The 141,466-nt window shown below is 46.9% G+C and overlaps 4 protein-coding genes and 1 long non-coding RNA gene across 11 annotated transcripts; 4 read left to right on the forward strand and 1 right to left on the reverse strand.

The window, feature by feature from the left end:
* Nucleotides 1-5,804: 5,804 nt before the first annotated feature.
* On the forward strand, nucleotides 5,805-29,714 carry ACVR1C (activin A receptor type 1C). Of its 4 annotated transcripts, XM_062578142.1 has the most exons (9): nucleotides 5,805-5,973; nucleotides 9,504-9,506; nucleotides 20,320-20,565; nucleotides 23,645-23,875; nucleotides 25,482-25,649; nucleotides 26,424-26,580; nucleotides 28,584-28,708; nucleotides 29,140-29,270; nucleotides 29,589-29,714. In XM_062578142.1, exons 1-9 carry the CDS (start codon nucleotides 5,820-5,822, stop codon nucleotides 29,712-29,714), a joined length of 1,341 nt encoding a protein of 446 aa, XP_062434126.1. In that variant the 5' UTR covers nucleotides 5,805-5,819. The 4 variants fall into 4 exon arrangements, with proteins under 4 accessions (XP_062434126.1, XP_062434125.1, XP_062434127.1 ...); XM_062578141.1 differs by lacking the exon at nucleotides 9,504-9,506 and having other exon boundaries at nucleotides 20,326-20,565; XM_062578143.1 differs by lacking the exons at nucleotides 9,504-9,506; nucleotides 20,320-20,565.
* Nucleotides 29,715-46,780: 17,066 nt separating this feature from the next.
* On the forward strand, nucleotides 46,781-63,874 carry CYTIP (cytohesin 1 interacting protein). Its single transcript, XM_062578921.1, has 8 exons — nucleotides 46,781-47,006; nucleotides 51,182-51,231; nucleotides 51,629-51,683; nucleotides 55,178-55,280; nucleotides 55,408-55,501; nucleotides 56,270-56,339; nucleotides 62,332-62,398; nucleotides 63,151-63,874. The coding sequence occupies exons 1-8, from the start codon at nucleotides 46,836-46,838 to the stop codon at nucleotides 63,621-63,623; spliced, it is 1,083 nt and encodes a 360-aa protein (XP_062434905.1). The 5' UTR covers nucleotides 46,781-46,835; the 3' UTR covers nucleotides 63,624-63,874.
* Nucleotides 63,875-73,949: 10,075 nt separating this feature from the next.
* Nucleotides 73,950-77,536, forward strand: ERMN (ermin). Its single transcript, XM_062578842.1, has 3 exons — nucleotides 73,950-74,196; nucleotides 74,517-74,609; nucleotides 77,005-77,536. The coding sequence occupies exons 1-3, from the start codon at nucleotides 73,950-73,952 to the stop codon at nucleotides 77,418-77,420; spliced, it is 756 nt and encodes a 251-aa protein (XP_062434826.1). The 3' UTR covers nucleotides 77,421-77,536.
* Nucleotides 77,537-79,818: 2,282 nt separating this feature from the next.
* Nucleotides 79,819-96,008, reverse strand: GALNT5 (polypeptide N-acetylgalactosaminyltransferase 5). Of its 4 annotated transcripts, XM_062578705.1 has the most exons (10): nucleotides 95,238-96,008; nucleotides 90,324-90,490; nucleotides 88,883-89,002; nucleotides 87,859-87,994; nucleotides 87,356-87,475; nucleotides 87,057-87,174; nucleotides 86,012-86,335; nucleotides 82,505-82,585; nucleotides 82,086-82,241; nucleotides 79,819-81,114 (listed from the first exon to the last, which is right to left on the reverse strand). In XM_062578705.1, the coding sequence occupies exons 1-10, from the start codon at nucleotides 95,858-95,860 to the stop codon at nucleotides 80,974-80,976; spliced, it is 1,986 nt and encodes a 661-aa protein (XP_062434689.1). In that variant the 5' UTR covers nucleotides 95,861-96,008; the 3' UTR covers nucleotides 79,819-80,973. The 4 variants fall into 4 exon arrangements, with proteins under 4 accessions (XP_062434689.1, XP_062434690.1, XP_062434691.1 ...); XM_062578706.1 differs by lacking the exon at nucleotides 87,356-87,475; XM_062578707.1 differs by lacking the exon at nucleotides 82,086-82,241.
* LOC134142014 (uncharacterized) lies at nucleotides 91,510-94,100 on the forward strand. Its single transcript, XR_009958773.1, has 3 exons — nucleotides 91,510-92,125; nucleotides 92,764-93,357; nucleotides 93,443-94,100. It is a non-coding gene; the product is annotated as an uncharacterized LOC134142014 (long non-coding RNA).
* Nucleotides 96,009-141,466: the final 45,458 nt, after the last annotated feature.

Raw genomic sequence — 141,466 nt, forward strand, 5'->3', positions numbered from 1 at the left:
TCTGATTCTTTCCATTTTACTTGTGAAGATGCATTATATATAGATGCTGTGTTTTAACTGTTAGCTGCTTTCATTAAATTGATGTCTAAACTCAATTCTTCTATCTGTTGTTCACTTGTATTATTATTCCTCTCTTGTTCCTTAGATATTTAGTTACTCATGTATTTAAAACTGACACTTAAAAAAAAAAAGCTAATGAAAATGTTTTTAAAAATATCATCTGCTGTTCAGTTGTTTGTTGGTTTGTTCTGAATCCACTAGTGGTTCAGTCCTTCCTGCTGCATAAGCTAATTTTATGGGGTAGTTGCCTGTACTGTGGGTTTTATAATAGCTGCACTGCAAATGAAGAAGAAAAAAAGTTGCTTTTTATGTATGATACATAGGTATTTTCTGCTCCGAAGAGCAAGTTATTATGTCCTTAATTCATAGTGGGTTTCATCCAAGAAATTGCTCTAGTCTCAACTTCTATTACAGTAACAGCAAAAAGCAAGGAAGCAAACAAAAACCTAAAATACATTTCCTTAAACTACTCCTGTCTTTTTTTTTTCTTTTTTCTTTTTTTTTTTTTTTTTTAAGCTACAACAGGGAACATCTGTTTTCTTACAGTTTTTATATCTAAAAGTTGGGTTTTTTTTGTGCATTTGACAGCAAATTCTGAATCAACTTCACTGTTGCATCTGTTGGTTGGTTGTTTTTCCTGTTGTTCATTTGGGTCTTATACAGACCGTAGTTCTCCTTAGAAAACAAAATAAAATATATACCTCTTTACTGTCATGAAATATTTCTTAATAATTACTGTCTCTGCTGAAGTGAACTCAAAGTGTATCACTTCCTACTCTGTCATGTCTGACCTTGTCTTCTGCTGTGCAGGTGGTCACTATCAGTGCAACAGGCTCAAGAACATTATGAGGTTAGTCGGTCTCTTTTCAGGAGGACACATTTTTTTTTTTAGAGAGGTACAGATAGAAATGCAAATTTTGTTAATGACTGCTGGAGAGTTGGTAACCACTGGTAACCAAGTTTGGATGCCTAACATAGCTTTTTGAGGCCATGAAATACTTCAGTTGTTCACTTTCTCCTACTTTCTCAAGAACAAGATCATGCAACATTTTAAGGGAATTGTTGTTATGCTTGAGCAAATAAAGACGTCATGTTTGTTACTGGATTAAGAGTACCTTATTTTGAAACTTCAGGAACATACTTTGCTTCTGCCTCTTTGATCCTTTTTCTTCTAACTACTGCACAATCGCTGTATTTTACTTCTCTAGTTTTTACTGCTGTGAAAGTTCTGACTTTCCTCCACACAGCAATGCCCTGCTAATAACATCATCAGGACTGTCTAGGAATAGAGCTGGGTATTTCTGTACATTTCTAATGGGTTTGTTAGCAACCTTGCATGTTCATGCTGTAAAATGTCTACTTGGAAGAGGAAACATGGTTGAAAGGTTTTGTTGGCTTGAGCATTGTGAAATTCAGAGGAAGATCTTCCGTCATCATGCTATTATCCATGTGCTCTGTAAATTGGGGGTGAATGTCTTGCTAGCTTCTCTGGGACAGCGAAAGAGTCAAATTATAGTAGAAACTATACAAATGTGTAATGTGAGATCTTGAAGTGGACTTTGCCTTGCCAGTGGATTGTAGAACGGAAAATGGAGACTTTTTTCCTTAAAAAGGAAAGTTAAGAGAGAAAGCTGTAAGTAAACTGGAATAGGAATGAGACATGCCAAGTACATCAGCATGGTAAACCACAAGATCTAATCAGGTCTGAGGATGCCAGCGCGGTAGTGGGAAAGGGCATTCAAGTTTAGAAGAGCACAGGTTGTTTTACAGAGATGCAACCCAGGATGTGAACGGATTGCTGATGCAATTTGTAACACACCATTGCTTAGCTGCGGGCAGGAAGAGCATGGATCTTCTCAAAGATGTCTTCAGAAAAGGTCTAGGCTTTTCTTTCCATAATTTAACTGAGGAGGAGGAGCTGAAATGGAATGGATGCAAGAAAACTGTGCTTTTGTGGCTATATTTTAAGGCCATCTTTCTGCCCTATTAATAAAGGGCATGTACATATGCTCTCGGAAGCAAGGTCAGATATTTGCATCTGATTTGAATTTTTTATCCTTGTAAGGATAAAAAATTGCTTCAGAAGAAGCAATGTACTGACAGCAGAGCACTGATAGTTGTCTCTGAGTAGAGGAAGGACAAAGCATTGACTGAATGATGGTAAAAAGGTCTGATGAAACTGGGATTGAAAGGCTGTGGTGCCAGTATTGCAAGTGGCAGTCTGATAGCAAAGGAAGTGCGACTGAGAGCAGAAGAAAGAAACAGGAACTGGGAGATGGTGGAAGAGGACTTGGGGAGTGGGAGGATGCTATGAGGCTTTGAGAATAAGTGATGGGTGAATCATGAGTGTGAGCCGTCTTGAGAGGAACAGAGGTGACCACAGGATGCGGAGGAGAAGAGATTTAGATGTTACTGGAGAAAGATACTGCAGCTGGATGACAGTAGGAGTCTAGCCTGAGGCATGTGAGATTAGAACTGCGTAAAGATAGGGAAACTGGACAAAAGGACTAAAACTGGGACAAGCTCAAAGTCAGGACTAGAATGGGACAGCTGGAAGGACTGGGTTGAGAAGTACAGGCTGAAGACTTTGTACCTGCTAGGGTAGTGGTTCTCAACTTTTTTGAATGAATGATGAAAAAGGCAGCAGTTCAGGTGTGGCAGAAGAAGCATAAATTAAAAAGTTTTTTTTAGGATATAGTATTTTGGGTATGGACAGCTTGCTTTGTAAGAGCTTTGGCTCTTCACCATCTACTGTAAATGATGTAATTTCTTAGTCCAAACTGAATTTAATTTTCCTATCAAAAGTTTGTGCACCTATCTCCCATGATTTCCGTGAGCTCAGTATTTCTGTTGTAGTAGAAAGCAAGCTTATAGAGCTGTTTGGCTCTCCAGGAGGACCTAGTCTCCAGCGGGTGTGAAAATTTTCTGGAAGTATTGAATTTAACATGAATTTAACCTTTCCGTGCTGCTCCCAGTTTGTCATCTGGTAAACTGAATGCTTTCACTTTCAGAAGCAGTAATAATCTGGTTGAGTTGTACTGCAAATTTTGACCAAAAAACCTTTTCTTTCTGTTCTGTTTTGTGTAATGTCTTCTTCCAGGTTATGGAACCTCTTAAATGATCCTTTTACAATCTTGTGTGTGTTATATTTGGAAGGATACACCTGAAGTTGTTCAGGAATTGCAGTGACGGTTTTTTGACTAGCTCCCCCTCTCAATTAATCCACAAAATACCGGGATGGGGATAAGACAACAGTTATCTACTTTGGGTGGCATTATAAAGACTGTTTCCCATTTTATTTTTGTACTGCGAGAAGGGGGCAAAACAGTATAATGGCCTGTCTGAAACTCTGAAGACACTTACAATGATTTTTATTTTAATTTGTTAAGTAACTCTTAATTTGCAGTGTTGTTGAGGATGTTTTTCTATTTCTTCTGCTAGATACTTTTTTTTTCTTTTTCTTTTTTTTGATTTGATGACTCTTGCTCTTGGCATCTCTTCTAGAACTGTGACAATAATATCTTAAAGGAAAAAAGGATCACTTGCTCCTTTTATTGGATGATTATTTGTGCTCACTCCTCTGTACAGAGAGAAAGCTGAAACAAATACGTAATGATAGAGTTCCTAGCATATGCTGAATTCAGGATAAACATGAACATACGGTGTCTAGAAAGCTTGTTGTGGGTCTGAGCAGAAGATAAATACTACAAGCTGCTATTTCAGAAGGGTAGTGTAGAATGGAGATTATTTTAAAGAAAACAAATGGTGTCACAGAAACAAAAAATCAGATTCTTACTGACGTCTGTAAGGAGTTCTTAAGTCATTCAAAGCATCTGTGTAAGACTAGACTTCCTGCTATTCTTGCCACAGGCAAAATAACAGCCACAGTTGTGCATTTCGTTTTTTTCCTCAGTCTGAATGTGAGACATGATAAAATTACATTAAGGGCTACGAAACTCTCACGTAAACAAATCTTATGTGGGTTGCCAGCTTTGGATAATGGCAGAGTCTGACGGAAGTCCCAGTTTGATCAGGGAAACGTATCAGAAAGAACGCAGCATCTGTGAGACTGTGCTGGCTGCTGGAGCTCTAGTTAACAACCAGAAGCAAGCTGTGCTCTTCCTGGTGAATATTCTAGTCGTCTTATGATTATGTTATATTTAATGAAAAAAAAAAAAAAAAAAAAAAAAAAAAAAAAAAAACAGATACTGCCCCACCCTCACATCCTTCATCAATAGTAGATTGGTTTAAATGCCTGCATTGACAAAATTACTCACTTTTTTCCCCCCTAAGCCTTAGCTCCACCAAGTGGAGCATGGTTTCATTTTGCAAAGGGGAAGTATACTGAGTGTGTTTTGAGGACCTGTGGTGGGAAAGAATGCTGAAGTCAAAAGATGAAGAGATCAGGTGTCTGTACGCTAAAAAATAAGGAGGTTTTCCTGCAAAAACAAAGGAATCATACTAAATGCACTTAAGGAAGTGCTTTTAAAAAAGTTACTTTCAATCTAAGATTAAGATGTCTTGTTTTTTGTATATAATCATTAATATGGGCTCCTAAACTTGGCATAAAGCAAGCAAAAATTGTTTGGTATGAAGTAGGTGGAGAAAACAAGGAAGGCAAAAATGTATTGTCAGCATTTGGTGTTTAACCGAGGTGATGAGGATTTGATTTCCTTCTTCCCAAGAAACAGCTAATGAAGTCTGAATAATATAGTTGTTACTGATTAAATGTTTCGTTTTGATTTTGTAAAACATGAAAATAGTTAAAAACATGCAAAACTTAGTCACATAATTCTTGTACCAGAAGAAATTGAGCAACTACTACTTTTAGTAAAAAAAAATGCATCATCTCAAAATACCCAGGGGAAGAAAAATCTGCCATTACTTTCTATACCTGTTTATAAGGTGGTGCATGTTAGAATTTTTCTTTGCATCTTAGAGTAGTAAGTTTGAGGAATCTCTAAAACAGTCAATTCTCTAGCAAGGTATGCATGTTTATAACTTGCAGGTGAGTGACTGGTGCAAATGTGGAATAGCCATGGTTTGAGAAGCCCAAACTGTTGATATTATTTAAAGTCAATAGATATTTAATATAGCTGTGTCTAAGTGTTCATGTTGAAGTTAGATATTGCACTGACTATGTGAGAGCTGAGAATATAAAACAGAAGATTTAAATCTCTGTCTACTTGTCTAAGCAAAAGACAGCTTTAACAAGATTTTTTTTTTGTTGTGACCAATCTTCTAGACCATGTGTGACAAGAAACCATAAACTTTCCTGTTCTTGAGGACCTTATGGTATATTTGACAAATCTTTAAGAGCTAGGGAAACTGGAATTTCGGAGGAATGTTACAGGCAAGAAAAAGGAGCCATTCTGGTGGTGTTGCCCTGCAGCACTGCAGAATGTGTCAGGTTGGATGTGGAGAGGACAGCTGTGGGTGAGAGACATACGCTGTCTGGCTGCCTCTACTGACTTGCTTCCTCCTGAGGCCTGGGATACAAATTTACCGGTGCGGTCGTCTTGTTGGTTACGCAATAGCCCCAACTCCAGAGCCCCACTGGAACTGCCTGTGAGGCTTTCATGACTAAATGGCTGTCCTTAACTGACTCAAAAGGTTAACTAGCATGGTGGTCGTGGAATTCTGTATTCTGCTTCTCATGAAAAATGAAAAAATATTTTTCAGGTCTAAAGTGTGTGTGCCAGCTGTGTGAGCATACAAACTTCACCTGTCAAACTGAGGGAGCATGCTGGGCTTCAGTCATGCTAACTAATGGAAAAGAAGAAGTGATAAAGTCATGTGTCTCCCTTCCAGAACTGAATGCTCAAGTCTTCTGCCACAGTTCTAAAAACATAACAAGAACAGAGTGCTGCTATACTGACTTCTGCAACAACATAACTCTCCGCCTGCCCATAGGTGAGTGGCACATGAATAGAAAATAGTATTCAAGTACTTGCAAAAGAATGAAAGTTACAGAAATACTGAACAGAGAAATGACTGTGAGAGTTAGCTAATGAGCATTTTAAAGGCTGATTGTAAAACAATATTTTTTTTTCAACTTATTTCAAATAAACTGTAACTGTTTTGAGGGAACAGTGAACTACTTACATCTCCTAAAAATATTCCAGGCAATATACCAATTGCCTTTGGTATTCCATAAGGCACTGACCGTGAAGATAATGAGAAGTGTCTGAAGGAAATAGATTTATAATCTTACAGTTTTTGTAGGCATATCTTAAGTGAGTTTGTGTTTTGGACTAGCATTATGTCTAGCTCTTAGCAAGTTTGTGTATAGTATGGGAGATCATAGGATGGTAAGGTTGGAAGGGACCTCCGGAGATCATCTAGTCCAACCCTCAGCATAGCCCATGCAGGGATTGAACCCACGACCTTGGCGTTAGCAGCAGCACTTGCTAACCAACTGAGCTAAATTACTGTGGACTTTCCATGAGGCATAGGTCAGCAATGTACAGCAGCTGTGAATTAGCGATTTTGGGAAGCTGAGAGTTGTGTGTTGCTAAGTGAATAGATCATTTCACTTTCTGGTGCTTTACAAGCAAATAATGAAGACCTTACACTGACCTAAGAGATGTACATTTTACGGTGTCTCCATAACCAACCTAAAAGACCTCTGCTATTACTGGTCTACATTTGAAGCCAGATTAGAAAGGTTTGAAAAGCAGCTAGTTAACTGGAGATGCTCATAGTTAATTTTACTTCTGAAATCTATTTGCAGGTTTTAGAACACACAAATATTTGGAGTGAACTCTGACCACTGAGAGGGCTTTTGACTTGTCTCAAACCTCTCTCCTCATTTGCTTCTAGCATTCTGTAAGGCTGATGAATACCAGATGTTTGTGGTTGCTCTCAGGTTGCTGAGAAATCATTGTAGATAATGTTGGAATGTCTGCAGAGTAGAAGCAATGTGTTTTTAATTGTTTTGTTGTAATCAGAAAGGCAGGTGTGGCATATCTGTTTCATATGGGCTCATAGGATATATGTGGTTTTTTGATGGTGGAAAAGAAACAAAGATAAGTTGTTGCTAGGAGAAATCTTTATCTGCTGTAGTTTCAGCAATCTTGTTGAACTTTCAGGTTTTGTGATTCGTTTTAGCACCTTATATGGCAGCATGTGTTCAGTATTAAATTGATATCATTGATTCTCACCCAGTAGTTTTAAGAAGGCATAAAATTCCTGTGAGAGGAAAAAGATTTCTACTTCTAGAAACTCTGTACTTTATACAGTTGAAGCAATACTTGAGTCTGCCAGACTCAAAATTGTGTAATGAACTTGATTCAGAGCTTTTTAAAAATATATTTATACTATTTTTAGATTTAATAGATAAGTATTTGACTCTTCTCTCTAAGATGTTTAATCCAAGCTTTTTCAAATAAGTTGTCAAATGATATCTTTATCTACATACTTACATTAGTAAGAGATGTTACAGATTAATAAAAATGTAATTGTAAATTATGCATTGATTTACAACTTGCACTTTAATCTACTATTATGTAACACGTAACAAAATTAAAGCAGTATGTTGCTGGGAACATTTTATGTTTCATATAAGATTTAGGAGGGCAGACTATGGAGGCATCCTTAGTGAGGTTAAGGGATTCTGGAAGAAGCGATTTTAAAAGAGGGAGCTGAAGGAAATTGTATCTAACTGTCGGGGTTAGGAGGAGGGATCCTTGGGAAAGGAGAATTAGAAGATTTTAACTGGGGAATGCAGCCTAAGAGGAGGACAGAGCTGGAAGAGTAAGAGAGAATATGATGAGTATGAGAGCAAGGGGGAGGATTTTGAAGGATGGGAGCTTGGGCAGGATTTCTAAGGTGAGGAGACTGCATAAAATGCAGTAAGAAGTAGTTAATGCAATATTGGCAGAGATACCTGTGATTATTTTAGTAGTCATGTTACAGAGCGACTTGGTGGTGGTGGATGGATGCATGAGTATTCTTAATCTCATGTGTAAGGACATAATCTACCATATGCATTTTCAAATCCATTCATGTGCTTTGTTCCTTCCTAGTTTCTTCTTTTCTTCAGTCTGTTGCCTTATTGCCATCTGCATGCTGAAGACATTTTCATGAAGTTTTTTATTCTCTTAAGGCCCACAGGTCCTACAGGATGGTCTGTAAGCACACTACAGATAATGAGCATGCGATGTAGGTGTCTGCACTGGAAGGAAAAGATGATCAGAAAGACTACAGAAAACTCAGGAGGGAAATATTGAAAAGGAAGGTACCCCAAAACCTCTTCTGAGGACAGATGCTAGGTAGAAGCATGACAGCTGCCGTTTATCTAATCTCACCTGTTGTATGTAGCAGGAATAAAGATCACTTAAGTATTTTTCTTTCAGTTAGCTGAAGAGATACACTTCTAGAACTGTAGAAACAAAATACTACTATTTTTTAAGCTGGGTTGCTGGAGTCTTGGGAGAATACTGCTATTTACAGATAAGCAGTGGAGGCATGTCTGTCTTGTTAACACTTGAACTGGTAATTGCAAAACCTCTGGTTTCATATTACAGTATCAGAGAGGATGACTGATTTAATTTTTAGCCTGAGCCCTTTGCTCTAAACATTTGGGAGAATTCATGTTAGATGAAAATATGACAGTGCCAATGTTATTTGTTTGCTGGTCTTTTCTGACAGCTCTTTTCCACATAATTTGTATTCACTTAGGCCCAAGTAAAAATAAACTTCTTAGGGATATTATTGAGTATGTAGGCTAAATAGGCCTGCCCTGAGTTACCTCTAGTACTTGGTGACTTTCTTGCAGGAGGTTTTCAGAGCTGGAGGGCACACCTGCAATGTGAGTGGGCAGACCCCGGACAGTGGCATCTTTGCCAGCTATCTTTATTGACTGGTGTAAGGAGTGCTTCTCTCCAGGCAGCACTCAGCTGCCATAAAGGCACATGTTGCTGTTGGCCTGCAGCATATGAAAGCACCATCTTCACAAGCAGCCAGTTTGCAGAGCTCCAGAATCTGGTGTTCTTGCTTCTTTGGCTGAATATCTAGTTCCCGTGCTTTACAATTAGTCCAACAGAGCGTACACAGATGAGTGGACTGGATTCTCTTTTATTTATTTTTTTTCCCTTCTCCTGTTTCTGCAAATATTTCTTAATCTTGGAGACACACATTGTATTAGTATTATCAGCTACCACAGGGGGTTAGCACAGACTTTTTAGACCAGACCTTGTTCAGCTCATGTTTTTCCTTGTTTCACTTCTCATCTCATATGACACTCAGAAATCTAAACCCGGATTTCGGGCTCATCTGTGAGGGCAAGAAATTTAAAATAGAGGCACCATAGCAAGTAGGCACTTGTACTGTTAACTTATCTGATTAAAAATGGAGGCAGTTCTAATTTTAGTCCAATATCTCATTGAAGTCGTAAAAGCTTTTGTCTTCACCACTGAGTAAGGGTTTTGCCAGGATCAAAGCAGGTAGGACTTGTGAAAGGGCTGTACTTGGTCTGTGTTGATTTAAAGGCCCAAAATAAATTGTTAAGCCCAATGAACAAAGTTTCGTGTATAGTGTCACATCTTCGTCTGGGGTGTCACTGTGCTCAAGTCGTACAGTTTTTCTTGGGTTGGTTGGTTCTGGTTTTCTTGTGAGCATGTCATTTGCTCAGTAACTAAGCCACTGGATCTGTGTCTTAGTGCTTAACTTAGCCACAGTGGATCTCCAGCCTTTAAAATATATTTACTTTGTCAAGATATTCATTTAGTTAAACTAATTTCTCGCCTTTTCATGTAATTATTTATTTAAGAGTAATAATATCTGCAGTTTGACCCACAGACAACATCCTGATGCAGAAAATATATGTTCCCATTATGCATATTCTAGTATAAAAGGGAAATGTGGATATGAAGTCTCCACCTTTGGGCGAGAGTGGATTTTACTAGGGAGGAAAAGTCTTGAAAGGGTTCATGTGTTCAGGTGTACATCCCTGTTAGATGAGACAGGAACTTTTGCTAGCTTTTTCCTTCCCCTTCCATCCCCATTACTGCTGCTGCATACAAACCTGGAATGCAAACCTGCCTGTCAGCACTCTTCATGCTGACCAGCTTTGGCTAGGTTGTATGTTAATTGCCGAAGGCTTATATTTTGCATACGTCAAGAGTGATTGGAAAACAATAAAATGCCTTGTATCGCGAGGATCTTTTAGGACAGAAAACTGTTCGTTTACTTGATTGCCTATGCATGAACTTCTGTAGTAAAACTGTAGATGGCGTTGCATGCCTTGTTCAGCGATAGAGCTGACTGTTACCATGTCTTGCATGAGAAAAAATAATTTTTTCTTTGAGTTGAGGGTTTGGGTTTTTTAAGTCTGAAAATAAACGTTTGTAAGTACTACCTGGATATCTACTTTTAATATACTTACTATTATTAGCCTGGATTTCATTACACTATTTTGCATTAACAGGAGATAAGTTTCAAAGTGCTGGATTAACTTGCGGTAGTTAATGTTAAGAGGTTTTTGTGTTCCCTGAATTTATTTATTTAACTGTAGTGTTTTCTGGACCAGCCTGTACTTGAGATGAGATTTCTCTGTCAGTGGGCATTGTCATAACAGATTTATTGAAAATGATCTGCATGCCACTTCCTCAATGGATCTTTCCATGAGTGTGTCTCTGGGGAATTTTCTCTGCACACTTCAGCATGTTACAGACTATTTTAAGGAGTTGCTAATAAGATCTAGAAGACTTCTTCCAGCTGTGGGCTTTTGTCACGTAAAGTATTTCAGGCAATATTTCAGATCTGCAGTAGCTGATACACTGCTTTACTATCCTTCCAAATGTTTTGAGAGGACAGTGTTTGTGATCTCTGCCCTTCCCCCCCCTCCCCCCCCCCCCCCCCCGAAAGGGGTTTCCTCTTTCCTATAAATGATAGATACTTATCTACAGTCCTTCTGGAGCAGACTGCCAGGCATTCTTAGAGTCTAATGCTTTCATTTGGTTACGACAGGGAGAGGTGTTTGAGGCGGGAGAGGTGTTTGAGGCGAGATAAGTACAGGCTGGGGGAAATTGTTTCCCAGCTTTTCTCCAAAGCAGCAAAGCATTGGCTTCAGTTGCTTCCTTAGCCTAAGGCAGTGACTTAGCATCTGTTTAACTTCAGCCTGAAAGCTCGAACTTTTTGTTACCAGATCTAGTAAGCAAGACTTTCTCAACATCCGGTATCCTTGCTGGGGTTCTGGGAGCAATTTCTGAATCCTTTTCCTAGCACTGTGTTGTTATTCTGTGGTGTTAAAGATTTAGTTGAACTTCAGAAAGAACTGATGCCCTTTTTTGGAAGGGAGGGGATGAAAATTTATCACAGAACCCTACTGGTGACTTCAAATTCTGCATCACTCCTCCTCTTGCTTTGCCTTTGTGGTTGTCTCATCAGTTGCCATAGTCTAGATAAGCAGCTCACCACTATCACTACCTGTGGGAGGTAATGGTGGGCTACATTGATATCTTCTTCCCAAGTGCAAGATTCTTGCGTCTGTTCTTAAGAGTGGTGCTCTGCATTAGTTTCCTATTTAGATTGCATCACATGCCTTTTCTCCAGTGTCCAGCTTCTGAGGAGGCAGTGCCTTTCACCCTTTTGAGGGGAGCTTGCATGGGATGGATTGTATGACTCTCCTCTCTATGCAAGTAGAACTCTGTGTTTCTGACACTTCAGACTAATCCAATATTTGAAAGGCTCTTATTCACGCCTGTGTTTAGCTCAAAAAAGCCCATTATATTCTGCAGTTTGTAATTTACCTTATAATATACAGTAGTCATTATACAGTTAAGGTCTTTGATAAAACGAAGAAGAAGCTATTCCAGGGCAACTAATATGATAGTAGACATCCATGTTTAAAACTGATTTTGTCAATTTTCTAACTAGGGGCAAAAGGAGTCTTAAGGGGACAATGATGAAGCTTAGGCTTCATGTAGAGAGAATAATAGCGCAGAAAGAAAAACAAGGTTCTTGTAACATTCAAAGGAGACAAGACAGGTGTCTATCTCATTATCTGTGTCAACTGTTACCAGAATAGCAGAAGCAAGAGAGAAATACTGAAGCTTTGAAAGACCATGGAATAAAACAGAAACTGCCAGTTAGGAAGGAGCTGGTTGCCACAATAAAGATAGACTGCTAGGGCACTATGTTTATAGATGTATGGAGAAAATTTATACTGTCATTTTAGCCACTTGATCTCAGAAGATTTAATTAAGCTGAACTTTACATTTCAATTTTTACACATACTAAATATACTGGATGGCTGCAGATAAGTTTGCAAATTTGTCATAGGATTCTGGACTGTTTTTTTTCAATTGATTGGCCAAAGAAAATCTCAGTCTCTGGGGGGGAAAAAAACATGGGATGTAGTCAGTGTGGACACTTACATATCTGAGTTGGTGGGAAATGAAGAACTTCAGCAAAGCAAAAAGTTCTTTCTAAAAGTTTTCCTTCTAAAAGCTGCTTTTTTTTCCTTTTTTTTTTCCTTCCACAAATGTACCTCTGTGATTCCACCAAAGGAAGCCTATAGAAAAATGATCTCTATTGTATTCTGTTGTGACCAGAAGGGGTAACATCTCTAGAAACTGAGATAAAAAACTGTGCAATTTCTGTTCAGTATTTGTATAATGAAAAATGAATTAGAGGAATAAGGAAGCTTTATGGAACAAGATAAGGTAACAATGAATTAAAAGACTTTATAAAAAGTAGTTTGCCAGCTCTCCTCTTTAGTCCTATTGCCGAAATTCTGCAAAGGCTCAAATGGTACTCATACCCCCTGTAGTGGCACCCAGAAGGATGAAAGAAAATGGAATATAATAGAATTCCCAAAGGAAAAATCCCATGAGTATATTCATATAGCCAAGAGAGATACACTTACTCTAGTTAGTATAGAGCAAGGCAAGATTCTCATGTTCTGTTGTTTTTTAATATAAGCTGTATGTTTTGCATGAACAAATAATTGTTCTTCACTCCATTTACCTGCTTGAAAAATGCTTGAAGATATTAAAGCCTTTTAAGGCAAATGGGATGCATAGATATATTAGTATTAAAGAAATCAGATACTTCTGTAATAGAAGTTATATAAGGCACACAGTAATCCATAAAATGAGAAAAATTGACCTAATGTTTTAATACAGACTGTAAGGGAAATCTCTTCAATTGTTTGAATGTTGTAAGAAAATGTAACAACAAATATTTTTCCAATTCAAATATAAAAATAAATCCCCCAATCATAGTGAAAAATTTCACCTTAATATGGATCTTGAAAACTTAGCCCAAGTCTTGAAGGACGGATAAGATGAGCAGGCTCTGCTGGAAGACAAGCTTCTGACTTTCCTTTTCCTTTATTTTTGGTGTTCATCTGTTACTGAACAGGATGAAAAGATTTCATTTTGTTTTTCTTGCACTAACTTGGACAAGAATAGCATAGGAAGAAGGTGCAGTTAATAAGGAAACAAAATTGAGTTCTCTCCTATAACTTTCCTAAAAAGCTGGTGATGGATAAAAGTAGGGAGGATGGGGAATGGACCAAAAAAAGAAGAGGAAAGGAAATAGATCCATGTATTTCTCTCCGTGTGGCCACTTTGCTTTCTCTTTAGTGATGATTTTTGAAAACCTCTGCTAGAGTTTGACTGCCAGTGTTAGCAGCTTATATTACTGCTGTGCTGAAAGCAGTAGCAGAAATTTCATGTAGTTGATTGTTTTCAGTTTTCTTTTTTAATGAAAAAGATCAGTTTATCTGCTGTGGCATGAACAGCCTTGACTGGAAGTCGGGATTGAAAAAAGCATAGGGAGTAAAAACTTCCAGTGACTAACTTTGTCTTATCTAGTGAGTTTCTAGCCTTTTAGTGATCAAGAAGCCTGGTAAGGAGGTTCTGTAGAATGTGATCCTTGGAACCAGTTTAGACCAGTGTGGGAAAAATGCTTGATTCCAATAATAGCTGTCCAAAAGACATCAGCCTGTAAATTGTAAACATTCTTTATCTGGCAGTTAAAATGTTAGCTGTTCTTGATCCAAAATATGGATTGTTTACATGGATTGTAGTGGTGTAGAACTGCTCAGAAATTAGAATACCTCTGCTGGATACAGTAAATCGTATTCATGCTGGTGCTGCTAAGTCCTGTACTGTTGATGCTGTTCTTATGATAATACAAAAATTGGACTGATGTCCTAAACTACTTTGAAAAAATCCTGTAGGCAGTGCTCCAGCTCATTGTAGCAGGATCCTGTAGCTATGGATATCTTGTTCTATAAATATTTCACATATTTATCATATGTCTTGGCTGTCTTTTAGATTCATGTTCTCTGGAGGGATTTGTAAGAGTAAAGCCATTTAAAGAGGAGGTAGAGATTAGAAGACAGAGGGAAGGGGAAATAGCTAATCAAACAATTAGGTTAAGGCATCTGTTTAACTTGTAGTTGCATCTCTTACTGATTTACTTAAACTTCTTGATTCTAAAGCATACCTTTCCTAATTTATTTCTGAACATCCAAGAGGGATGATGGGGTCTATAGTCACGGTGGACACTGGAGAAAGATAATTCTAGTTTCTAGTCCAAATAGCCTATTTTTTTAAATTGTTTAAAATTATTTTGTACCTTTGACTAGAGCCTTACATTAGATACAACATATTTTTTTAATACATTGGAAAGAATACGTATTTTTTTCCCTCTGAGTAGCCTAGGAACTTAAACATGCATACCTCAGAGTTTTAAAAGTCTTAAGGTAGCCATTAAATATAAAAAGTAAGGCAAACAATGTCTTTTCTATTGGAGGGGGAAAAAGTCTCTCTCTTTTTTTTTTTCTATCTAAAAGTACTCTTGTTTACAGAACTTGGAATATGACTATAATATGTTGTGAAATTGCTAAATATTGCTAGAAGTGCAATTTTTGTTCCATACATGGCAACATATCTTCAGCTTCTATTTTTGATCAGCAAGGCATAGAAGAGTGCACTTTAAGATTGCAAAATGTTATGATTAATGTTGTTGATTTAATAGTTTTAGGTAGTCAAGAGAGAGTTTCTTATTTCCCAAAGTGTTTAAAATTGCACAATTGCTTTAAACATTACCACACTTGGTGATTCTGTCTTTAACTGCTGTTTGTGCTTTTTGTCTCATTTATTTTGCACTTGTGCTATTTGTTATTTCCTGTGTGTGTGGTTGTTACTGTGGGAAGTCCAAGGAATCGTGGTGTGCAAGCACAGGAACGACAGGATGTTGAAGGGCATGGCTGTGGTGCTTTCTGCAGGACACCATGCTATGCTATAAAGGGTCAGGATTTGAAGATGACGTATAACCAGCTGTAAAGCAGAAATCCCAATGCTGGTCGTTCTCAAATCTTCTATATATGTTCTATGAAGAACTGGAGAGGATTTGAGTAGTTGGCATCAGCCTTGATCTACACTTCAATACAGCTGATAGACTGAAGGATGCCAAATCAGTCTCGAGTTGACTTCTTCCCTGAAACTTCACTGGACAGTCAGGATCTCTTCATTTCCCAAGCATTTCATGGAGGCTCCATGCAAAGTGGCCTGAATTTCTCAGCTTCCAATCCCACTACTAACTTGCCTTTTACCCTCAAACTCTTTCAACTTATGACAGCATCTGAAAGGATATCTGTAAGCATCACTAAACTTGATTTTATTCTAAACAACTATAACTACATAAATTATAAAGTTGGCATCTGTTTGTGTTCCTGATGATAAGTGTCATACTCTTGAGTGGATATGAGAGCGTGTTCTTTGAATTTTGCTCTTTCTTCACTCTAAAGTCTTGCCCTGAAAGCTCAGAATGGCCCGTGAGTTTCTTTGTGTCCCCTCATCCATCGTCCTGACTGAGCCACTTTGTCTTCCATTTCATGTACAAGAATGTCAAAATAGGCTTGTTGGCCAGCTGCACTCACGATATTCCTCCTGGACATATTGGTTTCTCCTCCCTGCCCCACTGCTTTCTTGGCTCCAAAAATGCCATACTTGGAGGAAGACATTTCTACAATATAAGTTCTGTTACAGATCCATTGCAAAGCCTCTGCTGCAGTTCTTTAACAGTACAAATTGTGTCAGCGTAAATTTTCAGTAAAAATACATCAGATCATTTTTCTGTTAGAATTTGAGGCTTGTTTTTTTTTTCCTGGCAACAATAGTTCTGTTGCCTTTTTTTCCTTTTTCTTTCTTTTTTTTTTTTAAGGCACTCAAAAAAAAAAAAAAAAAAAAAAAAAAGAAAAGAAAAGAAAAAACCAACTCAGTCTTAAAATTCTGCTGTGAAACCTGTTTCAACAGGTTGTGCAAACAGTGCATTGCAGACTCATAAATATTGTCACCCTCCTTCTCCTGACTCCGAAATCTCCTTGCTGTCTTGTTTATTTCTGTTTGCATATCTATGAACCAAATTTTGACTGACAGAATATGTGACATGGAATTGTAAACATAAGATGGTGTAGTAGTATGACTTCAATATTAAAAAACCTTCCAAAATGATTCTTTTTTAGGTTCATCCTGTGAGCCCAGCAATAAGAAAAGCATGTTCCACTCATCTTGCTCCATGCCTCAGTACTTTGCACTTTTGTCATGACCCAGTTATTCTGTTAGCTGTTTATCTGAAATCGTGGCCTATACGGTCTCTGTAAAAGCAGAGTGAAATGTCATAGCAGCAGTGCAACGTGCAACTGTTTTAAGAACAGCTAAGGAATGCTAAATGAATTGGTATGTTGTGCCTTAGCAAACTTAGTTTTATATAGCTACATATAAAAAGCTAATATATTTAACTTCAAGGTAGAAAGAAAGCCGAGTTTGTGACCACCGAATCTGAACAAGTAACAACAATTATTACTTTTTTTTTCTTGCCTGTACAGGTTTGCCACCTGTAACATCCCCACTCTCAAGGAAGCAGGCTTGAAAGTAAAGAAAGAATAAAAACAAATTTTGGGGAAATTTACTGAAAAGAATGGTGCCCTAGAATGAAGGGTACTGTGGAAAGAAGAAGAAAGAGAAGGAAAGAGTTGAAAGAAGGAGGAGGGGGATGCATTGCAGTAACGAAGTTACAGTAGGAGAAGGGATTGATGTGAATTTGCAGAGGATCATGTGATGATAAAATAAAATGACTGACCAGCAGAAATAGATTTGGACATACAATGGAAGCTCACAGACACAAGCAGGAGACACAATTGAACAGTATGTCCCATCAAAAGTATTACTTGCTCTCCAACTACTTATTGACACAAGTTCAGCATCCACAAAAATCTATAGATGCTTAAGAACACTCACTCCCAAGAGCAAGAGTTTTTTAGTCAGACTACTTGTCACTGCTTCTTGCAGGCAGGGGAAATTGATCCATCTGGGGACCAAGCTGCCTCAGTTTGCAGGCACTGAGTGGGATTTTTGTATGACAGTCTTCAAGGATCCCAAATTGGAAAAGCCACGCCACCCTTCTGAATCTCTTTTCCCCTAGCATGGTTGTTGCTGCTCAAAACTTCCATAATATAGTCCCTTTGATACTGTTTGCACTAAAACCATGTTTTATATTTTCCTCATTTTATGTTGCATTGTTTTCCAGCATTTGATGTAAAGAGTTGATGATTATGAAGTAAGGATCTTGTACGTGTTTGTTTTTCAGAACCCTTGCATACAGACAATGAATCTGCTTAGATCTGCAGGCCTGGACGTTAATTTGGGCAATGCACTGAAAATCTTGCATTTAAAATGAATAGATGCATGCAAAACACCCAAGTGATGCATACAGCTCCCCCTTTCCCAGGCCAACTTATCGTACTTAGTATGTACCCTTCTATACGTGGATATCCTTTATAGAATTCAGCATATGCAAAGCTAACCCTTAAGAGCTATAAGTACCTTCTCTTAGCCATCTGGTTCTGTGCAGCAGGATCAGTTCTACAATTTGTAGAGCCCAGCAGCAGCACCAAAATTCATGGGATGCAGAATATTTGCTTATTACACTTGTAAGTACTTCGGAGGAAATCTCTGCCATATGGAAACACTGACTAATAATTAAAAACAGCTTTGGAAATTACAGTTTACTGATTGGCAAGAAGCAGTTACAAAGAAGAATCTTGCTTGGAAATCCTCTTACAAATCTACTAGATAACCTGTTGAGTGTCCTAATTAAGACTGCTGAAGGAAAACCCCCCATGGGGAAGATGTAATAACTTTGTTTCCAGAATGGTTCCAATTTTATACTGTGAATAGACATAGGACCATCAGTTGTTAAACACTTTATTTTCTCAAAGTGCTTTTTTTTTCTTTTTAGTTAACTTTGCTTAGCTGAATTCTGCTGTTGGCGTATCTAAATTGTAGAGAACATGATTTGAAAATGCTCAAAAAACCCACAAACTTCTACTGTAATATTAACTAGAGAAAAGCAAGTCAATGTTGAGAACTAATGAACTAATCAAGTTTACTCTTCTAAGATTCCAGAGACTTAGAGACTGAGTTAGCCCCCCGCCATCCCCATTGCAACATACATATTGCGTAGCCTTTTCTTAAAGGGAGAGAAGGGTTCTTTTGTTTTCTAAAACTACTACAGGGTTAACTTTATATGGTATGTAGTTCATGTCACTATCAAGTTGTTAAGATTCTTAAATATTTCCTAGTCTTTAGATCCACAATTTAGAACTTGTTATTCAGTGTGCTCTGAGACAGCTGGCAAATTTTTTTGGTCCTTGTGCACTTGTATGTGTGCACATACACATGTGCAAGTGAATACCTTAATAATATGTTACTATAAACTCTTCGTATGTTTTTTCATCCATAGCTTTAAAATGGAAAATGATCTACGGCAGTTTCCTTTCTTGTTACTTGTAAAATAACCTAATGAACTTGAGTTTTGATTGTGTTCTAAGTCTTAAATCCTTCTAATGTCTCATTTACTAGAACTTTGTATTTCTTTATGCATGAAGTGTTAGGGAATGAGGTTTTTTTCAAGGATTTGTTTTCAGCTGGAATAGTAAGAGTATGCTGAAAAATTTATATGCAGACTAAGTGTGGAAAGGGCGTTGTACCCACCGTTCTAAAGAATGCAAGGTATGTATCACTGAATTCAGTTTGCTTGTGTATGCAGTTGCCATACGCACTACTGTTTGTGAAGTGCATGTTGTTGACTCTCATGATGCTTAATGTATCGGTGTAGCCTTGTGCAGCAGTCTACACTTCAGTTTCACTCTAGCAATGATCTTGCTGCTGATATTGTGTAATCTTCTGGAATGAGGAGGTGAGGTATCAGGGAACTACAGAGAAATAGTATTTTGCCAATATGAATAGATTTAAAATACACTCTCATAAGCATTCTTCTGCATTTTTGGAACTACAGTTGAAAGAAAATGTTCTTTAGCTATGTTTGCTGTCTTTAATGTTACTGTGAGAAGAATGGAGAGATTAGCTTGAGAGATTAATAGTTATGGTATGTTGTGCTGTGAGATGTGATGGATAGGTGAAATGGATAATAATTAATAACAGATAAAAAAATTAATAATGGATAAGTGATAATACAACTGGACAGTATCCTGTGGGGGACAGGTGAAAATACTATACAGTTTAATGTGTCTAAGCGTACTATCCTCACGGTTGTTTCTTGATGCTAGCTCAGGGATAATTTATAGGGCTTCTTACATTTAACTATATTTCCAGCAAGCCACACTTTCTTGAATGTCTTCAATATTGTTTCCCTAAGGAATTATTTGTTACCCTCATCTCTCATATAGTGTGGTTAAGTGGTGATTACAGTCTTAATTTTCTTAATTTTGAGCCCAAAGTACATAAAAAAAAAAAAAAAAAAAAAAAAAAAAAAAAAAAAAAACCCTCTCTACTGTTGCCAGTCCTAGGTCAGGAAGAAACTGGGAATCTGGTGCATCTCATTGAGCTCTCTGTGTTGTACAGGGCATTGCTTTTCTCCTTCCTTGGCTTGTACAGGCTGGTAAAGTTACCTGTACCCACTTCTTTAACCCTTACCGTCAAGATCAGGATATCCCTTAAATTACAGCCGATTTTGAATGTATTGGTTTGGAATACTGAAGTAATCTTTTAAAAACATAGTGATTGAATTTTAGCTATAGCAAGACTTCTGCTCCACTGTCTTTCAGTTAAATAAATTACATTAGATTTAGAGGCCTCCCCTGTAGCCCATTGTCAACATTTGTGTCTGAAAAGTGACTCTGTAAATAATTAGATCTTAATATGTTATCTGCTGAATAGTTTTTAACTTGAAATCCTTTTTTTTCCCCCTCCATTTCACTCACCCCCCATCTTTCTAAAGCTTCAGAATCTCCAAACAGACCAAGTGTAGGACCTGTGGTATTGGCAGTGATGGTTACTGTACCAATCTGCATCTTGTCTCTCGTCGTAATGCTGACTCTGTGTACCTGTCAAAGCCGTCACTGCGCATTCAGAAAGAAGAAGCAGCCAAACATTGAAGAGCCTCTATCTGAGTGCAATCTAGTGAACTCTGGAAAAACTCTTAAAGATCTTATCTATGATATGACGACATCTGGGTCTGGGTCTGGTATGTATGTATTGCTCAGCACACTAAATCTGACTGCCATATATAAATAGATGGAGAGTAGTATTGCACTGCTCTGTGTTCTTACCTAAGTGTAATAGCATTTGGTACAGTTTCAGTTGTTTGTACAAATTTTCTTGACACTTAAGCCAAATGAAAATACATTGTATGACTCACTGAGAGATGAAAAATACATTTCAAGCACAGCTGCTGCAGCTACCTGAAATTTGTTGCCTAAAGGCTGTTTTTGGGGGGTTTATCTTAACAGACTCTTAAATCTGTGACAAGTTTTATGTTAAAGAAGGTTTTATACCAACACAGGAACTGGAAGTCTTGGCCACACACTTCAGAGGCAAAAGGATTTTATTTCTTTCTTTCTATCAAATAGTAATAGTTTAATGTCAGTTTTGATACTTTGTTCAAATGGAAAAGTTAAAAATGTTGCTTCAAGAGTTTAAGTATAAAATGAAATATTATTCTCTAATAAGTCATAATTGATAATAAAACGTACTAAATTTACTTAATTTTGAGCCCAAAGTACATGCAAAAAAAACCAAACAAAAAAAACAAATCAAAACAAAAAAAACCCTCTCTACTGTTGCCAGTCCTAGGTCAGGAAGAAATTGGGAATCTGGTGCATCTCATTGAGCTCTCTGTGTTGTACAGGGCATATGAGTATTGCTTTTCTCCTAAAGTGGTGATTACAGTCTTAATTTTCTTAATTCTGAGCCGAAAGTACATGCAAAAAAAAAAAAAAAAAAAAAAAAAAAAAAAGACTAAATTTAACTGAATGAGTCAGAATGCTGCTCCTGAAAATTTCTTTGGTGGTGCCAAAACATTACTCCCAATTCTTGTTTTGAGTAGAATGTCAAGATTTTTCTTTTTAATATTTTTTCCTATTTCTAATATCCTATCTGCTATGATGCCTGTGTTGCTATTGAGAACTTGTTAAATCAAAGAAATGCAAAAATGAAATAGGAATTCCAAAATCTCAATTCATCCAATTAGAGGCACATCAGCTGTGTATGGTCAATTTTTTTTTTGTAGCTAGAATTTTTATCCATCTGAAAAATACGTAAACCAAGCTTAATTTTATTTATAGATTAAAAAATTTATAAAGGATGCTTAATTTACTGTATTTTTGTGAATTGCATATTAATTTACTGTACTTCCCTGTTTCTTCATGGATATAATGACTAAACTTTACTCTGGAGGTTTAACTGTTTTATCTCTGAGATAATAATAGGGCTATATTTGTGCTAATGCCTAATGGAGGCAAACAAAATCTCAACATGCTTTGGTGTGTTTTATTCCGATTTCCATCAGATAGTAGGTTTGTTTTTCACTCTAGAGGCTACTGTCAAAAGTTGGCAATAGGTATCTAGGATAAGTCTTTTTAAAGACAGATGCAGGCTCTGAGGGCTTTGTCAAGGAAGACAGAGAGAAAATTTAAATACAATAATATATTTGAAGCTGGCCTTCGAACTAAATTTTGTTGCTGATTATTTTGCTCTGTCGGAAGCAAAATTGTATTCATTTCAACCCTCTCCCCTAACCCTTCTCCCTCAAACCCCAAACACTCAAACCCCAAAACATTGTTTCATTTCCCTGTTTTAAGATCTCAGCAGTAGGCTGTGAAAGTGAATTAATTTTTGCAAATGCTTAGGATTGAATTGGTAAATCTATAGAAAAGCCACGACGTGAGATGTTTCAGATATGGTAGAACAAGATTTTGAAAACTGGGCATATGTCATTGTATTAAACAATTAGGAAAAAGTCAGATATGTTCAGTAAATGAAAATTATTCATGATATGTACTGATTGAAACATGATCCAGTAGAAAAATGTGATTACATCTACAGTTTGTGCAAAAATTAAAGACTACTCTGTTAAGACACCAAGTTAAGTTTAGATAGATTATTTGCTTTTGGTACCTTTAGTTTTTGCTGGATAACTTGGACTTTGCTAAGGCTGCTATCACAGGGATAGAGCATGAGTATGTGCCTTTAAAGTAAAGGAGATGTTAATTATTGTTCTCAATATTTCTTAGCACCTGAGTATGCAATCTTCTTTTTTTGAGAAAAAGAAAATATTTTAAACTTTATAGCTGAAAATTCAGTTCACCTGTACGTTTGATATCTTTGAGAACTTTTGCAGTATATAATATATTAGACTTAGCAATAGTGATTTGACTAAATTATAATAAAAGCAAGCAGCAATATACATACAATTCAGGACGAGGTTATTTTTATGGCAGAATGGCCTGGAATTGTAGACCAGAGCCTATTGCCCTGCCAATTGATCTTCTTTGTAACTTTGGAGTATATGTTTCTAGCTATGTTTCTAGTTATGTACTATGTTTCTAGCACCTGCACATTCACATTCAGGGAGAGTATAGAATATAGGCCTATGTTTCTGTATCTGGGAGAATCTGTTTCATGTTTTGTATTTGAACTGTTTTTGTTCTGTGCACAATTACTGCAGTCTATCATAGTTTTTTCACATGATTCACAGCTAATTTTCTTCTTCTGTGAAACATAATAGCAAAGCTGAACTTATTTTTCAGGCAGAAGGTGGTTTACATTTCAGTTTTTCTGGCCTTTTTTATTTTTGTCTCCTCCATCTGAAAGGGTACTTAATTTGCTGTTGTGAACCAGACTAATTTATATCTCTTGAACTACTAATCTACTGAATTCTTTCCTAAGCATAATAAGAGTTTTCTGTATCTTTTTGCTGAATAATAGAAGACAGGCTATTACTGGTATGCACCAGAAGTTAACTAAAACATGTAAACTGTGGTCTTTCAGTGTGTTTTGTGTTGGTGAAATGGAAGACCTGTACACAACTTCCCTAAGGACAAGATAGTCTTTTCTATCAAGTGATACACCTGAGGTGCATTCACCTGGCAAATATAATTGAAAAATATGATTTATGGGAAATTTTAGTTGAGATAGGCTTTTTCTTAGGTACTCTTTGAAAGCAAAATCATGAGTTACAGCTCACTAGAAAAATCTCTAACTTTGGAATTTAAAAATTGTTTATGAATTATTTCACAAATATCCATCTTCTCTTTTTATGCTAGGTTTGCCTCTGCTTGTACAAAGAACAATTGCAAGAACTATTGTTCTTCAGGAAATAGTAGGAAAAGGCCGATTTGGTGAAGTTTGGCGTGGAAAATGGTGTGGAGAAGATGTAGCTGTGAAAATCTTCTCCTCGAGAGATGAAAGGTCTTGGTTTCGGGAGGCAGAAATTTATCAGACAGTTATGCTGAGACATGAAAACATCCTGGGTTTTATTGCTGCAGATAACAAGGGTATATTGTATTTTCTAACTTAATTTCATAATATAAGGCTGTCTGTGAAGCAGAATATCCATCATGCTGGAAATGTTGACCATCTGTCTGAGGCTTGGTTTTGCTTCCCTCCTTCCCTTCTCCCCAAACTGGAATAAAACTTTGAACCAAAGACTTTTCTCGCAGATGAGAATAAACTCTTTGGAATACTAATAAGTCTGTCCAAGCTATTAATTCTACAGTACTTCAGCAGAAGAGGGATTTTGGGGCCAGAAGAGCACCCTGGAGAAATGGTAAATTCAGGCCAAATGGGGGAGGACAGCCCAGAAGTCCAAGGGTTGTACATGGCAAGTGGAAGCCAAGATCTCCACTAGATGAGTTGCTTACAGCTGAGGGAATCTGAAAGGCCTGGAGGACCATCATATGAACTGGCTCACTTGTTGATTTTCCAAAGAGGTCAGTTGGCACAGAATAATTGGGCAGACTTGCCAATCTTTTTTTTCTTACCTCCCAGCATTTTTTAGCACTTTTTCTCAGCATTACTAATATTTATATATAGTCTTTTTGTTCCCTCCCCAGAATAACAGGGTAATCCATCTGGTGTGTGTTAGTATGACAGCTTAGTGAAGTTGTTGCCCTCAATCAGAATCTGGCCCTGTTTTGCAAACTCCTTTGTTTGTATGATTCAGTTTCTCAGGTTAATAAATCAGTTAACTGTGAGCAGAAGCTGGGAAGGAGAAGGCAGCTGACAAGCATCAAGTGATAATCCTGCAGTAAATTTCATGTGGATGCGTGTTCAAAGATTTCATAGGCATAGGAGTCTGTTATCTTGGACTCTGCAGCGGCATTCTGGTCTTGTTGCATCGTGAAGATCTTAATGTGATAGTCCATTGTTCTATATTTACATGTTTTTGAATGAAACTACTGTTAAAATATGACTGAAAGCATTACTTTTCTATTGTTAGTGTGATGAAGCTGCACAATTCTTCATATTTCAATCTATAGGTACAAAGAGCTAATACTATTGAAATAAATCAATTTGTATAAATATAATGCCTTTTTCTTGATAAGAAGTAGAAAATATTAATACTTTAAAAAATATGGCATGTAAAGAGCAAATCAACTCAAAATATCTTATTTGAAGACCTGTAAGTTCAGTGAAGCTAATTCTGCAGGATTAACAGGCTGTGAATTTTCTTCATTGTTAGTTGTTGCTGCTGTTACTCACTGAAACACTGTAGTGTGACATTCACTTCTCATGGGCAGACTTTTGGAAGTATGCACTAAAGGGTTTTTCCTCACTGCATTTTCTGAGTTCTGAGAAAACGCCCCTTCAGGTATAGCGATCCTGATCTTTTCTGTGCTTTGTAATGTTCTGAATACCTTCTCTAGCTTGTATACATGTCTTTTTTTTCAGAATTTTGGTATTCAAAACATTCCTGTGGCAGGCAAGAATTAAATATACTTAAAAAAAAAAAAAGAAAAAAAAAAAAGAAAAAAAAAAGTCACCTGAAAGTACCAAGTTTATATATATATATATATGTATGTATATATATATATATATATATATATATATATATATATGTATGTATGTATAAAGCTATCTAACCCTATTTTTGCTTGGTAGATAATGGAACTTGGACTCAGCTCTGGCTTGTCTCTGAATACCATGAGCAAGGATCTTTGTTTGATTATTTGAACAGAAACACTGTGACAGCTGATGGTATGATTAAACTGACACTTTCAATAGCCAGTGGCTTATCACACCTTCATATGGAGATAGTGGGCACACAAGGTAACTGTTTTTTCCTGTCACATGTTCTCGAAATGTTTTAAGGAATGTCGGGGTATTACGAAAATGTTTGATTTTTGCACTGTAGTTTTAGAAACAGTGTTATACTGCAAGAAACAGTATTAACATAAATGTATGTGATACAGAATGAGTAGAGAATAGGAGTATAATGTTTCCAGCAGAGTTTACAGTCCCCTGAATTTGGAAAATCCAGATTTTATGAGTTTCAGGAGTATTTCTGCTGCACCATGAATGAAATAATTTGAGGTAGCCTAACAACCCCCCCCCTTTGGTATCTGATGATACAAGGGCTGATCTGTGTCCACTAAACTCTGTTGGTACTGAAGTGATAATGAAATGGCCGCTTTATATAGCTGAGTGCTGAATTTGTGGAGTAGGGTGCTACAGCTAATTTTACCAAGTATTTCAAAAAATATTCATTGTCTGTCTCCTCTTTGACCTGTTTGAGTGAATGTCTGTTGGAGCAGCTTTGTTAAAGGGGTCTTCTGATGAATGATTTTTTTAAATGAATTTGGAGTATGAATTTAGAGTTTTCTTTTTTGTGTTTTATTCCTGAAATACAGGTATTTGAACAAAAATGTCTTCTAGTCTTTTTAATTTGATGATATTTATCATAGCTTTACTTGGTACAAAGCAGACTAATGTTTATACAGATTTGGAAACAAAGTTGGATATAATTGTTTATTTACTTGCCCATTATATTATAATTCTTATGCTTATCATCAAAATTCATGCCATTTTGTTTTTTATTGACAGGCAAACCAGCTATTGCACACAGAGATCTCAAATCTAAAAACATCTTAGTGAAGAAAAATGAAACGTGTGCTATTGCAGATTTGGGACTGGCTGTGAAACATGATTCTATATTGAATACAATTGACATACCTCAGAATCCTAGAGTGGGAACAAAGAGGTAAAAGCACTTGAGTGTATTATTCTTTACTAATCTTTTGTGGAAATACTTTTCTGCAAAGGTCTCTGCTTGTTTCTTGCTTCTGTAACTTCCCTCTCTGCTTTTGACATCTGCCTAGAATATTGGCAACAGATCCAAATCTTCAATCTAGGAAATCTGTACTGGCTGTAGATAGTACAAGACCCCACACTGGGAGATCATACATATTCCTTCCTGAATTTAAAGTTTATATAACCAAATTATGACCAACAATCCTGCTTCTAAACTCTGGTATTAGATAGCAGGTAATCAGATGCTTATGACTTACTGCTGTGCCCACAGCTTTAAGTATCTAGCTGTGACAGTAAATATCAATGGTAATCAGTTCAGGCTCCTTATCCAGCAACTTGATGGGTGTCTATATGCTAGTTCTGACCATTAAGGTTACTTTCTTGCTTTCTCTCAGGGTTATTTTAGAGAAGTTGCAACTTCTTTCTCTGTTCTTCTGCAGGATTGACATCTTGTTTCAGCAGCATAGCTTTATCTCTATCTCAAGTTCATGATGGCTTTACCCAATACTCTCATTTTGCTTACCATCAAACTTATAGTGAAAACAAATTCTGTACTGAGATGAAGAGGAAACACATTGTCTGGCCAGAATATCTGTGTCGTGTATTTATATGACTTTTGGATATTAAGCACATGTAAAAGTCTTTAATCTGCAAAGTTTTCTGATTTTCAAATCAATAGCTATCCTTATTCAACTGCCATTTATTTTCTTGCCATTCGGTACTTGGCCATTATAAGAGCATTACATTAATACCTGTGAACCTGTTCCAAGTGTTTGTCATACAGTTGACTTTTCCAGTCCTCTTTTGAGGAAAAACTAGAATTGAAACAAAAAGAGAGAAACTCCCTATTCCTTTCCTGGATTTGAACATGAACCAGGAGATGTGCCCTTTTGACAAAGAAGGCCAATGGCATTCTGGACTGCATTAGGAAAAGCATTGCCAACATGTCAAGGAAGGTGATCATTCCGCTCTCCTCAGCACTTGTTAGACCACACCTGGAACTCTGTGTCCAGTTCTGGTCTCCCCAGTACAAGAAAGATATGGACATACTAGAGGAAGTCCAGCAAAGGGCCATGAAGACGATTAAGAGACCAGAGCATCTGTCATAGGAGGAGAGGCTGAGGCAGCTGTGACTGAGCTGGATAGCAGGGTGCTCTGAGCAGGGGTGCTGGTCTAGATAATCTCCAGAGGTCTCTTCCATTCTCAACTATTCTATAATTTCCTAAAGGAATTTGACCTGTTAATCCTGTATGTCTTTGCTAAACCATGTTGGGAGAGGCTGATTCTGGCCTTAACCCTAATACAAATTGATTATCCCTCTTTTAATCAACAGTGGCAGTACCATACAGAAGTATGAATCTGCTTGTACTAATCAGGACAACTATTTTGCTCGTTAAGTATACAAGGTGATTCTTACCTCTGCAATTAGGTTTGGAGTATGTCATCCAAACTGAAACATAATTCTGCTCCTTAGATATTGTGTACTTTTGGATGTAGTTAGAGTTTTGATGAATTAAGATGATGTATAGGAATGTGGAAGCTATGGTATTGCACTTCCAATCTGCTTGCTTACATCAGCATAGATGTTAGTAGTTGAAGCTGAAAAATCAGCAACAGAATAAAATTGAAGATTAGTGTCTTTAATAGAGGACATTTTTTGAAGTAGCCCATCTCTGACTGTAAATGGAGTTTAAGGTGGCTGAATTTGTAACAAGTACTTACACTGCATGGTGTGGAATGTTTTCCCAAAATTTCACGTTCTTAAATTTATCACTGAGGCCAACTTTCTTGCTTTCGCTCAGAAACATTGTAAAAGGGAGTGGATGTTGTTTTGTTTTGTTTTTAATGTAGGGCTTTCTGCTATCTGGCCTATCTGGCCCCCTTGCACAGCAGCACAGTTGTAATCTTTTGTAGGAACATCCTCTAGGAAATTGATCTTTATATATTTTAAAGGTATATGGCTCCTGAGATACTTGATGATGTGATGAACGTGAACATCTTCGAGTCATTCAAACGTGCAGACATATACTCTCTTGGCCTAGTGTACTGGGAGATAGCAAGAAGATGTTCAATTGGAGGTAAGATTTCTGGCTTTTTTTATTTTGCTATTCAGGCTACTTTTATGTTAAATGAAGGAAAAACAATTACAGAAACTGTGTTCCTCCCTTCACCTTCTCAATTATCTTGACTGTATGTGGAAGTAGAAACCTATTGCTGAATATTGTTGTCTATTGAGTAGCTGTTGGTACCAAACTGTCCATAGAGGTGTGTGCATACAGGAACTGGAATAACCATGTGCAGCAGAATGAGGTCTGCAATCTGTGCTTGCTTATACTTCTATTCCAGGTCACAGAAACCAGGGAAGCCCCAAATGTTCCTCTTTTTTATTTTTTTCTTTTTTTTTTTCTTTTTTTTTTTTTTTTTTTTTTGCATGTACAAATGATTAGAGTTTATTTTGGAGCAGCTAATTTGCGTTTTGTCTGTTACCTATACAACATATCTCTCATAGGAATCACTGAGGAATACCAGTTGCCTTATCATGATGTTGTGCCTTCTGATCCTTCTATAGAAGACATGAGAAGAGTAGTTTGTGAGCAGAAACTGAGACCGATTATTCCAAACCAGTGGCAGAGCTGTGAGGTAAAAGCAGTTTTCCAGTTTATAATAAAACATATTTAAATTAAGACAGGATTTTTCCAATGAGACGAGGAACGTGATGTCCAGTCTTCAGTGAAGTTAAATGTTTCAGATAACTAGCTTTTTTCAACTCTAAGATTAATACTATAAAGCTGTCTTTGCACCAAATGCAAAAGTTCTTTATCTGTAATAGAAATCTTCGAAGTCCTAATGTCAGTATTACTGTTAAATTGTTGTTTCAGAGAGCTTTTTTTTTTTTTTTTTTTTTTATCTTCCAGTGTTGTACTTTTAACTACTCTTTTTTTTTCCTTTAATCTGAAGGCACTTCGAGTAATGGGCAGGATAATGCGTGAATGCTGGTATGCTAATGGCGCAGCTCGGTTGACTGCACTTCGCATTAAGAAGACAATTTCACAGCTCTATGTGCAGGAAGATTCCAAAGCCTAACAAATCTCTTCGGAAGAAGAGGAAGGAATGAATTCTTCTGTTCATCTTTTAACATGTGATATTATTTTTATTTTTGGTCTACCTCACATAATGTGATTCAGTATTTGTGCGCTCAAACCAGAGCGCTGACATCAAGCTTTGTAGTTGGCCACTGAAAAGGGCAGCTTTTGACTTGTAGTTTATTTCATACAGCAAGTCAGACTCACCTTGGTTTTCGAAAGAAGAATAGATACTAGGCCAATAACAGAAAGGCGCTTAAAACACCACTACAGTCTAAAAATAACTTCTGCTATTCTTATGCTTTTTATCCTAGTCAAACCTAAAATATATTGCAAATAGCCTGAACTGTTTCAAGTTTGTTTGTAAAAGAAACCACACATTTTATTTTCAAGGCAGGCAAAAGACGAAATTTGATCAAACTTTTTACATATTTTTACACAGAAATCTGAAAGGTGGTTGTCAGTAAAATGCATTTTTTAAAATACTATATTTATCATTACCTAAGCAAATAAATAAGATGAAAATTCCATTAAAGAGAGATTCTGTGAACAAAAACATCTAATTTGTTTATTAGCTTTTATTTTTATTGTCCTGATTTTTATATAAAATATTATAGTTAGGATTTGCAGTTACTTTGTTTTGTTCATCTGAGCTGAACGTATCAATTTAGGACTTTTTGTTAATCAGTTACTAGGAAAAATAACATAGGTGATACTTTTCTGATATGTACATAGGGATGGAATAGGAGAAATTCTACATAAACTAAGAAAGTATATATTTTTAAATAACATTTTGCCAATCTGTCACTGGTAACAGTTCTAGTGCCTTTTGATGTTTTAGTACAAAGCTTTAATAAAATTAATTCGTAGAAAACAGTTTTAGAAAAAACAAGCCAAAACCAAATTTCTCATCCCTTTTCATCTCCTTTCCCCAGCACACAGTCTTGGTAAAATGAACTAGGGAGAAAAATTCATTTCTTGTCACAGCTATGTTACAGTTCAGCCTATCTGTTTGTTACAGAGTGCTTGCGGAAAGCCCACAAGATCTAGAGCTATGCAGGAACTGTGGCTGTAGCACTCATGACTAGCAGAGCTGGTGTTCAGGGCCTTACGCTAGAGCAACGCCCATGACTTCAGAAGATTAATTTGGTTTCTACCATCCTAGTTCTTGACACTGAAGATGAATATTTTAAGTATACTTGCATGGTGGATTGGATCAGCATTTGTCTGTCACGGATTATAGACCTTTGAGAAAAGCTCTAAAGTACTGGCACAAAGCCAGTACAGCCTATTCAGAAGTTTCATATAGATTTCTGTAATAGCACCAGCTTGATGAAAAGCATTAACATCCCTGATCTTATTTCCATAATACTGCAAAGTATAAAAAGTGGCATGTTTTTTCAAAATTCCTTAATGTTCTGTCATGTGATTAATAACCAAACTGATACATTTCATAATAATCATTGTTCTTTAAATATCTCTAAATCTAGGCAGTCCATGGAAATTAAACCCAGAGGCATCTTCAGGGTAGTGAATTTTGGAGGAAGGAAGCTTTGCAAAAATATAATCTAGCGCACACAGCTCTGTGGAAGTAAGCTTATTAGCTGATTATGGTATTTAAGATCAACCTGTGATGTGAAACCTCTTGAATTTTACATGGAATAATGAGGTAAACTTTTAATGAGTGGGGCAGTCAGTAGTATCTGTATTTCATATTTTATTCTGATACAAAAACTCTAGGACATTATTATTACATTACAAATGTTTGCTGCATGAACAGGCTCTATTGAAACTTGCGTGTTTGCATAACTTTTAGTCTTTTTTTGTGTTAAATAATGCAAGTCTCACTTTGTGGTCTGTTAACCAAATGATGGAGAATATTTCTTCTGGATTGCTGGTATATTGTTTTCTGTATGCTTTTCAAGATGTAATCAAAATCATTGTATAGATTTAATTCTTATATGCTTCAAATGCATAAACTATACCAGACAGTTCAACAGATGCATACTTTCTAAGCTTTTTGAGGGGTAATCATTATAACTGTGTCATATTGCTCACACTTTTGTATGAATCCAAAGTGTGATTTTGATTATTTCCGTGTCAAAATTTGCAAACATAAGATCCAGCATTTGTTCTTATAGAACATAATTTTTAAAAGCCCTTATGTTAAAAAGGAAGCAATCAAGGTTTTGTTTGTTTTTTGTAAGGGTGAAGGGGGAAGAGAAAACGTATAATCCATTGAAATCAACTCTTACTGGCTTTGCTGAATAAGGTATCTAAAATCAGTTACAGAAAAATGAGAGTAATTTTAAATTATGTGCTGATTTTAGGGCTGTTTCTTCAAAAGAATTTAAATTGTGCAGATGGGATTAGCTTTTCAGAACATTAGGGCTCAGGAAGGTACTTAAACGAAGTGGTCAGTCTTTCCAGAATGCTCAGCACTTATCAAATCCTGTTAGTTTCTATTCTGAGAAAAGAAAATCAAATATTTTTGAATAACCTGAATAGTATATTAAAATACACTAAATATGCTATAAAATATATATATATATATTTAAATTAAAATTAGAAACAGTGCTTTAGAACAGTTAACAGGAAGGAAAACATGTAAAAGAGCAAGTCTACTGATGTTTTACTGGAGTGCACGATCTTCTGAAGTAGATGTGAACAATTCGCCTGTTGAACTTAAAAATTGCTCCAACATTTTGAAAGTTTACTACTTACAGCACAGTTATCTTTGCTTACCTGTGCTGATGTGATAAATCAGAAAACACAGTTGTTTAAAACAACAGTGAAATAACTAAGGGAATTGTTTTGAAACAAAAAAATTATAGTTTTGACAGAAGAATTCAACAAAATCAATTTAATTGAAAGTAGAGCTAGACTGAATGCAGATATGGTCTCTTTTGTCATTAACATTTTCATAACATACAAATGAACAGATACCTCTGAATAGCTGGCTGATCTCTGACTGGTTAGATCTGATGCAGTGTCTGACAGTCAGGAGACAGTATAGTCACAATTCTGCTGGCTCCGAAGGACTCCTGAAACAGGTTCTTAATTGTTTAGAGAGGTGGGAGAGAGCAGAGAGGAAGAAAGGTGTTTGCTGAGTGGTGTAAAGAAACCTTCTCACTAGTAGAGCATGTGATGTTTGCAGTAGTCTTCATACACTAAGAATTATTAGTGGAAACTTGGTCAGTTACCACATGAAATGTGGAGTGACCAAGAGGGGACCATTAGGTTATCTTATATGTCTTAAATATATTAATTTATTGTCTAAAATGGAGGCATTCTTTGAACTTCACAGCTATCAGAGTGCTCCCTAGGAAACTTTAACTTCTTTCCTTCCATTCTAAATTCAGTTCTTTGCACTTTTTAGCTCTCTCATTCTTTGAAAGTGTCTGTACCCTTGAGATGTATCTGATAACTGTTTTTAGAGTTTTTTATTTGTTTTTTTTTTCCTCCAAACTAGATTATACATTGGTGATATCAATATAGAGTCTCCTGAGTCAGAAACTAAGCTAGACTAAAATATTGCTGTGAAATTAAAAAAATGTGCTTTTTGGCATAAAGCCACTGAGCAGCCTTTTTGGTGACATGCTCTTGGATTGCAGCTAGGGGACATTCACAAACAGGTTTAGTGGTTAACATGAGAATAAATCAAAGATGAGGAAACTGCACTTAAATACTTGACACACAGATCTGGTTGTACAACATTGAAAAGGAAATACAATTTATTTCCTTAAGACCCTGACCTGTTCTGGGAAGATTCTTCTGAACTGATATATGGTTTTTGTGCATTAGTATATTGAAATAAATATAATCTCGTTTTTGTTAGGCTCAACTTCTATGAATATTATACCAGCTTCTCTCTCTTATCTGCACAAGTCGAAGAATCTCTGCTAAAGTCAGTATCATATTAGTGCGAAGCCGGTGCAAGAAGAGAATCTAGTTTTAACTTAGTCTAATAAAAATTAATCCAATCTTTGGTCTTTAATGATTGTGTGGCATATTCTGCATTGCAGTTTTTCTAGGAAAGTTAGGAGAATGGGTTTTTCTCCTAACTCCCTTCTTCATTTACTTTAAAAATTAGGAAAGAACTTACGCTTTGTTGTTTATCTTCTTTACAGAGTATCTGACACTGAAACAGAAAAGGAATCTTCAGCTAGCTTCTATAAATCCTTATCTTGTGGCTTGCTTTTGCTGTGGGATGAAGGCTTGTGTGGCTGCCACTGTTACATGGAAGCTGCATGTTCTCATTTAAACCATAGAGTAATTAAATCAGGATGTGTGCAGGGAATCTTTTTTTTTTTTTTTTTTTTTTTTAAAAAAAAAAAAACCCTCACTGTATTTTTCTGCTTCTTGCCTGTGGTATGCCATAGGTTAGCATATGTTTCTCTCTCCCTCTCTCTCTCTCCCTCACTCTCTTTGTTTCTTTTCTTTTTTTCTCTCTCTTTTTTTTTTTTCCCCTCCCCAACTCTGACTTGGCTTTGTATATGAGAATAACTACCATAACAAATTTTCTTTTAAATTGCAAATTCTATTTTCTTATTCCTGTCAGCTTGGTCAGTCTTGTGTGGTGGTGGATTTTTAAGGTTTGATTACTTAGTTTCTCTTATAATGTCTCTGAAGTTATTGAACAGTCTTGGAGTTTGAAAGAGATCCATTTGGAACTAACTTAAAGAGCTCTGTAAGAAAGAGATTCTTTTCAACTAAATTGTATTCAACAGTACCTCTTTATAGGTCACAGCTCCATTTCTAATTAATAGTTTAGATTTGTTCTTATATGTCTAATAGCATGAAAAGTTCTGGTCTATTTTCCCTAGCTTTTCATTTAGCTCAATATTTTTGCATTTTTTTGTTTGTTCTTTGCTGGGGGGTTAAATGCACATTCAGTTGAATATAACTGATCCAAGTGGCTGATACTGTTGTATTAGACCTCAAAAATGCTTATAAATCATATGCGACTTCAAAAAATAATATAAAAAAATCTTGTCTTAGTCACCTTTTCCCTCAATGTGGAATCACCCTGCTCAAATTTAAAAATAGATATTATACTTGACTCTTCTCTGTTTTTTAAGGGAGGCTTAAGTTTCTTGAGAGAGATTGCAAACTGTCCTGCTAATCTTCATTTAAAGCACAAGTTCTTAAGCTTGCAGAATTTTTCAAACTTGAGCATGCTTAAGTGTAGTGACCACGTCTAGCCTTTCCTAAATTATATTTCTAGTTCGGAGAAGTTACTTTTTAATTTGCTTTTAATAAAAATCTGAAACTTAATGCATAGAATATGAACTGAAAGGGAAAATTAGTTTATTCACTTTTTCCTCTAGCACCTAATTCTTTTTTGTTTCCTTATCTATCTTTTCCAAAATGCACCATGAGCAATTCACTGTTTAATGTAATACCTTTTGCACTTTGCTATTTTTATAGTCATTTGCACCTAACCAAAATCATTCCCTTATGTAATCCTGAAATGAATTCTATAATATTTTAGCCATTGTTGCTTCACTAGGCTTTTTTAATACACTAGTTCTTTTTGTAATACATTCCTAAACTACAAACTTGTTTAGAAACATGTCTAGTCCCTACAACAAGTCTTAAAATTGAATAGGGTGAAATCTTCTCACCATCTGCATGAATCTCATCTCGCTCTTTATGAGATCAGTGAAGAGACAGACTCTTCAGCACGTCTTTGCTAATGGGAAGGAAGTTTTTCTATTTCACTCCCTGTTGCTGAAAACAAGAGCTTGTGAACTGCCTTGCCACTACGTGGAAATGTTTAGCAGCATTGCATCTTAGTGTAGCACGTATTACTTCCATGGAGCACCCCGTGAGCCATGGTTACAAAGGAAGGAGGTGCTGGTCCCTGCCCGAGCAGGGTCGGTTAGGCTGCCCAGCCTGACTCGCAGGAAGGAGCACGACAGGGCTTGCCCTGACCAGCAGCCTGACTTTCTCCCGGCAGCTTTCCCTTGGGGATTACAAGACTGGCAGTGGTAGTATCAGTGCATCAGCAGCAATTTCTTAGAGTTTATAAATGTGATATCAAAATTGGGCTCAGTAAGGTGTTTCCAAAATACAGTTTTGGGACTGCAGTTTTTATATAATAAATTTCACTGTGAAAACTGGTCAGAGAATACTCTATTGCATTGTCCTCAGTCTACAGATTAAAATGCATGAACACATTTTTGTAATTTATGTGGTGGTGCATGATTATAAAGACTATGGCTCAAAAATTCCTATTCTGGTTTAGCACAAATTTCGTAAAGTTGTCTTTGGCCTGCTTCTAGAGCGCCATGCGACCTATTGTGGGTGCTGTACAACAATAGCACTAGGAAATAGTTGCCTTGTGTAAAATGGAACAATATTAACTTGTTATTGCAAGATACATGTTTATGATTTGAAATGACATGGTAAGGGTCATCATCATGTGTTGTGATGCTCTTTACAAAGCTTTTAGGGAAGGACATCCATGTTCTCTTTTATCAGGCTATGAATGTATGAGGGGAAGTATTAAAAGGTACAATATATTTCTACAGAATATAAGAAATGTGCAATAAATTGTAACCAAAGGCTCTGAATGTATTTTCTGCGTAAATAGACTGAATGTATTTTGAATGTAGCTATTACATTTGTGTCTAAATCTGCTGTGGTTTTGAGTTCCCAAAGAGAAATATGTCATATTTTGTCAATTTACAAGCTGGTTTCTGAATTTTCTGATTTTTATAGAAGCATTAATATTTTACCTGGAAGTACTGTAATATTTTAGAACATAGTGTAGTAGTAAAGTGATAAAAATCCAACTTTCTTATTGTGAAATACGTAGTCTGATGTACACTGAAGTAAGTTTATTTTTAAAACTGTTGCTAAAGTTATCACTTGATATTTCAGCTGCCTCTGGATGTAAATAATTTGTTTAGATGTTGTGTTTTGTATGCATATGTTAAATACCAATATACTTTCAGAAAAAAGTGGCAATTTTAATAAATTAAGCACTCTCTGCCATTGTGTTCCTGTGAAGTTAAAGCTGTTCATTTTGTGAGGGAGAAAAAATATATGAGACAAAAGGCTATTTCAGATACCCTTTAAATAGTGGAGGTTTCAAACACATTTTAAAAATATGGACTTTTGCACAAAACTGGCAGCTGGGTAAAGGGGAACAACCTTGGCTCCCTGCTGAGAGTCACTGAGCAGACTGGTGCTGAGCCACCGCAAGGAGTTTGCTGAGTAGCTGGTGCTCTGCTCTTCAGGAGATGTCTTTGCGATGTCAAGGACCCAGGATGAGAAGAGGCTCATAGCTGGGCAGCTCGTGTCAGACTGGACCGTGGCATGCTCTGCCTGATAAACCTCTTCAGCAGCCAGTGCATGGCATGTCTCAGGTGGTGGCTCTTGTTGCTGCCTGCTTCCCAGGCACTCACCCCAGCTGCTCTTTAGTCCACGTGTCAGGCACATGTCAGAGGAGGCAGAGAGAGACCTGCAGGGAGTTTGCTGGGCTCTGCACCTCCAGCAGTTCACTTTGTTGCATCCTGCAGGTTTGCTAGGGGAGGGGGAGAATCCCACTAAGCACTGGGATCTCAAGAACTGTATTTGTTCCTAAAGCAGAGCTCTGAAGTCTGCAGAGGATGGAAAAGCACAAATTCCTGATGGCCGCCATTTCCTCAGCTTCTTGAAAATAGGGAATAAGCCGTGTCCTGAAGGGCTCCTGATCCGCAGCTGGTGTCACGTGCTTTTTGGATTCCAGCACTTGTAGGGCAGAGTGCAGTGGAGGATGAGTAAGTTCTGCTTTGCCATTCTTCCTCTTGTCCACGTTTACTAGGATGCTGGTATGCAGTGAATATGCATCTAGTGCAGGTCTTCAGCAAAACAAACGCGATCTGTGGCCTGTTTGTGAGTGTAGGCTGCCATGCACTGGCCAGTGCTGTACCTAGTGGGTTTTGATTGCTTTGGGGTTAGAGCTAGATAGAAAGTTTTCTAAGGAAAGAAAACAAAATGCTGCCCTTCAAGTAGAGTGTAAAACTCTTACTTCCTTGGATATCCCTTTTGTCAACACATGCGACAGATGAAAGGAGCAGCTTAGCTCCTGTTGTGATGCATGCTTTGGTATGTGAGGTGCTGCATGTGCTCTGATGAACCTAAGTTTCAGTACTGGGCTCAGTGGTTGGCACATTAGCAAAGTACCAAATACTTTAATGTGGGGAGAGGTGTTCAAGAGAAACTACTGAGTGGGAAGATTTAAATCATGTGGCTAAATTTTGGGTAGAAAAGAGAAAGGGCTAATTCTTCATTTTTTTATGTTAAGGTAAATCAACTCCATGGAAATCCCCAGAGCATCATCAGTGTAAAGCTGGTATCGAAGAGAAAAGAAGCTGGCTCCAGAAGTGCCTGAAGCTACAGGCTCATGTCCTGCCAAAAATGACTCATTTCTCGCTCCTTCTGCCTGGATAATGTGGTTGTTAGGCAGCAACTCTGTAGGTATCTTGGTTTTAAAAAGATGGAAGCTTCAGAAGTGGGTACTTTTGCATGAACACTACTCCCAAGGAAGTTTTTCATTATTTTCTGTATATTTGGGAGTTGGGTTAAAAGTGAACTTAAAGCCTTGTTGAGATAGGAATGACTGCATTTTTTGTAAGGATGTGACTCCTCTCAGGTCCGTGACTGGTGTTTCCTGTCCCTGTTTGTCATGTAGTGACCTGAATTCATAGTAGTTACAGACTAGAAATTGCTGTAACTTCGCATGCAATGCACAAAGGCTCTATAGTGGAAGATGTTTATAAGGTTAAAAGATTTTGGTGATTTTTTTAAGAGGCTGAAAAGCAGTGTATAAACTTGCTAAGTAGTATAGACAGCTTGTATGTGCAAAAGGGAAGTGCATATGTGTAAGTGATCTACCAAACATCCAACCACTCATTGCACACACAGTTAATTTATGCAGCTATGGGAATGGCACAATCCCTTTGGCAAATAACTATGGTTTTCAGAAACTTGGCACATATTATTTTCACTTCTTTTAAATGTTCTATTAATTCTCTTCTGGGCCTAATGGACTGTGGGATTTCAGGGAGTATGTGAGCTCAGGGGAGCTTAGGAAATGTGTGGATAGTCCATAAAGAAAATAAAAAGGAGGAAAAAAATAGCAAAAAAGGAAAAGCCATCCCCAGTCAACTGGATGTAGTTTTATTATACTGGAGAAGCAGGATCCCTTCCTCTTATTATGTGTTTGATTACCTTTTCATTGACTTATAGCAGTTTCATTGGACTTGTCGTCTTCATCTGTGCATTCTCTGTCTGCAGCAATATAGATCATAGATCACTAGTTTATGAATCTGCTTCACAGCTTGAGGCCTGATCTTCCTCTGGAGAGTGGAAGCAAGGAACTATATTTTGAGGGTCTGTCACTTTAATATTAACGAGTAGATTTAGATCCTGCTGTCATTAATACCAGTTATGAATATAGAATCTGGCATATGAGTAGAACCAGGCTCAAAGTAAAAGAAACTGAAAGAAGCTCAGATTTTTGCTTGAAATGTCTTTGTGAAGTTTTTCATTTCAAACGACTGTCCAAAGCATTGCAGTGGACTTTTGTGTATGTTTATAATACACATGTAGGTTTATAGTAATTTAATAGCCCGTATTCCAGATCTGGTATGTCATGTCCATCAAATGCATTCTTATCCCTTATTGAAGTATCTAAGGGAAAGGATAGAATGTGTTCTGCACTCTGAAAGCAGTGGCAATCAAATCATTGAAAAATTTACTTCAAACTGCTCCATGCTGGGAGTGTTTGATATAACTCCAGATGCCTCCAGAAGTAGAGGAATATTCTACTAAGACACATCCTTGTTTTATAGGACTGCCATAATAGCCATAGCTCATTCTTCTGTTTTTAGAAATTTATTTCTAGTGAAATAAGAAACAAATCATATTGAGGCTGGAAATTGTATTGATATTTCAGGCCCTCTTGTGGATGAATGAGCCCCTGCAACAAGATGTATAACACACAGAAAAAGGCCAGTAAAACAGCTCTGTACAGATTTTGTGATAGTGATGACATCTAGAACAGCAGCGGATTTTATATTTAGCATGATTTAAACAATTTGCTTATTTGTTCTCATCCAGGATGAAATATAATAGCTAGCAAACTGCATTTACAAAACTGTGCTCTAAGAGGTTTTCGGTCAAATTGATGACTACCTGCTAGCAAGTGCAATAGACCCATTACAGCAGGCCTGGTAGTCCCTTGTACTATGTGAGAATTATCTCCTGACATCCAGTCATGGGTAACAATTCTGTGTCAAGGTAATGTGGTCAAATTTTCCATTTCCAGATTTCTTTGTAGACAAGAGCCCTTTTTAAGCACCTGGTAACTATTTGAGATTACCAAATATAAACTTTACTTGTAAAGCAAAGCTTTCCTTTTGTCTAGGAGGCAAAATACAGGAAAATAAAAGAAAATCAATGCCCATAAACAAAGAAATATTTAAAGTTTTAAAATTATATTGAAGAGTAAATAAGACAGATCAAAATTATCTTTTATTGAAACGAATACAAATGGAATGCTTACAACACAGCAACACTGAAGCTATGAGGATCTTTTGTTATGCACAGGTAATTATTTGCTTGTGTTTACCTATATCTGAATGCCCTTTACCTGCTCATGAGAGATGTAAGAGCTACAAGCTATGTGCTACAAATCTATGCTAATAATAGGTAGCAGAAATCTCCATTAACGTGATAGTTCTGCTGTGAACCAAATAGACCTACATTTTACCACTGATACCACAAATCTCTCTCAAACACTTGCACTAATGGCGTGTAGTATAGCCACTATCATGCTATGATGTGTCCAGAGATTTTTCACAATGTTGAGATAGAATCAGATGACTGCAAGCAATCAAATCAGGGTCTGTCAGGAAGCTGCTACAAGTTACTCTTCCGTGGTTGGAACTAATGGCAAAAGCTAACTGTTTTACTCTACAATTTATCATGAACATACACAGAAGTTACTGCAGCCCAGCAAGGTCAATAGACATTGCAAGGTCAGTCTCTTGGATCTACACAATCACATACTCAATTTATGGTTTATTTTGCTGTCCTTAGCTGTATGTGTTTTACTTCATAATTCCAGTGAAGAGAACTGATGAATTATGATGTAGACTACTGAGATTTTGTTCTTTCCAGATATAACACAGATCCAGATTTTTCTCTAGTATGGCTTGACATAGCTCCTGCAGCCCTCACTGGAAGGACACCAACTCGTGTATGAGGCTGTACACAGAAGGTTTATCTTTGATATATGTGTGTGTGCATATATATATATATGTATATATACACATAAAATCTCTATGCATGCATTCGTACATGCACACACGTGCATATATATGTGTATATACACACACATTTAAACATACTATATGGAACCATACAAATCTTTATACTATATTTATAAATTGAGGATTTTTTATATTCTGCTTTCCTCTAGCTAGTTTATATCCTAAAGTCTAGTTATTTTCCTTATACTAAATACATAACAGTATATTTATGTTTGGTTAAAAATGAATTGTACAGATATTTCACGTATTTCTGGATTTCTGCTCATGCATTTGAAGCTGCATTCATTTGGATTTGTTTTGAAGTACATTTCTGGTTTCATTGCTGAGTTAAATGAGAGGTACGGGAAATTTACTGACTTTATGAAAGAGGCACCAAGATTATTGTTCAGGATTGTTAGCTTATACTTTTGCAGGTATTTGAAACCCTAATAGGAAATTATGTAAACTAAGGTTATATAGAGGTTAGCATCTAACATTTTCAGTATACTTTCAGCTCTCAGCAATAGTATTGTTATTCAAGAGTTGAGAGCATTCCGCCTTACATCTCATCTTCAGCATACTGAAAAAAATCACGTTTTGATTTGGAAAGCAGAGAAAAGCACATGACATAAATTAGCAGCTATGCTGTGAGGAATACTGTGTGATACTCATTTAGGTACTCAAACCATTACTGTGATTCGTTACATGGTTTATCAGCTATGTGTCAAGTGGAAAAATTGGTGGTACAGAAGACTAGCTAGTGAGACAGAATAGCTTTTTGTGGTATTTCTGTATTTTGAAGTGTGCCAAAAAAAAAGTCTTTTTCTCAAAATTGCAGAGAGAGTACTTGCTTGGTATTACGCAGTAGGTTTCATCACTTAGTTGAGGAGGGTTTATGTCCTCCCATAAAACTAGTCCGTCTCACAGTATATGAAGTTACTCAGATTAGACCAACTCAGTTGGAACATTGTTATGTTGCCTTTTCAGCAAGATCACTTAAGTGAACTGAAATTTGGTTTCATTATACGCATACAAATCCTTCCTAAGACTCTAACGGTTCATCTAATTATTTTAGTGTAACGTCAGTCCCTTAATGTCATAGTAGTTCTTAGCCTCCTTTCCAAACAGCTAGAAATTTGTCTCAGTAAATTAGGCTAAAGATGATGTATAGGAGAATGGATGGCGCAGAGCCTGAATGTGTGCAAGGTAACACAGGAACTGAATGTGAATGAGGAAGCCAGCCCAGACCTATGGAGATATTGACACGGAGAATGTAAGAAGTTTAATTTGTCAGATAATGTTGCAATAGAGCAGTAGCTACTCATCATGAATGAATTATCCCAAAAGTTTCTCAGATCTCAGGGTTGTAGTTTGCTCGGATTATATTATGCTCTGAATCCAAGGTTGACTATAAAAATCATAGCTGTTCCTACAGCTGTCTGGATGAGAAGAACCAGCAGCACAAGTAGTGCCCCTAGTGTTTAGTTATAGTTTATCTGTAGTTCCTGGAAAGTACTTTGATGTACAGTAGAGAGTCCCTCAGCAGACACCAGTGCTAGCAATAATTTTAGGAATTGGGTTATCTGTGAAGAGAGCTGGATGGGAGAGACAAAAACTCTTGGCACAGGAGAGCTCTGGGGCTGGAGCGGACAGGGGAGAAATTTCAAAGGTTGCAGGGTGATTTGAAGAGGCAGGTACCTCAGCAGAAGGCTACAGGGCCAAGCCTGAAAAACATAGGGAAGTGGAGTGAGTGAGTAGAAGGAGATTAGAGAGTTGGATGAAGTGGAAGAGAAGTATTCCCCCAAAACCCAGAGCTCCTAGACAAAGATCTATAAAGGGTTAGATCTATATGAAAGAGAGAAGTAGCTGCCCTCTGGGGTATGAGGTAACTGCAGAAAAGAAGGATTTTCTAGTTTCCCTCCACAGAAACTGCTATGAAAAAGGAAGACTCTGCCAATATATTTTCTTTGCTATTCCTCCTTCCATCAGGACTTTCCAGGCAGATGTTTGTCAGCAAGGAAGAACCAGTGTGGTATGTGACGTTCCAGGATGCATGGTTATTTTGGGCACATTGAAAGGAATCGGAGGGATGAAAGGACAGCACTTTTTTTAGTTGCTTGTGTCGAATCACTAGTCTGCCAACAGTAACAGCATGGAAGAGAACTTTAAAATACGAGATAAACATTAACTAGTAACGATGGTTGGCCTGTATATGTAGCTTCATATACTTTACTTAGGAATTTAGCACTGTGATAGACTTATTCAAAGAGCTACTGAGGAACCTCTGCAGGTGTGGTGTGGCCTGTCCAAAAGGGTATGCTAAATCATGCTCTAGCTTTGTCTCTGCAGCAGTGGATTAGGGGAGCTGCAAATAATTTTGTTACAGCGCTTCCCCAAGGACTCTCATCTGCTGTCTGAGAGGAAGAGAGGCTGCTCATAGCTCCAATTCTGGCAGCAGAAACCAGTGTCTTCACTACAGGTGAGAAAGCTTAAGCAGAACATCTTTTGTGATTTTCCCTGAGGTCAGAGAGTAAATGGATGATGTAGGAAGCAGGCAGCAAGTTCTGACTCATGCTCTCCTTGTTCCTTTGGCTTCATGTAATGTAATCTGGAGTTAGGGCATCAGGCTGGCAATCAGTCTATGAGAGAGAAGCTCGTATGTTGGAAAGAGCTGACACCTGGAGTGGCAATACGCTGCTTATGCTTGTTAGAGAAGTCATGGCTTGGGCACAGGACCGCTCTGCAAAGCCTGTGCACGGTGGGTCAGCAGAGAGGTTCTGGTCACCCGCGTCAGCATTTGCATTGTCCTGCTCTTATTCTGGTGACACTGAGTGGCACAGGAAGGACTCACAGCACTGAAACAGCACTAATGATCTTCAGGCCTGCATGGTACCCCTGTTAGAAAGTATTAGAACTCGGTTGCTAGAACAACTTGGCCTAATTTATGCCTATTTGTTCTGATGGAAGATTTTGTTTGTTTCTTTTCTCAGCTTGTTTGGAGATGAGTCACTTGGTTTCAAAAACGTAAAAGAAGATTACTTGAGGAACTGAAATACACTTTGTTTATTTTCAAAGGCACTTAGCAAAATGATGGTGAGCAGGAAAGGAGAAAGAGGCTTTGAGTCACAGTGGTCTCTACATTACTCACTTGCTTTAACAAGTAAGCGGGTGCCATCCCTGAGATGCAGCTTATTTTTCTCAGGAAAAATTAGATAGCTTTCCTCCCTGCCATATTTTATTTTCCTCTCGGAACAAGCAGCACCAAGAAGGTGAAAGATGCATGAAATGAACAGGGTCAGTTCCTAGTTCCCTCTGAATCTGCTTGAACTCTTTTCCGTGCACAGAAGTAAACGACATATTTCTACGAATGTCCATGTTGTGTTAGTATGGTATGCAAATCTGTCTACAAGGAAAGACCCAACGACCACAGTGACTTGTTATTAGTCAGCTTCGAATTAATTTATTAGCTATTTTCTGACAGAATATTTCTCTGTTGCAAGACACTGGTTTCTGGAGGGGTGAACATTTTCCATGGAAATGCGCCATTTTTTTCAAAGTTCCAGGGGAGAGTGGAGAGGCCTGCGCCCTCTTTTGCTGACTCTGAGGTCTTCTGCTCTTGGAACTGTCTTCTGAAGTTGATGGGGAGGGGAGAGAGCAGGGAAACTCGCAAGAAATACCATGTGGTGGGCAGTCTAGCATAAAGAGGAGACATTAAGTGGAAATGTGAACTTCTGTGGGGCACGCACTTACAAATTGAAATAGTTTGAGCTTGGACCAGAATATTTTATTTTTTGTATCGCAACTGATCAATTTATAAATATCTGCCAAATAAAAGGATGTTTCGTCAGCCATATCTTTAACTGGCTCTACTAAATCATATATACTGATGCTAACTCAACCTTTGGCTGAAGAAAAAAGTTATATTCCTCAAGGCACCCAAGAAGATACTTCCCTATGAGAGTTACAGGATAATTCATGACAAGAAATCAAGACTTACTTGGCGAAAAAAAAATCCCTGCCTTAATGTTAATTAATGTTAATTGACAAAATATTATCAGTGCCTCTTTAAAGGGGGAAAATACTACTTTCCTGCCTGTTGTATCACCTTTTTCTCTCGCAGATTCTGGATTTTACCTAACTTTTGTTTAGATTTTTGGTAATTAGGGAGGGGAGGGAATGTACTGCTGTGTCAACAGTCCTATCTTTCTGAGTTGATAGAAAAACCCACTTACAGAGCCAGGAAATCTAAACCCATTTTACTGAAGAAGCCTGTGTTGACCATACAGGAAGTCAGTCACAGAGCTGGGAAGTAGAGTAACAACTTTAAGTTCAGAAAATGCCTTTATCAGAGATGCATCCTTTTTTTTTTTTTTTTTTTTTTTTTTTCCCTGATCATTGCCCTTGGAATACAGACAGGAGAATGTTAGATTCTGCAGCTTTGCTTGGAGTTTAATCATGTTGATTATTCAATGATATTTACTTTTGAATTTTATAAATCTTCACCTAAGATTTAATCTAGGTAATCTATCTAAAGGTTATTAAAATCTAAAGGGTATTAAAAAACAAACTAAAATGAACAGCAGGTAGGAGGATAACTGGAGGGAGAAAGCAAAATAACTAGAAATTTAAAAAACAGAAGTGAGTGAATCCTCTCAAATTTGTTGGCTGCTGGCACAAAAACCTTTCCAAGAGGGGAACCCACTGTAAAACTGAATTTAAAGCTACAGATACCCACAGAAGTGAATCTATGCCTATGGATGAGATCCCAAGTTCGCTTTGGTATGACTAAATGTTGACAGTATTGCTCCTCTGTAGGAATTTTTGGCTGACTGGACATTGTCTCAGTTTTGTGCTGTGTGAGATGCACAAAACAAACACCTTGGGAGGGGGGATGCAGAGTTAATACCTTTGTGTGTTTCCACAGTGTGGTTGACAGATAACAGGGCAGGAAATAAGGGCCTCTGTGGTGTTTCTGGAAATCATTATCAGCCACCTCTGTCTGCCTGGTGATTTGCACACAGGTGCCTGGAGCCCACATTGGCGCAGCATTTTACCTTTCTGTTTGTCTGCGTGCCACCCCTGCGGTAATTCTTTGGCTGTGGCTGCCAACCAGCAAGGAACACCCAGCCAGAAGGACCTCAGGTAACTCAGCTTAGGCTCTCCCTGGCACTGTACTAGTCCCTTGGCTCTGTTGAGGCCTTCAATCCCTGTATTTACATTTCTGTTTGCTCTGAAACCTAATTTACTGGTTAAGTCATTGCTTAGCACCAAAATACCAATGTCCTTCTAGCAGCGCTGCACAGCAAGGGCAGAGCAGTGTTTCTAGCTTGTGCTTTCAGACTGGCCTTTAATTCTTGCTTCCCCCTGACTGGAAGATCATGAATTGAAACAAATATCCAATGAAAGCATTATTATTCTCACCTTTGCCAAAAGGAAATTTGAGCAATGCAAGGAGTGTTGAGCAAGTAAAAGAATGATCAACTTGAATTCAGGCAAGTTTCTAGGGCAAATAGTGCTTTAAACACAAATTATTAAAGAAAGCAGAAGCTCTTTAATAAGAACTGTGTATAGGAATGGAAAAATAAGCAGATTTCTTTAATTGCCAAACCTAAATCTTAACTCTATGATCATAAACCATACTGAGTAGCACTGGTGATCTCAAGAAGAGATTTGTGTAATATGCACCTAAACCACAAGTCACATGGTTTTCTTTCCGTCTTCATACTTTTTGATTGCTCGGAGGGGAGAGTATGTTTTAGTTTCCTCAGTCATGCCGCAGTATTTAGCAAGGCCTTTTTAAATGACCTTCCACCAACATGTCTTTAAGAAGGCTCATTCAGCAAAATCACAATGCCAATTTTGTAGAATTCAGTGTCAGCTCAGCTTACGCGCCGTGCGGGGAACCAGCGTGCGGTTCACAGATGGATAATAAAAGAATTCAGACCCTGGCAAATACAGTGGGGACCTTACCTCGGGGACGCAAGCAGGTATGTGTTTGTTTTTAATCTTCTGTAAGGCTCATTTCTGACAGGAGACCTAATTGTTTTTCTTCATTTGCAGGTATAGGCAGAAACTGTAGAGTTTTCAAAGTGATTTTAAAGATTTACTGTGGAATCTAACAGGACAGAGTCAACTCTTGCTTGATTTCAGTATGTAAGAGGGATTTCTGTAGCGTGCGTTTAGCCTAGCATGTTTTTTTGGATTATAATGAAATCTTTAAAGCAACCATAGTGTGGCAAGTTTCCTGAAATGAGTATGCGTAAGAGAAGTTCTACCTTTAGGGGACTTCTGAACATGAAGTGCTTTTGCAGCTGAGATCCTGTCCAGGCTGTATTTCTTCTCAATTTACAGCTGTGCTGTGAGTCAGAAGAGGCTCTTGTTATCTGGGTGTTTCTTTAAACTTGAATTTACTTCAGTATAGTGGCCTCTTTGGACTTTTATGTGCTCTGCCACTCTCATAGAAAGCACCTACCATGAGTTATTTCCACCTATATTTTGAATTATTTTGCTACAAGTAATGCTGCTGGTTTGGTTACCCATTTTGTCTTTACTTTTCATTTAGAAAGCAGTAAGCTTCTGTTGTTTGGATTCCAACAAAATTCTCATTTGCTGTTGCTACAAATTGTCGGCTAAGCCATTCTGATTTCTGCCTATTTGTGTAGCAGGAAGCAGCCTGAATAGAAAATGTTTGCAACACTTTATAAACAAATTATTATCAAAAAACTTGTACACAGTATTTGTGCGCTTAAGGCTTTGCTTTATGCAGTAACAGAAGTGCACTTAGTCCTCTTTTTTGTACAAATTTAAGAAGGTAATGCAAAGCCAGAACCAGACAAAACTTGGGAATGCTGTTGTTGAATTTCATTTAGTAACAAGTAGTTGTGATAGAGAAAAAAATTGTGTGGCAATCATTCCTGGTTCAGAGAAGCTTACGATAATGGTTGTGATGTGACCATGTTTGTTAAAAATAAATTGCAACATATGTACATCAGGCATGAGAACCACTGCACAGAGGGCTTACCTAATCCATGAGTTCTGCAGCAGCTGACCAGCTTAGATTTGTATGTATCATTAACTCTTTCACCTTATATACAGTTTATTATTATATATGTCAGCTCTCTCTCCTTTTCTCTTCCCATGTAAATGCACATTTAAAAATGTTTATATAGGTGGTCACACTGTGGTATGATTTTATACTGCTGCAGCTTGAGATATGCTTTATTATATTGACTAACTCTACAAACATATTTGTGACAATATAATTCCTCATTTGTAGTTCAGTGGGAAGAATCAATGTTTAGTACTGATCCTGGCTTTTTGCAGTCCTCTTTGGGCACAGTTCTACCTTGCACTGAGTAGTATCCTCAGATACTGTCATGACTGTGCATGTATGCTCTTGGAAATACTCTGCAGCAGCCACAAGTGACTGCAGAAACAACTGTCTCTGGTTATCTTAGTTTCTGTGTGTGCTTCCTGACTTTTCTGATAGCAACGAAAGGCATTAAGTTTATAAATGCCCACAGATTTTTAGGGGAAAATTATCAAAGAAATAAAAGTCTTAGCATAACAGAAACATGATTTTGGCACTGCATAAATAATAGTTACAATATTAACTGAAATGATGGCAATCCCTGGCCTTCAAAATCTTGGATGCTAGCTTACCTTAGGATTTTGAAGGGTACCCACATGTTTGAAAGATGCCTCAGGTGATTTGTGCCTGAATCATGCCTCTCTCCCTTTTAGAAGAATATAACTGCCTGCACATCCCTCAGGATAAAGTAGCACATCTGCAGTCCACGACGTAGGATCTGCTGAGCACAGAGCAGATGGTCTAGTCTGTGTGGCTCAGGTCCCTTATTTTCCATAGTGCATTGCAATAAAGCAAGGTTGTTAGTAAAGAGTGAATATACTTTCTCTTACTTCAAAGCAGAGGACTGCCGTATTTTTAATTACGCAAAATAAGATAACAGGATTATGGACATTGCAAGGACCAAATGGGTTGTCTACCTCAGATGCCCTACAGAATGCAGGGATTTTCTTAAAGGCCATGACTCTTATCTTTCCATTTTCTAATGTCCTAAGAAATTAAATCTCCAGTGGTTCTTTGGGCAATCTGGAGCAGTTCCATGATCCAAGCAGTTTTGCTGTCAGAAAGATTTTATGGGGATTCAGCCTCAAATTTTCCACTTGTACTCAGGCTTTTTTCACAGTAGCCTCTTTCATCACCCTAGATAGCAGCTTCCTGCCTCAAGATCCTTCAACCGATATTGCTACAAGAATCTCTCAGCCAAGTTGCTTATGCTTACAGATTTTTCTCCTCTATTGAAGTAGGTGTTCTTGAGTTTCTGGAAGCTAATTGTGAAGATGTCAAATTATCACCCACTGCACAAAAAACATTGCACTGCTTCATTTTATATTGGCTAGTGGTAGCACAGCTCCCAGTTTTTACCTTATTACAGAAAAAAATGGATAGCCAGCAGGTGGCCAGTTTTTTCAAATTAAGTTTGAATCAGTATTGCATTACTGTTTTCCAGTGACGATGCCTAAATTTTTGTGCAGGTGTACAACTGAAGCAATATTACAATGTGCTTAGAGTACTCACTTATTTTTTCTTTTTTTGCTCTGAAGTGTTAGAACCTTTGAAGTGCTTCAATTTTATATTTAAAGAGTTTAGAAAAATGAGATTATGTATTGCATTTTTCAGTGTTTAATTTCCCACATAATAAACACCAATTCCCTCAACAATTACCTCTTACAGGTTAATGTCATGCTTCACACAATTTCTCCTAGTTGATACTTTGACTTGCACCATTTCCAACAAAATGGCCTGCATGGGAGTTGATAGCAAATCCGTTACTATATAAAATTACTCTTTAGTTCATTTGGAAAGGAACAGCATAACTGAGGGACTGCACTGGGAAAATGTTTTTGTGGGTAGAAAAGGGTATACATTTTCCATGTCTTGCATGAAATGGTAGGAATACACAAAGATTATTAGTCTGTTTGTTACTGACTGCCTACCTTTGCTTAATTGAGCTTACTGTAAGCATTTAAAAGGTGGCTTTCAAAATGATTTTTAATTTTCCTGCAGTCGTTTTTTTAAGATTAATTTTTCAATGGACTGATCCCTATCTGTGGATTTAAAAAAAGTGAAGTTCTTTATTTCAGGTTATGTCCCATTTATTTATAGTTTCTTTGTACCAAAACTACATCCATTTTAATAAACCTGCAGGTGGCTCAGCAAAAGGGGAAAAGCTTTCTTTTAATTCACTCCTATTTGTTTGCTCTTTGGGTGGAAAGTTTCACAGGTGCTTTTGTACTATAGTCCCGTGTAATCCATCGGGTTTCTGAAAAACAGTTCTGAACTGAGCTGGTAGATGGTGCTGGGAGGAAAGACAGGCTCCTAGTCCTTGAAGGGAGTCTCTTTTTCAGGTCTTCTTTTCTCCAACGAAGTGTCGAACTTGTGCCTTCCAGGGTTTCTAGAGGTGTAAATGAACTAAGGGAGAGATTGTTTTTAGTGCTGCCTAGGCCCAAACCTTCTGTTGCTAAAGGACAGAAACCACTATTGATCCAACAGCAGGCAGTGATAGCACAACGCTGAGATGATGGGATACACTGACTCATCATGTCCCCCTCAGATACCCTCTTCCTTCTCACACCACTGTTTCAGTACTGTGCGAAATGGGGCCGCAATAACAGCATGGCTCACATTTATGAAAGTGTTATTGTCCATCGATTGCAGTGAGAAGTTAGGAGGCGAAATACAAGTTTTACTGACCTGGGATGACCTTATCCCTCTGTCCACGCTAGGTGCAGAGTGTCAGGGTGACAGGGCGATCCAACTGATGTCTTAGTGAGCCCATTAGGAGAGTTCAGCAGGTACATAAGCATTAGCCAAAGGGGGAAAAAGTGCCAAGTGTTGTTCATCTCATTCTCTTTGCATCTCAAGTCTTCACATAGCCCTCAGATGCCCCAGCAGGATAGCCAGCCTGTTCTCCTGAAGATGGAAGGTCTTGGCAAACAAAGGTGTGATCTGTTAAATGTGAGCTCAGCTGTCAGATCTCCAGGCCCTGCGGATTTCCTCTAACTTATTGATTTTAGTTGTATACCTCTAAGAAACGTGAACCAACTGACCTTTTTGCACTCTGATTTCTGATTCTAGCTTGCTTTAGCCAGATCCAGTTCCTTGGGGGACTCCTCTGGGCCGGAAAGGTATGAAGATCTTTTAGAATAATCGGTTATGTTTTCCTGCAGAAGTTAAAGGGTAAATATTTAGAACAGATTTTCCTATGAAATATGTGTCTTGAAAATCTTAGAGTTTAGCAGCCCTAGTGGGATAATGACGCAAGGCTGAGTGGAAGATGGCTGGTACCCTGTACCTTGGAAATACAGGTGATATTTTAAAATTTAGCTTGAGTAAGTCGAGGGAAATGGACTGTAGGGTTTGAGTGAATATACTGATAAATCAGGTAGCACAGGCAGTGGCAACAAAGGGGACAGGATCATTTTTGTTAAAAAAATTAAACAGAGTACAAGAAATGTGATACCCTGATGTTTATATGTAATTCCGTTTTTTTTTGTTTGTTTGTTTTGTTTTGTTTTTTTACAGACATGTAGTCGCTATCTTCAAAGAAGATAAAGAGACATTTGGGTTTGAAATTCAGGTAAGACTTAAATGATGAGTGGAGACATCTGAATACAAAATACGGTACAAACTCTTAAGTGTCACATCCTCAAAATTATCCTTGGTCAAAATTAGGTTAAAACTGCATTGGGCAGAGAAAGACATCTATCGTTCATCATGAAGTTTGAATTGCTTACAGAAATAATACAGAAATATGATGAGTTTCAAAGAATTTTTCCATAGGGAAGATCACAAACCAGAATTTTGGATCTTGTCAGAAGCCAGAGCACTGAACTTAGGAGAAATCTTGTCTAAATCCCAATATGAAGCTTGTAATGGCAACACCTTCTCACCACCTTAAGTGCAGCCTTACAGTTGTAAGACTGCTTTTAAATCATTACTGTTATCACCCTTTCCACCCAAAACAAACAAAAATCTCAAAACCCCAAATGAAGATGGTGGTTGGATGTGAATATTAAGCAGCATGATGTATTCCTGTTAAATTCCATTTATTTATGGAATGTATGTAATGTAAAATACTTTTCACAGTGCTTTTTTGCTGAATAGAGTTGTTAGAGTTGTTTACAACTCCTGCAGTAAGAGGTGCTATACAAACATATCCTATATTCCAAACAGACCTGACTTGAGGGTCAGTGTTCTACAGCCTTAACGTCTCCGTCTAACTCTTACAGGCAGTCTTCCCAAGCATCAAAAGGCAACTTAGAATCCGGTGCCATAATTATGAATGTTTGAATATTTTGTGAAAGAATAACATACAAAAATAGTTTCATGTACATATAAGTTAAAAACCTGCCTTCAAAAAATACCTTATAGTAGTGTTTTACTATTGCCTTTAAAACAAACACAGATATGTATTTTAGAAGTAGATATATGGTACTTGTATTTTTTAATAAATAACTGCTAAGCTTGTCTTTTTTGGAGTAAATCATAAATTCTTAGTTGCATATGGAAGTTAGTAAATCATTAAATAGGAAAAAATAAATCTGATTAGGAGAACTAATAATTATAGATATTAGTCCTATAGGTTTTTCTCACAGGTAAATTCTAGATCTGTAGGCCTGCTAAAATCTCTGTTTATAGCATTTATAGATAATATATTTGGATGCTATGAGACTTTTTTCTTTTCAGCAACACAGATACTATAAAATATGCTTGTGTCAATGTCCATGCTTTTATTGGATCAATTTAAGAATAAAATGGTGTCATTTTCATGACTAGCTAGTTATTAAAAAAAAAAAAAGACTCTTCTTAAATGACAGCTGGATTCATCTGGAATCGGTACATAATGCAGCTCTACTGTTCGTTTGTGCATATATATTCTTTAAATGTTATCTATTTACACTATTTACAAAGGCAACATGATTACAGCTTTACAAAATAGCTAATAGTGTGATACAAACAACATGGGTAACAGTAGCAGAATGTGTGAATAGCACATTTTGAAATATTCTTGAGGAAGTATTAGACATTTTAGCCAAGATACTAACAAATTTTATGAAGGAAGGAGGTGTTTCTGTCCTACTAGTGTGTGAAACAATCTTCTCACTGCCCCTTCTATTTACTTACTGTTTCTGCAGTGCATCTTTAAAGCATTTACCTATATCTGTGCACAAAGGGAAAATGCTATTTTCAGTGAAATTAGCATATTAGGAAAAGCTTAACTTTTTCAAATTCAATTCTGTGACTAATGAGTGTGTAAGTGTTCTGCTCATGAGTAATATAGAGATCTCAGAAGTGAAGATAATTGCATCAATTGTTCACCTTTTGTGTAAATTGATGGGACAGATTTTCATTATATGTGACATTCTCTGATTAAAAATGATTGTTCTTGGTGTATTTTCTTCCTGAATGTACATTCATTGTGAATATTTCTGTGAATATTTTGCTAGAAAGTCTAGGCCATGAAAAGGCAGTATTTTTCTGCTATTAAGGATTAACCATTATTTAGAAGTTATAATTTCATTACTATAATTTACACTTAGGCAAAAGAGAACAAGATGATGTGATACTCTTGGTCTACCACCTGCAGGGAGCTTATAAGTATTATAGTGAGGACTGAATGCCAGAGTTTCTCTCATTTTACTGATTCTTCTAGCACTTCCTCTTTATGAAGTGGAGTTTGAAAGTAAGACTGATGTAATGCAGCTCCATATCTGCCTAGATGTTTGCAGACCAGGGACTCAGAGTAGTATGTCTCTCCCTCACTTTAGCCACCTATAAGTTAGGTATCCTCTCTTTAATAATTACCTAATCTTCCACAGTCCATGAAGAGAAGAAGGTGAACAGACAAGGAAGTATATCCTACTTGTCTTAGGTAGATATTAATCATAATTTGGAGATGTCTGCCTCTCTGGTGACTATGGTGGGGACTTTAAGCTAGATGACTAGATACCTCCTTTCAGGTGGCTTAAGGTAGATGTGATGGATCCCATCTTGCTTGTCCAGTTAATGTCACTCAAGCTGATCTGAGACCTACTAGTTTGAAATAGGATAGAAAAAAAGCAAGTGTGACATGCTGTTTTGAATGTACAATGCTATGTCCTTCAAAATTCTCATACTTCACTTGACATTCTTAGTTCAGTGAAAGTTTTATTCCTGGTTTAAGTCTGAAATCACTTTGACTGGATAAACTCTGAAGTCATCCGGTCTTCATCCCTGTTTGTTCCATGTTGACTCAGAAAATATGGGAATCTAACATAACTTCTTATATCTGAGGTAGATTTGGCTATCTTAGGTTTTCAGGAACTTCAGCTTCAGTCATGAATTTTGATAGGAGAATGTAGTTAAATATTGATATTTTCATGTAAACAAATAGCCATTTCCTGTCTTTGCAAGGATTACAGATCTGGTCAGTTTGCATTTCCTACTTTTTTTTAAATACATGTCAGAGTTGATAATCAGATGAAGGATTTTACATAGAATTATTTAATGTATATTTAAATTCTTAAGTGAAGAATAAAAAGAGGGATGAGAGAGGGATGAGAGAGAGCTGTGTAGATAATGAGTTCAAGAGACCAGAAGAGCAAAAGTAGGTTCAGCTCTTCTTGCTCTTCTGTCATCCTGGTTAACTGATATATCTTGCAATATCTGATAATTTGCACACCATTAACAATGAGAAGCAGTCAATCTTTTGAAAAGTCTGACCTGTACTCAACTATGTTGTGACTAGGGACCTGAAGTGTTGTTTCAATTGTAGTGTAAGCCAAAAAGTAATCCATGCTAATAGATGATATTTCTTGACTGTAATTACTGAGTTTTGGATAATGAATAACTGGTTTGCTTTAAAACTACATTTTGTAAAAACAATGTAAAAGAATCTATCAGGTAGTCAATTTTAGTATCTGGTGTTTAGTGTCTCGTTTTTTATGGCAATATACCCTGCACATCACAGGCTTATCATTTAAAGATGTGTAGAAGAACCATGAAATCAAATTAGGATGTATGACAATGTTTTAACTTTTAAACATTTTCATGGCTTTTTTATTGGTGACATTGTTACTTTGATATTTACAGACTCTTAGAGTTCCACAACAAAATGATTACTCACTGGAGGTGCGCACTTATGTCTACAAAATTCAAGAAGAAAGTCCTGCCCATCTTTCTGGCCTTCAGACTGGTAACTATTCATGTTTTCCTTCTGTAGGTAGCTTTATTTTACTTTTCTTCCAGCTAGTTTTATAGAGAATGCGGAAAGAATCCATATGTTGAATATACTCATTTTAGCCCATGTTTAACTTTAACAGGTGATATCCTTGCCGCTATCAATGGAGTGAACACTGATGGTTTTAGTCACAAGCAAATAGTTGACCTGATAAAATCTTCAGGGAATTATTTAAGGTAGGCATCTGTCCTTCCAACTGTTTTTAGTTTGCTAATCTCTTCCACTGGAAGCCAAGAAATCTTCTCTTGCTAGCCAGTAGTCCTTATACTATCTCAAATATAAAAGGTCAGATGTATTTTGGTTGTGCAGTAACGTGTTCTTTTTCTTGAACTTTCACTTTAAAATGAGGGAGGAAATCCTAGAGACACTGCAGAAATAGGTAGCCAGAGTAGAGTTGCTTTGGATCTACAGTAGGGATGAAGCTGTAGGTTCTTTGAGGGCACTTTGCATATATAACCCGCACTTCTTCCTGTCCCAGGGCCATGGGCTGGGGTTGAGTCCTTGGCTGTGTCTCTTGTAGAACATGTATAAGAACATCAACTGGCCAAGAATGTTGCACTGCCCCTCCCTTTCTGCTAGGCTCTTGGATTCCCCTTCATCTGTTTACTCATTTTTGGAAATTAGCCCAGTATTTTCACTCCTTTATTGCCCACACCATCATGTCTGGAAATTTCCAAAGCACTTACACAAATAATGCTGTTACTGAAGACAACCAATTGAAGAGAGTTAATAAATATATTGAGGTGTATTCCAACCTTCCATAGGTCACAGAGCAATGCGGAAAGTACACTCTTCCGGAGAGCAACTGTGCTGATGAGGCTATCTGTGCATCACCTAGGTGCTGGCCATTTCTGCAAGGGAAATGTTAGCTCTAATAGCAGAACTGAAAACATTTAAATAGCTTCTCTGTGCTTCTGTACTGAAAATGTTTGCTCTTTACACAGATTAGAGACCATCAATGAGGCCATGTTTTTGAGGAAAATGGAACTTGAAACTAAGCTGCAGTTATTGAAGGTAATATAATTAATCTTTTTTCAAATGGTCTGTTCTAAAACAGTTGTTAAAAGCCTTAGACTGGTGTTCCTGAAGCTAAATTTACCTGCAGAGATGTGGGAATAGGAGACGCACATGCTTAGTGCATTACCAATCCTCCCTATTGCTAGTACGAACCCCTTAGGTTGTGGCACTCCTTCTGAGAGTGATTCTGGTATCTGTTTCAAAAATTGTTGTATGCTAATGTGAGTGGGGACAACTCAGACCCACTGTGCGAGCAGACAGGCAGAGCCTGTTTCCTGAAAGGAAAGTGCCACCCTGTGTCGCTGAGTGCCTGCAATGCACGGCTGCCGTGGTGCCGGCCTCCAGCCTGAGGCTCGCAGGGGTCATCCTGGACACACCCCGGAGAGGTGCAAGACAAAAACGTAGGGATTTCCTCCCCACAGGAATACCGTGATGCTACAGCAGCGGTTTCACAGAGTTTCAGCCTAGATGAGGTTCTCTAGGCCGACTCCAGTCTGCTGCAGACTGAAGTCTTGTTCCATGTTAAGACAAGAAACCAGTTAGGCTAACACTGAGGAGCGGAGTGCTGCAGAGAGCAAGGGCTGTCCCTGTGCGGTGGCAGAGATAGCAGGGCTCGAACCACACCGTGCGCTGCACAGCAAGGCTGGCCCGGGCCTCCCGCTTTGTCTCCAGGCTCGCACTGGGAGAGGAGCTTTCGGAGTAAGAGACTTTTCCATCCCATGTTTGGTGTTTTGCTTGAGACTGTGAGCAAGAAAAATAAAGACTAGGTATTTAAGCAGGGTGCAGTGCTTCAGAACTCCCGTTGCCTCATTTGGAGCCCTGTCTCCTCACGTAACTGCTGTTATGTGGTTTTAAGCCCTGAAAAATGAACCTGAGTTAGACCCACTGGCTTCCTCCAGAGCTGCAGATGTCACGAGCACACAGAAAGCAATGTGGAAAGTCCAGTGCTCCCTGAAACCCAGGAACAATCACACACAGGCAACTCACAGATTTTAAATTTTAGGGCTGGAAGAGGTCTGCCCACAGAAACTTTGGCATTTTCTGTAGAAGTCAGAGGATTTTTTTTATGTCCTGCCAGAGGTTCTGAGCTGTCAGAGATTTTTTTTTTCTGTCTGAATTTAGGGGAAAAAAATAAAGCTCAAACTTGAGAAAATTTCATATGTTTCTTTATAATTAGGTTAATAAAAAATCATTTTGATAACTTTGACCTCTTTAACTTTTGTCAGATTTAAAATTTGCTAACATTTCAATTAATAAGTTTAAATATCGTTTTGAAAATGCCAAAACATGGTGTTTGGGCAATTTTGAATATTTTTTCCCCAAAATATAAAATATAAAAGATTAATGAGAACAGCCCTTTCCTGCAGACAGCTTCATTTTGGCAACTTGTGTTTTTCCAGGAAAAAGTACTTTGTTTAAAAATGTTAAACTAACCTGACTTTAAAGTACCTGCCAGATACTCTAACATATATCTTTGATACTCTAACAATATCTGTAAATACTTCTCTTTTAGCTGTGCCCAGTTGGTAGCCCATTCTCTTTCTGTAAAAACAGAACAATGTATTTTAATATATTCTGCATTCAGAAAAACCAAAGACTATCTTTCATAAGCAGAATTCAGAATCATTAAAGAAGCCATGCTCACAACAGCTCTGACTTGTGAAATTTCTGTTCTCCCTGATGAAGTCTGAGACGATTGAGTTTTGGAACAAGACTTTTCAGTGCTGATCCTCTGGAGCTGCTCTCAGTATTGCTGCAGACAACCATCTGGTTACACTGCTGTGTATAAAGGCCAGGGCTTTGCAAAGCTGTGGCTCTGTTGAGCTGAGCGATTTTTTTTTTCTTTTTTTTTCTTTTTTTTTTCCCCTTATGGCAATTCTATGCCAAAACTCTCCTCACAAGAGTGCAATACTTTTAAAAGTGCCTTTAATTAATCCAGCTAGATTAAGCCTCATGTCAAATGAATTAGGCTTGTCAGAGCTGAGCAGCGGGAACAGGGTTGGCCATATGTGCCGTTACTCATAAAATATAAGTTCTACCATGGGGGGGATTTTATTTTGTAGTACTTAATATGTTTAAATCAATGTTTATTTAATGTAGTTTGCTGTATGAGAATACGGCACAGGAAGTTGTAACTTGCTGTATGACACTGGTAACTTAGAAAACATGAATGTTAAATGTGAGAGCTGGATAGTGAGGAAAGAGTACTTAGGACAATGATTACAAAAGCTCAATGGCATTTTGAGCTTATGCTCAATGGCATTTCAGTATAAAAGATGGGCAAGGATAATCTAAAGAAGTACTGGGAGACCATGGTGAGACTTGCAGGGACTCAATTTGTCCTCCAAAACTTACTAAAATTACCTGGGTTGTGGAGGATCCCTTTGGAAACTGATTTTAGATGTTACTGCTCCACAGCTAACTGTTACTTTCTCTGCTGGAGATAAAATTAGCCAATAGGATGTGGGATGCTCTCAGCTTTCCACAGCTGGAAATACTAAAATTTTCTTCTCCCACAGCTAAATCATCTGCCTATTTCTTAGTCTCTCAGATGCTACAAAATTGTAGGAACGAAGAATAAGTGAGCACGCTGTAGATATAGGCTTTTGTAAGTGATACAGAACTGTGCCTCTCTGCTCTCTCACTGTGAAGGGGCTATGACTTTTATATAACTTCATATTTAGGCAAATCTTCTTTAATTAGGGATTTAAGCTACAAAACACACAAATGAGGTAGTAACTAGGAAGCTTGGACATGTTTTAAAAATGCTGAAGAGCCTTCGTTGCAATACAAGTGGGTGCCTGTTCCTTCGGTGAGGAGAAGCAAAAGGAAGCGCGGGCTCTTGGAGGCAGCTGGTTACACGAGAAGCTACTGAATTAACCAGTCTGCGTTCTGTTCCCAAGGCTTTTTTTTTTTTTTTTTTCCCTTTATCCCTAGAGAAGGGACCTTTCACTGTTAGGTGTAGCACTGCGGTACTGGGGTGCCACTGGCACTGGGTTTTTTGCTGTTGGGATGTGGGAAAGTGCTTTTGTGCACAGTGCAGATGGCATGGTCCTGCTCTGTTCCTTCGCGCAAGGGGACTTAGCGAGGTAGGACGTGGTGGGAGCGCTGCAGTGTCCAAGTGCGCTGCTCATATCATGTGGAGCTGCCACATGACCGTGACCGCGGGGTGCCCTGGATGCTGGAGCGTAACGAGAGTGGCGATTAGGGCAGCTAAGCACGCGGGCTGGCTGGACGTCTAGTTCAGCAGCAGCTAGAAACAAATCAAACGTCAGAGCCAGATATTTCATCGCTGTGATTAATGAGAATGCAGCAGCGGATTTTTATGTTGGCAGTTGGGAGAGTCGCTGCAGATGGTTAGCTGTGCAGACCTGGATCAGCTGCCTGATAGATCTGTCGCAAATAAAAGTTGCGGGAAATAGTCATGTAAAGGAAACACTGTCAAGCTGCTGCGCGTTGTGGTAGCCGTACGCATTCTGCCAGCACAAAACGCAGGTTGGAACAGACCGACTTTTCTGGTGCATGAAGCTGCTAACTTTTCTTTTTGCTCTAATGCTTCTGGTCTTGTTCAGAATTTAGTGGGAATAGCCAGCTTTTCCCCAGTGCTGCCTTCTCACTTGCTTCATTGGTTACTTCCATCCAGGCCACGGTCAGTGCTCCATGACAAGCCTCGGTCATGGAGCCGCTCCACGACGGTGCGGTGCCTTAGAAACCTTGTCAAAAGAACTGGTAAAGCCAACAGAAGCAAGCCAATCTCCACCTCTTCCAGAGAATTTATAAACCCCAGATCTGTTGTGCTGTATGCTCTGATTTCAAGAGGGGAGCTATTTAAATAACAGCAGCTTCGTGGAAGTGCCAAACCTCTGCAACAAGAGTTGTTACAGAATAAAATGTGGGTGACGAACTGGCCCAGTACTGTCATATGAATGTGGCTACAGTGGAAAGAACCTAATTTTGCTTATAAATGTGAAAACACTACGTACCTGATATTTTACTAAAGAGTGTGTTCAGTAGCTGCAAACTCGTGTAACCGCAACTAGACAGTAACATGCTCCTAAGTGCTAAGAATCGCTATATTTTTGATGTATCATTTCATAAATGTGGCCTGTTCTCAGGCACAATATGAACCAGAACATCACATAAAAGTACACTGTAACTGTGAAGCACACTTCTTGTGCCCTCATGATAGTCGTTGCAGTTGAATGGGCACCTTGGCAGCAGCAAGTGAATATGCATGCATCAGTTATTTTGAAAGTCCAGCTGCTATTAAAGTTTAATTAGGTGGGAGAAGCCATAACTAGCTGATTGCTCTTTTGGTTGGGACTGGTTGGGAATAAAGAAAATTTTTGGACAACTCCATAAAGATAACATTTATTGTCTACAATTTCCTAGATTTAGTCAAATTATAAATTTCTAAAAAATCAGTTTATTCAATATTTTATGTAGAGATCATAAGAACTAGCTTCTCTATACTACCTTCTCCCTTCATCTGCTCTGAGTGTAATGTAGCATCTGTACATGACAAATGCAATTCTGACTTTGTAAAGCAGCAGCCATGCTACCAAACGGATGTAATTCTGTATACGGATTCAGAGAGCAGATCAGCATAGCAGTAGCTAAAAAGTAAGCTTTTTCTATGACTAAGTATGCTGCACTGGAGGGGGTGGAAGCAACCGTCAGTTGTTGTCTCTCTGGCAGTAGTTACCCGAGAATGAGGGCTATGAAGTAGAATGAAGTCTCAGACCCTTCTTAAAAGCTGCCATTGCCCCCTTTTACAGGTGAGATTGTTTCAGTGTTGTGTGAATGACTCTTGTGGGGAAGCTGGAAATAGAGCCGTATCTCTGAGGTGGGGAATGCTACCCAGCTGACCTCCATGCCTTTCAGAATCAATGCCCCAGACATCTGTGTTTGGTTATAATGTCTACAATTCACTAGAAAGTGATTCCCTGAGAAAGAATAGATATGAAAAGGCTTATTTTCTAGTGCTCTTGTGCTGTTCAGTAAATAGTGAGTGACAGGACAAAGCTCTGTTCACCCCCTCTTTCTGCTGTGTGCATTGCTGCTTAGTCTGTGCCTTGGTGCCAAGGACTTCTGCTTCAGATTCTGCTCGCAGGATGTCCTTGTGCTTTACCATCCTGGAATTGGTGTGTGGTTTTCATTTTTTTTGTTTGATTTTTCTGCAGAATGGAAAAAAAGAAAGATGTGAAACTGTCCATATTAGCTTAGTCCTGTCAGTTTGAATGTAAGAGTAAATGATTTGCCAGTCTGTCTGTCTACGTGTGAGGTACACTGAGTTCATTTCATGCACATTATTGAGGAAGTACGTACTGCAACTATCTCCAGGCAAACTTTTAACTTTTTTTTGAATCAGATGTACAACTTGGTATTTGTTATATCAAAAGTTGACCTGCAACAGACAAAAAGAAATTTATGTTCCTGAACGTTAGAATGGTATGTCAGTACCTATAGCTATAGGGAAAAATAGCGCTACATGTTCTTAACTATGATGCCAGGGCATTGATAACTGACATCCCTGCATTGCTCCTGCCAGAACCAGAAAAAAAGGCCAGCATGGACCTGCTTGCGGCTGCTCAGCTGCACAATTGCGGGCAGGTTTCAGAAAGAGATCAGCTGTGTTGACCGCTTGAATAAAACATGTTTTCTCAGTTTGGTCACTCGGTGCAAGCTGCACACTTTACAGAATTCAGGCTTTTTCCTTTTTCAGATTACATGTTTGAAGTACCTTAGCCAAAGCACCCGTGAAAGTAATAGAATTATGTTCTCTGGAAGAAGATTCCTGAACTCCAGGAAAATTCTTGTAGTTCTGCTGGTAAAAACAGAGGCATACAACTGTTTCTTGTACTATATTTTTGTATATATATTCCTGTACTATATTTTCTGTTTCCTGAGCTATAGTCTTGAGTATGCCATTTTTTTATGCTTCTGTGAAAGTGTTCGAATGACAAATAGCCTTCTTTATCCTTCACAGCAAACTTTGCAGCAAAAATGGGTGGAGCTCCGATCTTTGCACTTACAGGAACAGCGTTTGCTGCATGGTAAGTCTTCATTTCCGGTTAGGAAACCACAGGACTGCTACGAGTCCTTCTGTGGAAAATCTATCTGCTCAGTAAAAAGCCATTTTTTAATCTGATTTTCATTTGCTTTCTCTTTCCTCTGTTAAGGAGAGCACTGGACTGGCGACAGGGAAAGTTTGCTTTCAGGGACAAATGAATTTGTATGCTACTTGACTAACGCAGACAGAAGGGTCTTTTGCATCAGTTCTAGGAAAAGAGTTTATGTGACTTGCAATATTTTTTCCCCCAATTCTTTTTTCAGACTTAAAAACAAAACTAAACAAAACACCTCTTACTTGTAGAATGCCAGGGAACAACTTTGATTCTACATACAAGGGGAAGTTAGAGGTAGGGAGCACTGCACAGTCGGGAAACACTAGTTCCCAGACAGGAGGAAAAGAGGCTGCTCCCTGAGACGAGGTGCTAGGAGCGATATTCTCCTATTCCACGTTGGTGTTACAAATGCTACAGAACTCTTCCTCATACCCCCAGCTGGAAGAGATGTCAGCAAACATCTAGTGGGAAGGACTGGGGGAAGGAAGAAATCTATATGAAGTAAAACTGATGAAATCAGCTAAGAAGACAGGGAAAAAATATCAGTCTCATCTCTCTTCAATGTCATTTCAAAAAGGCTAGTGCTGAGCTGTAGATTGACTTTGCTTAGATAGACTTCCTGCCTTCTAACTTTGAACAAACTCCATCATGTAATGCTGCTCTTTGACATCTGTTTTTAGGAGAAGTGAATGACAACATTCTCCTGAATGCTCTGGAGTTGGAAGAATCTAATTTATTTGGTAGCTGTAACATGCCAGGGCCAGTCTTTCCAATTAAGCCTCGCTTCTCTAGTGAAAGCAGCTCTAAAAGCCGTCTGAGTTTGATGACTGTGGACAGTGAGGATAGCTTCTACCAGACCAGTGCATTTGATGATTCTGCTGTGGAGAGCCTGAGCCGTCAGTCGAGCATGGATGACGACTGCTTCTTCCCCAGGGACAGTGACAGCGCTGTGGGGAAGTCTTCCCTGAGGAGGAACAGAAGCATCAGCCTGGCCAGCAGTGGGTCCATGTCCCCTCTGTGGGAGGGAAGCAGCTGCCCTAATAATTTTGGCACACTCCCACGGAAAAGTAGGAGATCAAGTGTACGAAAGCATCTTCTGAAATTCATTCCAGGCCTTCATCGAGCAGTGGAAGAGGAAGAAAGTCGAGTCTGACATCATACATGTTATCTTTCATGTCTGAGACTCTGCAAGTTGGCCTGCAGTGTGGCCTGGGACTGAGTACAGCACCTCTACCAGAAACACGTAGCAGATATGTATTTTCCTCTCCTCACATAACCTTTCAACAGGATTTGATGATATTTAAAATGCTCTGTTTTTTTTCTTAATAATTATTAATCACAATGCACTGTGGACCTCTTAACATGAAAAATGGCTAACAGTGAAATGTGAAGAATGCTTGCAAAATTTTCTCAGCATATTTAGTATTAATAATAGTTTTTAACTGTATGCAAAAATTGTATCTATTTATTTCCTGTTTCTGAAGGCATAGCCTTCAAAGGTCTTTAATAAAGCAAGTTCTTCTACTAAAACCGATGACAAAGTCCCATTAGAAACAGAATGTCATACACACAGAGTGTATGACAGAGAGAAACCCTAGAGAGCAATATTTTGAAAAAAAGGGCAGTAGTGATTTGTGATTTGCAGAGGTGTGTTACAGTGGCTCAGGTGCACACTTCTGAAGGGAGTCTCCCAGTTGTCCCCTCCTTCCTGTGCTTCTGGTCATGGAGTGCATGAAGCGGATTCCTGTCAGATAAAACCCAACTGGAAGACGTGCTCCAGCCACGCGGGCATTCGGCACGTGGGATCAGACTAGAGCTAGTCTGAAGGGACCCTTTGCCCTCAGGTACATGTACAGCGTTGCTGTCAGGCTCAGGACCAGGTGTTTCCCTACAGAGCTACTCATAGTGGAAGTTCATTACTCTTAGACACTGCTGTGGCTCAAAGACACGCTCATTGCTTGTTTCAGAGAAAACTCTGAAGTCTACAGTTGGCTTTCTGGTCATTAAAGTGGAGATCAGTTTCCACCATGGTCAACCATAGTTAAAGATTTGAAAGACATTGACAAAGTAAACTGGATTGTCATCAATTTATTATTCCAGGGAATTTGGAATAGAAAGATTGCTCTTGAACACGTAGAAGAGTCCCAGAGCTCTTCCGCTATGTTTGCTCATTCAAACCCACTGTCTGTGTTCAGTTGCCCTAACCTGGTTCCAAAAGCAGGTTTGTTTGACTAGATGGAAGGAACACTGGCGACCATGACCTATGTAGGCTTTTGTTAAAAAAAAAATGCATATTAGTGAAGAAGAAACTTAAAGTGCTCTTCTTTTGGGGTGAGGGGAGAGAAGAAAGTGGTAATCTTAAAATACAAGAGAAGTGTTGATCTGTGGTTCTCAGAAAGTTGAATATGTTTTGAGTTTTGGATGAAAAGGGGTATTTAGATGAGATGTGTTGTTCCGCAGCTGTGCAGGTTTAGCATGCAGAAGGGGGGAAGTGGTTTTCTTATGCAGCAAGCATCAGGCAGGCGTTAGCCCTGTTAGCATTAGTGCTGCCCTTGTACTTAACAGCAATGACAAATGAAGACAATTGAAAGAGAGAACCCCCCAAATGTTGGGCAAATGTGTAAAACGATTTGTAATCTCCAACAAAAGTGTGATCTAGGGGAGAAAGGGGGAGCAGTGCTAGAGTACATTTGATTAGTTTGGAATGGAAGGAAAAAGAATAGTCTAGGGGCAATGACTGACTGAAATAAAAAACAGAATATAGTCAGAGAGCAGAAGAGAGACCATGAAATAGTGGTGTGGTCTTTTGTATATTTCCTGCTTCATAATTCTGTTTTGCCAGCTCACGTTCTGCAGTGCCCTAACCAAGTCACATAATTTTTTTCTGCAGTTCTTACCAGGCTTATTAGAAGCAGTTTTTTTGGTACTGTGTGTATGGTCAGCTCAGTAATATGTCATTTAAATGCTCGGTATCTTCACCATTGCTCCTTGAGATTTTTACACTCAAATAAGCTTACCAGAATTTTGGCAGATCTGAGAAGATACCCATGAGCAAACATTGATCTAAATATATAGATCAGATTGATTTCATCTCTATAAGGTTAAAGAAGCAATCTCAAATGATTGTTCTGCAGGAATTAGCAGGATTTGTTTTGCCTTTGGATGTAATGAAAAGTTCAAATAATACTCTGGGAAACTCCTTGCAGAACTGTTCCTTCTACAATTTGAAAGACTGCAGGAAGCATCAGTACCGGTATTTGGATTTTTCTGAAAAAAAAGAATTAACATTTCTTCAAGAATAGAGATTTCAGGCAGTGAAGATTGAATTGATGATTTATATGAAATGATTTAATAAGTATGGGTATAAACTTAAAAAATGGAGAAATTTTATTTCTCCATCATGCAACACAGAAATACGTTGTTAGTTCAGATCAAGTAAGGAAATTGTGTTTTCCAAATGCAATTGAAAAAAATTTTAAATGTAATTTTAAATTTATTTAGCTGCTTGTCTTGTGTGACTCATCTGCCTTTTGACTGAAAAGAATATGCAGTTATTTACAAATCAAATATTACTGTGGCAGGATTTCCTAGTCTCTTCAGAAACCTCAAAATAAAACCAATAGCTTTCCTCAGAGATGAACCCAAAATAAAACCAACTTGTTCCCAATATTTTTCTAGCTAATAAATGCTGCCAAGCCAGCAGAATCTGTATTGGCTTTCATAATTTTTCTTAAAAGGATTAGATAGGTTGTAACACTGCAGTTCTCCAAAAGAGCTTGTGGGAAACCTTGAGATTCTTGCTCCATTTTTATATATAGGAACCATGTTATTTTCACTTTGCTGAAAATAAACACCTGAAGCTCAGAGACTTGAGCCCCTCTCTCTTCCTGTAGGTTCAAGCAAACTGCAGCACTTGGGCCTGGATGTGGCCTTTTGGTCTGACACTTGATTGGAGCTAAACCACTCTCAGCTTATATTAGAGGGTATTTGAGTTCTGGTTTGGACTCTTCTTGGTTTTCCTCATTGGACCTCATTTCTAGACATCAGTTCTTTCGCCTGTGATTTGCTGTCTCAAGATAGAGTTTTACTTTTTTTTTGCCGATAAAAGCAGCTGAAAGAAGAAAGAAAAATAGAGATTATTTTTACTGGGATAAGTTGGAGGCAAAGGTAGATGTGTGGGCGTCCAAGTGAAAGCGACTGTAGGCACAGTAACCAGGAAATCTGGTGAAGGTTATCTGAATACCACAAAGAGAGCAGATTTGATACTTTAAAAGGAGCTTCAAACTCCTTCAAACATTTTTGCAATTTGATAAGGCAAATACAATCATCTTGCAACTCCTGCCAAGTGGCTAACCTAATTTATTAGTAAGAATATAACTAACCCAGCTAATTAGCTTATATATTCTTACTAAGTTATTCTTGGGAAAAATGCACTTGCAAAGTTTTGAGCCCATCTCAGTGCTCCTAGGCCTCTTGAAATGCCTAGATTTCAGCACGGTTAAAGGTCATACTTGGTTTACAGAGTTGCAAAGAAATGGACTAGGAATTCCTCAAATGTGTTAATTTTCGCTTGCAAGTGAATGTATCTTCAAATTTTCTGGACTTACTGGAAAACATATAGGCATCAGAGAAGGACCCTTGTTTGGTGGTACAAATTAGTAACTAGCCCAACTGACACATGCCTGTTAGTTTCAAATATCCATGTATCTAAATCAGAGACTTGTACAGCATATGATCTCATAAGGCTATATTTCTTCCCCCCCCCAAGTTGTAAGCATAATGTTTTAGGGCATTACCAACATCCAGGTTTCAGACTAGTGTCCAAATGAAAAATATAACTGGACGAAAAATTCTTAAATTTGGCTTTGTTCAGGTTACCGCGGTGTAAGAATCCTGAACTTTGCTGTGCCAGGCTTAAGCAACTGAGGGAAAAGCAATGTTCAGAATCCTCTCAACACATAGACATTTTCAGTCATTCTAAGTCCGAAGGGTTATTGCACATTACTACAAGTGACCATTGGTCTTGTGCTCCTTAGGAGCAATAACACTCCTTTTTCTTTCTGGTCAAGAAGCACTTGGACTCATAACTGTTGTATGCTTTTATTTCAGGAGAAACGAATATTCCTAGATCTGCTTGTTTGACTGGAGGTCAAAGTTTTGCCCACATGTGTTGCAGACTCTTTTTCACTCGCATGAAGACCAGTGCAAAGTCAGAGCTCTTTGCCTTGAAGAAGCATAGGCTGGCTGACCTACACAGATGGATAAAAGCTTATTAGTCTAACCAGGTTCTGTTTCATTTTTTCTCTCCAACAATTCCTTAGAAACAAGCTTTGAATTACAATCTCCTTTTGCCTTTGTTGTAGCTGAGACCACAAAGGCAGAGACAGGGGCTGGCCATGGTGTTTTGGTCACATTCTAAACCCTTCTCCTTGTTTTATAGAAATGTTATTTAAAATACTCTATGAACTCCACTCCCTAAGGCAGCATCTCTGGTGGAAATCAGTTCAGCTCTATGGTCTGAAGCTGTGCTTCCGTTTGACATGGGAAGGTAATTGTAGGTATCTTGGAAGATGCATGCCTGTCTTCAGTGTGAACATGCTGCTTGAGACTGGGGTCCCAACAAAGTTAAGAAAGATCATTAAATAAATGATACCGGTCCGGTGATGTTGAGAGACTGCTTTGGTTGCCACAACATGACACATGACCACATGACATAATATGACATTTTCATGGCCATGAGCTGTGCAACGGATCAAAAACAGGATGTGGGCGACAGGCAGGCTCTATGGGGCTGCTGAAATGCAGGCGTTGAAGATCAAAAGTGTCTAAGGCTGGTGAGGGGAGAAAAGAATATCTGTACAACCTAGATAGCTTGGAGATCAAGAAGAGTGAAAAAGATGTTTTAAAATTTTATGTCCTCTTGTAGAGAGCAATTTGGAACACTCCTTGTGCTTTTTCCTAGCTACCGTAGAACCAGCAGAGAAGAAACTATGCAAGGAGAGCACCTGTAAGGGAAATGCCGTAGTGATGTTGCCCCTACATCCACAGAGTGGCTGGAAGGCTGCTGAGCAGGGAAAGCAATGGTCTGCGAAAGCAGGGCTGCTCAACAGTGTGGCATTAACTGCACGAGAGATGCTTGCTGCCTGAGGAGGCTGGAGCCCTGCATTTATAACGAGCCTTTTGTGTCCGGCCAAGAGCTCTTCTGCCTGTGAACGCTATTCATTGTGAATGCTCTTGCTCCTGTTTGTGCCGAGAGGGCTCTACGGAGCAACAGGAAAGGTGCTTGCCTAGGGGCCAGGAAAAGAGCAGCAGCATTGTCTAAGTCAGTGGTGAGGTATAATTTAGAATAAAGTGTACATTCTAAATATTTGCCTATTAAAAATAGTTATGGGTACAAGTGTAGATCATTCAGAAGTAATCAGGGAAAGAAAAGCTCTATTTTAAGAAAAGAGAATGGTTTGTTGAGCATAACTTGTTAAAAGTTGAGAAGAGTTATGACGTGATTTCAGAAATGTTTGGAAGATGACATAAGAACCATATAATAGACCAGTACTCACAAGATCAATGCCTGATGGTCCTGCAAGGGAGATCTGAAAACCTTTTGATACTGGTGCTTGGGTTATTGATACGTTTCTTGACCTAGCATGAGAGTAGGGGTGTGGAAGGAGACTGGACTGCTCTTTGCCGATGAAGTTCGTGTGCTGCAGCTGTACGATCTGAGCCTAAGGCTTCAGAGCAACCACTGTTCGGCTGCATGGGTCAAAAGAACTTCTGCTGTCTCCTGATCCGTAGGTTTTCCCCAGGGATCCGGGAGTCAGCGGCCCTGTGGGGACTGTGTGAGAGCTCATCTCCCAAACTGAACAGCAGTGCTGCCATGAGTGGTGGAGGCCAGGCCAAGGGGTCCAGCTCCTTGCTGCTTGGATCACATGGGGAAACTGTCAAGTATACCAGAGGAAAAGCTCATCTGAACCGCATGCATAATTCACCAGCAGAGGTGAGAGTTGGTTCGTTGGTATTTTACGTGGTGAGGGGCGGACGCAGGCCTGCAGCGTGCACAGCGCTTAGCGGTTCCTCCCCTGGCATTTGCCGCGAGCGTGATAATGATACGGCTCACAGGGTCAGGGCTAGGCAGTGATTTGTATGAAAGGCACTCTGTATCTTCAGGAAAGGAGGTGCTTTCACTGATTATAGAGTTTAATGGTTTGCTTGATTTCCTAAGAGCTAGGGGATTACCTTTTCTTTTCTTATCCCCCGTGGATAAAAAGGGCAACTCAAGTTTATTACAGAAAGTGCTGCTGCTCTGAAGAATGCAATTCTGTGTTAACTTAAAACTTTAATTAATTTGCTGATTGCTGTTATGCCTGAGCTCGTAAGGGTTCTTAACTGCATAAGCTGTTCTAGGCCAGTGCCCAAATGTAGGCAATCCCTCCCCGAATCTGAGACCCCGCATAACTGCAGCAAAGACACCGCCATGGTACCCAGCCCCCAGTTTAGCAGTAAACAGGCAGAAAACTCACCTAAGCTGACAGAAATGTTTGGTTCCTAAATTTTTGGGCTTGACTTACAGCAGAGAGTGAGTTGAGGCAACCACAAGACATTAGCAAAATGCATTTGCTTTAGCAGCACGACCTTGTGCTGTTCAGTGCGTAACAGTCAGCGGACGCCGTTGGGGTGGCCGCGACAGGCACACGTTGCTGCTCGAGCCGTGGTAGAGCAGCAGCTTTGCCTCTCTAAGAGTCTTGGTTCCTGCGGCTCAAGCAGCAATTACGTCACCTCAGCCTTGTTGTTCGAAATGCCTCTTCTGCTGTTTCTCAGACCTTTCATCTTTCTCAGTCTGGTTTGTAGTTCTCCAGCCAACGTCGCCTTTCTTTCATGACCTTTTCAATATCAATATAAGCGCTCTCTTGGCTTATGATCCCTATTGCTGAACCTTTTCCCTGAAACCATGAGGCACATTGTGGCTTCTGCTGGGAGTGTTCTGGGATAGTGTGGAAAATCATTCTGGCTTCAAAGTCGTGTTATCCCACAGAAACCGTTTTCCCTCGCGAATTAAAGGTCCAGTCCTGCAAGATACTGAATTACTTGAGTATCTGCATTTCACTGTCGCAGACTCATGTTTCTGTGTGTTCTTGGTTTTGTTCCATTTTAGTTTGGCTCAGAGTAGTTGGCTGTCATTTCAGTGACCGTTTCCATGCCTGTTTTTCAGGGATTGCTGCATTCTTTCTGCCTTCATGCTTGCAGTTGTGTTCTGGTAATTTCTGCTTTTATACCAGACATTGTGTTTCTCATGCAACTGTTTTTGACGTGTGTCACGGTTGGTTGTATCCAGCTTTGCTAACGTTAAAGATAAGTTCACAAGAGGTAGATGTCTGGGCTTGCTGAGTTTGTCCGAGCTGCCGCTGCAGAGTGGTGGGTTGCTGCTCGCGCCTGCCTGCAGCGCTCGCGCTCTTTGTTCTGAGGTTTTAGGAATAAAGCTGCCCATGTCGCTGCTACAGCAAGTTGTGGCAGCCGTGCTTGCCTCCGTCCTTGGGGAATTACGTCTTAGGGTGACCGCGCTGGTGCGGCCGGCAGCAGTCCCCTCCGGGGCCTTGGGTCGGGGCTGGGCACCAGGGCTGCTGATGCGCTCAGAGCCTTGCTTACGGGCAAAGGGGAAGCACATCGGAAATATCTATAAATAAAGCCAAGAATTTGTTCTTGGTATAACTGAAATCTCAATAGTCTAATTTAAGAATCATTATCAATCAAGCTCTAATTGTTACAGAAAAAGAAAAGAGTAACAATGCAGTTAAAATTGATATAAGCGGACTGTTTAGTTTCTGCCTTTTGCCCGTGCCCTGCCTCTCTGGGCCCCTGGTCGGTGGTTTGGGGGACGCTGCAGTGAACGGCTGCTTTGGGTGTCCAGAAGGACCGTGATGTTGGTGCTGACAGTTTCTCCTTCCTCACTGCAGGAGCTGCCGGGGGTTGTGCGTGTTTGCTAGCGCACTGTGACCCCTTCGCTCGCCCTGCACTCTGCCCCGCGCCGTGGTCCAGGCAGCTCTGGCAGCGGCTTTGCGGTGTGCAACAGGGCTGGCACCGTCTGGCCGGAAAATGATCTATAAAAGATGCATGCAAAAAGCTCCTTGACCACGAAGGAGTAACTGGGGAAGAAGTGAGTTGATCGTGCCACCAACAGATGGCACCAGGCAATGCTTCAGCTTCCTTCCGTATCTTTCTGGGTTGGATATGGGAGGAAAACAACTCGCTTGGAAAATACAAAAAGGAGGACAGCCCCGGGCTCGTGCCGCTTGCGCCCGGGCTTTGCGGCAGCCGGGCTCCGCGTGGCGCCTGAGTTTCAGCGCTTCGAGACTCCTGATTCTGAGCTCTGAAGCCCCGGGGGGGCCGGAGCAGCTCTACAGGGAGCCCCTGAGCCGCGGTGCAGCCGAGGCCGCGGTGCAGCCGGCGGTGGCCCCGGGCAGCTGCCTGCCGGGACGGCCCCGCCGGGCTCGGCCGGACGCGGAGCCCCCAGCCCCGCCGCAGCAGAGTGGGTCTCGCGTGGGCGGTGGGTGGGAGCGCCGGGGCCGCGGCACCGCAGCCCTGGGAAGGGCATTAATTAGCTGGACGGGTCTCGCCAGGGACGGGCCAGCGAATTCCCCTCTGCTGGCTGTGCAGGGGTTATGGACGTGCAGACTGTGGCGTAAGAGCAGACCGCAGGGGGCTGCTCCTGGCCAGGTGCGCTTAATATCAATATTTTGACTGCCTTGTGCAATCTGCTAATTGGTCTCGCAGGTATCCTTAATAGCACAGTCTTGAGATAAACGTGGTGGGGATGCCCAGTTGTGAAATCTCTTTCAGTAGCATTTCCACACCGAGAGAAACACTGGGAACAGGACCTGTCAAATGAGAAAATCCCAGCGGGGCCCTTGGATTGTTTCAGGATTGTGGAAATAGCTTGATAGGAATAGAAAATAATCATTTCCACTCTGCAGCCATCAGCTCGTGCCAGACATCCAGCCTCTCTTCTTGAGCGTACCTAGAGCCTGCTTTCCAAACGTTATCATTCATTTTTCTTGGATGAATTTTTCCAACCATTACAAATCAGTTACTCCAAACTCATTTTCATAATGATGTGAGGTTACCAATTTTAAGGTGAAGCTGATCAAAAATGGTCAGAAAGTTTCAGGTCCATGCACAGTCAAGGTTGGAGCCCAAGGGAAGGATTCCAAATCCTAAAGCCCAAAGATGTTAAAAATTGTGTGTTGTGTGAAAACAAAAAGTCATTTAAAGCAGGAGATTATATTCTTATGTAAACTTAGCTTTGGATGCTAGGGTTGAAACAAGTTCATCTGTGGTCAGAAAGTGCCACTGATGCTGTTTGTGCGATTTTTGTGAGGGCCTTTATAAAAAAAAACCCCTCTCGCCCTCTGCGAGCTCGCAGGCCAGATGGATCATTAGCGATGTGTTAGCCTCGTGCCACTGCCCCCTTTGTACTCCTTTAATGTAAAGAGCATTTCTTCTGCGGTGGTGAAAACCAGCTTCTGCGAAACGAGGTTACGCCGCGGCTGCGGAGGGCGCGAGCCTCGCTCACTGGCCCGAGCGCGCCGGACTGTTCCCACCATACGTCGGGCAAGCAGAAAGTGTCCAGTCATCTGGCTTTTCTGCCTCAAGAACTTGCCGTGTCATTTCAGACCTTATCTCCACATGTCGCTTTTGCTAGAGCTTTGATTTTTAATCTTCTAGTTCTTTCCCTGAGGGCCAAATCCTTGCGATGCATTTCACTTAGTGGGTAACTGCGAACACTCGGCAGCTTACGGGATTTGACCCCGTCTCTGTAAAACATGCTTGGCAGAGATAAGGCTGTACGCAAAGAAAGTGGCATTGTACTGCGTGCAGAGCATGTGCCCCCCTTACAAGCTAGTTTATTCCTTGACAAATACAAAATGAATGCATTGTCTGACCAACAGCAGTTCAAGGTTTATTGGAATATGTTAACCTGATTGGGAATGTTAAGCTGGGTGCATGGAAGCCGTAATACTAAAGGTGGTCACCCTGAACGGATTAAAGGTTTAGCCCAATTGTTGCTCCTGCAGCAGGGCGAAGGCACAAAGCGCCGTTGTGTCGGGAATACAGGATCTGTTCATTACCACGGGCTGACACGCTGAAAGACCCGCTCTGCTCGCCAGCACAAAAGCCTCGTTGCTTCAGATTGTTTGTTTATGTAAATTTAAATGGTGCATTTCATTATGCAACTGGAAGAGTGTAAGCAGCAGGAAAGGTGCTGATTGGATCGCCCCGTGGAAAGGGCCGCTGGCAAGCCCTGCACAAGTCCGACCTTGTTACCCGGCCCCCGCCCTGCCCCGGCGCCTTCAGCAGACGAGACGCTTGTCGACTGCGCGAGGAGGGGGAGAAGGTCCTGGGGAGAAAAGCGATAAGGCATCTTGCCCCCCGCCCCGAGGTGCAGGAGCGGGCGCCGCGGAGGTGGCAGCTGGGCACAGCCGTGGTCATGGCAGAGGAAGTTCCCAGTGCATCCTGCACACCTGAGTGCAACGGGAACGTGACCCCAGAGAGGGGTCTGCTCCAGGTCATTGATATCATCGATGAAGTGGCAAAATCTGTTGGGACAGCTCCTTACACAAATGCAGAAACTGGTCCTGACACTCCACTTACGAAAGAAACTCGGGAGGAAAACAGAAACTCAATAGCAGAGAAGACAATATGTGGCAATTCTGATGGAGAGAAGCAATGTGAAGGTAAAGTACGATGCTTGTCTTTATTTCAGTAATTGGGTAGGAAAGCCTGTGTTTAATGTACAGCCTTACGAATAATAGGATGTATTTTATGTGTTATTCGAAATTCCTAACCTGAGGTTAGTTGTAGCAATGACTCAAAATAATTTAGAGACAAATTTGACCTGGCAGTTTTAGAGAATGAAATGAAAAGCATGTGGCTAAAGAAAACAGCAATTTTGAAACTATTCTGAAAATCAGCTGCCTATATGTAACTGTTAAAACCTAGCACTCATCATTAACTGCACCGTAAGTCCCTTTCATGTGCTTTATATTTCCTAAAGAAAAGCAAGAAGAAAATGATGCAGCTCAACAGGACAGATCAGCTGATGTCCCTTCCCAGGACACAAGAACCGATGGCCAGAAATCTGAGGAAGGTAATGAAAAATACTGTGTGATATGACATGCTTTTCAGCTTTCAGGGACAAGGCTATACAGATGTTTGCTTATTTTTTCCAAACAAGGGAGGCAGTTTAGCCAAACCCTTACATTAGCGTGAACAGCAACTCATTTCCCATTGACAGCACTGTCACCCCTTAGGAAACGTTGCTGGCATCTCTGTTTCTGAGGTTTGTATACGAACTCCATCACCATGCTGTCGAAGTACCTTGGGGTCTTTGACACTTTCCAACACCCTTGTGAGGGTGGGAGATGTTGTAGCCTTTACACGGGGCCACGTCGAGGGTAAGTTCTGCCAGTCCACTTGTTGGGAGGCTTTAAGTCAAAAACAGACATCCTCACAACCTAAACTCCTCTCCTGCCTAATTCTGCGAGGGTCCAAATCCCCCCGGCCCCCAAGGATCTCGTAGAAAATTGCTTGGTGAAACACATCCTCAGCAAAGATTGGAGCTCACATCTCCCTAGTGCTAGGTAAGTGGGCTTGTAGGGTATTGTGAGTAAATCAAAACATATTGAGCACACGTAAATATATTTTGTCAGAGTATGTGAAATGCAACCACGTGAAAAGCAGGAGTATTTTAGTGTGCGGAGGACAGATCCTTCACGCTGGAGCTGCAAGCTGAAGCCCTCCTGAAGAGGTGAGGGCTCCACGCTCGGCTCTCCCAAACCCCAGCTGGACGCTCTAGCTGCGGGTGAGAGCAGACCCCTCTCCTTAAGGGGCGGAGGCACGTGTCCCGGGGCGGCCTTCAGCATTACCCGGCTTTCGGCGTTTCCTGCCGGGGGGCCGGGCACAGGCGTGTGCTCCGGCGGGGCGCCCCGGCCGCGGTGCTTGGGCCGTTGCAGGTCCCCGAGCGCCTGTCGTCCTTGGCCGCCCCTTGGCACGACCGCGCGCGGGGCTTGCGCCGAGGCCGGCCGGGCTCCGGAGGAGCCGCAGGGAGGAGCTCCCGGCCTCTCTTCCCCGCTCGTGCCTCCGCCGGTGCGGTGAGGTGCTGCTTGCCGCGGGTCGGCTGCGCCTCGGACGCCAAACCCTCAGGGAAGGGCTGACTGGCAGCTCCGAGGAGCTTTCACGGTGCTGTCCAAGACAAAGTCATTCGAACGTAGCTGTGAAGGGTATTTGGGCCGTGCCTTTCGGCAGCAACTGGTGTTCCTTCGGTTAAGAGAAGAGAAAATACAGGGGTGTGTGTCACAGCCAAAATAGTATTCCATAAAAACTCCGTGGGCTTGGAGAAGCTGAATCATGGTGGAGGCTCTTCTGCTGAGAGCTGACATCGCCGTCCCACCCGGGTTGCCAGTGCACAATAAAAGCTGCTACGCAATCCTGCGCAGCCCGTGCGTCCCCCTTGGCTCGGCCACGGCGCTTTATCTCCGGGCTGCAGGCGCCTTTCCAGGCCCCGACCAGCTGGCTCCGACTGGCAGGCACAACGTCGAGCGGAGCGTTTCTTGTGGCGCTGGGGCATCGCCCGCAGCAGAGCGGCGCCCGATTCGGCGCCCGGGCGGGCGGGCGGGCGATGCCCGTCGGAGCGCACTCTGCCAGCCCCGCGCGCGAGGAGCGGGCGCGAGGCGCGTCCCCGCCGCGCTGCTGCGAGCGAGCCCCCCGCGAGCCCCCCGCCGTCGGCACCCCGCGCTCCCCCCGAGCCCCCCGCCGTCGGCTCCCTGAGCCCCCCGCCGTCGGCACCCCGCACCCCGCGCTCCCCCCGAGCCCCCCGCGCTCAGCACCCCGCGCCCCCCCCCCGAGCCCCCGCCGTCGGCGCCCCGCGAGCCCCCCGCCGCCGCGCCGCGAAAGCGGCCGTCGGAGAGGGCTCCGCGGTCCTGGCGGGCTCGGCGTGCTGGGAGCGGGAGGTTCGCGCAGCCCCGCGGCGCGGCCCGCCGGGGGCTGCCCCGGGGCAGGGGCCGCCAGCGCCTCCGCGCGGAGGAGGCGTCGGACGCGGGCCGCGCCGGGCCGTGCCGCGCCGGGCCGGGCCGGGCCGGGCCGTGCCGGCCGCGGGCGCCGCGCCGAGCCGGGCGCAGAGCCGGGGGCGCCGCGGCGGGTCCCGCGGGCCGGAGCGCTCGTCGCGGCTGGGGCAGGGCAGGAGCGCGGCCGGCGCTGCCGCCCGGTCCGAGCGCGACCTCGGTGCTCTCCGAGGAGGGAGACCGCCGCTGGTCTCACAGGAGCTTGCGAACGTGTGAAACCTTGTAAAACACACGCGAGTGCCCGCGCCGCCGGGCCGCGCCTCGGGGGTGCGTTACGTGCCTAGCGGAGCAGTCTGGTGGAAGACGGTTGCGTTCGGTGCTGGGAGCTGGTAAGTTACGAAAAACTGAATTAGATGCATAGGTGAGAGACTCGGAAAGCTCTTGCCGAGCCCGGCCTCACCCAGCGTAACTTTGTCGCTGCAGGGCTGGGTGAAGCGGGGACCCCGGCGCGCGGCGCAGTGCGGCAGGAGGCGGCGGGAGCCCCGACGCCCGAGGAGCACGCGGGAGACGACGCGCAGCCGGAGGAGGGCGAGGAGGAGGAGGAGGGGGAGGAGGAGGAGGACACTGAAGAGGACGAAGTTCAGTTGATAGAAATCAAGAAGGAGAACAGCGAGGAGCCTTGCTGGAAGAAGCACGAAAACGGCAGGGAGGTTTCTCCTCCCGGCAGCCCCACCTGCAACGCCCGGCCTGGGAAGCCAGGGGAGCAGCCCGGCTCGGGGAAGAAAAGCGATATCTCCAGACACAGTTATTCCAGGTACAACACAATCTCCTACCGGAAGATCAGAAAAGGAAACACCAAGCAGCGGATCGACGAATTTGAATCCATGATGCACTTATGAACTGAGGCGGCGTGTTCGCGTAACCAGCCGGAAGCTGGCCCTGCTCTCGGTGTCCCGGCCACCCCGTCTCCTCGCGCAGCACGGAGCCGCCGCTCTTTGCTTTCTGTGTGCGATTCCATAACACACTGTGAAAACTTAACGTCTGTATTTCACGTTGACATCAGGCAAAAGCACTCATAGCACAGGAAAATAAATAATCAGTTTGCTACGTTTAACACCACCGGATTCCGAGTTTATCCCTTTATTTTCCAAGCAGCTTTTGCAGCCAGGGCCAAACGTCAGGGCTCTGGGCCGGCGGGAGCGCCGGCGAGGGGCTGCGCGCAGGCGAGCGGCGCGGCGGGCGCGGGGCAGGTTTCGTGGGAGCAGGCGGGGGGATCGCCGGGCACTGGCTCCCGCCTGGATGCGGTGCGTGCGGCAGCACCAGCGAGTGCCAGCTTTGCTCACGATCACCTTCGCTTTCAGACTGCCCCTGGTTTCAGGTTCACGTAAGCTGGTGCTGCAAGATCCTTAGCAGCCTCTAGAAATGAGGATTCCCGTGCTGCGCTGGCAGCGCTCCTGTGCGGCACGGTGCAGCATGACATGGCACGGCGCAGCACGGCACAGGACGGCACGGTGCAGCATGACATGGCACGGCGCAGCACGGCGCAGGACAGCACGGTGCAGCATGACATGGCACGGTGCAGCACGGTGCAGGATGGAACAGTGCAGCATGGCATGGCATGGCACGGCACAGCACGGCGCAGCATGGCATGGCATGGCGCAGCACGGCACAGGATGGCACGGCGCACCATGGCATGGCACGGCGCAGCGTGGCACGGTGCGGAATGGCACAGTGCAGTGTGGCACGGCACAGCGCAGCACGGCACAGGACGGCACGGCGCAGCGTGGCATGGCATGGCGAAGCACGGCACAGGATGGCACGGTGCAGCGTGGCACGGCACGGTGCAGCACGGCGCAGGATGGCACAGTGCAGCGTGGCACGGCACAGCACAGCGTGGCACAACACGGCGCTGCATGGCACAGGACGGCACAGTGCAGTGCGGCACGGCATGGTGCAGCACGGCATGGCATGGCACAGTGCAGCGTGGCACAGCACGGCACAGCACGGCACAGGACGGCACAGTGCAGTGTGGCACGGCGCCAGCACTGGCTCCGTCGGCGCTGCTGGCTTCGCTCTCCCACGCAGCCTGCTCCGCTGCTGCGCCAGGCTCGGACAAGGAACGCTGCAGATGTGTTTTTCAAAACAAGGCAAGACTTGAGCGTAATTTGTTTTCATGCCCTCACTGCCTTTCTCCATTTAAAAAACTTCTGTGCAGCTACAGCACTGTTGCTACAGTCTTTTCCCAACTGTTTTACAGAAAGATTTGTCTTGCGGTGGGACTTGGCTTGGCAAACGTCATGGCAGAAAGAACTGGGGAAAGCCGTGAGCAGTGGCCGCGGGCGAGCGGTACGGGCGGCCGCTGCGCCCGGCTCCGGCGGCGGCAGCGGCTCCGGCTCCGGCGGCAGCACGCGGGTGCTGCCCGCCGCCCGTCCCCAGCTCTTCCGAGTGTCGCTTCGGCTCCTCTGCTCTGCTAAAGGCCGCGACGTCTTGGCTACGTGGAAATGACGGCGCTGGCGCTGCATCGTCCGAGGAGGACGGGGCCCCTGCCGCGCGGGGCGCGCCGGTCCGTCTGCTCCCCGCCGCGCGGCGGTGCGGAGCGGAGCGGCTCCGCGGGAGCGCCGGCGCTCTGCGAGGACGAGGCCGGAGCCGCCGGGACGCGCGCCTGGAGCCCGGAGCAGAGCCGCCACGCCGGGCCGGGCCGGGCCGGGCACTGCCGAAGCCTGCCGGGTTTCGACGCTGCGCAGCTCTGTCCGCCGGCAGATCGGAGGGAAGGGGTCAGGAGGAGCGCGGCCGGGCAGGCGCCGTCCGCGCAAGGCTCCCAGGAAGAGGCTCCGCGCAGCGCCGCTCACGCCGCTCCGCTCCTCCCGCTTCCCTCTCCTCCCGGCCGGCGCCGAGCCAGGTCTCCACGCGCCCCGTGGCGCGGGCTGGCCGCCGAGCGCGGCGTGGCACGGGCAGCGAGCGCGGCGTGGCCGCGAAGCCCCCTCCCCGCGGCGCGGTGCGGCACGCCGGCGGGTCTGCACCCAGCACCGCCGCTCAGCGCCGACGGAGAGCGTGCGGCCGAGCGACAGCGAACGGGGCTCAACGCCCGTCCGACGCCGCCGGCGCGGATCCCCGCGGGCGAGCTGCGGCGTGGCGGGCGAGGGAGGCGAGCGGCGCGTGCCCGCCGGCGCGGGGTGGCCTGCGAGGCGCAGCGCAGCCGACGTCCCCCGCGCAGCAGCGCGGGGAGCAGCGATGCAGCGAGCAGCGATGCGGCAGTGCAGCAGCGCAGCCGCACAGCAGCGCGGTGAGCAGTAACGCAGCGCCGCAGCGAGCAGTGATGCAGTGAGCAGTGCCGGGGCGGCACCGCGGCGAGCGGTGATGCAGCACCGCACCCATGCGGCGATGCAGCAATGCAGCGACCAGCGATGCAGCAACGCAGGTCAGGGCAGTAAGCACTGCTGCCCTGATAGCGACGCCACTGGCAAAGGTGAAGCAGCTCCTCCAAGCAAGCACGCAGCAACTCTGCAATAAGAAAAGCGGAGAAAATCCCTTCTGGATAACATTAACGTTGCACGCCTTGGGTCTCGTCATCTGGTCACAGGTAAGTTTATTCCCCCGTCGGATCTGTCCTTCGCTGGGCTGCCGGCGGCGGTGAGGCTCGAAGGCCTGTGCCGCGCTGGGGCCGGGCCCCGGGCGCCGCTCGCGCTGCCACGGCCAGAGTCAGGGGAGGGCTCGTTGCACGGCGGTCGCCTGGCGCGACGGCCCGCGGGGGACGTGTGCGCACGCACGTACACGCACGTGTCCGCGTGCGCATCGAGGCACGCTCGTACGGTCCGGACTGGGGAGGCGCTCACCGGCCTCCACGGCGTCGCACAGACCCTGAGCGCGCTGGGGAAGGTTCGGGGTAGAAACGGCCCCATCCGTTTCTAAAAAACAGGCTTTTCTGGTAAGCTATGAATTGCTAAGCAAACCCACCATCAGACAGCTCCAGCTGGGTGGGATCCCACAGCCAGGCCCTGCATGGGCACCTGCGATGGATTTTTTTTAACGGGCCGTCAATAAACTTCCATTTCCTTAGGCTGTGGCAGGATAAATAGCCCAGTTTTGCTGTTTACACTTACAGAGTCCTGGAAATATTTCTATTAGCTTACGCTGTTGTCCAGAGAAAACTACCGAAGGCCTGCATATGGTTGGATGGGGAACTTGAGCAAATAGTTTCATTTAGTAAGAAAAAAATTAATTTAACTTTCACCAAAGTGTCCCACAGCGAGTGAAAAACCTGTTTCAAATGTCATTAAACTGGAAGTGCTGTTGCTTGCTGTTTTGATCTCTCAATACGCGCGTTTAAACTATGGATTTCAATTATCCTTTGGAAATGAAGTTGCAGTTTGGTCATTGCCGTCACGAGTCTCACGATGTCACTGCGGGATTCACAAGATGAAACCACAGGGTTTCTGCTTGATAGTGCTCCCTTCAGTCTGCATAGTAATTTCCAAACCGCCACTTTTGATAAGGACTGGAGGAGTTGCACGCATTTACCCTCAGGGTTTTGTGAGCTGGATCCGCTTCCAAACACGCCGGCTGTGGAAGGTGCTCCACGACGACGTGGTCCATCTGGGGGGAGAAGAGCTGGCTTTAGGCACCCCACCTTCGGCCGGACCCGAGCACGCGCACGCGCGTCGTTCCACGGCCCCGCGGAGAAGGCCTGGTTTTCTGATGTGCCCCTTCCCGCATTTCTCCAGGAGGTAAGAGCTCTTTGCAGACTTAAAGGGAAATTTGGGTGGGATCCAAAGCTTACACCTGTTGCTCAGCTAGGATTGTATTATACTGTCTGTGCTTCACGGCTTTTTATTTCACTGGAAATTAAAAGATTAGTTCTCTTACTGTCTGAATGGTGATTACCATGCAAAGGAAGTAACTCCAGATGTTATTTGCAATATAGGAATATAGGGCAGGAGACTGATTTTTGTATTTTGGAGCTTCCTAGCTGGTGAACCAAAAGCACATTTACTGTGATGAAAAGGACATTAGGTAATTCAGTAATGAACTCCAAATGCTGGGTGAGTAAACTGGACCGCTACAGAGTGAAGACTTTGAGTGATTCCGATCCTTTAGCTTTGCACATGCACTTATCTTCTCCTGCTTAGCTCATGAGGCCAGCAAGGCAATTCAGCAAGTACCGTCCAAGGACGTTTTCATTTTATGGCCTAGCATTGCAACGTTTCTCATCATCGTTTGGTTAATAGCTAGATGGAATATTACTAAAATGAGGTGTAGATTCTTGTTTGGGCAAAAATTGGATCTTTTTGTGTATGGTAAATGCACGGCACAACTGCACATCGTTAAAATGAGACAGTGACATCAGCTGAAGGCAAAGCATCACAACGCCTGCGGTCAGCATTAATCACTGCTTGACTTTCAACTCAGGTTTCTGATTGCTTGTACCAATAAATGCTGATGCAAGCATATTAACCGTCATTTTAGGTAACCGAGATGGATCCCTCCGGGATCAGCTTCTGGGGGGAGACGGTGCGAAGCCGCCTTGGAGGAGACCCGGCGCAGGGCCGGGCAGGCGCCGTACTCACCAGCTCCGGCTGGAAGGCGGCCAGCGACATGTGCAGCCACTTCAGGCGGTGGTCCCTGGGGTCGCAGGGCTGCAGCCCCACGGCCGCTCCGGCCGGCGCCACGCACCCCTCGCCGTGCTGCAGCAGCCGCAGCCAGGTGTAGTTGAACCGCTGGCTCTGCGCAGAGGGGTGGCAGACGCTGTCGCCGCCGCGCGCCCCCCTCCCGCAGCCCCCTCCCTCCGCCGGCCGCCCCGCAGCAGCGCTGCCCCCGGCCCCACGCTCCTCGCCCCCGAGCTCCCCACTTCTGGGTTACGGTGGCTGTTTGCAATCCCGCGTCCCCCGGCGCGCTGGGGCCGCCCCGGCGGGGGGCACCGCGCCGCTGCGGCGGGCCGGGAGGGCGGCGGGCAGCTGGGGCCGGGCAGCAGCCCGGCCGTCCTTACCTCGTCGTTAACATCACAAGGCTCGAGAGCCGCCGCGGTGCCCTCCACGCTGACGCACCTCGCCACGGCTGCGTTGACAAGCTAGAAAACAGCGCCAGAACGGAAATTTAGAAGTAGGAAGATAAGACACCCGTTCTCCAGAGCGAGGCGAGGGTGCTCGCTACCACCAACCGGCCGGATGCCAGGGACAGCGGCCGACACTGCCCGCTCACCCCGAGGAAGCACAGATACTGTGTCACAGTCTTCGGTGAGGGTCGCAACGCACATTTGGTCCGTTACCAATGTTTTCCCTATCAAGAGACGGTTTAGAGCAGCCTTTTCTAGTAATATCTGAAGCTGGATGAGACATGGTGTTTTGTGGGGTTTTTTTTTTTTTTGGACAGAACTAATGTTCCTGTTCTGTAAATCTCAAAAAATAACAACTGTGTAATCCTTTCTCGTGCCTGTGCGCTCCCCGCCGGCCTGCGTGCTCCTCTGGGAATTAAGCAGCACGGCCAGCGTCCGTCCCACAGACTTTCCCTTCCTTCACCAGACAGGAAAACGCAGATGGATTTACGTAGGGAGCGTACTCAAGGCGACACGTGACGCACTCGGTGCCTCACGCTGAGGTCACTGTTCCTCTTTTTCCGTCTAGGTTGGCTGCCTTAGTATCTGCCGTCAACAGGGAAACGCAACTGCGGTTCCCCCGGAATGGAGAACCTCCGTGGGAACATCACCACTACGCTAGTTCTCAGCTGAACCGCGGCCCCTGCACCGACGGGCTAAGGCACTGCACGACCGAACACCCCGCACCGGGTAGGGCAAACCAATTTTTCATCTGAATACGTGTGTTCTGCACCTAGCCACCTGCTGCTCCGTATTGCTACGAGGGAGGGGCAAACTAACTCCTCCTCTGCCTCTCTTTGCTCTGCGGTCCCTGCCGCGGCTCTGCCCCCGGGAGCCGGCATCCCAGCGGCTCGCTAGCAGCAGCGTCTGCAGAAAGCACGGTTTGCAGGAGATGTTTTCATAAACACGGCTCACACGGTCAGACGGGCACGTTCAAAGGTTGCCTGGGAGCACTGAAGGTTGTATCACAAAGCTGAAAATACGGGATCGAACTGGGCCAGCTTCCCCCCGGTTCCCTGGCCCGAGACCAGCAGCGCTACGGTGACCCCCGAGAGCTGAGCTTGGTCTGCTGCCGTCGCCAGGTGCCTTCGCTGTGTTCTGCCGGGACACTGGCAGCATGTCAGGGTTAGGGCTGGTCACACGTTCGACTCCTTGCACATTAGCTTCTCTTCCTTCTTTCAAAACTGCCAAACAATTTATCAAATAATCCCAGTGAATAAATACGCTATTCAGAAAATAGTTTTCATGTAATTTTGGATAATGCTCAACACAGCTGGAGCTCACAGAGCTAGCTGAAAAACAGATTTTCTGCCCTATTAAATTTTGAGAATAAACATAAAAGAGTGGTTCAGTTGGCCTGAATCAAGACAAAGAAAATCCTGAAAATTTTCACAAGCAAATCTGAAAAGTTCAAGTTTTGGTTCAGTTGAAACATTTTTACTTATACAAGGTCTAAATGCTTACTGCTGAATTTGACATTTATTTTTATTCCATCTGAAACAGTTTTGAGCTGAAAAAGCAAATATTTCTCAAGTTCTGATTTTTTTTTTGTATTCTCAAAGCTATTATTGCTTATTGTTTTTGTTAAAAGAAATTCACCTAAGCTGATATTTCACTGAAGCCTTTGGTGTAACTAAAAGACAACACAGGGACACAGGTTTTCAGCCAGGTATAATAGCTGCTGAACGGCTGCCTTGGTTGCTGGCACTTAGTATTTGCATCTGCAGCTGCTCCGAGCAACAAACCACGGCTCTTGCCACAGCACGAGGAATCAGAGCTTCCAGTGGAAGAGGAGCTAAAAATGATCTAAATGCACAAACCCAGCAGCTTCCTGTAACTTTTCCACAAGTGTTGAGTAGTCACCTAGACCCCACAGCTTCCCCAAACCATGGCATCCTTCTCCATTTTCCTCTCCAAAGCTATTATCGAACACGTTTATGGTTGCTCATAGAACAAAAACACTAATTGCAGCTGCAGAGCAGCCTCTCTTGGTCTCTAGGGGTTCCCGTGAATGGGACCCTTTATGCCACCCCTTGGCCAGCAGACAAGCCTGCAACGCGGCCAGATGGTTGCTGTGCTTTTCCCTGGCTTCCACAATGGCCTGTGAAGTACCTGCAGGTTGCAGGAGCTGGGGGGCAGAGGGGACAGGCCGTTCCTGTCCTCGCTCCTCCCGGCTGCACCGGGTCCTACCAGCCTCCTTCCTCCAAGCGCTCCTCCTGCTGCCTTGCTTAGGGGCTCTGCTCGGGCGGAGAGGGGAACAAATCCTCTAGCTCTGACTCCTGGCATCACTGTCACCTTTCCTACAAACTGCATACTTTACTTATGTTACTGCAGTGACAGATAAATTGCAAAAAGTTGAGTATCTTTCCTGGATAGAATACTTTAGGTTCTGACTGTTTAGAGAAGCATCTGATATTTTGCTGAGGCTAAGATCTGGGTCAAAATCCATTGCTTCATTCACTTTTTAATATGGGTGAAGTGTCTCTGAACGCCTGCAGAGTAGCCGTACAGATAAGACTGGTGTCAGAGAGGGCCTTGAGCGTCCTGGCTGGAGAAGGAGGGACAGGGAGGAGAAACAGCCCGACCTGGGCTCAGCTGCTCACCCTTAGTGCAATAGACTTGTGAGGAGCCAGGTTTTAATCCAAAATACACTTTAAAACGTTTCTCCTCTCCTGAGGAGCAGGCCTCACCTACAGTGAAGAAATGCAAGGCTTCCTGTTGCTTTTGTTTGTTTGAAAGCAGACACGATGTGGCGTGTGCTGCAAAGGGGAAAAATAGATTTCTGCTGCGCTCTAGCGGTGATGCATCACCAGTGCAAAGCACTGCGACACTTGTCCGTGGGCTCAATGCCTTCCATGCTTACGTGAGTGAAGCACTAGGAAGCTCATTGGAAAAAGAATTTGTCTCTCCTGCTCTGGTGGATAAGTTGTGCAGAGACAGGGGATTTCAGCGCTCTTGTCCTGGAGGCGAGGTGAGCTAAAGGGATGTACATCTCTGTGACCCTGACTGTGGCATGGGTGATTAACCTGGGTTTTAAACACTAAATAGACTCTTTAACAAAAATTTGTCTCGGAATTGTGACTTTTTTTCTTTATAAAAACATTGGGAAATGCAGACTGTGACACAGTAAATATTCAAAAATGTTACCAAATAGAAATTTGAAAGGAAACACAAAAATATCATTCAAAGATGTGTTTTCTGGTTACATGGACGGAAACCCTTGTCTGGAGGAAGGGTGCAAATCATTCACAGACCAAGGGAAGTGACTCAGAGATGGACCTTCTGCTCCCCAGAGGAATACCGAGCAAACAACTCGATTCAGATGTTCCCAGGTCTCCAGCTAGCCATTGAAAATACATTTAAATGAACAATAGCAAGTCATGTCATCATTTGGGTACATACCAGCCCATCAGCTTTAACCAGAGGAGCATCAAGGTCTGGGTAGACGTTTTCCAGGTACCACTTGAAACTTTTGCATTGAAGCTTCTTCCGTAGTTCAATCTGCTGCGTCAGGTCACCAACATCCAGGTTTTTCAAGATTAAGTGATAAGCATGTCCATAGAATAAGTCTTTGTATTCGTCTAACCAGACCTCTGCAACACGAGCCAAATTCCGCTCCACTGTGCTTATCCGATCCTTAGGAAAGGAATATGGGTTGTCGTTCCTGAAAATGTGTCCAACTCTGGAGCATGGAACAATCTCAATTTCTCCTCCACACATCCAGACCTGAAAAACAGAGATTGCTTTGACAGAAACACTGGCAAAAACTGCACTGTGATTAACATAGCCTAATTCTGCGACATGGCCTAGCTTTTGGCTGGCGCAGTATCTAGAGTGTGATTTGTATCTCCATTAAGGGGTGGGTGGACAAGCGAGACCATGCCAAGGGCAGCTCTGTTGGAGATCAGCATATGAGCAACTATAGTGCTCCAAAGGGAATGTGCTTGCAAAGGCAGCTCTAGACCACAGAGGGACCTCGTACCTCATCTCGGGTGGAAAAGCCTCTCGGATCTCCCATCAGCTGCTCGGGCTGCAGCCAGCTGGGCCTCCTCGGGCCCAGATATCTATCTGGCTGGCAGAGGGTGACCGTTAGCTCCTTGCTCCCCATGCACATCCCACCCCAGTGCTCAAGTGCAGCCTGCATGGTGCCTGCTTGCCTTGGATACTCAACAACAGCCTCAACCAAGTGCTCTGGGGCACTGCTATTCCTGCCCCGCGCCAACCCTCGCACTGCGGCTTTGGGATGAAGCTTGAACTCCCTCAGCTTGAGCAGGGGATTAATGGCCTGTTCTCCTGGAAGGTGACATGCTCGCCCGTGGTGGCGGGTATGGATTATGTGCTGGAGAGGAAGGGGGGAGTGACTCAAGCGCTTTCCCAGAAACCTGTCAACGTGGTGTCCACTTAGAGTAACATCCCCTGCAGGAACAGGCAGCTGAGAACCACATACCTTGAAGGAGATCTCCATATTTTCACCTCCCCAAACATCCAGCCCAGGATCGTACGTTCCCAGCTCAAAAAAGTACTTCTTGTCGATGGAGAACAAGCCACCTGCCATCACCGGGCACCTGCGAACAGATGAGCGCCGGCGCACGTCAGCGGGCGCTGAAGCAGCGGCTGCGGCCGCGAGCGGCTCTGCACAGCGCCCGCCCCTCTGATGGTGCGCCCCACGGGCCGGGCAGCTCGGCCACTGCATCTCAAACAAACCGACAGGTTAGCTCATGGAACTCTTAAATTCAGGTTTTTTACCTTATTATATCAGTTTCCTTGATTTTATTTTTCTCAACGACCTCTTGAGGAATCTGTCGCCACCCAAAATTCATTGGCCAAGTGAAAATCCCACGCTGAAAGTTATCCACTGTCATATAACTTAAAAAAAAGAGATCAGGATGTCTAACTGAGTCACATTCCTGCTTGAAATGTCACCCTTAATGAATGAAGATAAGTATCTGTACATAATTAAACCAAGATTCAAACAAATTTCATCGGGAATTCCTCTTCATGTCCTAGAATACATGGAACACCTAATTGTTATTTGTGATAAATGAAGCAGCTGTGCCTACTGGCAGAGATTTTAATAGCTCGTGTACAGCAATTTTACGCATTCCTTATGAAATACTGTTGAAGGCTAGCTAGAAGGTTTAGACGTTTGTCTTACGACAATTGATGGTCGTACCGAGAGGTTTTGCGAAGGCCAAACTGCATTAACATTTGTGTTTCACAGTGACACAAGCAGCCCAAGGTGGTGGTACCTCATGTCCTTGTCGCTGATCACCTCGATGACAGGGCAAGCCACCTTCGTCCGGCTCAGGCGGACCCTCTCCAGCAGCGGCTCCAGCCACCCCACGTTGCACTCCACATGTGAGTCCAAGAAGGTCAGCACGTCGCCTGGGGGCAAAACCGAGGACATGGCCAGGGCCAGCAAACCTCTCCACTCCTCACTCCCCTTCCAGAGGAGCCAAGCCGGAGAGAACCAAGGCGCATTTCTGGCCCGATCCACGATTTCCAGGTAAGCGTTTTGTGAAGAGCGCGTGGACACCAGCCCCAACCAGCTGGAGGCTGGCTGGATTTCCATGCCCAGGGTGACCACTGAGGAGGACATTTCACTCCCCAAAACATTCCCGAGAAAAGGTCTCAGCCATAACTCAATGCACATTTTTCCTTAAGGTCCTAAGAAACCTCTTGGCTTGCTGCCCGAGCAAATCCACAGCCAGCATGAAATGGAAAGCAAAGTTGGGGAATTCCACGCATAACTGGCCATTTTTATAACAACATTGTAGCTGGTGGCAGAAAGTGAAGCTAACGCCAGGCAGAGCCAGAAATCTGAACCGACACTTACGGATGCTGTTTTTAGATGCCGAACAGTCAGCAGCTCATCCTCTCAGAAAAATCTCTGTTTTGTGTGCTGAAAACATGCCCTTTTGTTCATTTGGTTTGTTAGTCACTAGCTTTTCAGTTAGACCAGCTCTGCAGAGGCAGTAGAAATTTTCAAATGAAAGTATTCTATAAATTATCGCCATTATTTCTAAAATGTGCCACTCAACAAGAGGACTGTTGAGATGCTTGAAATTTGTTTGCAGAATGGTTCCAGTTTAATGTGGCAGTGAGACATCCTTAACACTAGTTCAGCCGGAAGGAAATAAAATGCAGAAATAGAAGAGACAGTGGTAGAAGTAACAGAGCAAAACCCAGAAACAGAAACGGAGGAATAGCAGACGGGCTGCGCAGCGCCTCTGTCGAGATCTGGACAGGCGGGCCAAGGGGCTGTCGTCTTACCTTTGGCGATCTCTGCCCCAGCCAGCCTGGCTCGTATTAAACCGTGTCTTTCCTTGAGATGAATGATCTTAACTTTGGGGAACTGTGACATGTATTTGTCAAGCTTCTCCTTGAGGTAGTCTAAAGACAAGAAGAATGAGACAATGAGACCAACTTAAAAAGCAGTGGGAGGATTTTCCCCGGAAGCATCTCGCGGCTCCTGCGTTTGGGGTTTTTATTGACTTGAGGAAGACTGCCGGGGTCCTGCCCCATCGATGCTAACCTGACAGCGAGGTGCTCTGGCCAGCACAGTAGCTTAGCTGGAAGCAGGACACGCTTAAAGTGGGACTATCTAGCCCCTCTCTGGCTTGGAGAAGAGCGAGTGCAGGGCTGCTCAAAAAGCTTGTTTTTAATGACGGGCTACAAGTAAAATCCTAATGGGTTCACTTGGGTGTTGCATCATCCAAATTTGGGTATTTAGCAGTTGTTTGAAGACTTTGAAAATGATTTTTCTTCTTCATGACTCTATGATCGCCATTAAAATCTGGCTGCAAATTTGCTTCCTTTGAGCAATTCCCACAGTTCTGAGGGGCTCCAAAGGTGATGCATTTGCAGACACATTAGCAGGATGCTGTTGCTGCTGCTTCTCCTCAATGCACCGTGACGGTGCAGCTCCCGCATCAAACCCGGCGCTCCAGAGGCTTCACCGGCTAATGAGCAGATGTGAAGGGGAGTAACAGGGAGAAAATAACAATGAAAATGGAAAAGACGTTTTTGAGAGGAAATAGTATGTATTAATTAATAGTAATGATTAGTTAAAAAAACGAACAAATAGAGTCTTCTTCCCTTCTTTCTTGCATCTGTTTTCTCATTAGACCGTCAACTCTTGGCACAGGCTGTGATGTTCACCTAAGGCAGTACCTTCCCTGAAGTACTAGTAGTTGGAAAGTTACTTAATTCTTAAGTTATTGAGAGCTGAAGTCAGTGGAGAGCCAAAGTATCAAAAAGCAGGGGCTGCGTATCAGCTCAAGGGCCTGCGACTAGCACGTCAATCCACGGAGCATGCACAGACGCCCACACAGCCGCTGCCGATACTGTGACTATTACAGTCCCCGAGCAATTCTGGGAACCGTGTATTCTTCTCCTGACACCAACTCTGGAAAAAAAAAAGCGTGCATCGATCTGGGAACTGCACAGAGGAGGGTGATCATGCCTTTCTGAGCACACACGCCTCCGAGCCAGAGTGTCCATCCGCTGCTGAGAGCACGCTGCAGCCCCAAGTGCAGCCGTGGCCTCTGATCCCTCCAATTTGAAGAGGTAACAGCACAGCGAAGCACTTCAACACCCCAAAAGAAGAAAATGTGATTTCTTTCTACTACACAGAATTGAATTACAGAGAATAAATTGTATTTTAGCCTCAAGTTATATTAGTTTCATAAAGGTAAAAAAAAGTTTCACCTACCTTTGGTACTGCAATCATCCACTAAGATGACTTCTTCAATCAGATGTGGAGGAGAGCGGCTGAGGACGCTGTGGACGGAGCGCAGGAGGGTGGACCACACTTCGTCCACGAAGCACATGATGATGGTGGTGGTCGGGAGGTCGTTGTGCACCTGCTGCTCCGAGCACCTGCAACAGCAATGCTGTGGTCACCGATGCAGCCCCCAAGGCCTCCCCTCCTGGGCTGTCCTGCAGGAACAGGAAGGACTCACTCCTCCCTTCTGACAGGTCTTCTCTAATTTTCTCCCCACTCACATGTGATAATATTGTACCGATCTGCTTATTTTCTCCTTTCCACAAGCAAGCAATGCAACGGTCCAGCAAGCTGAGGCAAACTGCTAGCTTTGCTCCTGGGAGCAGTTTGTGGATCCCAGTGAGTCCTAGGGTGGGAGGAGACCCAAGCACATCTGGTGCTGTTTTGGGATACCCCCAGGGTCCACATGCCTTGGGTTCCCAGGCTGCATGAAACTCAGCTTGGTAGGGGAAAAAAAAATCCGTATGTTTAAAATGCAGAAAAACGGCTATCTCCAGAAAGGGTTACTCAGCGTAACTACTGATCAGAGTCACACGGAGTAGACAAGTGGCCCAGTCTAGCTTTCGCACCTAACTCAGGGGACAGTAGCAAGGGGAAGATGTTCCAACATCTTAATTCCAATGGGATTTGTTTACTTTCCATAGAAAACATGGTTTGGTATTACATGTATATACCACATATATCACAAATACGTAGTGCTTTCAGTGGTCTGTTTCCCACCCAGTCACCACATCTCGCAGCAGGAACGCTGGCCACCCTTCTCGGGTGCACGCCGAGCGGCACCCGCATGCCTCGCAGCCCAGGGAAGACGCACGTCGGTTGATTTGAGGGAGCGATAAAATTTCTGCCACGTCTATGGGTCTGTCACTCCACTCCGTGACAGCCCAAAGGCAATGGCGGGGTCAGCCTGTGTCTCCAGTGTTTGAACAAAAGGTCGATGCGCAGCTTTTCTCATCCGCTATTTGCAATTCAACCACGGCTCTGACGTGCGCCTCGGGGACCGCCGCTCCCTCAGCTCTCCTATCTCCGAGCGGATCTGGAGGAGCGCAGAGGCCTCGCAGCAGAGCTCCTCTCCCCCGAAATACGCTATTTTATCCCAGAATACCCACAATTACTGGGATTTGCTTTCTCTCCCTCATCGATAAGTGGGAGCTGATAAAAGGTTTTACTTTCTTCTCCTGCCAGAGCAGAGCCCTCCCTCCGGTTCAGCTGGCGGTGGGGCGTGCTGACACAGTGCACCGCACGGCTCGGGCTCTGTGGTGTTTTCAAGCAAACTTACAGGTATTTCAGGGCTTTGCAGCTAAACAGAAGTGCTCTGGATAAATGAAAACAACCCCAGAGTTACTCTCTGCAGCACTCCTTGAGGTGTCTTCCTGTTCTACAGCATGTGGATGATGCATGGAGCAGCCAGGGCTAGCTCAGCCAGGAGGGGATCCTGAAGGTTATGTTAGTGCATGCTGTACGTATATAACGTGTATATACCTACTATATGTATACAATTATGTTAATGTGTGATTTAGTTGGAAGTGGATCATATGTTGGCCTGCGGCCATGGGACGTCTCTGCAGCAGAGGAGGTTTGGTTGGGACGCGCCTGCAGGACTCTCGTGGTCGCCGGAGAGAAGGTACTGGCCGACCGGCAGCAGAGCTCGTCTGCGAGAACGAGAAAGAGTAACGAGAGGGACTGGGAAGAGAGCTGAGCCCATGACTACTCTTGGTGAACCCAAGGAGGTGATTCGCGGGAGGAGGGAAGGGCGGGAGAGAGAACGAGAGCTTCCACCGCACGGCGCGCGGGGTGGCAGGGCACCTGCGGAAGCGCCAAACCGCGCTGGTCGTGCGCAGCGGGGAAGCACCTGGTGGGAAGGAGGCTCCCGGAGAGCGGCTCTTCAGCCGCCTCCTCGGCGGGCGCCGCCGGCACGCAGGCTGCCCGGGGACGCAGCGGGAAATCCCTGCGCACAGGCAGCCGCCGGGCTCGCGCCGGCGCCCTTGGGGCCCCTCGGAGGAGCGGGTCTTCGGGAGACGGGACAGGGGTCGAGCTAAAGGCCGACTGACGGAGCGTGCTGCAATGATTTAAAGCAATGCTTTGAGGCAACCTGAAATTCAAGAACTTCTTTTTTCTCCCTCTTTGCCTAAAAAACCAGGATTTCTAGGCAGACAGCAATGGGTTTGTTGCTATTGACCCATAGCTAAAGACATTTCAAAATGGTCTGTGTGAGTCTGGGCTCCATTGCTTTGCTATACACATACGTACATATATATACATATATATGTACACACATACATAAAAATACACATATAGGAAATACTTAATATTATATAGCTAATGCTAAGTAGAAGTCAAATCCTTCTGAAATTCCACCCTCAAACAGGCGTCTGAACAAAACCAGCCCGCAGCCTTTGCATTCTGCTGACGGCCCCCGGAGAGTCAGCAAACCGCAGGCCCTTCAGCCGCTAGCGGCGCTTTGCCTCCTCCGGCCTCCTGCTCGCGAGCCTGGAAGAGCCTGGAGCCGAAGCCTGGAGCCACGCGGGCGCCCTGGGACCTCGTCCCGTTTGCCAGGCGCAGCCGAGGCCCGGCCTGGGCGCCAACCGGCCGCGCGACGCTCAGCGGCAAATCCGGGTCCCCGTCTAAATCCGGACAAACGGATTTTCAGGGAGGAGCTGCGCTGGCTCCCCCCGGAGCGCTCTGCCGGCAGACGTCCGGCTGCTCCGCGCCGCCAGAGCAGCCCCTCGCCTGCACGGCCTTCGCCTCTTGCTCCTCGCCAGGTCTGGGGTGCTCTCCGCACGCGCTTCTGGAGGTGCAGCACTCGGTAAGCACCAGCCTCGGCACCTGGACACAGACCGAAGACCGCGCGGGACAAGCCTGCTGCCGGCCAGATTCAGCGGTCCGGTTCGGCGTTCTAGCAGGGATCAAGGGAGGAGCTGGGGGTCCAACCCGGGAGAGCCTGGGAGGCTGCGGCACAAAGGTAACGCACAGCCTGGGCCGGGAGGGTTGCCAGCACTCACCGCAGTGGGCTGGCCGCTACGGCCCGATTTCCTCCTCGCCCACAGACCGTGTGCGCCGTCTGCATCGCCTCTTGCTGAGGCGGATTACAAAGGCATCCGAGAGAGTGATTTCTAGTTTGCGGTCAACATCTGGACCATGCCAGCTGCCACCTCCTGTTGCGACGGGCTGCTTCCCACCCGCACAGCTATCGCAGCAGACGGCACTGCTGGGGAAGCTTCGCAGGGCCGGGGGGGGATGCAGCCTGGGAGGTGGACGCACTGTTCCCCATGCCCTGGGGCGATCCACGCCCCGGGACGGGAGCCTCCGCGCACACGGTCCCTGCCCGTGCGGCGCGCTGCCGGGAAGCTCTGCCTGGCTCTTTGCAGCCCAGCGGGCACGCTGCCAGCCTTCCCACTCTTGTTTGGCTAAGGTGCTGCCAGCACAGCAGCTACTCCATTTCCCTGCACACAGGTTTTGTGACTCATCCGCCAGGAATGTCCGAGACTGGCGGCAGTGCTGCAGGTGAGCCGGGGAGGTGGTGTTCTGCTCATGGTCTGATCTTCTAGAGACCAAGACAAAACTGGTGACCAGCGACAGCTCTTTTCCTGCAGGCAGGCGGCCTCTACGGCCTGGACCGTCTCTGCTTGCTGTGCTGTGTGCACACGGGAAAGCAGCCGTAGCGGCCTCCCTCCCTCCCTGCCCCGCTCCTTTGCAGCTCCTCACCTTGGCTCACAAAGTGACTATCGACGCTGACACAGAGTTTTCTGCATATTCTGCATATACATCCCGTGGGACGGGGGCCAAATCCCACGCAACAGCTCTTGTAGTCTGCAAGCTGCCCCAGTGGGGCACAGGACTGTGTCCGCATGAGGGAGGTGTCTTACCTGCCAAGGCGCTACGAGAGCTGTTTGCAATCAGAAAAGCAGTAAGGGTATTACAGATAAACCTGCAATTCAGCTTAATTTGCACCATTTCTAGACGCTCTCTGCGCTTGTTCTGGCATTAGCAGCTCAGAGGAGAGATCCCTTCAAATGCCCTGCCCTCCTGCTGCCCAGATACTGCCCCTACCTCACCTTTTGCTTTTGCAGGCCAACTACAGGTTTCTCTGGTTTGTTTTTCAAGGTACAAAACTGCAATTTGAGAACCAGCTGCACATCTCGTGGAAATGGCTGTGAAACTGCAGGACAGTTTTCCTAAGCAAAGTTCTGCATCTCCACTGTGCCTGCAGCTCCAGCGCCCCAGCCCTGCCTGCAGGAACGCCCTGAACACTGCTTCAGGCAAGGCAGCCACATGCCAGTTAATCATTTTGGCATCTGGCATGAGCTCTCAGGAGGCTTCTGGAGCCCTCATGCGGTGCTCACAGGCAGGTAGGTGCGGTCATAGCGTGATGGGTCCCAGGGTGGAGAGACTGCAGGAGGAAGGGACAGCTTCAGGTGTGAGAGCACCGGGTCACCCAGCCACAGGGAGACGGACTGGTACGATGCACAGCCGCCCTCGGAAGCAAGTGCACAAATACCAAAGCCCAGGAGCCTTGGTTTCATCTTTGGTGCTATACTTGATGAACTGGGGAAAATGTTCTCAGGCCTGATGCACCTCCACGTCCACCTCAGCACCCAGATCTCTCTGGACAGCCGGGCTTAGCTGGTTAAGAAAACCTGGAAATTTTACCCGGTTGTATGTTTAATGCAAGGTCCTGTCACCTGGAAATACCAGGACATTTCTTTGACAGCATGCATGAAGAGAGGACCTTGGTGCACCACCAGCCCTCTCCAAACGCGCGGATTAAAGCTTCCCAGGGAGCCCGTGACCAGCAGCAACGTGCATGTGCCAAGACTGCTGCTGCGGGGGAGCAGGTCTTACCCGGCAGGCCGCGTGTCCACGATGGCTCGGTCCACAGGGATGAGGTCGCTGAGGTAGACATTGAAGTTTCCTTCTTTCCATCGACTTTTTGCTTCCTCTTGTTTATCCTCAGGGACGGCGACGGCATGCCCAAACTGGCCGGGAGCTCGGGGGTCCCTGGGGGCGAGTGTCACGTCCATGGCGAGAACCCGGTGGGTGCCGGGGCTCCGTGCGGCGTGGGGCGCACGGCTGCCACCCTTGGCCGGCCTGGCCGCAGCAGCGCCTGCCGTCCCGGGGCCTTCAGCCGGGGCGGCTTCGGCTTTCCGCAGGCTGCTGGACACCGCCGATGCCGTGCGCGCCACCGGGACGCCCTCGCTGCTCTGGCGGTGCCGCTCCGGGCGCCTTTCTGGGCTCCTCGTGGAGTTCCCGTTGAAGTCGGTGCTGGGACGGGGGGTCGTCGGGGGGCCGGCTCTCTCCCTCTCCTTGCTGATGCGCACGAAGGGGTTTTCACGGGCAGCGGGTTGCCCTGCCACGGCCGCCCCGCCGTTGCTGGGTGCCCTTGGTGCTGCTGCGCGGGCGGGCAGCCCCTCGCCGTGCTCTGCGCCCGGCGGGCTGGCGGGCCGACGCGAGCTCCGCTGGGCCATGGCCTCGGCCGCCCGGGCCGCACTCGTCCCCGTCCCGTTTCGCCCGGTACGCTCCGCCAGCCCCGCAGCCACCGCGCCCGGGCCCGGGGGCCTGTCCGGAGGGTCCTGGCTGGGCGCCGCCTGCCCCGGCGCGGCTCCCGCGCCCACCGGCCTCTCCCCGACGTCCGCGGCGGCTCCGACGGCGGCGGGCGCCGCTCCGGCCCCTGCAGGCGCGGCCCCGGGCGTTAGGCCGGGCGGCGCGGCGGCGGCAGCCACCCCCGCTCCGGGCCGCCCGGGGGAGCCCCCCGCGCCCCCGCGGCCCTCCGCTCCCGCGGCCCGCGACGCGCCCGCCCGCCGCTCGCTCCCCGCGACGCTCCCGGCCGCGGCCGTCAGCGCCCCGCTCCTCCGCCGGCCCGCTCCGCTCTCCGGCTTGGGCGGCCGCGCCGGGGGCGTCGGGGGGGCGCCGGGGTCCGCGCCGGGGCCGGGGCCGGCGCCGGGGCCGGCGCCGGGGCCGGGGCCGGGGGCGCCGCGCCGCCCCTCCCGCGCCCGCGGCCCCGCCGCGCCGCCGCCGAAGGAGAGCCGCAGCGCCGCCACGTCGAGCAGCAGCCAGGCCACCGAGGCGGCGGCCACCAGCGCCAGCGCCCGCCCGCGCCCGCGGAGCAGCCTCCGCGCCCGGCCCATGGCCGCCCGCGGACGCTCCCGCGACGGCCCCGCCGCCGCCGCCGCTGCCTGCGTGGCCGCGGCCCCCCCGCGTCCGCCCCGCCCGCGCCCCCCCCCCGCGCGATCCCGCCCCGCGCGGCCCCGCCCGCGGCCCCCCCGCGCCGCAGCGCCGCTCGCTTCCCCCGCCGCGGGCCGGGCGCGCGGGGCCGCGGCCGGTGTCGGAGCGGGGCTGCGCGGCCGCGCGCGGGCGGCCCCCGCGGTGCTCCGCGCGGCGGAGGCAGCTCAGCCCTCGGCGCCCACGCGCGGCGGCTCCCCCGCGCCCGCCGGAGCGGCCGGCCGCGCTTCGCCGCTGGGCCCCAGCGCGCCGCGCTGCGCCGCCGCCGCCCCCTTGGCCGGGCGGCGCTTCGTGCTCCCGGCGAAAACTGCGGCCGGCGGCCGGGGAGCAGGGTGCACCAGTGGCTTTGCATCAGACGCACACTGCGGACACCGCCGCTTCAAAAATACCCCCAAATTACTTGCGATTTGTGGACATCAGCTGTGAAAACTCAGTTTTTAACTACTGAAGGGAAAGAGCAAAAAGTTCGTCCTGATCCGTGCCTTGTAACTCTCCAAGTTGTAGTACTAATAAATGTAAAAGCAACGCACAGCGTCCCAAATCGCAGCACAGCAGACTTTTGAGAAGAAATCACTCCCACCTGCTGTAGTAAATGTGTATGTGGAAAGGAAAAGAAATGAGCGGAAAATATTATTCATATTCATGCTTTGAAAAAAAGGATAATAATTTCAAAGCCCAGACTGTGTTTACACTGTGAGATCTAAAACATACCTTTTCAAAGGAAAAGGCAATTCTGTTGTTTTTGCAGCGCTTTGCTTTGTAAAGCGAGCTTCCCTGCGGTGTGCTGGGCGGCTCTCATTGCAGCAGGGTTCGCCGGCGTGGATGCTGCGAGCTTCAGCACTTCCCCTCTCACTAAGAGGCAGTTACGATTGCAGGATTGTTAAGTGGGGAGAGGGGGAAGTAGTTTTAAAGCAGGCATTTGAAACTAAGAAAGCTGGGAGTCGGGATTAAACTTGAACAGAACGATGCTTTCAGTGCTGAAGTGCAGATTTAAGGAGGAAGCGCTCGCGGCGGCAGAGGGGAAAGGCCATTTGCTTGCGGGAAACTGGGCGCTCCTCCTGCGAACCGGGGCGGTGGGGGCGAGCGGCCCGGGACGCCCGCTCCACACCGGCGGCACGGCGCCGCGCCAGCACGCTTCGGCGTGGGCCGCTGGCCTTGGCTAGCAGCCTTCCCTGCACATGGCTTGGCACGAGGTGACTGCTTCCGTAGGGAGAAACCGGTTTAGTCAAGGCAGCTCCATCACTAATCTGGAGTGTCAGGCTGCATAACTTGAAGCTGAAAAGGTGGGTTTTTTTTTTTCACTCCAAAGAGCCCCAGGAGTGGAGCAAGCATTATAAGAAGTCTCTGTGGGCCTCCATATAGTGTTTTATAAACGTAAAAAAGTCATTGCCCAAAGAGACGGTGGGGAGGAGTGATCTCGGGCTGCAGACGGGCTGGCTGGACGAGCCGTGTTTCCTGAGTGTGTGAGGCCATGCGGCGCTGAAGACGCCAGTGGCAGACCTCACGATGGCTCATACTGCGCAGAATATGCAAGGGCTCTTCTTGCTGGTGACCACAGAAATAGCAGGAAAAGTCCACATGGGTGGCTCAGAAAGCCGCCAGGCCTTCCTGTGCGCAGGGCAGGCTCTGCTGTGCTTTGCACGCTTGAGTTCTCCCTCGCAGAGCACCGGCATGGGTGTTCGGCAGTGCGTGTTGAAACCCTCATTAGCTTAATGAAACCTGCCCTGTGCATAGGAGGCAGGAGCACCATAGACCTAGGTGAATATAAGTGCGTGTAGAAAAAGGGAAAACCCTCCGGAGAGCCTCGAGGGTCCCTGCTGCTGCAACGCTGCTGGGCTGGTCGCCTTCCTGGCGGCACGGCCGGCACCGGGGGGATTTGTGCCCTCAAAGCGCCGCGGACCCCTGCGCAGGGGCTTTCCCAGGCCGCCCCGGCTCTGCGGCAGCGGTGCTGCGGGCAGGCTGCTGCCTTCCTCCTGGCTGGCTCTGCTCTTCCCACCGCTTGGCATCACGGCCTCGCGCGTTCCCGAACACGGCCGACCCGACCAAACTGTGATGGATCGCTGGAACAGCCTCACTTGTGGATGGCTTGTTCGTTCAGGTGTTTCATTCAATCCGTCCTAATCGTGTCTTGAGCAAATTCTGTAGGTGAATTAAAGCAATGCGGTGACAGTCTCTCCTCCCGCGCGTGCCCGACCTCCCACCGGCTCTGAGCAGCGTGATTGAACCTGGCAGGCGACACGTGTCCCGAGGCGCCGAGCCCGCGGGCAGAGGGAGGCGAGCGGCGGTGCCGCGGCGCCCGGGGCACCCCGCCGCCGCGGGAAGGGCCGTGCCGGGCGCGCGTCGCCGGCGGGGCAGCGTTTCGGCTTCCAGACACCCGGCTGCGTGAGCTTCTCCCGAGCGAACCTCGGAAACGCTAGCCCTGAAATTAGGAACAGGCTCGGGGGCGTCAGCGGGTGTTTGCTCTACAGAAGCGCCCATCTGCCGTCCAGGTAGCGGAGGGAGGCCCCCGGGTAAAAGTCACGTTTTTCGTGGAGTAGCTTCCCCAGCGCGAGCCGCTAGCGCAGCGCAGCAAGAGGCGCCAGCGGCGGGAACGCGCAGGTGTGCCCGCTGGGACGGCAAGCCGGGGACACGGCTGTTAGGAAGGAGGGGCCTGTCCCTCTCTGCGGATTTAGCCAACAGCAGGGTCCACGAGCTGCAGCCTCTGTGGTGGAAGGGGCCTTTTCCGTGGGGCGTCTCATTGCTCTGAACGTGGAAAGTCAAACAGCGGAAAGGGAGGAAGCACGAAGCTGGAAGCAGCCCGGTGCTCTACGTGGCGCGCCAAGGTTTGGTGATTTTCGAACAGGCTCGGCACGTAGCCCTGCAGCCAGGTGAGGCTGCAAACACTGACTCTGGAAGCAAAAAGTCTGGGATCTTGCTCCACAGGAAAGCTGCAAAACTATAGATGCAGAAAACTGGGAAATATGAGGCAATTGTATGCTGGAGGCTTAAAAAGCCAAAGTTTCAGAAGCTAAACTTTGCATTTCTGTTTTTAAAGATTTCCTGATTTTTAAGCTAAGCTTATTTTCCTGGGGGTGGGAGTGATTTTTGATTTATGATGGCGACAAAGTTCTATTTTTAGATAGCTGTGAGGGCAGACCGTGAAAACAGCTTCCCCAGAACAGAGCTGGCTGTATCACACGGAACAGCAATAGCCATTTATGTTCATTTGGGGGGGGGGGTAAATAATGACCCAGTTTCTCGTGGAGTGCACCGGTATTATGTACCGTGAGACTCTGCATGCGAAACAGCGCCAACTTAGGGGCTGCCGGGGCCGGGGCCGGGGCCGGGGCGATGCGTGTGTGCATGCGTGGAAGGGAGCGCGGGGACGTGCGCGAGGGATTCAGGCTGAAAATACCAGCAGGGCTCTGTCATTTGCATAGGGGTCATGTTTTGCTAATACATGTCTTGTAGAAGCAGACAGCACGTGAAGGAGAATGGTAAAACCTGACCCAGCAATGTTTTTAAATTTCAAATTATGCATAAAGTGTGCATTAAATTAATTAGCGAATTCATTAAGAAGAAAAGAGTAAAGAAACTAGTTAGCAGTGTGTAACATTAGTAATGGAAGCCATTTTCTATAATTGTTATATATAATTTGTCCCATAACATTATTCTTTGATAAATTGTTGCAGCATAATATGATATATGTGGCTTATTAACAGTTTCATTAATTACTATTAGAGCAAAGACACTCTGAAATCTGGTACACAGAGGAACAAATGTTGAAGCAGATGGTTGAAATTAGTGAAATGCAATCGGTTGCTGAACCCTTTTACCTAATTAGATTATTACATCAAAATAGTTAAACTAAATTTGTCATGCTGTCGGCAGAGCGCGGGAAGCAGCATTGCCACGCGGTGGCGGCGGGAGGAGGGGGTGAGCGTGGACCGTCCTGGCGCACGTTGCGGCCTCCCGTCCCCGCTCTCCTGCCTCACCAGCACTTCTGGGAAGGGTCTGCGCCTGGGGCTGAGGGACCCGGTCCGTCCTCAGCCAGCGCCTGCAGCTCCTCGCCGGCGGGAGCGGCGGCGGGCTCTCCCTCGGGAACGGCCACCGAAATATCCGTGGGGCCCGCCCCGGGGGCTTTGCTGCAGTGGGGCCAGCTGGCCAGCCGGGGTGGCCACGGTGCACTTCTCCTCTGGGACTTCCCACGGAAGCAGGCGCGCTCGCTCCAGGTGCCCCCGCTGCAAGTCCCTCCACGGGAAGCGCGGGCGTTGGTGCGACACAGGCGCTGGTGCGACACGGGCGCTGGCGAGATGCTGAGGGCCACCCCTGGTTCCACCTTCACGGGGAAGGGAGGACCCTCGACCTGCGTCCTCCCGCTCGTGGCAGACCAGCAGGCTGGGCCGCGCCGTCCCCACCCCGCTCCCCACGTCCTGCTTCTGCATCTCGCTTCCTGTGGCCTCGAACTCGCCGCTCCCCGCGTTTCCCCGCGTTTCCCCGCGTTTCCCCGCGGCGGCCGCGCGGGAGCTCCTCCGTGCACCTGCCCCCACCCCGGGAAACGGGCACGCGCCCGCGTCTCCCGAGCCTGCCGGGGTGGAGGGTTTCACCGCCGCCACCCTCCACGAGCCGCGGGCGCCGGCGGGGCCCCACCGTGCGTGGAGGAGATGTGCCGCGCGGCGGGAGCGCGCCCAAGCGCCAGCGGCCCTTGCACCGACCCCGGCCGGGGAGGCTGAGCCAGGCCCGCGCAGCGGGGCCGAGCGCGGGAGACGCCAGCGCCGCTGCCGGAGCGACGCGCACGGGCGGCCGGTCGCGCTGGCACCGGGCTCTGCGCTCGGTCGCACTTGTTCGCAGCGTTGTCACGGGAGAGGCGCAGAGCACAAGCAGCTCTGCAACAGCCGCGACACGAGCGTGGTAATTTTCTTCGGGCCGTTTTTCCCTTTTCCTCTAACCGAGATTTAAGCTCCGTTTTCTAGGGAACTTGGCAGACCGGTGCTGCCGGCGAGACGCTTCCCCCCATGGTTTCTGCCCAGCGCCGCTGCCGCACGGCTGTGCCGCCTCCTCCTGCGTGGCACCGCCGCAGGCCATCCCCGCGGCCTCGCGGCACGGCGCGGCACGGCACGGCCCGGCCCGGCCCGCCTGCCTGCCCGGGCTCCGGCCTCACCACGGCGTCCCCGGCTGCCCGGAGCCCTGCAGCGTCTCCAAGGAAGGAGGCGACCGCGGCGCCTCCCCCGGCAGCCCCGACCCGAAGCCTCGCTCGGGGACGCCGTGGTTGGCCCCACGGCAGACACATTAGCAGACAGCCTCAACCTTTTATTCCCATCCTGATTAATGCAGGAACAAATCCAGACTTTTTTGTAAATATATACTTCCGTAAATACTCAGCTCGAAGGGTAGGGAACCCAAAAGCTGCTCAAAATATTTAATATTTGAGGTGCTTGACTGCTTGCGTGAGCTATACCTTATTTTTCTTGTCTCCTGCCTGAAAGGCTAAAACAGTTAATACAAATATAATAAGTGCTGGTTAATATATAATGACTCACAGGTGTGCAATCATGTATAGCTTTGTTTGCACGTGACGGTGGACATTAGCACCAAAGGCAACGTTCCTCTAATATTTGCATGAGCAGAGCCCAGCGCACGTGTGTCAGTGAATAGCAAATAGGAAGGGGCTGGGGCATGGCTGACCTATCTCGCCACTGGGAATTGAGACAAATGTCTTCAAACAGTGTTTTGGAGACATTTGTCTAGCAGCAGTCACATTCCTGCCTTGGCTAGTCACTCCTTGATTTCATTTCATGTGAAGGAACTTGAATTAAATCAATTTTCAGTCTTAGTGATGGTTGGGTCTCTCAGTGAGCTGAAAGCATGGCGCTTTTCGCTTTTGAGAGCTTTCTCCTCCACAATGTGATTTTTTTCTTTTTTTGTCTGTCATCTTAGTGCTGTTGGATAAAATTTGCAAGATTGTTTAAGTAACCCAGGGAGTAAAAAGTCTCCTAGCAGTTTCTGCAAGTGGGAGGGAAGGGCCTAATCGTCCCCCCACCTCCGTGCCATGTTGCTGGAAGTCTAGCACGCTGCAGCTGTAGAGCCGCTCGTCGGCGCCAGCACAAAATCAAAGATAAGCGTCCCCCTTCCTCATCTCACCTCGCTCTGTCGTTTCTGCTCGAGGGATAACGTTTTATTGTGTTGGGACTACAGTTCCTGAGTAAATGTACCAAAATGAATCGCTCCTTGGATTAATTTATTTCTGTGCAGAAATTTCTAAGAAAAAAATGGCATTTCCTCAGTGCATGGGTGTGTGTTTGGACGCAATTCCTAAGCTGCGGTGCGACGAGAGCAGCTCTCCGCTCGCCCCCGACCGGTACGACCGGTTACTTTGGCTCTTTTCACAAAACCCGTTTTGCAGTGCAAAGCGAGCGTTTAGGTGTTTGTAATTCGTTTACCATCGATATTTTTTGAACTTCTCTTGAAGCGCTTCGGTCACAGCCCTCGATAACCCCCCAGACCCGAGCGCTGGTGGGAATTAGAGCAGCACGAGCCGGGGAGTTGGAAACGGTCAGCTAGCAAGAACTAAGCGACTGCTCGGGGGATTTTTCCCCCCGGCACTTGCCTCCCCCTGGTGATTAGCGAGTATTTGAAAAGCGGAGGCGCGGAACACGCCGTTTTCTCTCGCCCTCGGGCGGCGCAGCGCGTCCGGAGCCCGCGCCCGGCACCCGCGCGGCGCAGCGGGGACGTCGGGGCGGCCGGGCCGGGCGGCGCCGCGGCGGCCGGGCCAGCGCGGCCCGGAAACGCGGTTTCCCGCTGGCCACAGGGTGGTGCTTTTGCCCTCTGCATAGCCCGGCGGAGCCGCGAGAGCGGCTCGGGAGCGGCTGACGAGGGCTTCAGTTTCAGGGGCACCGCGAGGGCTGGGGGCAGGCGCTGCGAAGCATCCCCGTCCCATCCCCGTCCTCGTCCCCATCCCATCCCATCCCATCCCATCCCATCCCATCCCAATCCCCATCCCATCCCATTCCATCCCTGTCCCTGTCCCCATCCTCATCCCATCTCAACCCCATCCCCATCTCCCTCCCAGTCCCCATCCCCATCCCATCCCATCCCCATCCCATCCCCGTCCCCATTCCCATTCCCATTCCCATCCCCATCTCCATCCCTGTCCCAGTCCCCATCCCCATCCCTATCCCCATCCCCGTCCCCATCCCAGTGCTGCTCCCACCCCCGTGCTGCTCTGCTCCGCTGAGCCCCAGGTGCCCTCGCCGACGTCCCGCTCTGGGGGCCGCTGCCTGCATGCCCCCACACGCCGAAGCGCCAGCCACGCTTTACCCCACCATGTAAAAGGAATTTCCTCTCCCCACAGGACGGGCTGCCAGGAGGTCGTAGTGCCTAAGCCAAGGTGAGCCCTGCAGATACATAAATGAAATACATCTTCCGTAAGTTTTATTAGCTTTCGCATAAAGTTTTGCAGCACGGATGTCATTGCCTGTTTTTTTCTAGGACACTCTGAAATATGCATGTAAGCGTTGTCGCTTTCTGTTCCGTTCCACGCCAGACGTTCCTGTTTCTGCGTGAAACAGGCCTGGTCCCGGTGTGTTTTGTGCCCTGAGGCAGCAGCACGGCAAAACGCGCCGGGCTGCGCTGGAGCCAGCGCCAGTCCTTGCCACCTCCGGACCCCGCGGCCTGGGGACTTGTCGCACCCTCTGTGCGCACGGAGCCGGCCTGGACCCATTGGGATTGCTCCTGCTCGCCGCGGCTCCGAAACGAAGGTGGCTCGTGGCGCCCGTCCCCGCTCAACCTCAGTAAGGGCTGTGCTAGAGCAAAGGCGGAGCCAGCAGCCGCGGGCTGCGCCGGCCGCTGCTCCCCGGCCCCGCTGGCCCCGCGAGAGCGGGGAGCAGGAATAGAGCAACGATCCCCGGAGAGCCGACGCCGGAGCGGCGGGGGCGTCCCGGGCGCGCGGGGCCGCGCAGGGTCGCACCGCTGGCGCGGAGGCCGCAGCGGCTCGTGCCGAGCGCGCCGGCGGCTTGGCTCCGTCTCTGAGCTAGCGGGAAAGGCGAGGGACACTGAGAACATACGGCTTAATGAGATGGTCATTTGTTCTGTTTTCCACCTGAATAAATTTAAAGGCACAACCGAAATTAAAATGTCAAATCTCCATTTGAGATGTAATCTACTGTCGCAGGGGTGCTACCGCGGCTGTAACGATCAGAATCCGGCACCTCTGCTTCGCGCAGCCACTAGTGCAAAGCTGCGGTGCTCAGCTGCTTCACAGCAGTGCCGGACATACGGCACCGGATTGTTTTATATATATTTAAGCAAATTTTTAACCTTTTCCTTTAATTAAAGCAAGGAGATTTAGGAACCTTGTTGTCTTTTATGCCTTTGAATATGTTTTCCTTTAAATATAGTGTTAGCTCCATGGTAGACACTACCTATACTTCAGTTGATTCAGTAGAGTTAAAAATCAACTGAAATATTTAAGAGCATTTCTCTCTCTTCCTTTTATTTTCAGTTCCTGCCTTGTAACATACCTGTTCTCACTGAGAAGTCACTAAAAATGAATGGATTTCAGTTGATTCTGGGTGCAGGCCTGCAAAGAATCATAGAATCAGTAAGATTGGAAAGGATCTCAGGAGATCATCTAGTCCAACCTCCCTGCTCAAGCAGGGTCACCTAGAGCCTGTTAGACAGGACCGTATCCAGTCAGGCCTTGAAGATCTCCGGAGAAGGAGACTCCACAACCTCTCTGGGCAACCTGTGCCAGGGCTCCGTCACTCTCACAGGGAAGAAATTCCCCCTCACGTTCAGGCAGAACTTCCTGTGCTTCAATTTCTGCCCATTGCTCTTGTCCTGTCACAGGGGACAACAGAAAAGAGTTTGTCCCCGTCCCCTTGACACCCTCCCTTCAGGTACTTGTACACGTTGGTTAGATCCCCCCTCAGGCTTCTCTTCCCCAGGCTGAAGAGGCCCAGCTCTCGCAGCCGTTCCTCAGAGGGCAGGTGCTCCAGCATCTTTGTAGCCCTATACTGGACTCTCTCCAGTAGCTCCATGTCTCTCTTGGACTGGGGAGCCCAGAACTGGATGCAGTACTCGAGATAAGGCCTCCCCAGGGCTGAGTAGAGGGGCAGGATCACCTCCCTCAACCTGCTGGCAACACTCTTCCCAATGCACCCCAGGAGACCATTAGCCTTTTTGGCCACAAGGGCACATTGCTGGCTCATGGTCAACCTGTCATCCACCGGCACTCCCAGGTCCTTCTCTGCAGAGCTGCTCTCCAGAAGGTCAGTCCCCTCCTTGTACTGGTGCCTAGGTTTTCCCTAGGTGCAGGACTCTGCACTTGCCCTTGTTGAACCTCATGAGGTTCCTCTCCATCCAGCTCTCCAGCCTGTCCAGATCTCTCTGAATGGCAGCACAGCCCTCAGGTGTGTCAGCCACTCCTCCCAGCTTGGTATCATCAGCAGGCTTGCTGAGGAGGCACTCCATCCCCTCATCCAGGTCGTTGATGAAGAAGTTGAACAGGATGGGACCCAGTACTGAGCCCTGGTGGACGCCACTAGCCACAGGCCTCCAGCTAGACTCCGTGCCACTGATGACGACCCTCTGAGCTCTGCCTTTCAGCCAGTTCCCAATCCACCTCACTGTCCACTCTTCTAACCCTCGCTTCCTGAGCTTATCTAGGAGGATGTTATGGGAGACAGTGTCAAAAGCCTTGCTGAAGTCAAGGTACACAACATCCACTGCTCTCCCCTCATCTACCCTTGCATTGCTTTGATTATGGGTCATTTTTTCAGGTCTTCTTGGAGAAGCAAGAGAGCATTTCTGGTTTATAAAAGGTACCAAAGAGATGTGAAATTATTGCTACAAAGGAGAAATGATCATGTTAGAAATGCAGCTGCTCTGCTGTGAGGGTTTTTTCAGAAGTGCCTCAAGTTAGACAGGATGGCTGGAAGTATTTTTGGGAGTCTCACAATCCCGCGATCATGCTGGAGATAACCTCAGATGAGCAGAAGGAGGGAGAGAAAATGTGAATCAGTAAGTACAAAACAAGAAAAAATGTAAGTGCTTAATTTCTCCCAAAACATCAGAAGGAGTGTAGGAGGAGAGAGTGGGAGTGTGTGGACTGAGTCACTGAACATAATTTCATGTGTTTGGGTTTTTTTTTAATTACCCACAGTGACAGTTTTCAGGAACTTTCCCACCTCTGTTCTACTCCCAGCGCATTTCGTCGGGTACCGGTGGTGACGCTAGCGTCATGTATGGGATGTATGGGTTAGCGTAACTGTTCTTGCTATCACACTTCTGTCAAAAACACTCAGCAAGTCCCCACCTCTGCCGGTCTGGTAGGTGGGTTCATCACAGCCATGGTGGTTTGGCTGGGGAAGAGGGTTATTCTTCACGTAACCTGGCCCCAACTGTCCCAGAGATGTGCTTAGAAGGTGAAATTATGGAACAAATGAACAATTTATTAATCACAGACACTTTTTAAGAAAAAGGCTGCTGTATTTAGTATGAGTCTGCATTTACAGGTGGCCTTATGCTGCAACTGGCCATGCAGGATGTGAAATCAGAGCTTTAGTCTCCATGTAGTAAAAATGTGGGTAATAGTGCTGTTCTGCACCTGCAGGGAGCACTGCTCATTTGCACCGTGCCAGATGCAGTCAGGAAAATCCTAGCAATATCTCTTTGGTTACAGATGCTATGGCGATATTAGGAAACCCTTTTAGCAAGACTGCATCACAAGTGGCAGACACATTTCTTCATTCAAGGTGCTGAAAGCGACGATGGTCTGCTCTCCTCCTCACTTCCTCTAACACACCAGCCTTGTCTCAGTCCTGTGAGGATCCTATCTCAGGCTAAGATCCAAGTCCCAACATCCTCAGCTGGCAGCTCGTTCTCGCGTGTCTGTCAGCTCCTGCCGAAGGGAAGTGGGAGGTGGGTCCACGAGCAGTCTCATGACAGTCCATGTCCTCTCGCTGCATGGACCCTGCTGAATGCTTCTTTCCTGCAAGCTTTCCACTGATGCCCACAAATTCTGGAAAAACCCTTTTCAACTTCAGCCAAGAAAAATGTTGGCCAATTTCTCAGGTGTTCTAAGATCTCCATTGCCTCCCGTGGCAGCAAGGTTCTTCTCTCCTTCACCCTGTCTGCAGAGCCACCCCACAATTTCTTGGGGTGGCCGGTTTCTGCAGTGCAAGCTCATGCTGTGCCTTTGAGGTTTCAGTGCAGAAACGTGACAAGAAGTAATTTTCCTTTGCCTTGTTTCTTTCTCCTATTAACCATTCCACTGCGGGGAGACAACCACTGGTAGTAGTAGGGGAAAGGACCAAGTGACTCTACAGCCTCCACAGCCGTTATGCAGAACAGCTGCTGGCCTTAGAGAGGCACGTCTGTTGAGGATAAACGATACTTTAAAAGAAAAAACTGTTAGAAGATTGGTTCTGTCAAGTTGCAAAGTCAAACACTTTAAATTCAGGAAACAGCAGAATTACTTCGCGTGTTGGTGAGGGAGCACCCAGGGCTTTGTAGTTCACTGCAGGGCTCTGGAGGGGGAAAATTCGCTAGCTAGAACTTAGAAGTCTGGGGACAGAGGAGGGATGTTTCACCATTATGGTGCCTGCGTGGAGGATTATTAGCTCCAAAACCATTTTGTTTGGGTCATTTAGGAGATCTGGCAGCAGATTCAGAGTTGGTGAGGTATGCTGATTATGTAAAAAATGCAGAGGAAAAGTCAAAATAATAATATCTTCCAAATAAAAGCACTTGATTTCTGAGACGAGATGATGGGTTTGGGGTGTGATCTGAGGTGAATGTTTGTTTTTATGCTGAGTTTATTGCTTGTTTCTGTAGATGTCCTAAACGATTGGGCAGTATTGCCATGCAGAAGCCAAATAAACCACAGTTTTCTATGGCATCATTAGCTGAGGGACGGTTTTCCTGCTACTGGTTTCTTGGGTTAAGCTTAACGATATTTGCTTAGTTTATTTTTGCTCCATTGACCTGATTTCTTCTGGGAAGCACGTGGCCTCTATGGCCCTATGCACGGTCCTATGCATGGGTGCACGTGGACAGGCTGAAGAGCTCTTCCCTACATCCCGCCCCCCAGCCTGGCTGGGCTCTGCGCCTGTCCCGGCTCCCGGAGTGTTTAAAGGAGCCGGCGAGAGGGAGGCTTCCAGGCCCACAGGCTCCGTGCAGCGCTGCCCCGAGCCCGTGCGCGTGTGGCAGAGAAGCTGCACTGCCATGAGTCACGCAGAAATGCAACAAAAATAGGTCCTGGTGCTGCGTGAAGAAAATAGCAGGTACTAATTAATGTGGGTGCTCCCCACGCCTGCGGGAGCGCGGAGGGAGGCGCAGCGGCCGGGGGCTGCTCTGCAGCGGCCTCCGAGGTGCCAGCGAGCAGAGCAAGGGTCTTCGGCACGGGGACGGCGGCACGTCAAGGAACTGACGGTCTGGGAAATCCTGAGCGAGGGTAGCGGAAAAGAGACTTTCGATATTTTCTAATGCTACTTGTAATGCATATGCAATTGAGCAGGCACAGATTTTTATTTCTGTTCCAAAGGAATTAAATTAATTTTAGAAATGGCACTATAACTATTTTCCTGCCTCAGGGACCATTTGTTTTAAAATCATTAAAGATTTTTATATGACACCGCACTGACATTTGGTGTGAATAAATTAAGGGAATTAGTATAAAACTGCATTCTTCCTTCCTAGCTTCCCAGCCCATGTTTGCATGCCTGCGCGCTCCGTGAGGATGTCCTGGGAAAGACAGCGGGGGAGGAAAACCCGGGAGCAGGGCAGCGGGGGCGCCGGCGCCAGCGCGGGGGCCTGTTTGATTAGCGGGTCCCAGACCCCGGGGAGCGCAGCAGATCAGTGCAGCGTTAGCGGGGAGCGCCGACGCGCAGACCGCGGCACCCGTCTCCTCACAGATTCTCGGGAGCATGGGCTTGGTTTTTACTTAACTGGTAGAAAACTAGAGAGTATTAATTACAAAGCTTGTGGCAAATGCAAGACTTTGAGATGCTGCATGCCCTGTGACCTCAGGTTTTGCTCGGACAGAACTTGGGGAAGCAAGCAGGCCCAGGAAAATGCCCGGTAAGCTCTCCTGTGCACGCGGCCTGGTGTAAGCCTGGAAGTGGGTGGTGGAGATGAGGTCTCTAGACACTTGACTTCCTCCTTCTGGCAGGAAAGGAAGGGCCAGCTCCGGCAGATCTAATTTATGCATTGCAATTTCATCTCAGCACAAGAAACGCCGCTGGCAGGTATAACCGTGTTAAGGTGGAAGAAACTATGGGAAGCGTGATTTGTGGGAAACGCTCGTACTGCCCCATACCTAGTGGCCTCCAGTGCAGAGCTGGCCTCAGTGGTGGGGAGAGTGCGTCGGACAGAGGTCCATCCATGGTGCTGCTGGACCGCGGTGCTGGTCTGGGCGCCGGCGGGAGGGTCGAATGTGGCTATCCTCACCCGCCCGGCACGAGCAGTCAGGGAGAGATGGTTGGTCAAAGGGAGATTTGGCTACCACTGAGTAGCACCAAACCAGCAGCACCGGAGGGCAGGAGCACGGGACGGGTACGGCCTGGCCGATTTTTGACCTGCACCTATGAGGCAATCAGGATAAGTCTGTGTGCTCGCCGTTTCCCTCGTCTCCTGGGGCATTTTTGCTATCTGTGTTTGGTGATTTCCAACCACCATACTTTTATTTTAGTGGTTTTGTTGCTGTCTCTGTGGATTCACTCTTATGTGCTTCCCGGGGGGGGGAAGGACCACATGGGAAAACGACCAAGGAGGAAATGGCTGTGCTTTCTAGAAAAACAGGGACAGTGTACATCTGGGGAGAAGGGGACTTGAACCAGGCATTTCTTTAATTTTAGAAAGAGGCCCAGCGACTGACCAAAGCCTTTTTGGTGCCATCGGACACAAGAAGGTGCTATGCTTCATGCACGCAAGTGATGATAGATTATACTTACATCCTGCGGCTGCAAAAGACTGTTTGATGCTGTGATCTGAGTGCAACCTAAAGGCTCAAAGCAATTAAGTGTACGGCACTTACTGCACCCCTGCCAGCGCAGCCGGTCGTATCCATCGCTGAGGATGTCGCGGCAGAGTCGCACTGAACCCTGCACGGCGCAGCTCTGCAAGGGCTGAACCATGCGGAAGGAGGTAACCCATTCCTCGATTTGCACACTCAGGAGCTGCTGGCAAAGGAGCTGCATTTCACACGGAGAGGAGCAGCCAGTTCCCACTGGCATCAATGGCAAGTTTCTCGGGCCCATCAATGTCGGCGAGCGCACATATATAAAGGAAGGCACTTAATGAAATGGCTGAGTATGCGATGCCATTAAGGACAGATTAATGTAATAGACTCAACATGGGGCTACGCCTTAAAACCATTCAGAAAATGAAGTTAGTGTGGGAAGTGGCTGCCTTTCCATTAAGAGCAGCCTCATGCAGGGAGACGGTTGTGTCAGGTTTCTAACCTGTGAGATTTCAGGGAGGCTTCCAGGCGGGGATCCACGTCGCAGCACTGCCAGGTTTGGCCGAAGCTGCCCGTGGATTTCCCGTGGCCCCAGGTGCCCGGTCTCCCACCCCGGAGCCGCGGGCATCTCACCGTCCCTGGCAGCTTGTGCTGGGGCACAGTAACTGGTTCGTGTTACGAAGAAATCAACTTCTGGATGTTTCTTTGTAGCAGGCAGCCAGTATGGGTGGCAGAGCACCAGTTTACCCTTCTGTCTGCATGAAGCATAACATAACCTATAGGTTACTGCCAGCTTTTTGGATTATGGATAATCAGCATATATTGCTCCCTGCTGCAGCCTTGCTATGCCTTGGTCAGTGGATTGAAAAACATGGATAACAGGGATAATCACCAAAAGTGTCCAAAAGAAGCAGTCACTTCTCCAGTTTCTTGGCAGTTAGAAATTGCTAATTCCAGAGCCCTCCCAGTCTGGTGGCTCCTCGCTTACTGCTCTCGCTCTGCTGCCCACAGACACTCATCCTCAAGTTTTGTCCATGACAAAACTCTAGCTCTTCCCAAAGTATTATCATTATACATACACTGTCCTGCCTGGCTCGGGTGATGGACCCATGGATGGTTCAGCATGGACCTCATCCCAAGCAAACCTCGGTTTCCAGCAGATCGCAAGTCATCGGCTCCCACTCACCAGTGGGAGCAGAGAAGCTGAAATTGTAGGGCAGCAAGAAGCAGGCACCACGGTTGGGATCCCTGTAGAGACACATTGAACAGGAAGCACAAGAGAACAGAGCGCTCCTAGGGTTCAGAAGAGAAAGTGCATGGGCTATTTCACAAGCAAACAGGCAGTGCTGCCCCTGAGCTACTCTCTTCACCCATGGCATCTTCTGAAAACATCTTCACGGTGTGCTGTGGTCAGTGGTGTCACAGGGAGGTGACACTTGGGAAACCAGCAAGTGTCCTTCATCTTAATTCATCACTAGGAGTAGCTGAAGTTAAATCCGCTTGGGTGGTGTCTCCTGTGCAGACTTAAGAATTGACTAGCAAAGAACAAGGAGCTCTGAAGACCTCAGCCTGGCTGGAGTTGTCTTCCTCTGCCACCACCAACCATATTTTTCCCAAACTGAAAGTTGAAAAGGAACAGCAAGAAGACTGTCAACAGCAGGAGAGGCTTCTTGACATGAGATTTTACAATTATTTCCTTTGGGGATAACTAGAAAATGAATTCTTGCCTGCTTTGAGTAGCTCAGGAAGATGCAAATCCAGCTCTCTTTTGCAGCCCTGAAAGCACAAAATGCACCTGCACCCCTGGTTTGCCAAACCCACAGAAGCCCCAGTAGAAACGTGTTTGTCCCCTGAGATACTGGTCTGCCAGCGCGGCGCCTGACAGCTCACTCCGGAGCAGATTAATTTTATGATTTATCTGAAATGTCATGTGAAAATTCTTCACAGCAATCCAAACCTAGCTTTGTTACAGAGCACGAGCGTCCCGTATTAGCCAAGCCATCTGCAATGCAGAATAAAATCTCAGGTTTTCCTGCTGCAGAATGAATGGCTCCTATTTCCTCTTACGGACCAACCGCCCTGGAAACCCAAGGGGAAGAAAAGAGAAGAAAGCTGGAAGAAAGAAAGAAAGAACTGAGCAAGCTAAGAAAGTCGGAGCCCTTGAACGACCTGTGGATGTTTGCTGACAGGATTATAGCGGAGTTCCTCATTTCCTAGAGCGTTATCCACAGTAAACAATGCCTTGGTCTTTAAGGCCACTGTTTTGCCACTTACGGGAGCTGTTCAGCAATTGGGTGGCTGAAAATAAAGGCCAATTTTCTGAATGCTAGGAATGAAAGTAGGACTTTATGATTATTTGCTGAATCCAATTTCAGATTACAATCCTGATCTCAGTGAAGACTAGAAATATCTTACCTGAGGAAGGAAGTCCAAATATCATGCAATCCTCAAAAAATCGGCCTTGAAGGAGCTTCCTGAGGTTATCTGCTCCATGCCCTGCCACCAGGCAGCACCGGCTCCTCCTATCTCATTCTCGATATCTCATTCTTGACAGATGTTTGCTTAACCTATTCTTAAAAGACCTCATGTAATGAAGATTCCTGCTTCTCCTGCTGCAGCTATTCCACTGCCAAACTGTCCTCGCTATTGGAAAGTTTCTGCCGTGGTTAGCCTGCATCTCCTTTGCCCTAAAGAAGCCCACTGTCACAGGCCTGCTCTGCAACGCCATGCTCCTTCTGTAGCTGTCCTGCCTACTTCAATTTCCTCTCTTCCCTCATCTTTTCTTCTCCAGATGAAATAACCAAAGTGGCCTTTTTTTTTCTTGTAGGCGATTTTTTTGTGCCTCTGCTCTTTCTCCTTTCTCACTTCCCGGCTACGCCGTCTGTGAAACGCCGTGTCCCAAGCTGGACATCCTGGTCTAGCTGAAGCCTTCCTGATGGTGACTAGCAGAAGGATCATTTTCTGTCTTGCAGGCTATATGCCTGCTTATATGTTGGAGCAGTACGTTAGCCTTTTTCATAAGAGCACTCTCCAGAGACAATATATTTTAGAAGCATAAATGTACTCTTGTCCTTGAGGCTGAAGTGGGCTCAAGTGGATGACGGCACATGATCGACGGTTGCGTGTGGGAGCCCGTTAGGGCCGTTGCGTTGCATTTCTCTTCTCCGCCTCGGTCCTGGGGGATGCGGCGAGGCGGCGGCTGCTCCGCGAGTGATTTCACTGGCGTCCCCGGTTGTGCTGGGAGGTCCCGAGCCGCGCTGGCACAAGGCGGAGCCCACCACCTCCTCTGGGCCACGGGGGAAAGCTCCTGAGCCTGATGTTCTCTATCGATAATACGGGCTTACATGGCTCTGGCAAACAACACGCGTGTCTCAGACGCGTTGCGGTGGGTTACGTTAGCGTCCCTGGCACGGCCGTCCGCAGCCTGCCGCCCCCCGGTGCGACCCTCCGCCCTGCGCCACCCGGCTCTCCCCTGACCGTCGCCCGACAGGGAGGGGTCTGCGCGGCCAAAACTCAGAATAACTTGATTTCAGGCTTGAAACGATTCCCGGCCGGCTCTGCAAGGTGAATACCCGTGACTGCATATCCCGCTGCAAAATTTGTGGACTGCCTCTTGCTTTCGCTGTCGTGGGTGCGAACAGGGAAATCGAGAGGAGCGGTAGTGGTGGGGACAGCTTTGGTGACTCCAGCACCAGACACACTCTTTTCAACGAGTTTACTGGATTTTTTGTGGGTGTCACATTGCTTTGTTACAACAATCTCCAACAAACTAGGTCTACCTAAAGTGGATTAATTTAAATCAAGTGTTTATCCTTTCTAAATGTCACAAAAAGGCTTCTTCAGCTTTCTGAGCGAGCGAGCGAGCGATCCGGGCCGCGGTCGCAGGGTCTCTCCCCACCCGTGTTTGCCTTGTCAATCCGATCAGCGTTAGCAAGACGCCGGAGCGGCCGTTCGCCCGCTCCTCGCTCCGGCGAGTGCCTCCCTGGCCCTCCGCGCGCTTTGTCCTCCGGGATTTGATGGGCTGAGATAAGGAAAAGGCAACTTTCCCCTTTCTGAGGGAGCCGGGCATGGACGGAGCTGGCCCATGTGTTCCCGCATGGCAGCCCCGGCGCCGGCTCTGCTGCCATGGGCTCACGGATGAGAATGGGACGGAGGCACTGAGTGGGAACCGCTGGGACAGAGCCGGAGCAGGAACCTCCAAGCCGGAGCCGCCAGGGCAATCGCGTCCGCAAAAGGCGCCCTGTGTGGCTGGGGGGCTGGATCTGCCTTCTGGGGGGGGGCGGATCTGTGTTCCCAAGGGGCCAGATCTACATTCCCTGGGGGATGGATCTCTGTTCCTGAGGGTTCCCGATCTGACAGTTCCAGATCTGCATTCCTTAACGTTCTAGATTTGTGTTCCTGAGGGGCCAGATCTGTGCTCCTGAGGGTCCACATCTATGTTCCCCAGGGGATGGATCTCTGTTCCCAAGGGTTCCCGATTTGTATTCCCAATAGTTCCAGATCTGCATTCTTTAAGGTTCCAGATCTATGTTCCTGAGGGTTCTGGACCTGTGTTTGCAAATGTTCTGGATCCATGTTCCTGAGGGTCCAGATCTGTGTTCCTGAGCAGATGGTTCTGTGTTCCCAAAGGTTCTGGATCCAGGTTCCCAAGGGTTCTGGGTTTGTGTTTCCAAGCAGATGGATCTCTGTTCCTGAGGGTTCTGGATCTGTGTTCCCAAGGGTTCCAGGTCCATGTTCCCAAGTAGATGGATCTCTGTTCCTGAGGGTCTGGATCCATGTTCCCAAGGGTTCCAGATCTATGTTCCTGAGGGTTCTGGATCTGTGTTCCCAAGCGTTCCAGATCTGTGTTTCCAAGTGGATGGAGCTCTGTTCCTGAGGATTCTGGATCCATGTTCCCAAGGGTTCTGGGTTTGTGTTTCCAAGCAGATGGATCTGTGTTCCTGATGGTTCTGGATCCGTGTTCCCAAGGGTTCTGGATCTGTGTTCCCAAGGGTTCCAGGTCCATGTTCCCAAGCAGATGGATCTCTGTTCCTGATGGTTCTGGATCCGTGTTCCCAAGGGTTCTGGATCTGTGTTCCCAAGGGTTTCAGATCTGTGTTTCCAAGCGGATGGATCTCTGTTCCCAAGGGTTCTGGATCCGTGTTCCCAAGGGGCCGGGTCTGTGTTCCCAAGGATTCCAGATCTGTGTTTCCAAGCAGATGGATCTCTGTTCCTAAGGGTTCTGGATCCGTGTTCCCAAGGGTTCTGGATCTGTGTTCCCGAGGGGCCGGGTCTGTGTTCCCAAGGGTTCTGGATCCGTGTTCCCGAGGGGCTGGGTCTGCACTCCCGGGGCAGGGGTTCCCTTCCCGAGGTGAGCAGCAGCAGCGTGGGAGCGGTGGCTCTCCGGAGGCCGCGCCGGTCCCTCCGAAGCCGGAGCGCCGACAGGCAGGGCGTGCCGAGAGCTCGGCAGCTCTTCTCCTGTCATCCGCTCCTTGTACCGCAAAGTGCTGTTAATAATAATTTAAATGCTTTGGGTGTCAGTCACTGCTCTTTCTTTGTAAATGTTACTCATTTCATAAATAAATCAAAACCTGCAGACCCTCGGTTTTCAGAAACTTGAATGCTTTTGTTAAAATTGTATGAAGCAAATTCACAAACACATGATTTATATTATCTCGGCACAGCACAGGAGATGATAGAATATACTATTTAAATTAACTTCTCTCCCAACAAATGAAATCAATTCTGTTCTTGGGTTACTTTTCATCTGCCTTTTGTCTTGTTGCTGAATCTTTTCTATTTCTTTCACTCATTCATCTATTGTGCCCTTTCCTTGATCTGATAGCATTAAACATATAATTAAGTCATAAAGGAGGGAACTGATGAGTATAGCAGATGGTAATTGCTTCCTACATTTGAATGAAATGATATGCATTGCTACAATTTACAGCTCTCGCCTCATATTTTATTCAGGAACCTTTTATCTCTTTTCCTGCAGAATTATTCTGCAATAAATTTAGACATCTTATCAATAGCTTGTGTGATAGTAGCAGAAATGGAGGAAAACTGAACTTTGTGCATCTTAATGTTTAAAATAATTTTCTACAATAATTGAATTATCTACCAGCAAATATCATATATAGAACGGGACTGACTTTGCTTTTCTTTCTTTCCTTTTTTTTTTTTTTTTTTTTTTTTTAAAAAAAAAAAGCTAACTCAGTGATTGAAGAGAGAAACAGGCTTGTATAATTACAACTTGAACTGGAAGATGCCGAGTACCTAATAAAGCTATTTTTCTTTCGGGAGCCTTTTACTTTTCAATATTCTGAGGCTTTTCTCGCGTCCGAGCTGTCGGCGAGAAGGGCACAGAGGGAGCACGGAGGGGGCGAGCGCGTCTCGCCGCCGGTGCGTGATATACGCTCTGGGTGATAAAACTGGCAGCGCTAAGCAAGTTCACGGCGTACTTCGTATTTCTCCATGCTGGAAAGTTTTGTAAAGAAAAGTTTAACTGCGTTCCCCTGCGGACGCACCTGAAGCTGTTAGGCCTCTGTGGATGCTGGCGCCTTGCCGCCACCGAGGTCGGGGCCCGACCCAGCATCGCGCTTCCCGGTTAGCAGCTGCGCGCTTCCCTGCGAGACCTTTGGCTCTTTTCATGCTAGTGCAACTGCACTGGGTCCAGCTGAGCTTTTCCTGATTGCCACCATCAAAACCAGGACTCCAAATGATTGCGAGCTTGCTAAAACAAAAGATCTTTCCTTGCGATCCCCGGGAATTACGAGTGGAGCCAAGCACCTCGCTTCCTGCCAGGCTCCAGCTGCAGCATCCTTCGGCAGGTACTCGCGCCTCGCTGCGGAGCTTGGAGACGTCCTGTGGGAGCCATCCCGTGGGGGATAGCCTGCGGGAGATGTCCTGTGGGGGACGTCCGGTGGGAGATGTCTCATAGGAGACCTCCCATGATGCTGCTCTTCCGGGGAGCAGTGGGCCCACGAGGAGCACGTGGGCCAGAGCCCGGGGGCGCAGGGGAGGCGCTTCCCAGGTGCCGGAGGGGCGGCGGGAGCCAGCAGCGCCCGGTGCCTCCGCGGCGCGGGGCCGAGGAGCCGAAGGGCTCGGGGCCACCACCGGTCCCACGTGCTGCTCGCGCGGAGGCGGTGCTGAGCAGGCTCTGGCGAGCTGGCTCGTCCTCCATCTCTCGAAGGGGGCTCCGAAGCCCCGGCAGCGGGCCTGGAGCCCGCGTGTCTCTGCCCGTGCCGGGGCTCCTCCCGCAGTCCCCAGCTTTCAGTAGGAAACAAACCTCGCTGTTGCTCTGGAAGCCGCTTTTTAAAGGCTCCACCAGGAGCTTGTTCGAAGGCCTGCCCACAGCACCCTGCCCACAGCACCCTACCTACAGCACCCTGCCCACAGCACCCTGCCTAGAGCACCCTACCTACAGGACCCTGCCCACAGCACCCTGCCCACAGCACCCTACCTACAGGACCCTGCCCGCAGGACCCTGCCCACAGCACCCTGCCCACAGCACCCTACCTACAGCACCCTGCCCACAGCACCCTGCCTAGAGCACCCTGCCCACAGCACCCTGCCCACAGCACCCTACCTACAGGACCCTGCCCACAGCACCCTGCCCACAGCACCCTGCCTAGAGCACCCTGCCTAGAGCACCCTACCTACAGGACCCTGCCCGCAGGACCCTGCCCACAGCACCCTGCCCGCTGGACCCTGCCCACAGCACCCTGCCCACAGCACCCTACCTGCAGGACCCTGCCCACAGGACCCTGCCCACAGCACCCTGCCTAGAGCACCCTGCCCACAGCACCCTGCCCACAGCACCCTGCCCACAGCACCCTGCCTAGAGCACCCTGCCCACAGCACCCTGCCCACAGCACCCTGCCTAGAGCACCCTGCCCACAGCACCCTGCCCACAGCACCCTACCTACAGGACCCTGCCCGCAGGACTCTGCCCACAGCACCCTGCCTAGAGCACCCTACCTACAGGACCCTGCCCACAGCACCCTGCCCACAGCACCCTACCTACAGGACCCTGCCCACAGGACCCTGCCCACAGCACCCTGCCTAGAGCACCCTACCTACAGGACCCTGCCCACAGGACCCTGCCCGCAGGACCCTGCCCACAGCACCCTACCCACAGGACCCTGCCCACAGGACCCTGCCCGCAGGACCCTGCCCACAGCACCCTGCATACAGCACCCTACCTACAGGACCCTGCCCGCAGGACCCTGCCCACAGCACCCTGCCCACAGCACCCTACCTACAGGACCCTGCCCACAGCACCCTGCCCGCTGGACCCTGCCCACAGCACCCTGCCCACAGCACCCTGCCCGCAGCACCCTGCCCACAGACGGGCTCTCGGTCCTCGCTGCTTCGCCACGGGAACACACAGCTCCCCGCGGCCGGGCGGGAGCGGGAGCGGCCGCGGCCGGCAGCACCCTAGCTGGAGCTGGTCTCTGACCCCGCTTCTGCCTTCCTCGTGAGCGCGCCCGTGTTTCAAAGCATTTCCCCCAAACGGCTCTGCCTTTTCATTTTTGCGAGAGAGGAAGTAGAAATGGCATCCCTGTCGCTGTGCCAGTCTGGTCCTGAAACAGCACGGGCTGAAGAATCCGCCTCGAGGAGGATCTGGAGGAGCTCGGCGGCGCCCCGCGGCCGGGCGGGCACGGACCTCCTGCCCCGCACCGCGGGACGGACCCGGGGACGCCGTAAGGCGGCCTCTCCGCCAAGACCTTTCAAGAGGGAAATAGATGTTGCCACACATGATCGTGTTTCTTTTCTTCTTTTTTCCCAGAGAAGATGATTGTTATAACGCTGTGAAATGCAACAATATTGGCAAGAAACTGGTCTTTATGTCATTTCCCCAGTCATGTTTTTTATTAGATTAGAAGTGAGGTTGATAAAAATACCCTCGTCGAGACCGCAGCCCGGTGAAGCTCGGGGAGAGGTCACCGCCGCGACGAGACGGCGCGTGCCGCGGGGAGGGGACGGGCCTGCGGGCAGGCGCGCGCCCCTGCGGCTCCGGAGCCGAGGCAGCCGGCGCCGGGCGCGCTCGCCCCGTCCCGCCGGGACCTCGTCCTGCCGCGCCGCGCCGCACCGCGTGCCTGGGCTGCCGCCGGGCGCCCGGCCCCGGCTGCTCCGGCGCTCGGGGCGGGGGACGGCGCCGCGCAAACCCGCCGCCGCGGGGCCGGGCCGGCGGCCCGCGGGCAGAGCCGGAGCCGGGGAGGTCCTCGGGCCGCCCGGCTCCTCGGCCCGGAGCGCTCGCCCTACTGCTGAGAAATGCAGACGGAAAATACCAAATAATGACGGAAACGCAACAATTTGCGGCAAGACACCAACGAACCGCGAGTGCCTGCTGCGCCCGTGAGCCTGGAGACTGTCTGGCAGCGCGGGGCGACGCGGAAGAGGCTGCCGGGGAGACGGGCCAGGCCGGTGCCTCCCGCAGCGCCGGCGGCTGGCGGCGTGTGGAGAAGGAAGGGAAAACGCCCAACGCAGGAGAGGCGGAGTGAACGCCTCCGGAGTGGTGCGGACAGGGCTGGGGTCCAGCTCTGGCGTCCGTCCTGCAGGAAGGAGCCTGGGGAGCTGGAAGGGGTTCGGGGAACAGCCGGAGACCCGGGAGACCTGCCTCGCGGCAGGATGTTGGAAACCGGGGCTGAGTCAGCCGGGAGGACGGGAGGAGGCGGCTCGACCGCGCGCTGCAGGTTCCAGTCTAGGTTTAAAGCGAATGCGCAGTAAAGTGCGGTAGCGGCAAGCTGAAACTGCATTAATTCAGCCCAGAATGCAGTTAAATTTGTGAGGGCAATTAGCCGTCAGAACAACGTACCCGTGGGCAGAGTTCACCCGCCGCGTGTCCGGAGCAGACTCGTCCAGGCAGGCGAGCGAGGCGCGCGACAGGGGTCCGGTCGCGAAGCGGGCTCTGCCCACGCTGCCGTGTCCCCTCCGCCAAGCCCGGGGCAGAGGGGCCGGCTTGGCCGTGCTCCGCTCTCCGCTCGTGTCCGGCCGGAAAGGCGAGGGGCCGCGGGGCCTGCCGCCGGCCGCCGAGGCGCTCCGCCGGGACGGCCGGATCGAGGAAGGCGCCGAGCCCCGGCAGCCGCGGGGCGGAGGCGGCGCGTCCGGGCTCCTCGCTCTCCCCTTCCGAGGAGGAAGTGCTGGTGCCTCCGAATACTCCTCTTCTGCCTGTGTGTGTGAATTTTTTGCATCTTCAGGCAGGCATTAAAAAGCACCTGAAACATTTACATTTCACTATTAGTTGTTTGCTTATGTAACAGTCATCATGAAAGGTGATATAATTGTAGCCCGTGCTTAATTGCTGCCTGATTTAACCAGAATCTGCTGTTTGTAACAACTTTTATTTGAAACTTGTATTACTCCAGGTGAAGTTTAGGACTGTTTTGTTTGTCATGCAAGGCACTATTGCAAGGAATTGCACAAAAACCATGTATGTCCTCAATGTATGGGACAGTGAAATCGTAAGCTTACATCATGCAAGGCATTTTAACTTCTCATTGCTTTTCTTCTACTTAGTGAGTCAAGAAAGAGTTGTCAGTAGCAATTTCCTGAGTGATTTTTAAAACCCATGAATCCCTCCCTTATTAGTTTTAATAAAGAGTCACTGCTCCCTAAGCTTGCTTGGAAAATTATTACCTATCAGCAAGACAGAAGACAAACATATGAGCTATTGACAGCAGCAGCAAGTAGGTCCTTCATGATGGCTATTAAGAGACAAGAGTTGTTTTTTTTTCCCAGCCTACCTGAAATTAAGTTCTTTTTGAAGATCGGCACTCTACCGAGCTGTTGGGAGGTCACTTCAGACAATCTCAAAATGTCTGTGAAGCAAATTGGTTTAAAAAAAGATCTGATTAAGCTGCACCCGTAGGCAGGCGCACCAGTGACCCGCAGCACTCAGGCTGCTCGAGCACGGCAGCACCTCCACCCTCTTCCAGCGTATTGTGCCTCGGCTGTGCACAGGTGGGTGCTGCCTCTCTCCACAGGGAGCAAGGACTTCCCTGGGAAATACTGACAGGAGTGCGCTGCAATCCATCAGATTCCAGGTAAACCCGATTCGCACGGCATGGTGTTTCCTCACCCTTACGCAATACAGCCTATTGGCCGGAGAAGGTTACGTAAACTTTCACCTCTTCCCAATCGCTTTTTCTTGCTAGTCTGGGAAAATAAAGACCGTCACATATAGGAACTGTAACATTTTGACGCATTAAAACCACACGTATACTCTGTGCAAGCTGTCTGTGTTTCACACTTGGACGCACTGAATTTTCAGGGCATCTCCAGGTGCTAGAAGAGGCTCCGCGTGCCGGCAGGACGGAGGTGCCCAGCAGACGGACGCCACCCGGGATGCTACTGACCGAAGCGTGTGGAGAGCGTCAGCCACTGCCTCCTGCCTGTCACGCGGCCGTCACCATGCTGCTGGAGTTTTATATGACACGAACAATTCTCAGAGTTGTATTGAGTTTATTTTTTTCTAACCTTCAGCGAGGAAAAAATACAGTCATAATGCAGAGTTCCAGCTATTTGCAGAAAAAGGAGGGAGACCGGCATAATTCAGATTTGGGGAGCTGATAAGCTAAATTTACCATTGTGTGTGGTCAAGCTGCTATTGATGCTTGAGAGTTTCCAATTGCTGGTAATAGACTGGGGAAAAAAGATAATGTGTTTGATCGATCAGCATGGACAAATTTCATTTAGGGGATCAATAACAGTTTATACTTGACAGAGCGGAGGGACCACATTTATTTTTCCCTTTGATTGAATAAATGTTTTCAATGAGACTGCAAATGTAAAGCAATCCTAACCATTTCTTAACTTGAGGCACAGCTTCCTGCTCCAGTGTTATTGCAAGCAATGTGTATTTAAAACTAATACACAGTACGACAGATAGCCAGAGGCTGGAACAGCTGAATGAAACTAATGTGCAGTTTATTACAACAGAAGACATGGAAAGTGCATAGGCTGGTTTCCTTGATTCCCCGCAACATGAAATACAGGAAAGAGACATCTTGGGAAGAATTTTGACTGAGTTTTTTCTTCTTTCTGTATAAAAAACAATTCCATCAAACCTCCAAGAAATGAAAAGACATGGTTTGTGGGAGGATAAACACAGAAAAGAAACCAGCTATGATTGCGTTAGCAAGTGTTGTCTCTGTTTCTAAGTAGTCACCATCTCTCTAAGTTCTCCAGCGCCAGGGTTAAGGATGCAGGGCTGGGTCCGCAGCTGGTCAGCCGAGGACCGGCCTGGCTGGGGACACCAATGTGTGCTGGCAGGCGCTGCGGCTGGGGCCTGCGCGACTCTAATGTCTCTCTGTGGCAAGTTTTGTATGACCTGTATGAACCTTGTAAGTGCACATTACTGATCAGCAAACATACAGTAAACCCATGGAGACTCCCTCATATAGGTAATGAGAAGTCCACAGATTTCAGTCACCTTCACACAGACTTCTCCTGTCCTCAGGTTTCACATTGGAGAGCACAGTGACATCCTACCTTGCCCGACTCACACATCACCCGGTGGACATCACCTCTGAACTGCTGCCTGTTCCTCCAGGTAGGCACCGAACACGACTGAAGGTCCCTCCACTTTCAGACCGGCCATTGCCATCGCCTCCTGAAGACTGCCAGAACTTGCTCAAATGGCTGCTCCTCATAGCTGCAGAATGCAGATTATGTGGGAATGTAAAACCTTTAAAATTTCCCCTCGGAGCAGAGCTCTTCTCCGATGGTGGAAGCGGAGCCCGTGCCCCATCGTTCCCAGCCGTTGCTCTCACCGTATCTCTGGGAGGGACCCTGGGGCGGATGTCCACTCCACGCACCCAGGGCTGGCTTGCCGCAGGTGGGTGAGGGGCCCTCTGAGGAGACTGTTTGAGGAACATCATATATATGTTCCTAGAGGACTGACAGCTTCTTCTCCACTCACAGGTGCCATATTCCCAGAGACTGTGACGGATCCGTTTGACATTCCTGTGGGCTGGAGCTTTGCTTGAGAAGCTTTTAACTAGCTGGGAGGAGCATTGCAACAACAGCGATGACAACGAGAGGTGACGGGACTTTTCTCTGCCCACGTATCCAAAGGCTCTCAAGGTGAGATCGCGAACTCTTGCAGAGCCGATGGCTGCGTTTCAGAAATTGTTCATTCTAGACCCATTTGATTCAGTAACATATGTAGGTCTTGCAAAAGCGTTCCTAAACAGGGGATCATTAAATAATGTACTTAGTGATTATAATAGTTAATGCTGACTTTGGCTTTTATACCCGAGGGAGCTCTCACCTCCCTCCTTGCAGGTTTTGCTGTGCTGTATCAAAGGGAGGGCAGGCTTGTGCACCTCCGTGTTCTGGATCCGTTTTTAAAACTGGAGCAGGGCATAAGCTCACAGGGTAGGAGCAGTAGACCTAGCAGCAAAGTTAAGCAGAAGCTTCCAGTTGAACCTGCTTTTACAGGGAAAGTTAGTTTTGTTAGATTTTCCTTTTTAATGCAGATTTTTTCCCTCCTTTTTGTTGTTGTGTTTTATGAACTCTCTCTTAAAGAGGCTTAAAATCAAATTTGGCTGGTGGCACATAGTAATTAAGTTCCAGATGACGCAGATGATAACTTTCCCTTGCAATATGGAGCAAATGCCAATAATAAATGCAGCTAGTTTCTAGCTCCAGATGCATCAGATTGTTTCGTTAGCTGACTTGCTCATCAAAGTGAGAGAGCTGAAATAGCGAGAAGCCTGTTTCTAACAGGGATCTGTGGCCCAATGACTATTTTAGGCATGCAGTTTTGAATTGTTTAAAATGCATATTGTCTGTGTACATTTCAATAAGACAAATGCCAAGTATGAATGCCTTAGGGCTCCTCGTATGTCAGATGATTAAGTCTTCAAGACTTGCAGCCATGGGTCATTATCGATGGTACTTCCAGGTCACTGTATGCACAGCAAAGTTAGAGGCAATGGTTGACCTTTTGACAGCACTGCAGGGTAACACAGCTTCATAAGACATAAATAATCATTTCTAATTTGTTTTTGTGATGGATATTTATTTAAAAATGCAAATACATTATAACATATGTGACTTAAGGATATTCAGATGGGAAAGCAGAACGCATTTCCTCCCATTCTTTTTCCCTAGTGGATTTCCAAATGAAATGCTTAATGGGGAAAAAGAGAAAAGATGGAATAAATAATAATAATAATGAAGATCACTTACCTTGTTCTCTTTAGAGTTGTCTGTACCTTTTTGTCAATGACATGCTCTGTGCAAAGAATCTTCTCGCCCCTGCATTAAGTTTGTGATAGTAACAAGGAACATACACAAAACTGCTGGTCAGCTTTGTTTCCTTTCAGGCACAACATATAGCATAAAGATATTGCACGTATGACCTTCTTTTATACATAATGTACTGTAGTGCACACAAAATCAGTACGCTTTCAAGAGTCTTCTTTCTCTTGTCTTGAATAAATTCTAAAACCAGACCTTTTAAAATCCTGCCTATTGCACTTTGTGGTGACCTGTCTTAAATGTAGAAGCCATTGTTTGACTTTATTTTTATCCTTACAGGAAGAATAGTTGTTTATAAAACTCAACAAGCATAAAACAATATGCTTCAGGATTATAAATAGCATTTGAAAAGGTTTTGCGATTGCACACTATCACCTGAAATACTATAGGGCAAAATTCTTCATCTTTATTCAGGTAAATGAGGACTTTTGATCAAGTAAGGACAGTCAGAGATTCAGAACATGGCCAATAATAATTCAATAAATCAGCAATGATACGATCTAATGGTGTTAAGCTTCCTTTCAACACATAATCAGTAAGCACTTAATTGTTAGGAGTTGTATAATTAGAACATTGCCACATAGGCGCTGTGCATATTGTAATGCTATAATTTCCTGAATTTGCAGTGGTGAGAGCTTTCATCAGAAGCAAGCTATCAAACTGCAGCTCATCAAACTAGCTATGATGTTAATGCATGTTTTGTAGGTGTCTGACGAGTCATTTAAAGCAATTTTTAGAGTCCTTAGTACAGTAAGTGGGTAAAATAGAAAGTACAGATATTTATAGAGATATTTATACTCTATAAAATGGATCTTGAAGTTACAAGAAGTAAATGCACACACAAACATGAAGGGATATGATGAATTAATGTTGCAAAGTAAGTGGGGATGAGACGCAAACAATCTCGTCAACCCTGCAACTGTGTGCAGCTGTAGATGTGCAGCTTCACGTACTGGTCTCAGGCTTGGTTTGAGGATTTGCATCTTTGCAGACACATAAATTGGATTTTTTTACTACGAAATGGATAGGGTTGGGTTTTGCCTTCTCTGTGTCTTATCTAAGGAAGTCTGGAGTTCATGTGCTGATGCCATGGTGTGAGTGACAGTGTGGTCAACAGGGCTCAGCGAAAGGACAGAACATTTGTGGCAGGAACCTTCTGCTGGGTCTCCTGCTCTGCAGAAGATGTGGCTTCTCTCCACGTTGCAAAGAATAGACTGTTGAAAAAGTTTGGGAGGGGAAGCTCTGTCTCCACACACCACATACCAGTGGGCTGGCTGTGGTTGCATAAGATTTTTTTATGCAGCAGATGGTGTGCTATTTCAGAACATGTATTCTTATTTCTGGTCCATTTTCCTATGTGGCTTTTAGTGATATTTTTACATATTCATCAGAGCAGTCAGAGCTCGCTGTTTCTGACACTTGTCTTACGTTGTGAGCATGTGTCACTGTTGTGTTGTACTGCATACGTGGTGATGATGAGCATGATAGAAGGGAGAGGTGTTCCTACTGCAACGTGTTTTCAGTCTTACGAGGTCATGTCCAAGAAAGCGTGCTGCCAGGAGACAGTAGTCTGTACGGCTCTGCCAGCACCTTCAGAAATGTTCCAGCTCAGCCTTCAGCACTGCTCGCTGTACCGGCAGTGCCAGGCACAGCAAGGCGGCACACGTGCCGCAGGTGGAAAGAGCACAAACCCACCTTGCAAGCGTGCCGTCGTGCCCGTGTTTGCTATCGCGCATCTTTGAAGCAAGTGCGGCATCAGGACACACGTTGCTGGAGAGAGCCGCGGTGCGGGACAAGAGGAACCAAGCCGGGGCTCTGCCCCGGGCCGCGCACGCTGCCGCTGCGCGGAGCCCGCTGGTGGGGCGGCGCTGCCGGCGGGGAGAGGGACCCCGCGAAGAGGAACCGGGCCGGGGAGGGCGGGCTTCGCTCCGAGCCGTCTCCTCCGGGAGCACAGCATCTCCGTCCCGCGGCGGTTCCTCCGTCGAGCCTTGGGCCACGGGCGTCCCCGCGGCTGGGCCGCGCTTGACCTCCTGCTGCCCCGGGGCGGGATGCCGAAGGGAGGCAGCGCCGCGACAGCAGGAAGGGCCGGCTGCTCCGAGCCGAGCCGGGCCGGGAAGGGTGCAGACCATGGGGAGCCCCGTCCGGGGCCGGGGCAGCAGGAAGGGCCGGCTGCTCCGAGCCGAGCCGGGCCGGGAAGGGTGCAGACCATGGGGAGCCCCGTCCGGGGCCGGGGCAGCAGGAAGGGCCGGCTGCTCCGAGCCGAGCCGGGCCGGGAAGGGCGCAGACCACGGGGAGCCCCGTCCGGGGCCGGGGCAGCAGGAAGGGCCGGCTGCTCCGAGCCGAGCCGGGCCGGGAAGGGCGCAGACCACGGGGAGCCCCGTCCGGGGCCGGGGCAGCAGGAAGGGCCGGCTGCTCCGAGCCGAGCCGGGCCGGGAAGGGCGCAGACCACGGGGAGCCCCGTCCGGGGCCGGGGCAGCAGGAAGGGCTGGCTGCTCCGAGCCGAGCCGGGCCGGGAAGGGCGCAGACCACGGGGAGCCCCGTCCGGGGCCGGGGCAGCAGGAAGGGCCGGCTGCTCCGAGCCGAGCCGGGCCGGGAAGGGCGCAGACCACGGGGAGCCCCATACAGGTCTGGGGCCGGGACGCGTCTCCTCTCCCACCGCGGTGGCAGCTCTGCCCCTCTGCGCACAGCGCGAGCCCGGAGCAACGGCAGCGAGGACAGCTTGGGTGAGCAAGGCGTCGCTGCCCCACGGAGACGCCTGCGTGCACCGAAAAGGAGCACCGGCCGTTTTGAGGACGCTCCGGAAATTGCTGCGACGTTTGGCGACAGTTTACTTGCTGCTGTGACCCATCGCCTCTCGGCCGGTAGCACCGCGCGGCGGGTCCGGCGAGCGCTGGACCGCAGACCCTGGGCCGCAGCGCTCCGAGCGGCGCCAGGCACTAGAGGCTGCAGAGCTGAAAGCAGAGCGTAACCCCCGAGAAGCAATGCTGCAAAACGGGCTTGAGAACTGCGGGCTCGGGAACGAAGACGCGGCAGAAGGCAGCACGGTTCGGTCGCGCGGGTCCGGGAGGCGCCGTGCCCGGGAGCGCCCCGCTCCGCCGGCTCGCCTCCCGCGCCGCCCGCCCGCCCCGGGGCCGCCGGCCGCTCGGGACGCCGCTTCCCGCCGCCGTTTCGGACCGGCTCCGGGCCCAGGCGCCGAGCAGAGCTGCGTGGAGCCGGGAAGAGCTGCGCAGCCCCCGCGCTCGGGGAAGTCGGCGGGAGCCAGTACCGGCTCAGAAGCCTTTCGCTCGGAAATGCTCCTTCTCTTGGGTTGGAGAGCTCGTTTTTGGCCATTCCCAAAGATGGCGGGTCCTTTTGCTCCGCTCCTTTCCAAACAAAAACCCAATCTTTGGGCTGTGTTTCCGGGATGGGTAAGGGAAGGAAACACGCGCTCAGCCCACTTACCGAGAACACAGGAAAGAGGCAAGGCTGCGAAGCAGCGGCTGCGGCAGGACCGCGGTGCCCGACGCCTCCGCGGCCCCTTACGGGCCTCCACGCGGGCAGACGCCTTTGCTCGGACGGCAGCTACGACCCACGGCGCGCTGAGCCGCGGGCGGCTCCGCTCCTCGCTGGGGCGCGAGCACGGCCGCGGGCCCCACCACCCTCTGCGCCTCCAGCGTGGCTCCCCTCTTCCCGCTGGCTCTCCTCTGCCTCCCGTGTTAGCGGAAGTACTAGTTTCATTTCAATCATTAAAGAATACCACAAAATATAGAGGATGGATGATGTACCAACTTAACATCTCTGGAGCAACCTCGGGTTATGGAATTTCTTGACTTCCGAGCGCTTGATCCTGCAACATTAACATTGCATTAACACTGGGGGGTTTTGCATTTAATTTTATAAAGGCCAGGGGGAAAATAAGCTATTTCCCTGCTGCCCATATGTGAAATCCATCCTTAAGTGCACATTGGGTCAACCCCTAACCAGATGTAAGTACACAGCCAAGTTATTGGATTTCTTGATGATGAATAGAGATCAGAAAATGCACCTGTAAGGCTACAGAGAGATTTGCATAAAAATGAAGATTATGTACACCTGCATATATAAAATATTGATGAACAGAATCAACTGTATGTATGTAAAAACCATAACACTAGTTTTCAAATAAAGCAAGGCACAGACATTTTGAACATAAATCTCCTCACCGTGGGCTGGCAGTAAGGGGAGAAGCTGGTAGCCGGGTCCTTATTAGCTGATTTGATTTCCTGGCACATAAATCAGCGGGAAAGGTGCAACAGCTCTCACGTGTCAGTCGGTTCAAGATTAGGCTATTAAACGCACTAATTACTGCTTATCTTTGGCTCCGCATCCAAAAGGCTTAGGTTACGGGAGAGTTTCAGAACAACAAGATCAGAGAAGCTAATTGGAGCGGGTCGCGGCAGGAAACCCAGGAGCAGCGCTGCACCCCGCGGGGTGGGCGAAGCCCGGCCTCGGTGCCCGGCCTCGGTGCTCGGTGCTCAGCCGCGGCGGCTGCCCGGGAACGGCCCCGGCCACGCAGCGCCCGCCGGGCGCGCGCCCCGCGAGGACGGGGAGACCCGGCGGGCTCCCGCGGGCGCCTCGCGCGGGGAGGGCGGCGGAGAAAGCACGCGGGAAAGGAGCCCTCAGCAAAGGAGGTTAGAAAACACCGGCGACGAGTATTTTAATTCATCTGCTCTGACACGAACAGGAACCTTCTGTAACAACTGAATATAAATAGAAGTTGGACACAGCAGTACTATATGAATAAATGAATTAATCAATCAATGACAAAACCACACTATGTAATCAAAAGATTTTTCGTGTTAAGATTAATCTAGTGTAATACACGCCTAAATATTACATAAGTCCCCCTGACACTGAATTATACGACTGGACGACGGGAAGGGCAGGGCGGGAGCCGGGGGGGGGGGGGCGCGTCCCACGGCTCCTCCGCGGGCGGCAGCCCTGGGGCTCTGCCCTTGCAAGCCTGCAAGAGGCTGGACGTTGCCGCAGGACCCTGCGCACCCCGCTCCCGGGGAGAACGACGGCAGCTGAGGGCGCTCAGCACCTTCCAGAATTGGCCTGGGAGGCTTCCGCTGCAAAAGTTAATTAATCTAATGAGGCAACTTCTCTTGGTATATTATGTGTTCTATATTCTTTCTCCCGGCAAATGATCGCACATCCTAAAAATATAATCTTTATTCTTCATTTAAAGTTATGCTTGGAAGTTGAGGTTAGACAAATTCAGCCTCGAAAGAAAATGTAATTTCCTAGCAGTGAGCATAATTAAACATATGGAACAGCTACCAGGGGAGGCAGCACACCCCCGTGGCTTAGTCATTAAAATGAGATTACGTATCTGTCCACCAGACTTGCTGTAGCGCGGCTTTGGGGCGCCCGTCCGCGGCCCTCGAGCGCGGCGGCCCGCTTGCTCGCCCGGCCCTCGGCGGGAGCGGGGGCCCCTGCGGCGCCCGCGGCGTGAGCGCTGCGAGCAGCGGGACCCCGCGGCACAGCAGCACGAAGAGGGTATCGCAGGCGGAACGGCCTTCTCCTCCGGTTTGGGGGACTGCCTCCTCACCCCGTCGAAAAGTACTGAGGTAAACGGCCCGGTCCCGTCCGTGAGACTGCGAAAGCCGCTCGTCCTGGGGCCGGAGTCTTACCAACCCCCCGCGCCCCGCAGGCGCGCCCCGCTTCCTCCGCTCACGCGTCGAACCGGCTGCACGGTGCCCGCGCTAGTGCCCAAAGCAGGCATCTCGGAGCGTTTTGGCAATTCAGGCAAAATCGAGGGGCCGCTAAGCAGTAAAAGATGATGTGGTATTTGTTCAGTGCAAGTAAGGTGATGCTACCTGGGGGAGAGCCTTTTGATTTTGCATTTATGTTGTATATTGATTTCCTTTAAAACAGTGACATGGGCTGTTGCTAATATCTGTCTAGTTAATACTTAATGGCAACTCTGCCCTTATGTCTAATGAAGCAGTCTTATATGTAAGAAAACACACTTTTGTACATATAATACTCTGCTTTCTTTTTGCATAGTTTTAATCCCAATGTGCATAGATTTCAACTGAAAAAAATGGGGAGGGAGGAAGGGATCAAATATGCTTTTCCGAGAGCTTCCCGCAAGGTAGCTGCAGGTTAGCTCTGGCTTGCACTGCAGGCTCAGGAGAAAGAGCGTCACCTCGTTTTGCAAGAACCTTACAGGAATAGTCACGACTAAACTTTTTTGCAGCACTTTTCTCTGAAGAATTATCCACAGCAAAATGTTCCCCTCGAACGGAAGGGAAAGCCAAGAGGTTTTGTGTGACCGCAAGCAACCCATAAGGTAAGTGGAAGCATCCTCCATAAACAGGAGGCACCGAGGCTCGGGTGCGCGGGAGGCAGGGAGGCTCTGCCCGGCCCCGGGGAGGCCGCGCCGCTGTCCGGCGGGCGCTCGTGACGCCCTCCTGAGAGCCTGCCCGCGCCCCCCGCGCGCCCGCTATTTCCTGAACAGCAGGAAAAACGTGGGGCGGAGATTGTGGCCAGAGCACAGGCCGCGGGGGCAGGAAAGACCCGGTGCGACCGCTCGCACGAAGCGCCGCGGTGGTCTGAGCGGCGGGAGCAGTTCTGAAGTGTAACGTTTGCCTCCAGGCATGACTGATGTTTCCAAATGAAATGGAAACTTTGATTTTTCTTGATGGTAGATTTGCCAAAATCTATTTTAATTTACATGAAATTCTCTTTTCCATATATGCTTCCTGCTAAATTTTTCAAACTTTTATGATGTGAGGCATTTTGGGTAGAGACAACGGATGTGGGAAGGAAATTGAAATTAAAAGGCTTTCTCATGGGAGAGCACGAATATGTGGTGAATATAGTGGAATGATGAAATCAGAGCAACCAGGAGGGGGAGGAAGCGCTCTTTGCAGGAGGACTTTGCAAGCCGAGCCCAGCGCAACCAAGCACGCGAGCCCCCCAGCGAGGGCGGGGGTCCACCGGGCCGAGGCCTCCGGCTGCCGGAGAGCTGGCGCGAGCCGCTCGCTGCCCTGGTGCCTCCCTCCGGCAGTGCCCGCGGGGTGGGGGAGCGCACGGGGACCCGCTCACCGCCTCCGCGAGCTGCCACCGGCTCCTGCTCGCCCTGGCCCTGCGTTTACCTTCCGCCTGCTTATTTCACCGCTCCGGGCTCCCCCCCCCCGCCCTTGGACGTCATGCTGGGAATTACTAGAGGTCTTGGCGTGTTTTGCACGGGGGTCGTGCCAAGCGGGGACCGTCACTCGCGTTACAGCAATCCGTACTGCACATTCCCGGGGCTTCCGCAGCCTCTCCGGGAGCCGGAGACGGGTCCGCGGGGGGCGGAAGCCGCCTCGTGTGCCCGTTCCCGACGTCTGCAGTCGCGTTCAGAGGAGGGACGTCCAAGCGGAGCGCAGCGAGGTCCGAAGGGACTGGCGCGGGCCGCGGCGGGGCTGCAGGCGCCCCGGAGCGGCCGCGCTGCCGTGCGTGCTGGCCCCGTGCCCGGCACGCGGGCAGCACGAGGTCCTCGCCTCCCGGGCAAGGCCAAAACCGTGCGAGCAGCCAGTAAAAGCAGTCGTAGGAAGCAACACTGGCTGGGGGGGCCTGAAAAGGCTACTTGAGCAAAACCAACACGCAGAAGGCGCACGTAAGCCCAAGGGCAGGGCTACTGACTGGCGCTCCCGCGTAGCTGTCCCCCTGGGCAGCGCGGAGCAGTGGCCTTGCAGGCGGCTGGAAGGATGCGGAGGCCCAGCCTCCAGAGCGGGAAGGCGCCATCCACGGCTGCCAGCAGCAGGGAGCAGCAGGCAGCGTGCCACCGGGCCAGCACGGGGGGGGGGCGAGGCTGCGTCCCCTGGGACAGGTCTCCTACCCACCACGAGCACCTCTGCCAGCACGGCGCCAAACGGCTGCTCCAGTTTGCACCGCCTGCAGCACTGGGGCTGCATAAATGGGGCACGCTTTGGTCTGGGAGCTTTTCTCAAGGCAGAAGCAGAAGCAGCTTTTGGGAGAATCTCTGAGCACTGAGGTACCTGCAAAGTGGTGCCTCCTCCTCCAGCTGTGACAGACAGCTTTTCATTAGGAGGGACAACTCAGGAGTCAGTTCTCCTGTCCCTCGTCCCTACAAACATAGCCATCGTCGCAGGCTGGCCCCAGCCCAGGGCCTGCAGGATAGCTCTGGGCAAATACAGAAACCCTCATCTCCCACCGGCCTCAGCGCTCTCCCCTGCAGCGTGCCGTGCGGCGCGGTCTGTGTCACCCACAGATCATGGCACTGGTTCAGGCCAGGTGCAGTCAGCACTGCACGTGTCAGCTGTACAGACATCCCTCCAGGCTGGGCGTGCTACAGACGCAGCCCGTGTATGCCGAAATGGCTCCTGCAGTTGAATTGCAAATTCAAGCCATGGTCCTTGCACCTCTAAACGCTCGGCTGCAGGCGCAAGTCAGGTAGTAGGAGGTGCATGTACTCTCTTTGCACCTGCAAGAGAAATGAGCCTTATTCTTTTGCAAATATACCCCATAATGACAAGCATATGTTATAGAACATGATTTTCTACAAACCAAGCATTTGCTGCATAGTTTATGGTTAAGCCTGAATGTAGTCACAGCTGTCATGGGAATTACGGGTTCCTTGATTTTCATAATTAAAAAGAGAGAGAGGAAAAGAGAGGGGGAAAGGAAGGAGCAACCCAGGGCTGGCGGGCAGCGGGCAGCGGGCTGCCGGGCGGCGGCGGGTCGCAGCGCCCTCGCCGGGGCCGGGGCCGGGGCCGGGGCCGTCGCGCTGCGCGGGGCTGCGCCGCTCCGCGCCGCCGGGGGCGCCGTCGCGCCGCGCGGCTCCGCGCCCGGGAGCCGCGGGGAAGCGAGGCCGGGTGGGTGCTCGGCGCTGCCGGCGCGGGAGGAGCCCGGCCCGGCCCGGCCCGGCCCGGCCCCCCGTTTCCTTCCGCGCACGGTCCCTTGTTAGAAATTCCCAGCAACGTTTCCTTTCCTGCGGAGAACTCCATCTGCCCGATTCGGTGTTTAATTAAATAAAACACATTCCAAATAAAAAGCTTTGTTTTTAAGCTCTTGGGAAATCATTACTGAATAGTGACCTCTCTTAACCCAGATAAAGTTCATGCAGGAGATGTCAAAGCATGAAGCATAGCAAATGTCCATGAGCATGTACAATTATAGGTTTATTAGCAGAAAAAAGCACCATATGATAAAAAAAAAAAAAAAAAAAAAAAAAAAAGTTTGTACACACAGTGAGTGAGAATTTTCAAAGAACTCAACAAGCTTCAGTGGGGAGTGCACCTCTAGTTGTGCCTCAAATCTAAACCAGCCCACCTGGGACTGCAGATCTACTGTTTTGTTCCTGATAGCATCAGCAATAAAAACATCATCCCCATGCGCAGCAGAAGATGAAATGCCATGCATGAAGAATGCACTAGGAGTCAGCCCCAGAAAGAGTTTGGAGAGCAAATGGGATGTCTGCAAGTAACTGTCTTATGCAGATGGAGCCAAAATAGGATCCATAGAGATCGTGTCTTCTTCGTAGTGGTGAAAATAATCCCAGGACTTGAGGAATACGAGTTTCCCTAATTGTGTTCCTCTTTCATTTACATCCTTCCTAAAGGTGGGCCCCAAGAAATTCAATGGAAGGATGAAGAGATGCAGTTGGACACATTCGTGTCCCTGACGCCACACATCGCTGTGTCAGAAATGCTTGTTGGGTTAGTGCAGCTGCAGCGATGCCCAAGACAGAGCAGGGCCACTTCGCTCCTGTCCTGCTCTGGACAATTTCTGGCCCCAGCTGTGGCTAAGAGCTTGATCCTGCACTACAGATTGCAACACTCTTAACTTAGCATGGGCTGAATTTCCTCCTCCGCTCAAAAACCTTTGCTGCTACTATTGTTTCTAATCGATTTAAGACCCAGGGAAAGCACTTTGGGGCAAAAGACTAGGGTGATACCAGGACAACTTTATTTGCAAGTCTGTAGGGAAATACAGGGCGCAGTCCTCCTCCTGCTGTCATAGTTTTTGACTCTCTTGAATGCAAGGAGGATCAAAAAGGAAGTGAAAAATCAAAGTAGTAGACCATACAAGGCCCGGCAAAGGAATCCAGAAGAACTGATTGAGCGATGCAAATTGATGTGTAATTCTGCATCAGTGACACTTGTTTTTTGTCAGCTGCCTACCTCTTGCAAAGCATCCTGTACATTTACAGCTCCGTGCAATTAATAATGTTTCATGAAGGGCATCTTCCTTGCATTGGGAAACAACTGACATCACATTGACTGTATATCATCCAAAATACAAGTCACTTGGGGAATAAAGCTAAGATCTAATTGAGAAGCTACTATTTATCACTCTTCCTAGAATTATGGAGCACAAGCACCAATACTTCAGGCATACATGCTCTTCTCAAGCACTTGTTTCATCATCATTTTTTTTTTTAAAAAAAGGAAATAAAAAGTCTAACTACTTTAAAAAGTGCCTTTGACTTTCAATCATGAACATGTTGCTTATTAGGGAGATGAATTTATAGGTAATGATTTTATAGGTCTTTTATAATCATCCTTTTATAGGCAGACGCCATCAGGTTTGCATAAGTAGTGACATTAACTATTATAGCTTTAAGTAGAAATCAGAGTGCAGAAATGTAAATAACTACTGGATTTTAATATCTAATTAGTGATGCAAAACCTTAGTTACAATATTTAATTACAAAAAAAAGTATGTTTCAACATACTCATTCCAAACAAAAGAACTATGGTAATTTTAAAGCGTGCAAAAAGCTGCTGGCTCTGGGCGCTTAGGTGGTGCTTTATTACCGCCTCGCGCGGGTCCGTATCCGCAGCGCGTCTGGGTCTGCGCTGGTTTGTGCGGTTGGATAAGAGCCTTAGACTCAAATCCTAAATCCCGGCTATCTGTGGGGATTAGCCTGTTCAGCTAGTTCAAGGAGGAAGGATTTTTAGTTATTCGACCAGTCTTTAGGACGGTATCCTGGGGGAAATCAGGCGGCATCTCTTCGGCTGGTGAGCGCCAGCGGCGGCCCGCGCAGACCTGCCTCGCTCCGCGGCGAGCGGCCCGGCGCCTCGTCCGGCACGCGGCGGGAGAGACGGCCTGCGCCAACCGAGAGCGCGAAAAGCTTCCGCGCCCCGATTACACGGAGATTAGTGCGTTTTTCCCACCCGGATGGAGGATCCCGGTCTCGGACGAGGCAGGGGATCGCCGTCGGGACCGGGGAGGAGCCCGGAGCGCCCCGCGGCCGGCCGCGCAGCGGAGCACCCCGCCGCCCCGCGCCACCCCGACCGCGGGCGCACGGCCTCGCCACCGCGCGCCTCGAAGAGCTGGCGCGGTCGGGGCAGCTGCAGGCCGAGAACCACGTGCTGCCCCCCAAAACGTCCAGGCCGATCCCTCCAAAAAGGGGTGGATAAAACCAGCTACGGCTTCCCCGTGCCTTGCTGCTCCCAGCCAGACCGAGCTAACGGAAGTTATTTCTAGTTATGCTCGTGTCTGGGTTAGCAGCGAGCTGAAAACAGGCTTTATCAAGAAATCTAGAGTCTGCTTTCCCCCCCCCCCCTTTTTAAATTTGTTCCTGAGGTCTCCAACACAGGCATGTGCCTAATATAACCCGTACGAGCGAGCGAATCAGTGCACCGTAACTGTGCGCGATTCCATTTACTGCCGCGGATCTTTTTGAATGAACGAATAGGGTATTACGACAAAATTAAGAAAGCAGGGAATTAGAAGTGTAGCGAGCATAAAACAATCCCGATCAGCGGGAGCCTGTCACCTCCCCAGCACGGCTCGCGGAGGCGCCCGGGGCGGCTTTCGGAGTAACAAGCGGCAGCGCAACGAGAGGGGAATCGCGCAGCGGCAGTGGGAGGAGAAACTCGAGATTTCTGAGGCGGTTTGGGAGAGGAGCACCGACGCCACGTAATCGAGATTCTGTTGCGTTTGCAACACACCGGCCCTCGTTCCTGAAACTTCAGGAGCAGTTGCCGGGAGTTAAACGATCCTTTGGCTCTCATCAGCGCTAGTAATACCTGATCAAAAGTTGGGTACTAGCCATGCAATTACGGGCACAACTCTTTTGCATAAGAAACGCCTTTTAAAAGTTGCAGAGCTCCCCAGAACCAGCGGTTGGGAGGCATTCATTGTGTCACGCGCATTAATTCAGTTGGCACGTTACAATGTTAAACTAAATGACATTATTACAAAGCTGTGCTAAGAAGTGTTGACAGGTCCATATGGTAATTTTACAATGTATAATGAACACACAGACTCCTTTCTTGCAGAAATTTATAGTTCAAATCTATACCCAGGATATCCAGTTTTATTTCCAGAAACTTAAATTGACTTATTACGATGTAGTGAATGTATAAATTAGTTCCAGTAGTTAAACTGAAGCATTTCCCTACAGACTCAATTAGATTCATTAATCTACTGTGTAGACCTGTAAACGGTCCATTGTTCTTTTCCCCCCCAAAATGTCAAAAACTATTTCTCTAACTATAAAATATTTCCTACAAAAACTGTTTTAAATGGTAAGAATTATTTAATATTAGGAACCCAGATCCACAAATTATTTCAGCGCCCTTGTTCTTCTTCAAAAGAAAAATAGGGTTCAGCCCTCGCGAGATAATTCAGTGGGATGGAGGTGGAATTCAGTGTCCTATTAAGCTTAAGATCTACAGAAATAAAAAAGGATCATTTTCTGCACTCACGCAGGAGAATAAATCAGCTGCAGAAGGAGCGCTGCGTGTGTTTTCTTGCCCTGCAGCACGCGTTGCTCTCAACTTTGGCGTACGGCAGCGGGCCGACACGGACGCCGTCCCACCGCCGCATCCGCGCTCGCGGCGGCGAGAGCCGGCAGGTCGAGGGTCTCCGCCGCGCCCCGGCGCGCTGCCGGCGAGGGCGCCTTGGCGGGCGCTGCTCTGCACGGGGACCGGCGCCTGCTGGCGGCCCGGGCAGACGGCTGCAGAAGCACCACTTCCAAGAGCAGCCCGCTCCTCCGCTCCTCCCTCTCGGTCCCGCTGCACGGTGAGGTCGATTACACGCCGCTTTTCGGAAAGAAAGCAAACCCCGAATCCGGGCAAACCCGGTCTTTTCCTAACGGGCCTCTCGGAGCCGCCGCGCTGCTGCCGGGGCGGCGCGGCCCGGGAAGGCTTGTGGGGCAGCGGTGCCGGGCACCGGCTCCCCGCCAGAGCCCGGCCCGAGCCCGCGTCTTGCGGCCAGCTTCGAAAGCCACGTGGGCTTCAGACCAGCCTCAGGGGCAGCGAGCATGCGGGATGGGAGCATGGAGAGCAGCTGCCAGGACGTTCTTACTGCTCTGGAAAGGTTATTTGTTTCAAAATATCACTTCTGATAGGAAAAGCGTCCCTTTTATCCCATCAGACAAAAATCAACTGCTTCGGAACTGCAGGGGTTTGAAATTAAAACTTTCACACCTCGTCTCCACTGAAGACGACCAGGCGCCTCAGCTTGGTGAAGCAGGAGGTTTTGGCACTGCAAACGGTTTGCGTAGCAGCTGCGACGCAGCCGGCAGTGCCGGACGGGCAGCGGCGCCGGGATGCGGGGACACGGCTGCGCGGGGAGCGCCTGCTCCAGCCGGAGCCCAGCCGGGACCACGGGAGGAGACAGGACAGAGGGAAAAGCAAAGCTGGGTGGAGGGGACCCGCAACGAGGTGTTTGCAGAGCTGCATGGTCCCCGAGGCTCGCGCTGACGGCTGGCAGCAGGAATCCAGCGACGGAAGGAAGCGCGGGGCTCTGCTCCCCCGTCTTAAATCGCAGAACCGCTGGGAAAGAAGAAATTCCCGACACTCCCCGAAACTCCTGCTCCGGCAGTGGCAAAGCCCGGCGCGGCCGGGGAGCGAGCTGCCTTTCGTCCCGTCTCCTGAATCAGTGCCAAAATTGCCAGGTCCCGATTCTCAGATCGTTACTGCCGGCGATGTGCAAAGCAAGAGCACCGTATGATTTTTCAGGCACAAGGTCAGGTTTGCAGCATTTGTAGTCATAAAACTTTGGCTCTGACTTTTACACTGAGCAAATTTTATATGGGAGTCGCTGTGAGAGAATAAATATGAAATGCTAAGATGTCATTTGCCATCCCTGTGGCTGTGACCCTGATCCTGCATCCCTGCAACATGCAAAAAGAAAAAGCTCCGATTTCAGTGCAAGTTTTCCATGCAAATGGATGGCAAGTTTGAGGGCTGACCTGTGCTCTGCTTTTAAAAAATGCACGGATACCAGATACCAAATTGGCGCTTGCTTTTCAGTACCTTGGCAGTTCTCCTGCAATGCACTTGGCTGCTTTAGAAGTAGCCACTGTTAGCCAAGAGAACGGCCTGTTACAGGCTGCTCTGGTGCCGTTTAATCACGAATTCGCTCCCAGTGCCTCCTCGAAACAGAGGCGTGGGAAGGGAAGGGAGTCAGACCAGCGTTAGCTTTCCTCCGGGAGAGCTTTCAGCCTCGTTTCGCGGCGCCCCGTGGGATCGCCTCTGCTCTGCCCTCCCCGTCGCGGACGCCGCGCTCGGCCCCAGGCGCCCGTCGGGGGCCGAGAGCCCCGGGAAAGGGAGGGGGCGCCGGCAGCCGCGCTCGCGGGGGAGGTGAGCCCCGGTCCGAGCGAGCTCGGGGAGCCCCCCAGCTCACCCGCTAGGGTTTGATTTTTAATTTATACTTAAAAGAGGAGGCGGCCTAGCGCCGCAGCCCTGACACCGCAGACCCGGCTTCGCCAGCGCCGGCTGCGCGCTGGCGAGCGGCTCCGAGGCTCGGCCATCCCGCGCAGCGCCGCCGAGATCCGCCCGCGATAGTATATTTGATACAGTTGTAAACCTTGAAAGAATAAGGGCTGCCTAAGAGAATAGCTTTTTCTAGCTTAAACACATTACAGTTGCGAGTGTAAATCACTTGTCAGTTGATGGCAAATGTAACAGTGTTATAATCTGAGGGAAAAAAAAGAAATAAAGTACAGATAATCTTTCTCGCCATCCTGCTGGCAGCGGCGCCACCGCCGCCTGACAGGTCCCTCGCTTGAGTGACAGGTGTCCTTTGAAATGCCTCGGAATCAGTGCCTGCGCAGACTGTTGAAATGCATATTTCCATCCTTATCGTAAAGGAATGGATGGGCAAGATAGGTGCTGTTAACATTGCAAATAGCTCCGGAATTATTCATTGTCAGCTCCGGGCAAAGACTAGGGGGAAAGTTTTATTATTCACCACGCACAATAGCGGGACGCTTAATGATCCCGCCACCTTGGCAGGATCGTCTGCCGACTCCAGGCGCCGGCGACGGGTGACACGGGTCTGGCCAAGTGTTAGAGCAAGATCAGCCGTCCCGGCCCCATTTTAATTTCTAATGCATTAATCTTCGCGGCGCAGATGCGCGATGAATATTCCGCCGCCGCGTGTTTGTCAGGAGCTGTCGCCCTTTCATCTATTCAGGTGGCTGCACCGAGTCCCGGCGCCGGCGGCCTGATCCGTCACTGACAACGGCGGCACAATAGCGGCGGCGGCGCCGGCGCCGCGGGGCCGCGCGGGAGCCGCCGGCGTTATCGCGCCGGCCGGGGCGGCCGCCGGCGGGGTATCGCGCCGGGCCAGGCGCCGGCCGCCCGCCCGCCGCCGCCTCCCCGCGCCGCTCCGGGAGGACGGCGCCGGCTCGCCGCTGCGCCGCGCCGCTCGGCGCTTCGATTCCAGCCCTTTGTCTTAGCCCCGCTAATTGCGATTGTTTCAAGCTCATTATCCCGGCGCACACGCTGCGGCCCGGCGCTCGTACGCGGCGTCCTCCCTTCCGCGGGGGCGACCCGCGGGCTGTCGAACGAGCCCCCGGCCGCCCCCAGCAGCGCGGCCACGCCGCTCCCGCCTGCTCCTCCGCCTCCGCGGCAAAAACTTCGATTCTGAAAACCGCAGCGGACCAGAGCGACGCGCGTGCCGCGGCACCCGCCGCCGCGCCGCTTCTTCCCTTCCTTCCCGCACGGAAAGGCCCGAGGACGGCACGGACCCTTGGGGAAAGCGCTCAAAGGACAACTCAACCTTTTGCTTGACGGGAGGTGCTTTCCTCGGCCTCCCAGAAACCCTCGCGTCCACCAGTGACATAGCTACCTCCGCTTTTTGGAAAATAGCCTCCGATTCCGGTGGCTCTAAGCATAGGCAGAAGGGATTGAGAGTGGTCTGCGAATAACAAGACACAACACTGCACTTGGGGCAGAACACGAGCCCAAGTGGGGCGGTGACTTTGGGAGATGCCTTCCCAAACCCTTGTGCATGGCCCCATTTCCACCGGCTCTGGCCGAGCAGGCTGGTCTGCAGTGAAGAAAGGGTCTTCCTACACCGTTTCCAGCATGACAGCAACCAGAAAGTGACAGCATTTCACAGAGAAAAATCAATTCTCATGAGACTTCCATTCCAGCTGCACAGACCCAAGGGGTTTGCCTTGCTCTAACACGGGTCACACAAGGTACATCTGCAGGAGGACAAGCCTTCGCCTTCCACCTGTCCCTAATTAGAGCACTGACTAGTGCAAAAGCATGCTGAGGACCCACCAAGTGGAGATGCCCCATCCTGGGTGGTGGCAGCATATCTGCAAGTTTGTGCAGAGCTGCTCTGAGAACATCCCCTGCCTGCAGAAGATCCACAGCCAGCTGAGCAGGACCTGCAGCCGAGCGGCCTCAGGGAAGGACGTGGTAGCTGCCAGCGCCGC

Source organism: Rhea pennata, chromosome 6 (genome assembly GCF_028389875.1).
Source record: "Rhea pennata isolate bPtePen1 chromosome 6, bPtePen1.pri, whole genome shotgun sequence".
Classification (NCBI taxonomy): domain Eukaryota; kingdom Metazoa; phylum Chordata; class Aves; order Rheiformes; family Rheidae; genus Rhea; species Rhea pennata.

Coding starts and splice junctions, on each gene's coding strand:
- CYTIP (XM_062578921.1), top strand. CDS start 46,836: ATGTCTTTAAGAAGGCTCATTCAGCAAAATCACAATGCCAATTTTGTA. Junction 55,281..55,407: donor TCTTTCTGGCCTTCAGACTG/GTAACTATTCAT, acceptor TAACTTTAACAG/GTGATATCCTTGCCGCTATC. Junction 55,502..56,269: donor TCTTCAGGGAATTATTTAAG/GTAGGCATCTGT, acceptor CTCTTTACACAG/ATTAGAGACCATCAATGAGG.
- ERMN (XM_062578842.1), top strand. CDS start 73,950: ATGGCAGAGGAAGTTCCCAGTGCATCCTGCACACCTGAGTGCAACGGG. Junction 74,197..74,516: donor TGGAGAGAAGCAATGTGAAG/GTAAAGTACGAT, acceptor TATTTCCTAAAG/AAAAGCAAGAAGAAAATGAT. Junction 74,610..77,004: donor TGGCCAGAAATCTGAGGAAG/GTAATGAAAAAT, acceptor TTGTCGCTGCAG/GGCTGGGTGAAGCGGGGACC.
- GALNT5 (XM_062578705.1), bottom strand. CDS start 95,860: ATGGCCCAGCGGAGCTCGCGTCGGCCCGCCAGCCCGCCGGGCGCAGAG. Junction 82,242..82,504: donor CTTGTGATGTTAACGACGAG/GTAAGGACGGCC, acceptor CCCTCTGCGCAG/AGCCAGCGGTTCAACTACAC. Junction 81,115..82,085: donor CCGCCTTCCAGCCGGAGCTG/GTGAGTACGGCG, acceptor TTCTCCCCCCAG/ATGGACCACGTCGTCGTGGA.
- ACVR1C (XM_062578142.1), top strand. CDS start 5,820: ATGCTAACTAATGGAAAAGAAGAAGTGATAAAGTCATGTGTCTCCCTT. Junction 25,650..26,423: donor GGAGATAGTGGGCACACAAG/GTAACTGTTTTT, acceptor TTTTATTGACAG/GCAAACCAGCTATTGCACAC. Junction 29,271..29,588: donor ACCAGTGGCAGAGCTGTGAG/GTAAAAGCAGTT, acceptor TTTAATCTGAAG/GCACTTCGAGTAATGGGCAG.